General features: G+C 50.5%; 6 protein-coding genes across 7 annotated transcripts in view; 3 read left to right on the forward strand and 3 right to left on the reverse strand.

Moving 5' to 3' along the window:
• STK19 (serine/threonine kinase 19) overlaps nucleotides 1-3005 on the forward strand; it is an 11200-nt gene extending 8195 nt beyond the window's left edge. The window contains exons 3-7 of one of the 2 annotated variants that reach the window (XM_049765189.1): nucleotides 654-749; nucleotides 1199-1338; nucleotides 2087-2184; nucleotides 2292-2439; nucleotides 2582-3005. In XM_049765189.1, coding sequence (XP_049621146.1) covers nucleotides 654-749; nucleotides 1199-1338; nucleotides 2087-2184; nucleotides 2292-2439; nucleotides 2582-2627 — 528 coding nt within the window. In that variant the 3' untranslated portion in view covers nucleotides 2628-3005. The remainder of the gene's footprint in view (nucleotides 1-653; nucleotides 750-1198; nucleotides 1339-2086; nucleotides 2185-2291; nucleotides 2440-2581) is intronic. The other variant, XM_049765190.1, reaches the window with a different exon arrangement.
• A 608-nt stretch (nucleotides 3006-3613) lies between these two features.
• LOC125996217 (complement C4-like) lies at nucleotides 3614-18221 on the forward strand. The gene is made up of 41 exons (XM_049765165.1): nucleotides 3614-3752; nucleotides 3893-4085; nucleotides 4584-4782; nucleotides 4955-5025; nucleotides 5103-5191; nucleotides 5393-5475; nucleotides 5995-6091; nucleotides 6214-6319; nucleotides 6398-6530; nucleotides 7021-7136; nucleotides 7235-7417; nucleotides 7497-7682; nucleotides 7762-7947; nucleotides 8307-8465; nucleotides 8710-8836; nucleotides 8969-9043; nucleotides 9306-9503; nucleotides 9583-9694; nucleotides 9804-9874; nucleotides 10039-10178; nucleotides 10283-10492; nucleotides 10743-10794; nucleotides 10878-10967; nucleotides 11096-11305; nucleotides 11463-11538; nucleotides 11643-11799; nucleotides 11881-11997; nucleotides 12110-12281; nucleotides 12822-13054; nucleotides 13132-13299; nucleotides 13610-13669; nucleotides 14333-14423; nucleotides 14503-14701; nucleotides 14832-14922; nucleotides 15010-15084; nucleotides 16897-16999; nucleotides 17124-17213; nucleotides 17288-17386; nucleotides 17473-17556; nucleotides 17758-17890; nucleotides 17985-18221. The coding sequence occupies exons 1-41, from the start codon at nucleotides 3688-3690 to the stop codon at nucleotides 18124-18126; spliced, it is 5241 nt and encodes a 1746-aa protein (XP_049621122.1). The 5' UTR covers nucleotides 3614-3687; the 3' UTR covers nucleotides 18127-18221.
• Nucleotides 18222-26451: 8230 nt separating this feature from the next.
• Nucleotides 26452-29361, forward strand: LOC125995792 (steroid 21-hydroxylase). The gene is made up of 11 exons (XM_049764778.1): nucleotides 26452-26653; nucleotides 26736-26825; nucleotides 26942-27096; nucleotides 27202-27297; nucleotides 27376-27477; nucleotides 27587-27673; nucleotides 27780-27977; nucleotides 28532-28710; nucleotides 28786-28889; nucleotides 28984-29222; nucleotides 29320-29361. The coding sequence occupies exons 1-11, from the start codon at nucleotides 26452-26454 to the stop codon at nucleotides 29359-29361; spliced, it is 1494 nt and encodes a 497-aa protein (XP_049620735.1).
• Nucleotides 29258-100232, reverse strand: TNXB (tenascin XB). Its single transcript, XM_049765188.1, is given in 48 exon segments — nucleotides 29258-29537; nucleotides 29832-29995; nucleotides 30074-30235; nucleotides 30328-30424; nucleotides 30507-30658; nucleotides 30744-30876; nucleotides 30968-31098; nucleotides 31182-31325; nucleotides 31420-31539; nucleotides 31670-31813; nucleotides 31928-32050; nucleotides 32251-32586; nucleotides 32944-33246; nucleotides 34361-34642; nucleotides 36353-36631; nucleotides 36921-37208; nucleotides 38186-38497; nucleotides 38862-39185; nucleotides 41980-42315; nucleotides 42676-43005; nucleotides 46656-46991; nucleotides 47353-47682; nucleotides 48051-48362; nucleotides 48734-49081; nucleotides 49381-49704; nucleotides 51687-51980; nucleotides 53986-54321; nucleotides 54659-54982; nucleotides 55319-55654; nucleotides 56836-57135; nucleotides 57438-57464; nucleotides 57467-57512; nucleotides 57515-57672; nucleotides 57675-57716; nucleotides 58856-59155; nucleotides 60239-60532; nucleotides 65745-65756; nucleotides 65915-66238; nucleotides 66594-66917; nucleotides 69516-69806; nucleotides 71893-72186; nucleotides 72698-73066; nucleotides 76089-76352; nucleotides 76537-76693; nucleotides 82839-82954; nucleotides 84940-86781; nucleotides 87892-88301; nucleotides 100066-100232. Coding segments are annotated over 47 exon segments (12765 nt in total). The 5' UTR covers nucleotides 88295-88301; nucleotides 100066-100232; the 3' UTR covers nucleotides 29258-29435.
• Nucleotides 100233-105896: 5664 nt separating this feature from the next.
• ATF6B (activating transcription factor 6 beta) lies at nucleotides 105897-119506 on the reverse strand. The gene is made up of 18 exons (XM_049765181.1): nucleotides 119375-119506; nucleotides 118949-119028; nucleotides 118736-118814; nucleotides 118398-118504; nucleotides 117529-117664; nucleotides 113049-113134; nucleotides 112792-112924; nucleotides 112574-112705; nucleotides 112288-112421; nucleotides 110595-110780; nucleotides 110418-110509; nucleotides 108767-108940; nucleotides 108194-108301; nucleotides 107942-108023; nucleotides 107662-107741; nucleotides 107219-107330; nucleotides 107014-107098; nucleotides 105897-106583 (listed from the first exon to the last, which is right to left on the reverse strand). Exons 1-18 carry the CDS (start codon nucleotides 119478-119480, stop codon nucleotides 106354-106356), a joined length of 2142 nt encoding a protein of 713 aa, XP_049621138.1. The 5' UTR covers nucleotides 119481-119506; the 3' UTR covers nucleotides 105897-106353.
• An 816-nt stretch (nucleotides 119507-120322) lies between these two features.
• On the reverse strand, nucleotides 120323-121390 carry FKBPL (FKBP prolyl isomerase like). Its single transcript, XM_049765158.1, has one exon. It carries the CDS (start codon nucleotides 121388-121390, stop codon nucleotides 120353-120355), a length of 1038 nt encoding a protein of 345 aa, XP_049621115.1. The 3' UTR covers nucleotides 120323-120352.
• Nucleotides 121391-139336: the final 17946 nt, after the last annotated feature.

A 139336-nucleotide genomic window follows, 5' to 3' on the forward strand; every position in this document is an offset into this window, starting at 1 on the left:
CCCGTTTGATGCTCAGGGGTTACTCCTGGCTAAGCACTCAGAAATTGCCCCTGGCTTGGGGGGACCATATGGGACGCCGGGGATCGAACTTTGGTCCTTCCTTGGCTAGCGCTTGCAAGGCAGACACTTTACCTCTAGCGCCACCTTGCCGGCCCCTTGTCTTAAACATTTTATAAATATTTTTTTTGTGTGTGGAAGACAGGACTGGGACACAACCCAGTAGTGCTTAGGGGCTGTATGCTCAGGGGTCAATCCTGGTGGGGATTAAACTGGATTTGACCATATGCCAGGCAAATTTCTAAACCCCTATACTAGCTCTCTAGCCCTGGTTTCAGTGTTCTAAACATAGTATTCTATCTTGCCCCATTCAAAATCTGAACTGCTCATTCCTTGAGGACATGGCCATTTCTTTTAGCTTTCACCATATAATTGAGCTAAGAAAGTATGTTCTGACTGTTGCACTGAACAACTGAGTGAGATGACTGAACTGAAGATTCCTTGGTGATGACTCGCCTGTTTTTCACCTCATAGTTTTTCCTTTAGAGCCAAACTCCCCAGTGCTTATCAGCAAAATCTCCCTGCCCCCAGGTGCCCAGAGCATGGCAGAGCCTTTTACCCTGACTTCCTTCTTTTTGTCACATCTCTGGAGACAGAAGGAGCTTCAAGAACAGGGGGAGATCAGAATCATCCAACTAGGCTTCGATTTGGACGCCCATGGAATTCTCCTCACCGAGGACTATAGGACCAGAGTGCGTGTGACATGGGGCAGGGCGATGGGCTGGGAAACTGGGGTATGGACGAACAATGCAGATTGTACCCCACCCACATCTCAGAGAAGGCACACACAGGGCTGTGGGTTTTTTTTTTTTTTCCGGGGGGGGGGAGGGGTGCACACCCGGTGGCATTCTGGAGTTACTCCTGGCTCTGCATTTAGAAATTGCTCCTGGCAGGCTTGGGGGACCATATAGGATGCTGGGGATTAAACCTGGGTTCGTCCTGGGTCATCTGCATGCAAGGCAAATTCCCTGCCGCTGCTCTATCACTCCAGCCACACACACAGGGCTTTGGTAACTAGTCATAGAAGGGAGAAGAGAGGCAGCTGGGCCCAAGCAGAAGTGAAAACACAGTAAAGGAACAGTCCTAAAAGTGGAGGCGAGTGAGCCTAGTGGACTCAGCACTTCTCTCATCTCTGGTCTAGGTCCTCAAGGGCTGTGATGGCCGAACATATGCTGGAGCAGTGCAGAAGTTTCTGGATTCAGTGCTTCCAGCCTGTGGGGACCTTAGCTTCCAGCAAGACCAAATGACACAGACCTTTGGCTTCAGGGACCCAGAGATCACGTGAGACTTGGGGGCCTGACTGAGCACACTGTGCATCTGGCATCACCTGCCTCCCTGCAGTGCCAGGCAGCCCTGGCCTTTGCCTCCTCATTCCATAAAATGACCCAACTTTGTGTTTCTTCCCTCACTGGAATGCTTGTCTTACTTAGGGGGTCTTAGAAAGAGCCCTGGGCTAAAATTCAGATCTGGGCAGTTATTCAAACAAAGATAGGGGCCTGGCACTGCTGTGGTTGGTGCCTGAGATAAATCTCTGAAGCTCTTTTGAGTAAAGCCATTCAAAACAAATGTATGAATAAAAATGTAATTTCAGGGGGCTGCAACTGACGTGGGCTTCCTACTTTGTAATTCGTGGAATATTTGTGAAAACATTTGATGAACTTCTTTCCAGTGTGATTATGGGAGACACCTTGGCAAGCTGAGTGTTGGCAGTACCAGGAGTCCAGAAGATAAATCCCTATTTCTCCCCTAGGGTGGAACTGAACATGTGTGTATCAGGGCATGTGGCCAGGGAGGATTCCGAGAAGGGAGGCTGTTTTGGTGAACAAGGAGTATTGACAGGAAAAAGAAAATAGTTAGGGAGAGGGCAATAGACGGCGTTGGGGAGAGGAACAGGGATGGGTCTTGAGCCCCACTCAGGCACACTTCTGTTGTCCAGACCCTTTGCAAGGTTGATCTTTTTCTAGGACATTCCTGGGCAGTCGGAATGAGTGTTTTCAGAGCCAAGACCCATCTCTGGCTTCCCCCGTAGGCAGCTGGTGAATGCTGGTGTGCTCACTGTCCGAGATGCGGGGAGTTGGTGGTTAGCTGTGCCTGGAGCTGGGCGTTTCATCAAGTACTTTGTCAAAGGTATCTGCTTTTGTGACTCAGTTCCCCAGCCCCTTCCAGACATTTTTTGGTGGTTCCTCAAGCCTCTAGACCTCACTTGCCCCTCTTGTGGGCCACCCTCTCTACAGGGCGCCAGGCTGTCCTTGGCATGGTCCGGAAGGCCAAGTACCGAGAGCTGCTCCTTTCGGAGCTCCTGGGCCGGCGGGCACCAGCCACAGTGCGACTTGGCCTTGCCTACCACGTGCACGACCTCATCGGGGCCCAGTTGGTGGACTGGTGAGTCTTGCCCTAGCCCCAGCCTCCAGCATATGACAGGGTTTCTTCACACTAGTGTGGCCAGCTCCTGTCTCAGTCTCTCTCAGAACCTGGCCATATGTCTGCCCAGGTGTCTGGCTCCAGCCTCGTCTTTTTCCTGCAGTGTCTCTACCACTTCTGGAACCCTCCTCCGCCTGCCAGAGACCTGACGACCATACTTCTTGTTGCCTGCCACCCCGGAGGGGCATGAGAAGCTCGCAGGAGTGCTGTCCAGTGGTGGCTGAGCCGGTGTCACCTTGGGAAGGCTCGAGAGCTAGGAGCATTGGTTGGGCTGTGTCTATACGGGGGTCAGATGTTGGGCTGCTGTTTACTTGGGCTCCTGTCCAGCAGTGGGGAGTGGCCAGTGCTTTTCTGCCTTCCATGGAAGAAGAGCCAGAAACCCACCCAAGGCCGGGGTCCCTGCCTTTATGAGGCGACAAGATGGTGCTGTTTCAGGGATTTCTACGGGTGCTGATATAAGAAGATAGTGTTCTCTTGCCCAAGTGTTGGGCAAATAAAACTACCAAATAAAGTACTTCTGCCTGTGAGATTGATTTTCTGGTTGTCTTTTGTTTAGTGTGTCTGTTTGAGTTTCTCATGTGTGAGACAGGGATGAAAGCAAAATTGGGCTTGTTTTTGCCTCAGAGAACAAAAATGGACAGTGTGGCCTGTTTTCCCCTGTGGGTGGTGAGGGTTGCCTGATCATAACCACAGATTTAGTGTGAGGGTCTTTTTTTTTTGTGTCACACCTGGCAGTGCTCAGGGGTTACTCCTGGCTCTATGCTCAGAAATCGCTCCTGGCAGGCACGGGGGACCAGATGGGACACTGGGATTTGACCCACGGACCTTCTGCATGAAAGGCAAACACCTTACCATGCTATCTCTCCAGCCCCTAGTGTGAGGGTCTTTACAGCACGAAAGTGTACCTAGGTTAGCCCCATATACATGATCAGGTCCCGGAGTTGGAGGCGTTGTGTGTATTGGGGGTAATCTACCTCGGGTGCCTTCATTTACCCAGATTCCTTTAGAGACCTTGGTGTCCAGGGTGCTTCCCCTACCCAAAACTGGGCGAGGGGCCAGTTGCATTTCTTGCCTGTCACATGGTTTCCCGGCTGTTGGGGATAGGGGTGGAGCATGGTCTGGAGTTAACTGCTCTGAGCTCTGGACTGGACAGAGAGCAGCAGACCGCTGGGTGGGAGGAAAGACTGACTACCTCCGGACCCTCCAGCCATGCGGCTCTTCTGGGGGCTAGCCTGGGCCTTCAACTGCTTCGCCTTGTCTCTGCAGGAGCCCAGGTTCCGGGGGCAGGATACTAGAGAGCATGAAATAGGGCCAGGGCTGGAGTTGGGAGAGGAGGTTGGGGCCCCAGGCTAGTGTGGACAAGATGGGAGTGGACAGAGAGGAGCCTTTGCTGACCCTCACCTGTTCTCCTCAGATTGCTCCTGTTTGCTCCTTCCGTGGCGCATGTAGGGGTTCCTCTATCGGTGGGGCTACAGCTCCTGGATTATTCCCAACAGCAAGCAGTGCAAGGATCCGTGTTCCTGAGACTATCCCCTTCTTCCATCTGCTCCCCCAAAGTGAACTTTGCTCTCAATTCAAATAACAACTTTGTGCTCCTCAGCGTCCAGGTAACTGGATGCCATTTGTTCCTGCTGCTGCCTGTCCTTCTGTCTCCCACTCTTTTCTGGTCATCTTTTTGTTTTGTTTTGATTTGTTTGGGGGCCAAACCCAGCAGTGCTCAGGGGTTACTCTTGGCTCTTTGCTCAGAAATCACATCTGGCAGGCTTGGGGGACCATATGGGATGCCGGGGATCGAACCTGGGTCTGTCCAACAAATGCCTTACTGCTGTGCTATCTCTCCGGCCCCTTTCCTGGTCATCTTTGAGGAAACCTACCCATGGTGATCTCAGGGGACTGCAGTGCCTACAGAGTCCACACTTGGTCTTCAGAGCCAGCCCCTGGCACCTTGTCTATCTTCCAGCCTTTTCTATCATCTTTGTCTTCCTTATGGGCCTCTCTCCCTGCTCCCCAATAGTTTCCTACTCTTCTTTCTTCCTTTTTCATTTTTTGTCTTAGTCTCATTTCTTTCTGCTGTGTCTTTGACTTTCTACCTGTCTCCCTGACAGTTTTCCCCAGATACGTCAAAATGTGATCTCAGTAATATCCGAGGAAAACACTATATCCAGCTTGTAGCCCAATCACCATGGCTGAAGAACTCTGGAATCAGAAATATTGACACTCAGGGCATCAATCTGCTCTTCTCCTATCGTCGGGGTCACCTCTTCCTGCAGACCGACCAGCCCATCTATAACCCAGGCCAGCGGGGTGCGTCTGAACCTCAGGGCCCTTACTTTTAACTCCCCCTGCAGTCTGCTCAGGACATGTTTGGTGTCCCAAACTGAGGTGACCCTTTATGCTGAGCAAGCATTTGTTCTTGCTTCCTGGGGGAGGCTAGGGGACCTGGGCTCACACTGACCTTCTTGCCCACTACATCCAGTCCGGTACCGAGTCTTTGCTCTGGATCAGAAAATGCGACCCTCCCAGGACAACATTATGATCACTGTGGAGGTGAGTCCCTAACCCAGAACTTCCTGACCGGACCTCCACTCAGTCCTCCAGCTGACACAATCCCACACCCTTTGCAGAACCAGCATGGTCTCCGTGTGCGGACAAAGGAAATGTTCAGCCCCAAGTCCATCTATCAGGACGAGTTTGTGATCCCAGACATCTCAGAGTGAGTCCTCCTCACTCTGACTGCCCCCTGCTAAGCCTACATTCCAAGTCTTATCGGTTCCCTACCTCCAGCACACAGGGACAGATTCTGAGCCCCTGACCACTGGTTAATGCCTCCCTTCCATACCTCTCCAACATACTCCATGCTTCAGGGCTGCAGACTCTCTGGCTCTTACTGAGGCCCTCCCTTGTTGGTTCTTAGGCCAGGGACTTGGAAGATCTCAGCCCGTTTCGAAGGTGATGTGGAATCTAACTATAGCGCCCAGTTTGAGGTGAAGAAGTATGGTAAGAACTGGAGGGACAAGGAGCTGTCTCTGGTTTCCTGAAGGGAGATGATGTGAGGTGGGATGGGTCGGAGTGACAGATGACACAAGCCCCAGCCCGACAGGAAGGGTATCTTCAGAGGCTCTGTCACTTACCGTATTTTCCGGCATATAAGACAACTTTTGAAATGAAAAAAAAAAAAAGTCAACTGAAAATTGTGGGTTGTCTTATATGCCCAGTATATCCCGAAAAACATTTTGATATGCCACTAAATGAAAATCGTCTGGATATTGCCACGAAACAAATTTTCCAACTCGATCCTGCACCAATCACCGAAAGGCTGCTTGGACCACCTCTCTAACTCAGCCAATCCAAGCGGGCTTTTTATGCATGCAAATTATACAATGTTCTGTACCCGAATCTACACTGTCAAAAGCCTGCTCAGATTGGCCAGAGTCAGAGAGAAAGTCTAAAATTAGGGGGTCCTCTTATATGTCAGAAAATACGGTATCTAACCTGCCTGTCTCATCACTCTGACAGTCCTTCCCAACTTTGAGGTGAAGATTGTTCCTGGGAAGCCCTATATCCTGACAACGGTCGACTCCCTTGATGAAATCCAGTTAGATGTCCAGGCCAGGTTATTCCCCTCAGCCCTATGCCCAGCCTGCTCTAGAGCTCTCCAGTCTTAGGAACGAACTGTTGCTATCCCCTATTCCCTCTCCCTCAGCCTGCCTTCTGCCCTTTTCTCCCTGACGGCAGGTACCTCTATGGGAAGCCAGTAAAGGGGGTGGCATATATGCGCTTTGGTCTTCTGGGTGAGAATGGTGACAAGATTTTCCTGCGGGGCCTTGAGAGTCAGTCCAAGGTAGGGACTCACTGAAGGGTGTAGGGAGGGGTGAAAGGAAGCACATATTTTACCTGCCTCACTTTCTTATTTCCCCAGCTGGACCATGGCGAGTGCCATATTTCCATCTCCAAAGCTAATCTTCAGGGTGCCCTGGAGAAGGTTAATGCCACTGTCACAGACCTCCCAGGGCTGCGCCTCTATGTGGCAGCAGCTGTTATTGAATCTCCAGGTAGGTGGCTTACCATCACCCAGACAGGACCCTTGAGCTATGCTCTGGCATCCGCTGCCCTCCCACTTCCTCATATGTCAGGTCTGGAGAGGAAAACCCAGGGCAGACTGTCTGTAGCTACAGACATTTTGCTTTATTTGGTTTTGGTTTGGGAGAGCCATGCCGGCACTTCTTGAGCAGTGCTGAGAGATCTCCAGTGCTCCAGAGAAGCACATGCAGGCCAATCTTTGGAGCCATTTCTCTAGCCCCCATTTTATCTTCTTTTTGTCCCTCCCTGCTTCCTTCCTTCCATCCACTCTTCACTCCATCTGTGCTTCTCTGTGGCAGACACATGTGTCATGCCCCAGGTTGCTGGGTGTGTGGTAGCCCACAGCAGACAGAGGTGAGCAGGAGAGGCCTGGACTCTGGGCTGACACTGTCTTTGGATGGGGATGCTTCTGTCCCACACACCCCTTCCTGTCCTTGTGGCTCTCTCTACACTGTCTTGCAGGAGGGGAGCTGGAGGAGGCAGAGCTCACATCGTGGCGTTTCGTGTCATCTCCCTACACCTTGGATCTTAGCAACACCAAGCGACACCTGGTGCCAGGGACCCCTTTTCTGCTGCAGGTTTCTTCTGGATGGCAAGGAAGTGGGGATAAGGGTGTTGGTCAGGAGTGGCTCAGGCCCAACCACTGGATTTTCCTACCTTTCCCCTTTTTGTCTAGGCTCTGGTTCGTGACCAGTCGGGTGACTCAGCCTCTGAGATTCCTGTTAAAGTTTCTGCCAAGTTTCTGTCTTCTTCTGGGTCTGTCTCTGAAGTTCAGAACTTAAAACAGAACACAGATCTGAACGGCCAAGTCATCATTCCCATCGTTCTCCCTCAGAGCACCTCAGAAATACAACTCTCGGTGGGACTCCCCCTCAGGGAGGAGCGGGGAGGAAGGCGTTGAGTGGCAGGGCCTTGCCACTAACCCTGCCCACCCGTAGGTGTCTGCAGGCTCCCCCTATCCAGCAACAGCCAGCCTGTTTGTGAAAGCGCCACCCTCAGGAGGGCCTGGGTTTCTGTCCATCGAGCGGCTGGAGACTAGGTCTCCTCGGGTTGGGGACATGTTCAACCTAAACCTACAGGCTGTGGGTGCCAGTGGGGCCACCTTTTCTCACTACTACTACATGGTGGGTATGATGTGGTGGGTGGGGGACAGGACCCCTAGTTTCAGGGCTGCATAGTGACGAGGAATCACTCTTGGCCCAGATCGTATCCCGGGGCCAGATCTTGTCAATGAAGCGAGAGCCCCACAGGACCCTGACATCCATCTCCGTGCCTGTGACACATGACATGGCCCCTTCCTTCTACTTTGTGGCCTTCTACTATCATAAAGGCCTTCCTGTGGCCAATTCCCTGCGAGTCAACATCCAAACCGGGGCCTGTGAGGGTCAGGTAATGACACAGATGTACATGTTAGTGAGTGGGGCTGTGTGCTGGACTTGAGAGAGAAAAGAGTGATTAGGAGCTCAGACATGGGTTTTGGTAGTTTGTTGTTGTTGTTGTTTTGGTGGGGGAGCCACACCTGGCAATGCTCAGGGGTTTCTCTTGGCTCTGCACTCAAGAATTATCCTTGGCAGGCTCAGGATACCATATGGGATTGAACTTGTGTCAGCTGTGTGCAAAGCAAATTGAATGCCCTACCTGCTGTGCTATCACTCTGGTCCTCAGGCTTGGGTTTTATTTGCATCACCCTGAAATAGCTAGGGACTGAGAGATATCCCCACTTTGTCCCCATCTCCTGCCCTTTCCAGCTGGAGCTGATGGTGCCTGGTAGGATGGAGTATCGTCCCGGGGAATCTACCTTTCTCAAACTCCAGACAGATTCTCTGGCACATGTGGCACTGGGCGCTATAGACACAGCTCTGTATGCTGTGGGCAGCAAGACCCACACACCCCTGGATATGAGCAAGGTTTGTCAGGACTCTACTTTTGCACACTTGCCTTTCCATGTCCCATCCCCTAGTCCTGGATGCCCCCCCTTAAGCTGACTTGGCTTTCCTGACAGCCCCCCTCATTTTCCACTCAAGTCTTGGTCCCTGGGGTTTCTATTTCCCCATTCCTAGGTGCATTTCTACTTATCTTCTCACCTACAACTAAAGGCTGCAGGCTCTATCCACCAGTGAGCAGGTCACAACAGCCCTGTTTTGCTTGTAGGTCTTCAAAGTCATGAACAACTATGACCTGGGCTGTGGTGCCGGGGGTGGGGACAGTGCCCTGCAGGTGTTCCAGGCAGCTGGTCTGGCCTTCTCCGATGGAAAGCTACTGACCCCAGTCAGAGAGAGTGAGAATGGGAAACAAAGAGGGGTGGGGCCTTGGAGATGGAGTAGGAGAGGGCTGATGGATGGAAGAAGGATTGTAGGCAGTCACACACCTTTTGACCCTCCCTGGCTTGGCTGCCATCTGCTCTCCTTAGGTCTGGGCTGTCCCAAGGAGAAGAAAACCAGGAAAAAGAGGAGCATGAACTTGCAAAAGGAGATGAGTGAGAAATGTGAGTTGGGGTGCCTGGGAAACCATATTCCTGGTACCCTGGTGAGACTGAGGGGTTCTCCCTTCTGACTCCTCTGCAGCTGAGTTAGTCCTAGGAGCCTAAGAACCAAGTTCAGGGGAAACTGGCTATCTTCCAGGCTTCTGTTGGGTGTCTGGTCCCTCAGAGTGAGAACTGTGTGTCAGAAATCCAAGAGACAGACCAGGGTGGAGGACATGTGTGTCTCCTTCCTCTTCCCTCATGTGTGTCCTCCCTGGCCTTGCAGTAAACCAGTACAGTTCTCCAGAGGCCAAACGCTGTTGCATGGATGGGCTGACACGGCTGCCCATGATTCGCTCCTGTGAACAGCGTGCAGCCCGCGTGCGTCAGGCCACCTGCCGGGAGCCCTTCCTGTCCTGCTGCCAGTTTGCTGAGAACCTGCGCCGGCAGGCCCGCACCAAGGCCCCCGAAGGCGTTGCCAGAGGTAAGGGCCAGTGGCTGGGAGCAGGCACAGGCTCTAAGAAGGCCCTACCCCAGCTCACCCCATCCATTACACTCCACAGCCCTGGAGATCTTGCAGGAGGAGGAGCTGATGGACGAGGATGAAATTCCCGTGCGTAGCTTCTTTCCTGAGAACTGGCTCTGGAGAATTCATCCTGTGGACCGCAAGTCTCAGTAAGACCCCATGGGATGGGGTTATCAGTAGGCAGCTGGTTGGCCCCTGGCTATGGCTGCGGCAGCCTGAGGTGTGTGACCTGTGACCTGGTTTCTTCCCTCTCCCTAGACTGCAGCTGTGGTTCCCTGACTCTCTGACCACATGGGAGATCCATGGGGTGAGCCTGTCGGAAAGCACAGGTGAGGCCTTGGGCCACCCCCTCCTCCATCCCCATCTTGTTGACTTGGGCTCCTTATGTGGGAAGGCAAGGGGCAAAAAGCCGAGGCCTTCTGGCCCAGCATGCACCATGGCTAATGTCTTCAATTTCCTGAGCTCTGCACCCCTCTCCTGCTCTGTGCATCAGGCCTGTGCGTGGCCAAACCCATCAGGCTCAGAGTGTTCCAAGAATTCCACCTGCACCTCCGCCTGCCTGTCTCCGTGCGCCGCTTTGAGCAGTTGGAAATTCGGCCTGTCCTCTACAACTACCTGCCTGAGAATTTGACTGTGAGGCTGGGAGCTGAATACAGCTTGGTTGGGAGCGGGAGCAAGTGAGGGCTGGGAGTCTGACAGGGTTAAAGTTCTGGCTCTCATCAGCTTCTTGTCCCCAGGTGAGCGTCCATGTGTCGCCCGTGGAAGGGCTGTGCATGGCTGGGGGTGGAGGGCTGGCCCAGCAAGTGCTGGTGCCCGCTGGTTCTGCCCGGCCCGTTGGTTTCTCCGTGGTACCCACAGCTGCTGCTGATATATCCCTGAAAGTGGTGGCTCGAGGACCCAGTGATTTCCCCATGGGGGATGCAGTATCCAAGGTTTTGCATGTTGAGGTGAGTGCAGTACCCCTGTACCCTCCTCCCTGAGCTCTTGGGCTTGACCCCCAACTCCCAGCACCCTCCCTTAGCCAACCCAGAGGCCAACACTCAACCTCATTGTCTTGATCTGTTGTAATTTCTGTAATTCTGATCCAACTTGGTCTTTGAAATTCAATGTCAAGTCTCGGGATACTTCCGGGGCAGGGGGAGGGTGTGAGGTCTGTAGTGACAAGTGATTTCTCATAATCTATTGTCCCTGAGACAGAAAGAAGGTGCCATTCATCTGGAGGAGATTGTCTATCAACTCAACCCCCTGAGTGAGTGAGCCCCATCCCCAGCCATTAGTGACCTGAGGTGGCTGTAGGTAAACAGCAGGATACATCTCCTCTCGTCTCTCCAGACCCCAGAGGCCGGACCTTGGAAATTCCTGGCACTTCTGACCCCAATATGATCCCTGATGGAGATTTCAGTAGCTACGTCAGGGTTACAGGTGGGAGCATTCCATGTCCAATGAGTGTCCCCCTCAGATTCAGGTGAAACTTGCCTGAACCATAACCTATGACCTTTTGATCCAGAGCTCCCCACCTGCTCTCTGATCTGTAACCCTTTTCCCTGTAGCCTCCGATCCGATGAACACTCTGGGTTCAGAGGGGGCCTTGTCCCCCGGAGGCTTGGCCTCTCTCCTGCGACTTCCCCAGGGCTGTGGGGAGCAAACCATGATCCTCTTGTCTCCGACCCTCGCCGCGTCCCGCTACCTAGACAAGACCGAGCAGTGGAGTGCCTTGCCCCCTGAGACTAAAGACCATGCCGTGGATCTGATCCAGAAAGGTTCTGGGTGCAGGAACCAGCAGGGATGCGGTTTGGGGGAGAGGGTAGTTCAGGGAATATGGGCATGCCAGTTGGCTACCATGGGGCGGGGAGGGAGTTCCTGGTAGGAATTGGAAAGCCTGGGAGGTACCATTTCAGCAATGCCTCTGTCTCTAAGGCTATATACGGATCCAACAGTTCCGGAAGAAAGATGGCTCCTATGGAGCTTGGTTGCATCGGGACAGCAGTACCTGGTGAGGGGGCTAGGTTGATTGGGCTGAGCCAAGTACCTGGCAAAGTAGGGTCATATCCCCTGTAGGATCTGGCCCTTTCCCCAACTGTCCCTTCCTCCCATCAGGCTCACAGCCTTTGTGTTGAAGATCCTAAGTCTGGCCCATGAGCAGGTGGACGGCTCATCTGAGAAGCTGCAGGAGACAGCCCAATGGCTTCTGCACCAGCAACAGGAAGATGGCTCCTTCCTGGACTCCTGCCCTGTGCTTCACAGGGACATGCAAGTGAGCTGTGATCTATCTCTAAAGCATATGTAGGAGCTCCCACAGACCTTGCCTGACATCTCTTCTCTCCCCATTGACTAGGGGGGCTTGGTGGGCAATGACGAGACTGTGTCGCTCACGGCCTTTGTGGTCATCGCCCTCCATCATGGGCTGGCCATCTTCAAGGAAGGAAGTGCAGTGCCACTGAGGCAGAAAGTGGTAAGAGTACCCTTGCACTTGCGCTGTACCCTACATGAACACACCCATCACTGCCCACTGGGAACCTCCTCAGAACTTTAGCACCCACAATTTCCTTCCTGCTTTACTCCAGGAATCTTCCATCTCCAAGGCAAACTCCTTCCTGGGAGCAAAAGCATCTGCTGGGCTCTTGGGTGCCCACGCAGCTGCTATCACTGCCTATGCCCTGACGCTGACTGAGGCCCCGGAAGATGATAAGAATGTTGCTCACAACAACCTGATGGCCATGGTCCAGGAGACCGGCAGTGAGTCCCTGGGGTCCTGACGGGAGGACCCTAAGTTCCCAAAGGAAGAAGTTGAATAAATACTGAGAAGGATGGGAGTGGAGAGATAAGGCAATAGCCTGGAACACTTGCTTTGCAGGCCAGAACTCAATTTTGCAATGTCTCCCCAATGCCCAGCTAGCAATAGCCCCATGAGCATCATTGGGTGTGGCCCCAAAACTTTCTAAGAAAAAGACTTTGAGGGGCCAGAGCAATAGCACAATGGTAGGGCATTTGCCTTGCACATGGCTGGCTCAGAACAGACTTGGGTTCGATCCCTGGCATCCACTATGGTCCCCAAGCCAGGAGCAATTTCTGAGCACAGAGCCAGGAGTAACCCTTGAGTGTCACCAGGTGTGGTCTAAAAATCAAAAAAGGAAAAAAAAAAGAAAAAGACTCTGAGAAGGAAGAAAAGTTTGAGCAAGGATGGTTGGAATACAATTGGGAGAGTGGACAGAAGAGGGGGATCCAAGGCCAGACACCTCCTCTCCCTCACTCACCCTCATCTCCCTTCCCTTTCAGATAGCCTGTACTGGGGCTCAGTTGCCGGCTCTCAGAACAATGCCTTGTTATCCACCCCAGCCCCTCGTGGCCCTACAGACCCCATGCCCCAGGCCCCGGCACTATGGATCGAAACCACAGCCTATGGCCTGCTTCACCTGCTGCTCCGGGAGGGCAAGGCAGAGATGGCTGACCAGGTTGCATCCTGGCTCACCCAGCAAGGCACCTTCCAGGGAGGGTTTCGAAGCACTCAGGTAGGGGCTGCCCCAGGGAAGGGCTAATGGGGCTGCCCCCAGACCATGGTGCAGAAGTTCCAGCCCTGTCTCCCCAGGACACAGTGATTGCTCTGGATGCCCTGTCTGCCTATTGGATTGCTGCTCACACCGTCGAGGAAAAGGAGCTCAATGTGACACTAAGCTCCGTGGGCCGCAGTGGGTTCATGTCCTATGACCTACAGCTGAACAACCACCAAGTACAGGGGCTGGAGGAGGAGCTGCAGGTAAACACTCCCACAGCTGGGCTGCCACTCTGGCTTCTGTGATTGCCATCTCCATGCTGTTATTCTTCCTGTGAGTGTCCCAAAAACTCGGGCTCTGTGACCTGGAGAAAGTCCCCTCTGAGTTGCATTGGCCCCTCAGAAAATAAAGCAAGCAAGAAACTTAGAGCTGAAGTGAAATAATTCACCTGATATATGCAAGCTGTAGATTGTGCTTGTGGCGGGGAGAAGCTGGTTGGCTTTGGGAAGGAGGTAAATTGGAGCAATAAGCAGTGTGGCCCCTAATATTCTTTCCCTCTTCTGGTCTTCAAAGTTTTCCCTGGGCAACAAGATTAATGTGAAGGTGGAAGGAAACACCAAAGGCACCTTGAAGGTGAGAGTTGACAGCTCTGGAAAGGAGCAGGGGTTCCTGACTCAGGGCCCAGGGCTCTATCTGGGGGTCCCCCGCACTCTGATTCCCACTCTCTCTGGGCACCTGTCATCTCCTTGTCCCCTCTCTGAATGAGTCCTACATCTGGTGCCTTGACCTAGACTCCTGAGCCCCAGGCCCTAGATATCCAAGCCACCTCAGACACAGCACATCCCTAAGTCTTTTGTGTTCTATTGCCTGGCTGCAGATCCTTCCTGCAGAAGCCCAGCACCCACTCTGGTATCTTCCCTAGGGTTCCACCGACTCTTCCTCTGCTGCTGCTGCTGATCCTTCTGTTTTACAGACTGTGCAGTTGGGTTTAATTCCATGCCCACAGCTGTGCCTCCCACTTCTCTTCCTATACATCTCTCTCTGCTTAACATCCAGTCCTTGTTTGCTCCTTGTGACAGCCACATTGTCTACCTCCAGCCCTTGGCCAAATACCTCTCTTGGGCTTTCCCCTCCTGCTCCTTTTGTGTGTCCTGAGCTGTGAACCCAAAACCCAAGCACATTTCTATTCTCACCTTGTTAAGGAGGATCTTAAGATGATTCCAAAAGCCTCTGATCCCTTAGTTTAGGGAGCTATCCTGAAGTGTGGTCAAACCATCTGTGTCTTCTCCCCTCCAGGTCCTTCGTGCCTACAATGTCTTGGACATGAACACCACCTGCCAGGACCTGCATATTGAGGTGACAGTCCTAGGCCATGTCGAGTACACAAGTGAGTGTTGGGGCCAGAGGCCTGATAGGCTCACGGGGGTGGGTGCATAGGGCCAAGCCACAATGTTGTCCCTGCACAGTGGAAGCAAACGAGGACTACGAAGACTACTATGGGGAGGAGGCCCTCGGAGAGGCTATCCTTGGGGATGATCCAGAGGCCCACGCCCAGCCTGTGACACCCCTGCAGCTGTTTGAGGGCCGGAGAAACCGACGTAGAAGAGAAGCACCCAAGGCTGGCAGTGAGCAGGAGTTCCGAGTGCAGTACACGGTGTGCATCTGGTGAGTGTGGGCCTTTGGGGCTGGCACAGGCCGCTAGCTGGAGTTCGAGCACAATGGGCTGCAGTAGGCTGCCCAGGGAGACAGGGTGCTTGGGTGTGATGACCCTGACAATAGGCACATCTGTGTGCAGGCGGAGTGGCAAGGTGGGGCTGTCCGGCATGGCCATTGCAGACATCACCCTCCTGAGCGGCTTCCACGCCCTGCGGGCAGACCTCGAGAAGGTTCGACCCTTGTTTCTCTCTGGAGTCCTGCTCCAGCCCTGTCATACCCCACTGTACCTCCCTGTGACCAGCTCTCATTCCCCACAGCTGACCTCCCTCTCTGACCGCTACGTGAGTCACTTTGAGACGGAAGGTCCCCATGTCCTGCTGTACTTTGACTTGGTAAGCAGAGAGAGGGACCTGGGTTTTCTGCACGTACCTAGGGGTCCCAGGAAGCAGTGGTCTCTGGACATGAGCGGGAGAGTGAAGAAGGGACAAGAGTAGAGATGGGCACAGGGCTGGCAGCCCCAGTGGGCTCAGGGGGTCAGGGAATAGTTTCTTTTATAACTGGAACCTATTTAATTCTTGGTTTTGGAGCCACCTGGTGGTGGTCGGAAACTATGCCTGGCTTTGTGCTTGGGGATCACTTCCAGCAACTGTCAGGGATCAAGCCCAGGCCTCCTGCTTGCAACACAGGTTCTTAGACCTTTGAGCCAACTCTCTGGCGGATAAAGGTCAATCTGTTCAACCATATGAGCTGCCAGTTTTGTTTGTTTTTGTTTTTTAGGGGTAGGCTGTTGTTTGCCTTCCTTGGTTTCGATTTTGATTGCATATTTTTAGAATGCTGGTTATCAGAGAAGTTGGTTTTGTCTCTTTGTGGCCTAATTGGACTAAGATTGTCTTCTAATGGTGCCCCTCATTTTTTCTTTTATTTTACTGTAACTTCTTAGAGACATTGTTTTGTTTGTTTATTTGTTTTTTGTTTGTTTGTTTTGTTTTTTTGGGCCACACCCGATAATGCTCAGGGGTTACTCCTGGCTATGCACTCAGAAGTTGCTCCTGGCTTGGGGACCATATGGGTTGCTGGGGGATTGAACCGCAGTCCGTCCAAGGCTAGCGCAGGCAAGGCAGGCACCTTACCTCTAGCGCCACCGCCCGGCCCCAGAGACATTGTTGATTACACAATTAACTGTTGCTAAGAGCTTGCAGGCCAAGGAAGCCCCCTTCATGATGAAGGCAAACAGAGGGCCTTGGTGGACAGAGGGAAGGAGGAGCCAGGACAGTTTCTGGGATTGTGACTGACTGTGTTGCAGCTCAGTAAGGGGACACATGATAAGTTAGTGACAGTGGGCTTCCCTGAGCCAGGAGGCATGAGAATGGGGTGGCACCTCCCAGACCTTTGACCTCATGGTCCCACCATGAAGGCCATAAAGATGATTAGCATGATGGCACCTGCTAATGGCAAATGAGACACACATTATCTCATTATGTTGGGGATCAAGTAGTGGGTGGACCTGATGGAGAGGTGCAGGCAAAGTAAATTTGAAGTGGTTCCAAAAGGCTGGCAGTTGGGTTTGGGATCATCGGCCTGATGGGTTTGGTGAGAGCCAGAGAGTGGAGACCATTATTGGGGAGTTCAGAGGGAGGAAAGCACTAAGCTGGGATCTGGACTTCTGGGGAGCAAAAAGGGGGAGGCCAACAATGTCAGAATCGAAGCTCGTCTCAGCTTCATGAGAATTCATTGGACCCGAGGCAATAGTACAGGCTTAAGGCACATGTTCTGCATGCAGCTGACCTCAGTTTGATCCCTGACACTGCATGGTCCCCCAAACATCACCAGCATGTAGTCCTAGAGGCCCCAAGTAATGGGTGGTCTGGGTAATACAGTACCCCATCCTCAGTCCTCTCCTCCCCCGACATTAAATGCTGGCTTAGTTGGCCAAAAATTGCCAGTGCTGGTCCCTGGGCTTTCTCTCTACCTCTTGGGAGTCTCTCCCTGCCCCCAGTGCCAAGGGGAAAAATCACGAAGAGGTAGGACTCTGGGGTTGGGCATTGGAGACTGGGCCAAGGTCACCATCTACGCAGGCAAGTCACTGAGACCTTGGAGGCATTTCTAGAACTGAGGACAATAATAAATAATGTGAAGGACGACTAGAAGATCCATGTGCCAAGCAAAGCCAGCATAGTCCCATCGCCGGTGTCACCTCTCCCCAGGTCCCCACCACCCGGGAGTGTGTGGGCTTTGGTGCTGTCCAGGAGGTGGCTGTGGGCCTGGTGCAGCCAGCCAGCGCGATCCTGTATGACTACTACAGCCCTGGTGAGTGCCCGGGAGGGGCCACTCATTGGCCAGTGAAGAGGGACTAGAAATCCCCCAAATCTGTAGGCCTGGTCAGGCAGAGATGGGGAGGATATATCTTAACTTCCCTCTGCTTTTTCTCCAGAGCGCAAATGTTCTGTGTTTTACGGTGCACCCAGCAGGAGCAAACTTCTGTCTACGCTGTGTTCTGGGGATGTCTGCCAGTGTGCTGAGGGTGAGCCCCAGATGCATGGAGCTGGGTGGGAGCAGATAGTGGAGTGCACACTTTCATCTGCACCCCTCTCTCAGGGAAATGCCCCCGACAGCGGAGAGCCCTGGAGCGGGGGCTGCAGGAGGAAGATGGTTACCGGATGAAGTTTGCCTGTTACTACCCACGTGTGGAATATGGTCTGTCTTCCCATCTTTACCTTCAGTCCTTTGACCCCCAACTTCAGCCCTCACCCACTCACTCATTCTGTCTGGCCTCATTCTAGGTTTCAAGGTGAAGGTTCTCCGGGAGGACAGCAGAGCTGCTTTCCGCCTCTTTGAGACCAGCATTAGCCAAGTCATGCACTTCAGTATGACAAGTCGGGGAAATGGGGGGATATAGGGTGCTGAGCTCTGGGTGTGGGGGCTGGTGGCCTGAGCAGTGAAAATTCAAAGCCTGTGCCTGGATCTTCTGGGGCTCTCAGAAACTGTTGGGAGTGGTGAAGGGTGAATGAGAAGGTCACCCCCACCCTTTCTCACACCCCTTGAGCATCTCACCTTCCTCCTCACAGCCAAGGATTCCAAGGCCACTTCTGGTCAGACCCGAAACTTCCTGGTTCGAGCCTCTTGCCGCCTTCGATTGGAAACGGGGAAGGAATATTTGATCATGGGTCTGGATGGGGCCACCTTTGATCTGAAGGGAGAGTGAGTCCCCCAACCCTGAAGTCAGTTGTTGCAGGCTCCCCCTCCTGAAACCACTTACCCTGTCACCCTACCCACTCCTATTTTGCCTCCGCAGTCCCCAATACCTGCTGGACTCCAACAGCTGGATCGAGGAGATACCCTCAGAGCGCTTATGCCGAAGTACCCGCCACCGGCCGGCTTGTGTCCAGTTAGAAAATTTCCTGGAGGAGTATAGCTCTCAGGGTTGCCAAGTGTGAGAGCTGGAGGTGTCCCAAAATTTCTACACACCCCTAAATGCAGCCCTGGTAAGGCCCTAGGGTATAACCACAATAAAGAACATTGATAGCCAGCATCTGCGTGTCCAGACTGACTGTGTCCTGATGGCTCCTTCCAGGCTCTGGTGTCATGGACCAGAGTTACACGGGTGGAGACCATGTAACTACTCCACACACAGATAGTTTCACTATCTCAGACTCCTAGAGCCAGGATGAACTCTCCCAAAAACCTCACTGGAGATTCAGCTGCTCACAGGGCTACCCCTGCCCCACCAGAGACTTGTGAGGGCCCCCTCATCCTCTGGGTACCCACCACCCCATCATCTGAGCCTCCAGCAGGACTCACACTGGCACACACACAGACTCTTTCTATGAGCAGGGTGCATTCCTCTGTTCACTCTGTTCTGAGTCTGGGACAGTGGTTCAGCTCTGGCACCTGTGGCATTTGGCAACTTTCATACATGCATATCATTCATAATATCTTTATCCACATCCTGATTTATTTCATGTAGTGACATGGATTGAACACCTGCCTCATATATGAAAGCATGTACTGAGCCTGTTGAACTCCAGCCCCCAAACCCTGTATGTGTTGTTATTATTGGGTTTTGGTGGTGTTCTGGGCTTACTCATGGCTCTGTTCAGGAATCGTTCCTTATCGGGCTCAGGAAATCATAAGCACTGCTGGGGATTGAACCTGGGTTAGCTGCTTGAACAAACTATACCATCTTTCCGGTATAATCCCCAAGTCCTGATTCTTACAATTTACAAGGCTGCCTTTCATGTGTTTTCAGTCCTCTGAAAGACTGCTGTTATCCTGGAATCAGCCCTCTCTGTCCGCCTGCTAACTGTATCTCTTCCTGAATCTCTACTGTATCTTCTTCAGAAGGGCTGAAGAAACCTATCTAGAGATATTTGTTGTGCTCACTTTTGAATGGAAATGGAGACAGCTCAGCAGCCAGCCCACTCTAAACAGAGACCCAGGCAACTCTCCATACCTTATCTGTAAGATTTGATGTTGGGTTTCACAGCTGGGCATCTGATCTGGTTTGAGTGGTTAGAGGTGCAGAAGGAAGGCTTCTTAGAGGAAGTGACATTAAGTAGGATTCTGAAAGCTGAGGAGTCAGGCAAAGGATGGAGGTTAGATATGAAAAGGGCAGAGGCCAGAGGTCAAAGACAAAGAACATTTGGGGGCACTATATTCATTCATCATATTTGCATTTGTACACCACGATGTAGTGAGATAGGAACAGTCAGTTTAGAAGGACTGTGGGTGGGGCCGGAGAGATTGAATGGAGGTAGAGCATTTGCCTTGCATGAAGAAGGATGGTTGTTCGAATCCTGGCATCCCTTATGATCCCCCTGAGCCTGCCAGGAGTGCTTTCTGAGCATAGAGCCAGAAGTAAGCCCTGAGCACTGCCGGGTGTGACCCAAAAAAAACAAAACAAAACAAAAAAAAAAGAAGGGTTGTGTGTGTGCCACGGAGACTGGCACACATCACAAAGAACAAGAACAATCAGTGCTGGCAAGGATGTGGAGAGAAAGGAATTCTCATTCATTGCTGGTGGGAATGCCATCTAGTCCAGCCTTTATGGAAAACAATATGGAAATTCCTCAAAAATCTCCCATGTGATCCAGCTATACCACTCCTAGGGATATACCTTAGGAACACAAAAATATAATACAAAAATCTCTTCCTCACACCTATATTTATCTCAGCACTATTTACAATAGCCATACTCTGGAAACAATCAAGATGCCCTTAAACAGAGGAATGGCTAAAGAAACTGTGGTACATATACACATGGAATATTATGCAGCCGTCAGGAGATATGAAGTCATGAAACTTTCCTATACATGGATGGATAAGGAAACTATTATGCTTAATTAAATAAGTCAGAGGGAGAGAGATAGACACAGAATAGTCTCATTCGTCTATGGGTTTTAAGAAAAATAAAAGACATAATTGTAATAATGCCCAGAGACAATAGAGATGAGGGCTAGAAGGACTGGCCCACAATCTGAAGCTTACCACAAAGAGTGTTGAATCCAGTTAAAGAAATAACTACTACCATGACAATGGTAGTGAGTGAGAGAAATAGAATACCTGTCTAGAATAGAGGCAGGAAGTGGAAGAGAAGGGAGATGGGGGAAATTGGATGATGGGAATGTTGCACTGGTGAAGAGGGGTGTTCTTTTTTTCCCTATCACTTGTGCCACTGCTCTGGCCCTCAAGGATGTTCTTTTTATGACTGAAACCCAACTACAAACATATTTGTAATTATAGTGCTTAAATAAAGATAACAGTGTTTTAAAAAAGGGATAGAAAAAAAAACAAACAAAAAAAGAAAAAACAAATTAAAAAAGAATAGAAACCAACTGTATATATAAAAATAAAAGTATCATGATATTTTTATTGTAAAAAGCATTGAAAGCAAAATGCAGGAAAAAAATGGTTTACTTTCAGCAGTAAAACTTTATTTTGTCATATGTTTCAAAAAAAAAAAAAAAAAGGACTGTGTGTGGCACCCAGATTCTCAGGATGCTTTTCTTTCTCTCTCTCTCTTTCTTTCTTTCTTTCTTTCTTTCTTTCTTTCTTTCTTTCTTTCTTTCTTTCTTTCTTTTTCTTTCTTTCTTTCTTTCTTTCTTTCTTTCTTTCTTTCTTTTCTTTCTTTCTTTCTTTCTTTCTTCTCTCTTCTTTCTTTCTTTCTTTTTCTTTCTTCTTTCCTTCTTTCTTCTTTCCTTTCTTTTCTTCCTTCCTTTCTTTCTTTTTCTTCTTTCTTTCTTTCTTCTTTCTTTCTTTCTTCTTTCTTTCTTTCTTTCTTTCTTTCTTTCTTTCTTTCTTTTCTTTCTTTCTTTCTTTCTTTCTTTCTTTTCTTTCTTTCTTTCTTTCTTTCTTTCTTTCTCTCTCTCTTTCTTTCTTTCTTTTTTCTTTCTTTTCTTCTTTCTTCTTTCTTTCTTTCTTTTTCTCTTCTTTCTTTCTTTTTCTTCTTTCTTTCTTTCTTTCTTTCTTTCTTTCTTTCTTTCTTTCTTTCTTTCTTTCTTCTTCCATTCTTTCTTGCTTGCTTTCTTCTCTTTCTGTCTTTTTTTCTTTCTTTCTTTCTTTCTTTCTTTCTTTCTTTCTTTCTTTCTTTCTTTCTTTCTTTCTTTCTTTCTTTCTTTCTTTCTTCTTTCTTTTCTCTTCTTTCTTTCTTTCTTTCTTTTTTCGTTTTTGGGCCACACCCGTTGACGCTCAGGGGTTACTCCTGGCTATGCACTCAGAAGTTGCTCCTGGCTTGGGGGACCATATGGGACGCCGGGGGATCGAACCGCGGTCCGTCCAAGGCTAGTGCAGGCAAGGCAGGCACCTTACCTTTAGCGCCACTGCCCGGCCCCTTTTTCTTTCTTTCTTTCTTTCTTTCTTTCTTTCTTTCTTTCTTTCTTTCTTTCTTTCTTTCTTTCTTCTTTCTTTCTTTCTTTCTTTTCTTTCTTCTTTCTTTCTTCTTTCTTTCTTTCTTTCTTTCTTTCTTTCTTTCTTTCTCTCTTTCTCTCTTTCTCCTTCTTTCTCTTTCTCTTCTCTCTTCTTTCTCTCTTTCTCTCTTTCTCTCTTTCTCTCTTCTTCTCTCTTTCTTTCTTCTTTTCTTTCTTTCTTTCTTTCTTCTTTTTTTCTTTCTTTCTTTCTTTCTTTCTTTCTTTCTTTCTTTCTTTCTTTCTTTCTTTCTTTTCTTTCTTTCTTTCTTCTTCTTCTTTTTTTCTTCCTTCCTTCCTTCCTTCCTTCCTTCCTTCCTTCCTCCTTCCTTCCTTCCTTCCTTCCTTCCTTCCTTCCTTCCTTCCTTCCTTCCTTCCTTCCTTCCTTCCTTCCTTCCTTCCTTCCTTTCTTCTTCCTTTTTTTTTTTTAAGAAGAAGAGTTAAAGAAGTACAGCAAAAACAGTGTTAGAGGGCCCAGAGAGATAGCACAGCGGCATTTGCCTTGCAAGCAGCTGATCCAGGACCAAAGGTGATTGGTTTGAATCCCGGTGTCCCATATGGTCCCTCGTGCCTGCCAGGAGCTATTTCTGAGCAGACAGCCAGAAGTAACCCCTGAGCACTGCTGGGTGTGGCCCAAAAACCAAAACCAAAACAAAACAAAACAAACAAAACAAAAAACAGTGTTAGAGTGGCAATTGTTGTTTGCATAGGCACAGCACAATATGGGGGACATGGCCTAAATACAAGGAGACCTTACCCCTGAAGTTTTCTGACATAAGACCATTAGGTTGTAACAACATACTAGGTTGTCCAACCCAAGTCATTGTCTGTCCCCCCACCCCCCAGTCCCCCAGCACAGTCGCTATTGTTGGTGTCAGGTTTCTGTAGTTAAAGATCCTGCAATCTGTGCATATCCTACATCTAAGACAGGATGATGTGGAGCGCCCTCTAGTTTCATCTCACTATTAGGGGGCAATGTGGATAGCCCTGCCCTGAAAGCAGGTTGTTGTTAAGTCTTCTCGGTGTTAAGGGACCACTCTTTGGAGTAGGTCAATGCTGGGCAGTGGTAGGGTCTTCTGTGGTAGAGGATTGCTCAAAGGTGATGTTACAGACAACCGTGGTTCAGGAATGAATGGACAATGCTCGTTCTTCTGAGGCCTGAGCCAGGTCATTATGACAATGTTCAGAGTGTAAGATCCCACTGCATTACAAGATTTGTGTGTTTCTATCTCTATTAGATAAGAACTTGCCTGTATGTATAGTATTTTCCCATTTTAATGTGCCTATGCAAAAGCAGAACAATGTCTCATGGCGTTATTGGTGCATATGAGGACCGCTGGAACAAGTACAACAATCCTCGTAACTTGGTTCTAACATAAACTCTAAATCTAGGGCCTCTTCTACCAGAATTCCTTCTTGAACAGATCATAAAGAGAACAGACAAAACAGTGGGGAAAATCATCATTGTATAAGAGAATATTGAGTAAGGGTTATAGCTGTTAAGGGAATATATACAAGATATTCAAAATATATGTGTGTTTGTGTGTGTGTGTGTGTGTGTGTGAGTGTGTGTCTCCTTTTTTTGTTTCTGAAATAGTTGGGAGCGTGTTAAATCTGGTGCATCACTTTGTTCTGTGGTTTGGCTTTGTAGTCTGATAACTGGCTGGTGATGGACCCATATCAGAAAAATCCTTGAGCAGAGACTTCTCAGAAACTGAGTCTCTTAGTAAGCAAAGGCCCACAATGAAGGAAGGAGGAGGGAAGGAGGCCTTTGAGAGTAAATCAATAGCAACAGAGTATTGGGGTCTTCTTAGGCTGAGAGTCTATCATATCACTTAGGGTACGATTTTGTGTGGGGATAATTATCTGCTTCTCGAGGAGCCAAGAACTGAAGGTAAAAAGGGTTAAATGTGGGGTAATGGTGGTTGGGGGTGAGGGAGTGAAAGACTACACATGAGCTTGTATGGCGGTAGGCCAGGGCAGAATATAATATAGACATTCTGCATCTGCAAAGCATACATTAATCAGAGAAAATACTGCCCCCAAGCAGTTTTGAGAATGGAGACCAGGGAGAAAGGAAGTTGCTGGTGATTGCCCCAGCCCAACCGTCTTTAGAGTTCTCCCCGGCACCCTCACCTCATGCCGGCCGGCCAGAGCAAGCATCCAGAACAAAAAAGGATTCTGATGTAGAGCTGAAAGCTAGAAATCCATCCACCCCCGCCCTAATCTTTCCCCCTCATGTGCTGGATGGGGGTTGGGGATAGTCCTGGGGTCCTCTCGAGAGTCCTCCCTGGCACCCACCTTTCTGGCTGCCTCGATCAGCACCCAGGCATGCCTCAGGATGCTTTTCTTTCATCATCCCCTACTATTCCTGATAGCAGGGCTGACTGGCCTGAAGTTTGGGGAGATATTTTTTTTTGGAGGGGGTCACACTCGACAGCCCTCAGTGGTTACTTCTGATTCTACAGAAATTGCTCCTGGCAGGCTCAGGGGACCATATGGCATGCCGGGATTCTAACCACTGTCCTTTTGCATGCAAGGCAAACGTCCTACCTCCATACTTTCTCTCCAGCCCCTGGGAGTTGTTTGTTTGTATGTTTGTTTGTTTTGTTTTCATTATCTGGTGGTGCTCAGAATTTGCTCCTGGCTCTTTACTCAGGAATCACTCCTGGCAGTACTTGGGTTGATAGACGAGATGCTGGGAATCCAGCCAGGGTTGTCTGTGTGCAAGGTAAGTGCTCTGCCCACTGTACTGTCCCTGGCCCTGCTGGAAGTGCTTCTTCACCCAGCTTGTGGCTACTGTCAGCTTCCTCTCTGAGAAGAAATTGACAGTGTGGCTGTCCCTCACCCCTTCCAGCATTGACTGGATTGGACAGAAGCCATCTTAGAGCACCCAGCATCTAGTCCAAATTTGAGGTCACAGAGCAAGGGTAGGGATCTGGAGGTGGTCTTGTGCCCATCTCACTTCCTTCTCCCTCATAGGCACCCTAATGTCTGAGGAAACTCTGACCCCTTCTCTGTTTTTTTTTAACATTATTTATTATTTATTTATTTATTTATACGTTGGGCCACATACCAGCAGCCCTCAGGGGTTACCCCTGGCTCTGTGCTCAGAAATCGCGTCTGACAGGTTCAGGGACCATATGGGATGCCGGGAATCAAACCCAGGTCCGTCCCAGGTCAGCCATGTGCAAGGCAAATGCCCTACCACTGTGCCTGACAAAGATCTCAGATCTTTGACTCAAATCAGCTTAAGTTGGTCTCTTCATTTATTCTTTCATTTTTTGTTTGTTTGCCTTGTTTATTGAGCTATACCCCACACCTGGCTCAGAGGTTACTCCTGGTCGGCACTTAGGAATCACTCCTATGGTGCTCAGGGAACCATAGAGGATGCCAGAGATTAAACCCAGGTTGGCTGTGAGCAAGGCAAGCATGCTATCTGCTATACTATCACTTTGGTCACATATTTCTTGCAACCAAACAATATCAGGTTTTGGACCCAGGGAGTGGCTCTGTGGTAAAGTGGGTGTATCACATGTATGCGCCCTGGGCATTGCAAGCAACAGACCAACCAACCTGCTGACCAACAACTGTGCAGTTTTGGGCTAGGAGCTCCAAAGTAGGAGTATTTCTTGTTTGTTTGTTTTGGGGCCATACTCTGAGATGCTCAGAGATTACTCCAGGCAGGGCAGGAATTACTCCTGGTAGTGCTTAGGAGATCATATAGATGCTGGGGATCAAACTTGGGTCAGCCATGTGCAAGGCAAATGCCCTTATTGTTTTACTATCTCTCCACTCCAGAAAAATACCTTTATACCTTTTCATCTCCTCCAACTCTTGTGTTTTCTTTGGGGGAAGGGAGTTTGGGCCATACCTAGTGGTGCTCAGGGGTTACTCCTGGCTCTGTGCTCAGTATTTGCTCTTGGCATATGGGTGCCCTTATGGGATGCTGGGAATCAAACTTGGGTCCATCCCAGGTCAGCTGCATGCAAGGCAAGCTCTACTATCTCTCTGGCCCCCTCCTCCAACTCTTGGGGGTAAAGTGGGAGCATTATTATAATTATAGTATAAACTGAGGTAGTCCAAGGTAAAATTTGAAAAGAAAAACTTTAGAGCTAGAGAGTAGTTGAGTAGATGGGGCCCTTGCTTTGCATCTCATTGTCCTTGTTTCCATCCCTTGAACTGCCTGTGCTCCCCTGAGCCCCACAAAGAGTTAATTCCTGAGCACAGAGCCAGGAGTAAACCCTGAATTCTAGCAGCTAGGGCCTAAAAACATTAAACAAAGAAAAATACTTTATTCTACTTTTTTATTTTTTGGTGGTGTCACACCCAGTTGTGCTCAAGGAACCCTATGCTGTGTCTGGGATCAAACTGAGGTTGACCGCATGAAGACAAGAGCCTCACCTGCTGTCCTATCTCTCTGAACCTGTTCTCTTTTTGTTCTCCTGGCAATGTTTTTGAGGACAGATCAGATCAGGATGCCACTTTCTCTTTGAGATAAGCTCTGTAGCAATAAATTGGTCCAAGGTTGGGGACAAGAAATGATTCAGGCCAGGCACATTGTCTACCAAGGTTGACATGAAAGCAGCAAGCCAAGAGAACAACAAAAAAAAAGTCACCATTTATAGTTTCTGATTTGGATTGACAAACAAAGAACATGCGTCTTTTTAAGTTATCTCTTCCCCAAGGCCAAGGGGACCAGTGTCAGTCCCCAAATATGGCATTTCCTGTGTGAGTTTGTGGACAAGGATAAAAGGAAAAAGAAGGGGGGGGGCTCTTGGGGAGTCTGAACAGCAAGATAAATGGGAGGCCTCACCATCTCCAAAAGGCCATGTCTCCACACAAGGGAGCTTCTCCACCATGCTGCTCCCCGGACTGCTGCTGTTATTGTTCCTGCTTACCAGCACCCACCTTTTCCGGGGCCGCAGAGAGCTCTGTAACCTGCACCTCCCACCTCTAGCTCCTGGCTTCCTGCACCAGCTGCAACCCAACCTCCCCATCTACCTGTTGGGCCTATCTCAGAAGTTTGGACCTGTCTACAGACTCCGCTTGGGGCCCCAAGGTGAGCGTCCCGCCCCTGTTGGCCCCTAAGTTGGGTGCAAGGCTCCTCTTCCTGCTGACCCTGGTCATCTCCTTTCCCCCAGAGGTGGTGGTGCTCAACTCCAAGAGGTCCATCGAGGAAATCTTGGTCACAAAGTCACGGGACTTTGCCGGCAGACCCCAGGGAGTAGCCAGTGAGGGACAGGCTTTCCTCCAGGGGCCCAGTGGGGGCTGGAGAGGTTGGCAGAGCCAGGCTTTAGCTTCCCAGGTCAATGGTAAGTCAAGCCTTCTCCTTCCACCCCAACTTCAGACAATCTCATCTCTAAGAACCAAGCAGATGTCTCTATGGGGGATTATACTCATCTCTGGAAGGCCCATAAGAGACTCACTCGCTCTGCCCTGCTGTACAGTGTCCACAGTATTCTGGAGTCTCTGGTGGAGCAGGTAACCCAGGAGCTCTGTGAGGTGAGACTAGATGCCACAGTTACTGGGGAGGGCGCTGAAGGGGGGCTGACCTTTCCCATCTGCTTCTCACCCCTAACCTGCTGAATTCCTGTTCCAACTCAACAGCGCATGAGAGCCCAGGCCGGCACTCCTGTGGACATCCAAAAGGAATTTTCCTTGCTCACCTGCCGCATCATCTCTTACCTCTCCTTCACAGACAAGGTCAGGGCTCCTTTACCTTCACTGTCTTGGACTACTGCCAGCCCCTCCTTGACCCGAGGTCCCTCCTTTTCCTGGCAGGAGGACACAGTTGTTCAAGCCTTTAACAACAATGTCCAGGACTTGATGACCACCTGGGAGCACTGGTCCATTAAAATTTTGGAATTTCTTCCCTTTCTCAGGGTGAGGAGGTGCCCCCCACCAGGAGCCCAGGAGAAATGGGGATGCCCTCACCCCCAACCTGCAATGCAAATGTGCACCCTTACACTTTCTCCCCTTGCTCCCTGCCCAGTTCTTCCCCATTCCAGGCCTCAGGAAGCTGAAACAAGCTCTGGAAACCAGGAATTGCCTGGTGGAGAAGCAGCTGCGGCAGCACAAGGTGAGGACTGAGGGAGGCTCTGTGGGTGATGTCACCACCCAGGTCTAGGCAGCTTCCTTGACATCTGCCAAGCTAGGTCTTCAGGCCGGTTCCTCTTCCTGTGCAGGAGACTATGGTGGCAGGCCAGTGGAGGGACATAACGGACTTCATGCTCCAGGGAGTCAACAAGTTGCAAGGAGAAAGGGGTCTGGAGCTCCATGATGATCATGTGCTGATGTCTCTGGTGGACATTTTAATTGGTGGCACCGAGACCACAGCGTCCGCCCTGGCCTGGACTGTCCTCTTCTTGCTACACCACCCTGAGGTACGCCATGTGACTGAGCAAAGGCTTCTTAGCCTAGCTAAGCTAGGCCTAGCCTAGCTTCTTTTTTTTTTTTTTTTTTTTTTGTTTTTTGGTTTTTGGGCCACACCCGGTGACGCTCAGGGGGTTACTCCTGGCTATGCGCTCAGAAGTCGCTCCTGGCTTGGGGGACCATATGGGACGCCGGGGGATCGAACCGCGGTCCGTCCGAGGCTAGCGCAGGCAAGGCAGGCACCTTACCTTTAGCGCCACCGCCCGGCCCCTAGCCTAGCTTCTTAGCCTAGCCTTACTGCCCTGGGGTGCAGCCATGTTTGGGAAGGGGTTCTACCTTCTGTCGATCCCTCCCAGTCTCAGGCCCAAGATTCCAGGCTGGGCTGGAGCGACAGTACAGCAGATAGGGCGTTTGTCCTGCACACTGCTGACCCAAGTTTGGTCTCTGGCATCTATATGGTCTCCTGTGCACTGCCAGGAGTGATTCCTGAGTGCAGAGCCAGGAGTTAGGGATGTGGCCCCTGGGGGAAAAAAAAAAGATTCCAGCCTTGTCCCCTATTTCCCAGATTCAGAAGCGACTACAGGAAGAGTTGGATGTGCAATTGGGCCCCAGAACCTCGGACTCCCGAATCCAGTACAAAGACCGCTGGCGGCTGCCTTTGCTCAATGCCACCATCTCCGAGGTGATGCGCTTGCGGCCGGTGGTGCCCCTGGGCCTACCGCACCGTGCCATGCAGCCCAGCAGGTGATTCCTCAGAGCAGGGCTAAGTGGGTCTCTGAGGAGGGGCTCTGGCCACCTCTAACGCCACCCTCCCTGCAGCATCATGGGCTACGACATCCCCAAGGGCATGGTGATCATCACCAATTTGCAAGGCGCCCTGCTGGACAGCACAGTCTGGGAGCAGCCACACGAGTTCCGGCCGGGTATGTGCAGAGTGGGTGCATTGCACGCAGCGTGGGGGGTGGCAGAGGCCGATCGTGACCTCCAGGGAACCCCGATTTGTCCTGTGGTCTGTAGAGCGCTTCCTGGACCCTGCTGGCAGCACCAACATCAACTCAATGATCTTTGGCTGCGGACCGCGCTCCTGTCTGGGGGAGCCCATGGCACGCCTGGAGATCTTCCTGGTGTTGGCACAGCTGCTCCACACCTTCACAGTGCTGCCACTAGAAGGCGCCCTGCCCTCGCTGGAGCCCCAACCTTACAGTGGGGTTAACCTTAAATTACAGCCTTTCCAAGTGAGGCTGCAGCCCCGGCAGGTGGGCGAATGACACTGAGCAGGCGGACACGAGTGTGCCTCGGTTTCTCCTTTTATTGCTCCCCTACGACCCTTTCCCCTCCCCCCTGTAAACATAGTGCTGTGAGATCGCAGGTGAAGGCTCCTCCTTTGCTGGGTGAAGGCACCTGGGCTCTTCTCCGGGTGTCACCCCTCAGTGCTTGGTTTGTAGTCACACCCTGGCGGGAGCAGCAGCTCAACCTCCCTGCACCGGAGGCTGGTAGTTTCTTGGTCTCAGCTTCATTTCCGTGAAGGGCACGGAGAACTCAAAGCCCTTCCAGTAGTACCAGCTCACTCCCTGCAAGGGGGTGAGGGAGAGACTCAAAAACGGGCCCATCTGCTCACCCTGCTACTTTCAGTGGTGCCTGGAAATCAATCGCCGTCCCTTCCTTCTTCTCCCTTCAGTTTTCTCTGCTGCAAAGAACTGAGGTCAACCCTGAGCTGGCCCTTCCCAAAATAAAGCATGACCTCAACCAGATTCCTTTGTGGGTTGGCACGACTGTCTCACCCTACCTGTTGCAGTGCATGTCCCACCTGGGCCGCTGAGTCCACCACCCCAACTCTGTGAAGCCCCTCTCTCCTGGCCTCTCACCTGGTGGTCCACTGTGCTTCCGTAGAGCCCGTTGAGGTTGGCATAATGGCAGTTCCTGTACCACCAGGCCCCGCGGTACGAGACAGCGCAGGAGATGAGCGAGTTGTTGGGGTCACGGTTTCGGGCGGAAAAGACGCTGCCGCTGTGGTAGCTCATGGAGTCCCCTGGGAGGGTGTGGAAGGTGCTGTGAGTCTCCCCCTCTCACCCCTGCCCGGAGCTCTTTCTGGGCCCAGTCCTCTCACCTGCTGTGCCATGGTAGCCTTCCACATGGAGGCGGTAATTTTGGGCAGCCGAGTCCACGCGGAAAGAGTCGTACTCGGCGAACACGGCCTCATCTCCTGCCCGCAGGTCCACACGCAGGGAGTAGTCACCAGCTTTAGTCAGGCTGTGCAAGGCCTCATTGCCTGAGGTGGGGGGCATGGGCTCAGCAAGGCCCTAGGGTCCATGGGGAGCCCCTCCCTTGCCTAGTTCCCCATCATCATCATCAGGCACTCACCCAGCCAGAACTCCCTGGAGATGTTCCCGAAGCCGTGGGCATATTCCTCCCAGTCCCTCCAGAAGTCAGTCTTTCCATCCATGCGCCGCTGGAACACCTGGGAATTGGGTAGGAGCACCATGAGCTGAGCTTACCAACTTCGAGCCACATACAGCCCCTGAGGTTGGTCGGTCACCCACCAGCCATCCGCCTCCGTCTGTCTCCATGTCACAATACACGTTCAGGGGGCGCTCGCGGTTGCCATTGAGGAAGATGGTGGTGGGTCTGGAGGTGCTAGCTCCATTTTGCATCTCTTCCCCGCAGTCTCTGGGAAAGGGGACCCGCAGCCCACCTGGGGAGAGCAGAGTGAGGGCCATCCTTTCTCCCAACCCCAGCCCCTGCTGCCCTCTCAGCCCCTGCAGTGGGCCCTGGTGTACCGGTGGTGAAGGAGGTGGACACAGGTGGCGTGAAGCTCTCGCCCCACATGGCCCGGAGCCAAGCGCTATAGAGGGTGGAGGGAAAGAGACCCTGGAGCTGATAGGAGATGATACTTCCAGGGAGCAGGATTTCCTGGGGGACGGAGGAGGGGGTTCGTCAGTACAGAGGCAGAACCTCCTGGAAGGAGGAAGGAGGGCCGGCCAGTGGGTGCAGTTGAGGGCACCTGGGTCTCTCCTCCAGGGCTGCTAAAGCTGAGCAGGTACCCAGTTGGCGGGTCTTGGGGCTCAGCCCAAGTGAGCAAGGCTGTACGAGGGGTCACTTCCTTGGCCTCCAGATCCCGAGCAGCCTCTAGCCCTGGGAGAGAAGATGGAGATGAGGGGCATCCCAACCCCCTGAGCATCCTTCCCGGCCCCTCACATGCACAGGCATGGTCATACCTGTGGTGAAGTTGACGCTGGCAGAGGAGGTTAAGTTCGAACCACGTGTGCCCCACATGGTGGCTGTATAGTTGGTGTAGGGCTCCAATTTGTCCAGTGTGTACTCCACGGCAGTGCCTGGGGCTGAGCCCGAAATCGGGGGCACTGCAAGTATGGGAGATGGGGGTCAACATCTGCTCTTCCAACACCTGATTAGGGCCTGGCACCCCTCAGGGCTCCCCACCTCACCCTGACTCACCCTTTTCGGCTGTGACCTCGAGGTCGTACTTGTCCACAGGCAAGTTGGGGGGGTCCCAGAGCAGCACCGCAGTTTCTTTTGTCAAGTTAAGCACTTGGATATTGGTGGGACCATCGGAGACTGGGGGAAGAAAGTGAACTCGCAGTGGTTTCCTGTGCTCTCCTCACCTCCTAGTTCTTTATGTTGGGACCCCCTGTACCTCCTGTTCTAAATTCAATTCCCATCCCTCCTACTGGTCTGTCCCTCTCACCTGTCGTGAAGATGCCGGTGAGGGGCTCACTCTCCTCAAAGCCACGGATGGAGACCACGGTCACCTCGTAGGTGCTACCTGAGGCCAGTCCCTCCAGCAGCTGGTTCAGGGCTTTTCTGTCCACCTGCACACTCTGGGGTTCCCCTGAAGAAGGCACAGCAATTCAGAAGGTCACCCAGAAAGTCAGGAGGAACTGTGGGGGTGGACAGAGGGTGAGGTGCAAGGGAAGGGGGCAAAGGAGACACAAAAAGACATCACCTCCGCCAGACAGCTGATAGGAAACTTTGAAGCCATCCACTTGGGATAGGGGCGGTGTCCAGTGGACGATGGCTGAGTGCTCCTTGACTTCACTGAATTGAAGGTCACGGGGGCTTTCCAGAACTGAAAGGACACGGGGTAGTGAGGCACAAACAAGCAGAGAGACCTCCGCCTCAGACAGGCCCCGACACTCATCCCCACATCTAGAAATGGAAGTAGATTCTTCCCTGTTATGTTGGATTGCACCCACGTCCCAACTCCTAAAGTACAAATGGCCCCTTCTTTGGGGCAGCCTATGTGTGTGGTTCTTGGAGGGTGCTTACCTGGGCTGAGGGTGCGGGCAGTGCCCTGGACACTGTCGGCCTTGTGGGGGCCGCGCAGTCCATACAGTGTGAGGCTATACAGGGTGCTGGGACTCAAGTCACGCAGCACGGCCGTTCGAAGATCTCCCTTCACCTTCAGTTCTCTCAGCATCAGGGGCCGCGGGTACGGCTCCAGGGGGCTTGATGACGGGATCCCATAGCGGAGCAGGAAGGAGTCAAATGCCCCAGGTGGGGCCTCCCAGTTGAGCCGCAAGGAACTGGTGGTGACATCGGTTACTGAGAGCTGGGACAAGCGTGGGCCTGGCTCCCCTGAGGTCTGACCCGGTGGCGCTGGCCCTGCAGAGAGGGCAGGAGACAGAGCATATTAGCTGGGTAACTGGAGGCAGGTCCCTTGTGGCCTCTACATCCTCATCTGTAAAATGGGGCTGATGAGAGGCTGGTGCACACAGTCAGACTCATGGAGACACAGGTGTTATGGCATGATCTGTGGATGCCTTCTCCAAGGGCCCCTGGTTACACTCCTGCCTTGCAGTCACCACCAAAGGATACACCCCTTCAGTTCTGGCACTTGGGTAGTGAGGCAGAATGCTGGGTTCTGGCCCGGGGCCCTTTTTACCCTGTTGCACCCTCTCATCCCTGGTGCCCTGTTTCACCCCTGGTAACCTCCTCTCTCACCTATGGTGCTCATCTCACCTGTGGTACCCTCTGCTGAGATGGGCCCCAGGCGCTTCCCATTACGGAGGCCATAGAGCAGGAACTTGTAGGAGGTGCTGGGCTCCAGGTTTGACACGAGGACCTTGTTCTGGTTGCCACCCACGAGCAAGGTCTGGGGCTTCCCATTTGCTCCTGGGTACTGGACCATGAAAGAATCAAAGGTGCCCTGGGCCACAGTCCAGGAGAGTCGCAGGGAATGCGGGGCCACCTCGCTCACTGTCAGCTCTCCGAGCTGGGGCTCTTCTAATGGCTCAGGGGCCTCTGGCTTGTCTTCTTTTGGGGCTGTGTGGAAGAAACCAGGGGACTAGCTGAATGCAGAAGATCAAGAGGTTCCTATTCCATCTCCATCTCCAAAGAGCTGGTGTCCCTTGGGCTGGCCCAGGGTTGAGGTGGGGCTTTCTGGGTCTTGATCACAGAGGCAGGTACAAAGAAAAGAGGGCCTGAGGCCCTTCCACCAGAGCCCTTCTGGACTTGGCCCTGTGGTGGGCCCATCCATTTGAAGTGCTTCTCTCTCCCAAGTATATTTGTTTGTTTGTTTTGCTTGGTTTTAGCTTTTTGGGCCACACCTGGTGGTGCTCAGGGATTATTCCTGGCTCTGTGCTCAAGAATTACTCAGGTTGATTGAGTAGCAGGTAAACGTTCTACTCTCTGCGTCATCAATCTGACCTCAAAGTTTTTCCTAAGATTTTGGGTCATAATCAGTGATGCTCAGGGGTTACTCCTGGCTCTGAACTTAGAAATTACTCCTGGCAATGCTCAGGGGACCAAATGGGATAACAGAGATAAAACCTTGTGCAAGGTAAGTGTCCTATATCATATTTACATCCTCTTCTGGATTAGGCACTTTCTCTCTTCTGCCTAGTCTGTTTTGCATCCCTGCCTCCACCACCTTTCCTTCCTCCCCACCCTGTCAGGGACAAGCAGGGAAAATGCAGCCACTTCCTGAGCTCAGGAGCATGGTCAGGTCATCCCGTCTGAGGAAGCTGTGGGCCTAACAATCTAGGGGATGCCAAGGATGAACCAAGCCAGCTGGATAGAGCCAACCTGCTCTCCAGGCAGATCTGGGCAGGTTTGTAATTTAGAAAAATGCAACCAGAGCTGGTGGTCTCAGTTCCCCTTTGTTTTCCTGGAACTTTTCCCTTTCAGAAAAGTGTTCCTAACTCTTGTGAAGGAGGGAATTTGCACCTCATTGTGCTGTCCTAGTAAGCAAGTGCTGGTCCAGTGAGTATATGAATTGGAGATCATGAGTTCCTTCCCTGTCACCTGTCCTGGATCCTGCTATTGACATAGTCTCTGTCCCTGTCAGAGCTGGGCCTGTGACACTTCCTGAGCATGTATAGGACTCCCCCAACCAGTTATGTGACCCCTTCTCTCTTCAGCCCAAAGTACAGCTTACCAGTTACTCCCAGGACAGAAATGGGGCCCAGATGCTGCCCCCCAATGATCCCATAAAGCAGAAATGTATATGTTCTGTGGGGCTCCAAGTCCTCTATGGTGATTTCCCGCTGGTCTGCGGCTGCAGGCACTGTCCGGGGTCGTCCGTCTGCATCATTGAACTGGATCAGGAAAGAGTCAAAGGGGCCCTGGGCCACTGTCCAAGAGAGGCGCAGCGAGTCAGGGGTTTCGCCTGTCACTGTCAGCTCCCCAAGGCTGGGTGGAGGCTTCTTCTCCAGGGCAGCTGTTGGGGAAAGAAACTAAGTCAAAGGCTGCTTTTGGGACCAGAGCAGTGATGCAGGGGTAGGGCATTTGCCTGGCACGTGACTGACCTACGACGGACCATGATTCGATCCCTGGCATCTCATATGGTTCCTTAAGCCAAGAGTGATTTCTGAGTGCATAGCCAGGAGTAACCCCCAAGCACCAGGTTTGGTCCAAAAAAAAAAAAAAAAAAAAAGAACTGTCTTTATCTCAGTGCAAGTCACTTCTGGGAAGTGGGTGGTCAGAACAGGCCACTGAAGTGTGACTTCAGGGAGACAGAACTGCTGTGTATGGGGAGGAGAGCAGCCCCATTTCCTCCTGTGGTCACTTTCCTGCAACACTGGGGTGCAACCACAGCATAAAGGCTCCCCTCCTGAGAGAGAAGTGTGAGGATGCTTCTGTTTCTTCTTGGTCCCAGTTCCCTTTACTGTAATGTCAGAGCTGAGGATTGCCAGGGTTGTCAAGGATATGCCCCCGATAGTGAGCCCCCTGGAAAGGAGAGCGGCGGTAAACAGGACCTTGCCAGAGCCCTCCTTCCCTTGCTACTCTTCAGCCCAGTCCCTCTTACTCTTCTTCAGTCCAGCCCTCCTCCCTCAACTTCTCCAGCCCTGTTCCACCACCATGGACAGCTGGGGGACGAAGGGGAGGGAGGTTAGGGGTGGGCAGATGGAAGTTGGAGAGAAGCCTCCTGAGTCCAGCCCCATGGGGGCTGAGGAAGAGAATGATGAAATCTGAGGGCCCTAAGCTGACCATGAGACCTGTCTTTTTTTTGTTTGTTTGTTTTTGGTTTTTGGGTCACAGACGGCAGCGCTCAGGGGTCACTCTTGGCTCTATGCTCAGAAATTGCTTTTGGTAGGCTCCGGGGACCATATGGGATGCCACAATTTGAACCACTGACCTTCTGCATGCAAGGCAAATGCCTTACCTCCATGCTATCTCTCCAGCCCCTTGGGATCTGTCTTGTTTGGCCAGAGTGACTCATGGTCCTTTGAGTGAGGAAAGCTCAGTGACCTCCCGCTACCCCTTCCTTGGGGGTGCAGGGTGCTGAGTCATGGGCACAGTGATACTAGATTTTTCCATAGGTATTTTGCTGCCAAAGCTTCCCAAATTTTCCAGCTCTTGTGTCAGACTTGGACGGAAGAAGAATGTGAACATTTATTGCGAGCCATTAGATATTATTCATAATCATGACGTAGGTGCAGAAGCAAGGCCCCAAAGACAGAGTGTTGTGTCCATGGACACAGCTCTGACAAATAGAATTTGACACGGGTCTGTGGAACTCCTAAGCTCTTTGTGTGGCAGAGGAAGTCCATGAAGGAAGGAAATAATGCTCAGCACAGTGCCAGGCATGCAGAAAACACACAGGAAATGTGTTTGGGGGATGAGTGATAGTACAGCAGGTTGTATGCTTGCCTTGTACATGGTTGACCCAAATGAGGATCCATGGAACCCCATATGGTCCTCCAGCCCTGTCAAGAGTAAGTAGAAAGAAAGGAGGAAGCCCTGAGAACCACTGGGTAGGGCCCCAAAACAAAACAAAACAAAACAAAAAACAAAAGAAAAAGAAAAAGCTTGATGGGTGTCTTCATTGTCATCAAGCCCAGGCCAAAGCCAAGGTCATAAACACTGAGAAGCAGAAGGACCTGCTCTGGAGGCTCAGGGAAAAGGAAGGAGAGGAGAGGCAGCTCACCAGTGGTGCCCTCAGCAGAGATGGGGCCCAGTCGCTTTCTGCCTGCCTGCCCATACAGCATGAACTTGTATTTCTTATTGGGCTCCAGGTCGGGTACAATGACTTCTCGCTGGTCTGCAGCCACAGGCACCATCTGGACCTGCCCATCCCTGTCCTTGTACTGCACCATGAAGGAGTCGAATTGACCCTGGTGGACTGTCCATGAAAGGCCAATGGAGTCTGAGGTCACACTGGTCACTGTCAGCTCCCCCAGGACGGGTGAAGGTTTCCTGTCTGGGACTGGAAAGGAAAGAGGTACATGGAGAGAGACATGCTGAAGAGGGAGGCCTGGAGCTGAGCTATGTGAAGAGAGGGCAGTTGGGGTGACAGAGGAGCCTGGGAATAAAATAAGTGTCCCCAGGGTACAGGAAGGAATGAGGAGCAAAGGGACAGCAAGATCTGGCTTCCACTGAACACAGCAAATGGGTCCAGAGTGAGGAGCACAGAGACAAGAAATTGCAACTGTGGCCCTAATGGGCAAAGAATAGTTGGGAGATTCCAGGGCCCATAGCCAGCAGGCCTCACTCACGAGTCTTTGCCTCTGCAGACACTGGTCCGTGCTTCTTCTCATCCTGGAGCCCAAAGAGGAGGAACTTGTACTTGCGGGCTGGGTCCAAGTCAGAGATGATGACCTCGCGGAGGTCTCCATACACAGACACTGCCTGCGGCTGGCCCTGAGCACCCTTGTACTGCACTAGGAAGGAGTCGAAAGGGCCCTGGGCCATTGGCCAAGAGAGATGCACTGTGTCTGAGGTCACAGCCACCACAGCCAGTTCCCCTAGGCGAGGTTCCATGAGAGGCTGTGTGGGTAGTGGAGCTGGAATAGAGCAGAGAAGGTCGAGGGCTCAATGCACATCCCTACCCCTGAGAAAAGCACCTGGCTAGCAAACACAAATCTGGGAGAAAACATATTTAAAGTGCATGCTGTGTTTGTACATTGTTTTTATTTTTTCCTGGCTCTGTGCATAGACATCATGCTGGTGAGTTTGGGAAACTATATGGAATGTGGGAGTTAGATTTGGACCAGTCCCATGAAAGGCATGGGTCCTGACCACTGTACTTCCTTGATGGACCTATGTCCCCCCATCATTATATAAGGAGTTCACAGAAAATCCCTCAATCGTTACACAACACAGCCATTATTATCTGCCCCACTTGGCTAATCTGTGGCACAAAAATATTCAGGAAATGTTTTCTTTTTTTGGTGGGGGCACACTCAGTGATGATCAGGAATTACTCCTATCTCTGTGCTCAGGAATCACTCCTGGTGGGGTTCAGGCTGGGGATGGTACCCAGGTCAGCAGCATGTAAGACAAGTGCCCAACAGCTGTAAGGTTACCCAGCCCAGGAAATATACCTAAAACAATAAGCAAGGGCCCAAGAGCTGGCATAAAAGACCTGGGGTACAAGTTTTGCAGGTGGGAAACCCAGATTCCATGTCAGGTCCCACAAGGTCCCACAGCACCTGTTGAAAGTAGCCCCTGGAGCACTCCCAGGTATGTTCCAGAAACAAAAACAAAGTAATCAAGAATAGCACATTCAGAATGCAAGTCAACCAGAGACCTATCCTAAGAACACTGTGAGCCCTCTGGAGAGCTGAGCAAGTCTGTTGATGCTCAGATGACCTAGACTGAGCATGTGTGACTGTGATAGGATGAAGGAAACTGAGATGAAGGCAGCACAGACCTCATCACAATTGTTCCAGGATAAGGCAGAAGGATTTGTGAGGAAATGGAAATCTGGGAGGAAACCCTGGAGCAGAGGGAAACATAGACAAGGCTGCCCCACACTCACCGGTCACACCTACGGTGGACACGGGGCCCACACGACGCCTGTCATGCAGCCCATACAAGTTCATCTTGTACTTTCGCCCCGGTTCCAGGCCCTGCACGGTCACCTCACGCTCCTCGCCCCCAACACGAACCAGCTGGGGCTGCCCATAAATGTCCTTGTACTGGACAGTGAAGCTGTCAAAGCGGCCCTGGGGGACCGTCCAGAAGAGGTTCAGCGAATCTGGGGACGATCCTGTCACTGTCAGATCCCCCAGTACAGGCTCCTCGGGGGCTTCTGTGCTGGCTTTTGTGGGACTTGGGGTGCTTTCCATTTCTGTAGGAGGTTCTTCCTCTGAAACTGATAGACATAAAGTACATGAGGGACCCATGACCCTGGGAGTGGATGGAGAAGGGGAGGCCCAATGGGGAGACCTGAGTTGGGTGTGGGGAGACCATCCTTGGAGCAGGAGGCCTGCTCAGCTCACATCTTAGCATACTGGGGCTGTCGGGGTGCTGTTGGGGACCCAGAACAGCCACCAGCACAGCTCCCAGAATCTCTTTCCTGTCCAGAAGGACCTCTTGGTCTTCAGAGGGCTTCCAGAGGAAGAAGGGACCAGAAGGGCTCACACTCACTCAGACCCAGAGACAGTTGATCCTCTCTCTGGAGTTCAGCCTGAAGTCCACCCCAGCCCACTCACCTGTCACTCCGATGGCAGAGACAGGGCCCACCCGCTGGCCACTGTGGAAGCCAAACAGGTTCATCTTGTACTTGTGATCTGGCTCCAAGCCGGAGATGGTGACTCTGTGCTGGTGGCCTGGCACCCTCAGTGCCTTGGGCTGCCCATCCCCATTCTTGTACTGGACCAAGAAGTGGTCGAAGTGGCCCTCAGGGACTGTCCAGGAGAGGCTCAGGGACTCAGAAGTGGCATCAGTGACTGTCAGCTCCCCTAGGTGAGGCTTGGTGGACGGTTGGGTGATCATGGATGGGGCTGTTGCAACTGGGGCCATTTCTTCATCCTTTGCTGGGGTTGGATAAGGAGACAAAAGTATGAACAGGGGATCCTGGCATTTTTCCTGGACACAAGCATGGAGGCCAATAGCCACTGGTAAGACATTGAGTAGTGGGGAACATTCAGTTCTTGGGGTGGTGGCTATAGTGTTTTTATTTACTTTTGGGGGGTCTAGGTCACACCCAGCGGCACTCAGGGGTTACTCCTGGCTCTGAGCTCAGAAATCTCTCCTGGGAGGTATGGGGGACCATATGCGATGCGGGATTTGAACCTCCATCTCTCCTGGATCAGCTGCATGCAAGGCAAATGTCCTACTGCTGTGCTATCTTTCCAACTCAGCTGTGGTGTTTTAAGCTTCATGGTCTGAAGCTGAACAGACATCCAAGGAGCTCTTCTCAGCAGGTCAGCAGGGGAAGGTGGAGGAAACAGTGAGATAATAGAAGCAGAATGTTCTGACACAGTGACAAATCTCACCTCCTTTTCTACTGTTGGTGACATCTTACCCTAGTTTGCCTTGAACTCACTTGCTACCTGACAGCATATCCCTGACCTTTCCCTCTCTAGCACCTCTTCTCTCTGAAGCCAGGGTCACAGGCCCAAGTACCATGGGCCTCCATTTATAGGGAGTCATATCCAAGCCCCCAGCTGCTCAGAACCCTATGCCCCAAGTCTTCTAGGACCTATTTATGTCCCCATCTGCCACGAAATTCACAGTGTTCAATTCTCCTGACTTCTTCCAGCCCTGTCGCCTCTGCACGCTGGCAGCCCTATGACTACCACCCCCATCACTTCCTCCTTTCCTGCCTCCTCCCAAACATTCTACTAACAGGGACATTGACCTGTCACTCTCTAACCTGCCCCCAATGCTCAGGCCTGTGCAGCCTCAGATCTCAGCTGTCCTATGTGTACCCTTGTGCTCCAGCCTTGGTTGTTCCATTGGAGTCTAAAGTCTAATAAAACCTAAAGTATTAGTAGGAGTGCCAAGGGTATATTCTGAGCTCTTTAAGCCTCCTTCATAGCTTCCAGTCAGTGGAGCAAAGTAAGGAATCAGGGAGACAAACATTCCTCTCCAACACACTCAGAGATTTACACACACTAATTCTTTGCAGCAAGAACTTTGTCACTCAAAGTCTAGTCCTGGAACCAACCAAATCAACATCTCAGAGAATCTAGTTAGAAATAGGGATTCTCTGCTCCCAGAAAAAAAAAAAACTGTAGAATCTGAACCCGAACATTTAGCAAACTCCCCAGTCTTCACCACAGATGTGCCATCAAGAATATTGTTTTCGGGGCCAGAGAGATAGCATGGAGGTAAGGCATTTGCCTTTCATGCAGGAGGTCATCGGTTTGAATCCCGGCGTCCCATATTGTCCCCCGTGCCTGCCAGGAGCAATTTCTGAGCCTGGAGCCAGGAATAACCCCTGAGCACTGCTGGGTGTGACCCAAAAACCACACACACACACACACACACACACACACACACACACACACACACACACACACAAAGAATATTGTTTTCATGAAGATGGGAATCAATCAAAAAATGTCTTCCAGCACCCTCACTTACCGGTTACACCCACGGTGGATACAGGGCCAACACGTCGCCCATCGTGCAGCCCATACAGGTGCATCTTGTACTTCTGCCCTGGCTCCAGACCCTGCACGATCACTTCACGCTCTTCGCCATCAACATCCACCATCTGGGGCCACCCTTCCTTGTCCTTGTACTGGATGGTGAAGGCGTCAAAGCGGCCCTGCGGGACCGTCCAGGAGAGGCTGAGCGAGGCTGGAGATGATCCTGTCACTGTAAGCTCCCCCAAAAGAGGCTCCATAATGGCTTCTTTGGGCCTTCGGGTGCTTTCCATCTCTGTTGGGGGCTCTTCCTCTGAATCTGAGGAGACAAAGTGCATGAGGGCTCCAGAGTTTTGGGAGAAGAATGGAGAAGGGAGGCCCAGAGGAGTCCCTGAGGTAGGTGTGGGAGCCAATATTGAGGCTGAGTGTTCTACTCAGCTTACAGCTCAATGGCTGGGACTGCAGGAGAATGGTGGGGACCCATCATAGCTCCCAAAGCCTCTTCCCTGTCCAGATGGACTCTTTGGTCCTCAGGGGCCCCTAGAGAGAGGCAGGGACTAAAGCTCCCACACACACTCACCAAGGTCCAGAGATAGCATGATCCTCCCTTTGGGATCAGGCCTAGAGACTCCCCAAACCTCTGATACCCCTTCACTCACCAGTCACGCCCACAATGGACACAGGGCCCACACGCCGTCCATTGTGCAGCCCGTACAGGTTCATCTTGTACTTGCGCCCTGGCTCCAGGCCCTGCACGGTCACCTCACGCTCCTCACCCCCAACACGCACCAACTGGGGCCGCCCGTAAATGTCCTTGTACTGGACAGTGAAAGTGTCAAAGTGGCCCTGGGACACCGTCCAGGAGAGGCTCAGTGAATCTGGGGATGATCCTCTCACTGTCAGTTCCCCCAGGACAGGCTCAACGGGGGTCTCCATAATGGCTTCTGTGGGACTTGGGGTGCTTTCCATCTCTGTGGGGGGCTTTTCCTTTGAATCTGAGGAGACACAGTGCATGAGAGCCACATGAATCCTATGAGGATAGAGAAGGGAAGGTCCAGAGGGGTCCCTGAGGTGGGTGGGTGTGGGGAGCCATCCTTGGGGCAGGGCATCCTGCTCAGTGAACAGCTCAGTGACTGGGGACACAAAAGAGCTGTGGAGATCCAGAGACAGCATGATCTTCCCTCTAGGGCCCAACCTAGACTCCCCAAAACCCTGATATCTCCCCATCACTTACCGGTCACACCCACAGTGGACACGGGGCCCATACGCCGTCCTTCATGCAGCCCATACAGGTTCATCTTGTACTTGCGCCCTGGTTCCAGGCCCTGCACGGTCACCTCATGCTCCTCGCCCCCAACATGCACCACCTGGGGCTGCCCATAAATGTCCTTGTACTGGACAGTGAAGCTGTCAAAGCGGCCCTGGGGGACTGTCCAGGAAAGGCTCAGAGAATCTGGGGATGATCCTGTCACTGTCAGCTCCCCCAGGACGGGCTCCTCTCGGGGCTCTATGATGGCTTCTGTGGGGCTTGGGGTGCTTTCCATCTCTGTGGGGGGCTCTTCTTCTGAATCTGAGGAGACACAGAGTGCATGAGGGACCCATGAGTGCTGGGAGAAAGATGGAGAAGGGGAGGCTCAAAGGGTCCCTAAGGTGGGTGTGGGGAGCCCATCCTTGGCACAAAGAGGCCTCCTCAGTGCATAGCTCAGCATACTGGGGCTGCATGGGGGCAATAGGGATCCAGCACAGCTACCAGCACAGTTTCTAGAGGACCTTCCCTGTCCCAAGAGACCCCTCTGTCCTCAGAGTCCCCAGAGAGAGGCAGGGACCAGACAGGTACCCACATCCCACTCACTCAGCCCTAGAGACAGCTTGATCCACCCTCTGGATTGAGCCTAGAGATTCCCCAAATCTCTGGTACCCCCTCACTCACCGGTCACACCCATGGTGGACACGGGGCCCACACGCTGCCCCTCATGTAGCCCATACAGGTTCATCTTGTACTTGCGCCCTGGTTCCAGACCCTGCACGGTCACCTCACGCTCCTCGCCACCAACACGCACCAGCTGGGGCCGCCCATAGCTGTCCTTGTACTGGACAGTGAAGCTGTCAAAGCGGCCCTGGGGGACCATCCAGGAGAGGCTCAGTGAGTCTGGGGATGATCCTGTCACCTTCAGCTCCCCCAGGACAGGCTCCTCAGGTGTCTCCGTGCTGGCTTCTGTGGGGCTTGGCTTGCTTTCTATCTCTGTAGGGGGCTCTTCCTCTGAATCTGAGGAGACAGAGTACATGAGGCCTCCATGACCCAAGGAGAAGGAGGGAAAGGTAGGCCCAGAGGGGCACCTGAGGTGGGTGCAGGAAACTCATCCTTGGAGCAGGGAGGCCTGCTCAATGCACAGCTTGTATGCTGGGGGCAGCAGTGGAATTGTGAGGTGATCGAAGAGGCTATTCCCTGTCCAAGAGAACTTTCTGTCCATAAGGGACCCCAGAGAAAGCCATGGACTAGATAGGTTCCAACATCCCACTCAAGCAGCCCCAGAAACAGTGTCATCCTCCCTCTGGCTCCCAGCCTGAGACTCCCCAAACCCTTGGTATGCCCCTCACTCACCAGTCACACCTACGGTGAACACGGGGCCCACACGACGCCCCTCATGCAGCCCATACAGGTTCATCTTGTACTTGCGCCCTGGTTCCAGGCCCGGCACAGTCACCTCACGCTCCTCGCCCCCAACACGCACCAGCTGGGGCTGCCCATAAATGTCCTTGTACTGGACAATGAAGCTATCAAAGCGGCCCTGGGGGACTGTCCAGGAGAGGCTCAGCGAGTCTGGGGACGATCCGGTCACTGTCAGCTCCCCCAGAACAGGCTTCTTTATGCTTATTTCTGTGGGAATGGGGGCCTCCTGGGATTCTGAAGAAGAGATTAGGGGATTCCAGCTGAGAATAAAATTCTATAGGTAATATCAGAAAGACCAAATAAGTGTACAGCCTATTGTGTCTTCCCACTGATGTTAAGGGTCTCTGCATTTGCAATCATTCACTCATTGCTGGAAAGGACTGAGACTGGCCCGGGCCCATCCACATTGTGGCTGCCGGCTCCGATAACTTTCAGCAGGCTGTTTGGAGTTATGTGCCAGGAGCCTACATAATGCTCTTTCCCATTGACCCAATATTCACATTTCTGGGCATTAATCCTAAGAAAATTATTAAGCAGGAAAAGTTACATCATGGGAGTTCTTTGGGGAGGATTCGGGACAGTACCATGTGCAGGCACTGGCAGGAGCTAAAAGCTCTTTGCTCCAGTCCTTTCACCATGGAGTATCCAATAACCACTGGAATGATGATTGATGTAGGTGGTGAGCCGCAGGATAATGTTCACAGTCTAACTTGTATACCGACAAAAACTTAAGAGCCAAGAATTTTGCAAACACTTTGCAGCTTTAAAATGTGCCCTGGGGGCTGAAGAGAGTTCAGGCACTAGTTCACAGCCAAGCCAGGTTCAATTTCTGTCATCCCATACAATCCCTGGAGCTGGCCAGGAGTAATTTCTGAGCACAAAATCTGGAGTAACCTCTGAACACCACTGGGTATGGTGTTCAAAACAAAATCAATAAAATAGTTTCCAAAACCATTAAGCATCTAGAAAACAACAAAGATGAAATACATATATCAAAAACTATAAAACTATATATAGAAGAGGGCAAAGGAAATGGAAAAATATTCCATGGTCATGAATTGGGAGAATCAACTCTGTCAAAATGACCATCACACAAAGCAATATACAGATTCAATGTAAGCCCCATCAAAATTCCAATGAATTCTCTAAGGACTTAGAACAAATGTTATTAAAATTGTATAGACTCAAACTCCCAGAAGGGCCAAGGTCATTACCAGAGATCTAGTACTTGGGCACAAAATTTGTCTTACCTGGAAAGGATTGCATTCCCTGACTTTAAATTATACTATAAAGCTAGAATAATAGGAACTGTGAGTACTGTTCAGAGGCAGGTTCTGAGACCAATGGGATGGAATTGAGAGACCAGAGACCTAAGGACACACTCAAATCTATGGACAATATATGAGCAAGGAGGTGTATAAGTGAAGTGGAGCAAGGAAAGCCTCTCCAAGAAAAGGATTCTGGGAAAACTAGATAGAAAGAAAAAATAAAGAAAAGAAACAAAACTGGATTCCCATTCACATTATGTATCCCTCTCTTTCATCAGATATAAAAGCCATTTCAAAGTAGATTAAAAACATCAAGTTTAGGGGCTGGAGAGATAGCATGGAAGTAAGGCGTTTGCCTTTCATGCAGGTCAGTGGTTCGAATCCCAGCATCCCATATGATCCCCTGAGCCTGCCAGGAGCTATTTCTGAGCATAGAGCTAGGAGTAACCCCTGAGCACTGTCTGGTGTGACCCCCCAAAACAAAATAAAACAAAACAAAAACCAAACAACCCAGAGCCAGGTTCTGACCAATGACAAATGAGTGAATAAAGAAGTATGGTACATATGTAATAGTATAGTTACAAGAAAAGATAAAATCTTGCCAATTGCTGTAACTTGAATAGAACTGGTTGGCATCATGTTAACAAAGTAAGTAGAGGGAAAAGAACAAATACTAAAGGATCTCACTTATCTATGGTAGACAGAAAAACAAGGCAAGAGAATGGACATTTATTGAATAATGACAAACTTTTGTCTTTTGATTATAGAAACTGAGATTATCAAGCAATAGGGAAGTGGAAAAGGCAGGACTAGACGTGACATAAGAGGACCAGAGTAAAAAGTACGTACAGCAGATAGGGCATTCGCTTTGTAGTGGCCAACCCAAATTTCCCTGGTATCCCATATGGTCCCCTGAGTCTCACCAGGAGTGATTCCTGAGGCAGAACCAGGAGTAACCCCTGAGCATTGCCAGGAGTATTCCAAAACCAAAAACAAAACAAAAAAAGAAGTGACATAAGGACAGTGACAGAGCACTGTCCTTTGGTGGTGGTATTGATGCAATAACTTTGTGTATAAAAAACCATAAACATTGTATTTGTAAAATACAATTTTACTAAGTAAAATTTTAAATTTTAAATTAGAAAGTTTTAAACATCTACCTAACTACTTTCACTAATTATAAAAGAAATTCTTGACAAAGGAAAATCCTAACAGCATAGAACAAAGTGAAACAAACAAAAGCTGTGCTGGAACATGTTTTTGTCCCACATCCATGCATCTCTTGGGATATATTTTCTTCCAATTTTATTACCAAGCATGTTATTTTCAAGTGGTTGTGATTAGTGTCCTTGCAAAAATTTGAATTTCTTTTTCAATGTAATATTACAAAGTGTCAAATGTTGAAGTATTTTCTGATGGCATATTATGATGATCATCTTATGGATACTGAGTTATCATTTAATCATTCCAGTGTGGGTATATGTTGCCATCTTTCCTTACATTTTAAAAAAAATTGCTCTAGTTAATAGTGCTGTGAATAAGAAAGAGAAGAAAGTTCTGGTAAAGTTAGGCTTGGCTTTGATTTGACACATTTCTTTTTTTTTTTTTTTTTTGGTTTTTGGGCCACACCCGGCAATGCTCAGAGGTTACTCCTGGCTGTCTGCTCAGAAATAGCTCCTGGCAGGCTCGGGGGAACATATGGGACACCGGGATTTGAACCAACCACCTTTAGTCCTGGATCGGCTGCTTGCAAGGCAAACGCCGCTGTGCTATCTCTCCGGGCCGATTTGACACATTTCTTGCTTGGAGGTTGCTAGTGGCTGTCCCGCAGTAGAGGCCAGGTGTGCATACAGAAATTACAATAGGCAAGACCCAAATCCAAATCCCAAATGGCTGGCTAAAGAGAACAGTCCACCAACCTATCCATGGGTCGCAGTACCCCCCCTAGAGCCCCAATAACCAGTTACTCACCAGTCACACCCACGGTGGACACGGGGCCCACACGCTGCCCCTCGTGCTGCCCATACAGATTCATCTTGTACTTGCGCCCTGGTTCCAGGCCCTGCACGGTCACCTCACGCTCCTCGCCACCAACACGCACCAGCTGGGGCCGCCCGTAACTGTCCTTGTATTGGACAGTGAAGCTGTCAAAGCGGCCCTGGGGGACCGTCCAGGAGAGGCTCAGCGAGTCTGGGGACGATCCTGTCACCGTCAGCTCTCCCAGGACAGGCTCAATGGGGGGCTCCATGATGGGTTCTGTGGGGCTTGGGATGCTTTCCATTTCTGTGGGGGGTTCTTCCTCTGAATCTGAGGAGACACAGAGTACATGAGGTCCCCAGAGTCCTGGGAGAATGATGGAGAAGGGGAGGCCCAGATGGGGACCTGAGATTTGTACAAGGAGCCCACTCTGGAGCAGGGAGGCCTGCTCAGTGCACAGCTTAGAGTGCCTGGGCCATGGGGGGAACAACAGGGGACCCAACAAAGTCTGTAGCACAACACTCAAAGCCCCTGTCCTGTCCAAGATAACTACTTGATCCTCAGGAGGTCCCTGAGGGAGGCAGGGACCAGAGGGGTTCCCACACCCCAATCACCTAGGCATAGAGAGAGCATGATCCTCCCTCTGGGGTCAGCCTAAAGACTCCACAAACCCTGATACCACTCCACTCACCAGTCACACCTACGATGAAAATGGGGCCCACACGCCGCCCCTCATGCAGCCCATACAAGTTCATCTTGTACTTGCGCCCTGGCTCCAGGCCCTGCACGGTCACTTCACGTTCCTCGCCCCCAACACGCACCAGCTGGGGCTGCCCATAACTGTCCTTGTACTGGACAGTGAAGCTGTCAAAGTGGCCCTGGGGGACTGTCCAGGAGAGGCTCAGCGAATCTGGGGATGATCCTGTCACTGTCAGCTCTCCCAGAACAGGCTCAATGGGGGGCTCCGTAATGGCCTCTGTGGGGCTTGGGGTGCTTTCCATCTCTGTGGGGGGCTCTTCTTCTGAATCTGAGGAGACACAGAGTGCATGAGAGACCCATGAGTGCTGAAAGAAGGACGGAGAAGGGGTTCAAAGGGTCCCTGAGGTGGGTGTGGGGAGCCCATCCTTGGCACAAAGAGGCTTGCTCAGTGCATAGCTCAGCATGCTGGGGCTGCATGGGGGCAATTGGGACCCAGCACAGCTACCAGCACAGTTCCTAGAAGACTTTCCCTGTCCAAGAGACCCCTCTTTCCTCAGAGTCCCCAGAGAGAGGCAGGGACCAGACAGGCTCTCATACCCCAGTCACATGATGACAGCCCTCGAGACAGCATGATCCTCCCTCTGGATTCAGCTTAGAGACTCCCCAAATCCCTGGTACCCTCTTACTCACCAGTCACACCCACGGTGAACACAGGGCCCACACGCCGCCCCTCATGCAGCCCATACAAGTTCATCTTGTACTTGCGCCCTGGCTCCAGGCCCGGCACGGTCACTTCACGCTTCTCGCCCCCAACACGCACCAGCTGGGGCCGCCCGTAACTGTCCTTGTATTGGACAGTGAAGCTGTCAAAGCGGCCCTGGGGGACCGTCCAGGAGAGGCTCAGCGAATCTGGGGATGATCCTGTCACCGTCAGTTCCCCCAGGACAGGCTTCTCTGGGGGCTTCGTGCTGGCTTCTGTGGGGCTTGGGGTGCTTTCCATCTCTGTGGCGTGCTCTTCCTCTGAATCTGAGGAGACACAGAGTGCATAAGGGCCCCAGAGTCCTGGGAGAATGATGGAAAAGGAAAGACTCAAATGGGGACCTGAGATGGGTACAGGGAGCCCATCCTGGAGCTGGGAGGTCTGCTCAGTGCACAGCTTAGAGTGCCTGGGCCATGGGGGAACAATGGAGGACCCAACAAAGTCAGTAGCACAACTCTCAAAGCCCCTTCCCTGTCCAAGAAGACCCCTTGATCCTCAAAAGGCCCCTGAGGAGGCAGGGACCAGATGGGCTCCCATACCCCGATCACCCAGGCATAGAGACAGCATGATCCTCCCTCTGGGGTCAGCCTAAAGACTCCACAAACCCGGATACCTCTCCACTCACCAGTCACACCTACGATGAAAATGGGGCCCACACGCCGCCCCTCATGCAGCCCATACAAGTTCATCTTGTACTTGCGCCCTGGCTCCAGGCCCTGCACGGTCACTTCACGATCCTCGCCCCCAACACGCACCAGCTGGGGCCGCCCGTAACTGTCCTTGTATTGGACAGTGAAGCTGTCAAAGCGGCCCTGGGGGACCGTCCAGGAGAGGCTCAGTGAGTCTGGGGATGATCCTGTCACCGTCAGCTCCCCCAGGACAGGCTCCTCAGGGGGCTCTGTAATGGCCTCTGTGGGGCTTGGGGTGCTTTCCATCTCGGTGGGGGGCTCTTCCTCTGAAACTGAGAAACACAGAATGATTGAGGGCCCCCATAAACCTTGGGGAATGATGGAGATGGGGAGGTCCAAAGGGGAAACTGTGGTAGGTACAGGGAAACCAATCTTGGCACAATCTTGCTCAACATACAGCTCAGTGGGTTGGGGTCTCTGAAGAATTGTGGGGACTGAGCACAGCTACCAGCACAAGTCTAGAGGTCCCTCCCTATCCAGGAGGACCCCTTGGTCATCAAGCAGCTTCAGAGGGAGCCAGGGACCAGAGGGACTCCTACACCCCACTCACTAAGCCCCAGGGCCCACTCACCTGTCACCCCAATGGCAGAGATAGGGCCTACCCTCTGGCCACTGTGGAAGCCAAACAGGTTCATCTTGTACTTGTGATCTGGCTCCAAGCCGGAGATGGTGACCCTGCTCTGGTGGCCTGGCACCCTCAGTGCCTTGGGATGCCCATCTCCATTCTTGTACTGGACCAAGAAGTGGTCGAAGTGGCCCTCAGGAACTGTCCAGGAGAGGCTCAAGGACCCAGGGGTGGCACCAGTGACTGTTAGCTCCCCCAAGCGAGGCTTGATGGACTGCTGTGAGGTCATGGTGGGGGCTGATGTGACTGGGGTCATCTCTTCCTCCTTTGCTAAATTTAGATAAGGAGACAAAAGTATGTTTCCTTCAATGGGGGATCCTGGAATTTATCCTGGACACACTATAATAGAGGTCAATGACTGTCAGTAATGGGGAGCATTCAGTTACCAGAGAACTGAGACCTATTGTAGCAGAATCAGGATGCTAGAGTGGTATTTGGGGTACAGGTACAAAACCTGAGGTGGGCACAGAGCCATTTGTTTTTGGAACATAGCCAAACCTCTGAGTGGAGCAGAGCCCTCCATCTTACACTCAACACCTCAAGGGGTTCTGCTTCCAGTTTCAGTTTTTTGAGCATTTCAGAACCAATTTACATTCTGAAGTTAAGGGCACAGAGCTGAACCCACAGGAGATAATTTTTATGGAGGCTTGGGACACAATCAGTGATCTTCAAGGGTTATTCTTTTTTTTTCCTTTTTTTCTTTTTTGGTTTTTGGGCCACACCCGGCGGTGCTCAGGGGTTACTCCTGGCTGGCTGCTCAGAAATAGCTCCTGGCAGGCTCGGGGGACCATATGGGACACCGGGATTCGAACCAACCACTTTCGGTCCTGGATCGGCTGCTTGCAAGGCAAACACCGCTGTGCTATCTCTCCGGGCCCTCAAGGGTTATTCTTACTTCTGCACTCAGGAATAACTCCTGGCAGTGCTCTGGGACTATACGTGATGCCAGAGCTTGAACCCAGGTTGGCCATATGCAAGGCAAACACTCTCCCCATTGGACTATTGCTCCTGTCATTTTACAATCTGATCATTCCAGACCATGACTGGTTACCCCACTGAGGGGGAAGAGAAGATTCCCAATGACCAGTGATGGACTCATTTTGTCTGTGTTGTTATTTGCTTTGTTTTTAGTCATTCTTTGACTTTTTCTGTTCCATGTCTGGTCTTATTCTGCCTGCATAGTTCAATTACAAAATGTTCCTAGTCTGTTCAATTTGGGTACCAGAGTCAGTATCTTAGGGGTAATAGCTACCCAGGGACTTAATCAAAGCAACTATAATTGTGTCATGGAGTAATAACTGAACAGAAACAGACTTGTTAAAATTCACATATGAACAATATTAACATTATGTTATAGCTTTAAGTCATAAATAGCCTTCACTAGCAGGACTCATTGTTATTTATGGGCATCAGTTTGGTTATTGGTGGCAATTTGGGAGCTGATATTTTTCACACTAAAATCTAAGATCATTGAACTATGTGAGTGTTAAAAATTCACCCCTGAAATTTTTTTTTTTTTGGTTTTTGGGTCACACCTGACAGTGTTCAGGGGCTACTCCTGGCTCCACACTCAGAAATCACCCCTGGCAGGCACAAGGGACCATATAGGACACCGGGATTCGAACCATCGTCCTTCTGCATGAAAGGCAAATGCCTTACCTCCATGCTATCTCTCCGACCCCAATACCCCTGGATTTTTAAGGGAACTGACTGCCTTCCTCAGAAGGATGCCTGAAGTTCGAGCGTAACTGTGTAGGAGGAATGGGGGCGAGTAGCTCATGACTCCTGCCAAACAGGCCATGGAGGAAGCAACTGAGAAGAACATCAAAGGAAGACCACAGCAGTTTGGGTGGTTCTGCTGAGGTAACACAGCTTACATGGGTTGATATTATCATCAAATAAAAGTTAGGTGGTGAGAGGACACAAAAGGCTTGGCATGAACAGAACCTCTTTCAGATGCTTGGGAGGTTCCATCTTAAGGAGAGTGGGATAAAAATACCTAAATATTAAGCCAGAGAGATATTATAGAGGTTAGCACAGCTGCTTTGCACGCAGCCAATCCTGGTTCAGTTTCTGGCACCACACAGTCACCCTACTCCCTGCAGTATAAACAGGAGTGATTCAAGAGCATAGAGCCAGGAATAAGTCCTGAGCACTGCAGGCCTGGCCACTCCATCCCCAAAAGATACCTGAATTTTGACAGTAAGATGGAAAAAGAGTCCTGTTTGAGGCAGGCCTATATCTTCTGTCACACTTACCAGTTGAAGCGATAGTTGAGATGGGTCCTTCTCGTTGGTCACCATGGAAGCCATAAAGGTTCATCTTATACTTGTGGTCTGGTTCCAGGCCCGAGATGGTAACTCTGTCCTGGTAACCTGGCACCCGTACCACCTTGGGCTGCCCGTCCCCATTCTTATACTGGACCAGGAAGTGGTCAAAGTGGCCCTCGGGGACTGTCCAGGAAAGGCTCAGGGACTCAGGGGTGGTGTCGGTGACTGTCAGCTCCCCCAGGCGAGGCTTCATGGAGTCCGGTTCCTCTTGGAGGACTGGAAAGAGATGCGAGCAGAATCTTTCTTGCTTCTGGGGGGAATCTTGGGACCCCAATGCTCCTGAATGCCACTCAGAGAAACCAGTTTGGGATCTAATGTAAGAACCAATTCTTTTTTTTTTTTTTAGTTTTTGGGCCACACCCGGCGTTGCTCAGGGGTTACTCCTGGCTGTCTGCTCAGAAATAGCTCCTGGCAGGCACAGGGGACCATATGGGACACTGGGATTAAACCAACCACCTTTGGTCCTGGATCGGCTGCTTGCAAGGCAAACACCACTGTGCCATCTCTCCGGGCCCGTAAGAACCAATTCTAACTATGGTCACTGACTCCTACTCTATTTTCCTGGTTCACCAAACTCCTCCTGCCTCAGGGTCCTGCTCTGGCCACCCTTTCACCCATGTGCTTTCACAGATGTCTACACAGTTATATCCACAGTTATATTCCTTGAAGTCTTCTTCAAATGTTACATTCTCGTAGGGACCTCCCTCCCCATACTATTTAAACCCCAGTTCTCACAGTTATAATCAACACTATCCCAGCAACAAATTGCAAAAACTATCAGGATTCTGTAGTACATGTGGCTCTATGGATATCTGAGGGATACTACAAACATAAAGGATATCTGCATATGTGATTATATTAATGAAGGATAGTTAATTCTTTATTGTTTATGTTTTAATTTCTGGGGCCATACCTGACATTGACCAGGACTACCCCAGGCTTCTGGTTGACTCCTGACAAAGCTTAGGGAACTATGTTGGAAATTTCAGCATGTAAAGTACATACTCCAGCTCCTTGGAATATTTCTCTGGTCTTAAAGATGGTTTATTTTTAAAGGCACAAGAATTGCACCATGGTTGTTTCAAAATAGTCTTTTTCCTTTGGAAGCAGACCTCCTAAGCAACTTGGGATCTGTCGGCAATACTTGGCAACTGGCTATAAATTTTAATGCTGGGTTTTGTCATGCAATGCTACTCAGGTACAGTGGTACTGGGGCCACCAGTGCCATCCTGGGAGTACTCAGAACTCAAGAGAGCTACACCCGGTGGCGGTGGTAATGAAGGTGTGTGTGTGTGTCTGTGTGTGTGTGTGTGTGAAGATACATGGTCATGGATGAACTCAACATGCTGCACATTCTAGCTATTTATCCAGCCCCCAAATACTATTTTCTTTTCTTTTCTTTTTTTTTTTTTTTGGTTTTTCAGGCCACACCCGTTTGGTGCTCAGGGGTTACTCCCAGCTATGTGCTCAGAAATTGCCCCTGGCTTGGGGGACCATATGGGACGCCGTGGGATCGAACCGTGGTTCTTTCCTTGGCTAGCACTTGCAAGGCAGACACCTTACCTCTAGCGCCACCTTGCCGGCCCCAATACTATTTTCTTACATGTAGTGCCTGAGATGAGTTTGAAATTATTGCAATGATATATTTGTATAACAGATTACTATTTGCCTACATAATGGGATGAAATGCCCCTACGTGCTTCAATATAAATGATGCTCAAATATGTGGTTGATAAAGGAGGGCAGACACAAAAGAAACCATTACTATGGGATCTCATGTATATGACACATACGTGTATCACATACTCCACTCACACACCACTCCACACATCTCGCTCATCCAGAAGGGCAGGGACAGGAAGACTTAGGACAGAGTGCTGTTCGATCCCCCAGCAGCCCATATGGTCCCCTAAGCAATTTCTGAGCGTAAAGCAGGAGTAACCCCTGAGCATCACTGGGTGTGGCAACCCAAAAAACAAACACAAAAAGCAGAGCCACATAAGGAATAGGACATCACTGCCTTCATGCCTTGGTCTCTCAAGGACTAAACTCAAATGAGTATGGACCCCACATCATGGGGTCCTGAAGTGCTAAGTAGATATCAGTGGGCTAGAGATTTGGGGTTAAAATGTCTGAGTTGCCAGTGGAGAAGACTGTAATGGCTCTACCAATGAGATGTTTCCCAAGACTTAAGCGTGAGAGCTCACAACCCCACACTCACCGGTCATGCCTATGATGGAAATGGGGCCCACACGCCGCCCCTCGTGCAGTCCATACAGGTTCATCTTGTACTTGCGCCCCGGCTCCAGGCCTGGCACAGTCACCTCACGCTCCTCGCCCCCAATACGCACCAGCTGGGGCCGCCCATAACTATCCTTGTACTGGACAGTGAAGCTGTCAAAGCGGCCCTGGGGGACCGTCCAGGAGAGGCTCAGCGAGTCTGGGGAAGATCCTGTCACTGTCAGCTCCCCTAAGACAGGCTCCTTGGGGGGCTCTGTGATGGCCTCTGTGGGGGTTGGGGTGCTTTCCATCTCTGTGGGAGATTCTTCTTCTGAATCTGAAGAGACATAGTGCATGAGGGTCCACATGACCTTGGAAGAAGGATGGAGAATGGGAAGCCCAGATGGAGCCCTGAGTTGGGTGTGGAGAACCTATACTTGAAGCAGGGAGGCCTGCTTAGTGCACAGTTCAGTGGTTTGGGGCCTCAGGCAAGCTGAGGGGACCCAGCACAGCTCCCAGAGACCCTTCCCTATCTAGGAGGACCCCCTCAGTCCTCAGAGAACCAAGGACCAGAGGGGCTTCCCCACCCCACTCACCCAGGCCCAGAGACAGCATGGTCCTCCCTCTGGGGTCAGCCTAAAGATTCCCCAAACCCCTGATACCTCCTCATTCACCTGTCATGCCTACGATGAAAATGGGGCCCACATGACGCCCCTTGTGCAGCCCATACAGGTTCATCTTGTACTTGCGCCCCGGCTCCAGGCCCTGCACGGTCACCTCACGCTCCTCGCCCCCAACACGCACCAGCTGGGGCCGCCCATAACTGTCCTTGTATTGGACAGTGAAGCTGTCAAAGTGGCCCTGGGGGACCGTCCAGGAGAGGCTCAGTGAATCTGGGGATGAACCTGTCACTTTCAGCTCCCCTAGGACAGGCTCCTCAGGGGGCTCCGTGTTGGCTTCTGTAGGGCTTGGGGTGCTTTCCATCTCTCTGGGGGGTTCTTTCTCTGAATCTGAGGAGACACAGTGCATGAGGGCCCCCATGACCCTGGGAGAATGATAGAGAAGGGGAGACCCAGATGGGGACCGGAGGTGAATGCAGGGAGCCCATTCTTAGAGCAAGGAGGCTTGCTCAGTGCATGCTGGGACATTGGGGAGCTGAGTAGACTGAGCACAGCTCCCAGAGCCCCTTCCCTCTACAGAAGGACTCCTCAATCTTCTGGGAACCCCAGAGAGAACCAAGGACCAAATGGGCTCCCACACCCCACTCACCCAGGTCCAAAGACAACATGATATTCCCTCTAGATTCATCCTAGAGACTCCCCAAACTCACTCACCAGTTATGCCCACGATGGACATGGGGCCCACACGACGCCCCTCATGCAGCCCATACAGATTCATCTTGTATTTGCGCCCCGGCTCCAGGCCCTGCATGGTCACCTCACGCTCCTCGCCACCAACACGCACCAGCTGGGGCCGCCCATAACTATCCTGGTACTGGATAGTGAAGCTGTCAAAGCGGCCCTGGGGGACCATCCAGGAGAGGCTCAGTGAGTCAGGTGATGATCCTGTCACTGTCAGCTCCCCCAAAATAGGCTCCTCAGGTGGCTCCATGATGGCTTCTGTGGGGCTTGGGGTGCTTTCCATCTCTGTGGGGGGCTCTTCCTCTGAATCTGAGGAGACAGAGTATATGAGGGTTTCATGATCCTGGAAGAACGACAGAATAGGGGAGGCCCAGAGGGGAACCTACTTGGGCACTGCAGCACTAGGAATTCCAGCTCATACGCAGCAGTGCTTGGGTACCTTTGGGTCTGCACCAGTGGTGCCTGAGGGTTCATGTAGTACCAGGAATTGTACCTGGGTTAGCACGTGGTATGCATGTTCTCTGGCCACTGTACTAATCTCTTGGCCTGGTAATAACAAGTTTTAAAACCTGTATGCCGAGTGCAAGGAGACAACACGGAGTTATATGTATTGCCTGTCTGATTCTACTAAATGAAATGCCTAAAAAAGGCAAAATTATAGGCTCAGATATACAGAGGTGTAAGCTCTTGTCCTGCACACACTGACTCCAGTTCAATCCCAGAAACTACATATGGCCCCCCCGCCTCCAACCCCTGCCAGGAATAATCTACAGCTAGGTATGGCCCACTTCTCTCTCCCCAAAATGCAAAGTTATAACAATGGAAAATTATCAGTGGTGGGATGGGATGGTGTGAGGGAATTGACTGATAGCAAATAGAGAACTTTTGGGACAGGGGAAAGTATTTTGTATCTCAGTCATGGTTTCATGACTTAGTATTTGCTGAATCTCAATTTGTACCTTATTGTATTGCAAATTTTTTTTTTTTTTGGTTTTTTGGGCCACACCCGGCGGTGCTCAGGGGTTACTCCTGGCTCTCTGCTCAGAAATAGCTCCTGGCAGGCCCGGGGGACCATATGGGACACCGGGATTTGAACCAACCACCTTTGGTCCTTGGATCGGTTGCTTGCAAGGCAAACGCCACTATGCTATCTCTTCGGGCCCTTGTATCGCAAATTTTTATTTTGTTTCTGGACCACACTAATCTGTGCTCAGGGCATACTCCTGGCTCGAGCTCAGAGAGATCACTCCTGGCGGGACTTGGAGAACCATATATGGTGCTGGGGATTGAATACAGGTTGGCTGTGTACAAGGCAAGTGCCCTACCAGTTCTATTATTTTTCTAGTCCTTGTATGGAAATTTCACTTGATAAAACAAACCCCTTTCCATAAAATAGTGAAATAAGGAGGCTCAGAACCCACGTGTGTGTCCCATGATTGAGTGAGAGCAGCAGTGAGGGACAGGAAAGGCAGGGCCAGGTTGTTACTCACTAGTTGTTACGGTGGCAGACAGGGGCCCCACACGCTTGCCCTTGTACAGCCCGTAGAGCAGCAGCTTGTAGCGGCGGGCAGGGTCCAGGCCAGAGACGCTCACCTCCCGCAGGTGGCCCTCCACGGAAACCACCTGGGGCTGCCCGTCCTTGCCCTTGTACTGGACCACAAAGGAGTCAAACTGGCCCTCAGGCACCGTCCATGAGAGACCCACAGTGTCCGATGTCACGCTGGTCACCTTCAGTTCTTCCCCCAGGAGTGGTTTTTGGGGACGATTGATTACAGTATCACTCCGAGGCTCTGGGAGGGAGACACAGGAAGTGGCTCAACTGTTTCTAAAAGGTTGAGTGACCATAAAGAGCAGGACAGGGAGGTCTGAAAGGAGAACTGATGGGCCAGGGATCTCATGCCCAGAGAAGATGGTGCTGTGAGCTGGTATGTAGAGAAGGAATCCCAGCCCAAGGAGCAGGGGCCAAGGGACAAAGATGATGACAGCCATCATAAGTGAATGATCATAAGTGACTGCTTCTTGGCCTAGCTGGAAGCATGCCACCTTCCCCCAGGGACTTCCTGAGCAGTGTCAGCCCTGCGGTGACCCTCACTTGTGGTGCTGTCAGTGGAGAGGGGCTGTGGTGATTGGGGCCAGGGAGGCTGTAGAGGAGAAATCTGTTTTTTTTCAGCCACTATCCAGGGGGCTGACAGCGACCAAGCACTGGTGATCCTCCAAGGCTACCACCAGGGGCCCATCCCTGTCCTTGAACTGAAGCACAGAGAAGTTGAAGTGGCCCTCAGGTACTGTCCAGGAGAGGCACAGCTAGATTGGGGTGGGGTCTGTTGCCCTAGGCAGGGTGGGGCCCCCAGGCAGGCGTCACCTGGAGTAGCTGACAGAGCAAAGTCTCTGGTGTTTATTTCTTTCCACATGACTCTTTGCCTGCCTCCCACTGGGGATGGAAAAATCCAGAACTAACCAAATGAAAAGTGTTTCCCTCAGATGAATCCATCATCTTCTGCTGGCCTGACCTCTTCCTACTGAACCCACAAACAGTGGCCTTCTGCCTCCAGGTTCACTTCTTGTCTCTCTTGATGAACTAACTCTCTGCCTTCTAGAGACTTCCTTCTCTAGGTACCACAAGGTACAGTGGACTCCCCAACATCCACTTCTACTGAAGAGCCTGCTGTGCTGATCGCGGGAAGCCAAGAGTTCTAGAGACATGAAGGACAGAGGTTCCCATAGAGGGCAGACAAAGAGGAAGTTATGACAATAGAAGAAGTGACCAGGTGGCTGTCAAAGGCCCTAGGAGGAGTGGAGGCACCCTGTGGGGTGGGCAGGATAAAGTAGGGTCGCTCAGACAGGGCAAGAATCTGGTGTCTGCCCAAGGAGGCCTCTCGAGGCGGGAAGGAGCTGGCCTGCTGCCTGTCTGGATGGCTCGGACGCTGACGGCATTGTTATTGCGAGAAATTTCTGGCAACAGGGAGCCCCTAGGGGCAGGGGAGGGCCTGGACTGGACCCCAGGAAAGGGGTACAACTGGGCTAGGCCAAATGGGGCCTGTTTGGGCAGCCAGCCCTGGGCTCTTCTGACTCCTAGTTTCCAGACTCCAGGAGGGGGGCAAAGACAGAAAAGAGTTCTCTGGGGAAGGATAATAAGGGGCACAATGAACCAGAGGGGTAAGTCAGAGCAGACACTGCACACCTCAGGGGATGATAGCCTCACAGGGTAGGCTTGCAGACCAGGGACATGGGACAGCTCCCAGCCCCGTCACCTTTCTCCCCCAGTTCCCTGTGTCCTTTCAGGAAGGGGTCTCAGAGTCTCCCCATTCACCAGGAGAAGAAATAATTGGAAGAGAGGAAAGATCAGTGGATGGAGCAACCTAGAAAATAACCCCATAATTCCGGCTCTCAGCTACCCCTGGTGGTGCATTCTAGGCTTTCCATAAAGTGATGGAGGTGGGCAAAGGGGAGTGATCAGCTAGGATAAAGAGGGGCAAGATGCCTGGGGCCCCAGGTGTGGGGTTGTCTCACCTGTCTTTGCCTCCACAGAGACAGGGCTTCGTCGCTTCCCATCCTCGATGCCAAAGAGCATGAACTTGTATTTCCTATTGGGCTCCAGGCCGGGGACGATGACTTCGCGCTGGTCTGCAGCCACAGGCACCATCTGAACCTGCCCATCCCTGTCCTTGTACTGTACCACGAAGGAATCGAATTCACCTTGGGGGACTATCCATGAGAGGCCCACAGAGTCTGGGGTCACACTGATCACTTTCAGCTCGCCTAGGAGGGGCTTCTGGAGGATTTCAGTGGCTACAGTTGGAGGAAGTGGAGCTGGGGAGACCAAGAAACATGGTTAAGATTTGGAGGGAGCAGCTTTCCCAAGGCTCTTGGCTCAAGTGTCCTGAGCCTCCTCAGCCCACTGAGCAAGTTATAAACCCCTGTCTTCCTCCCCCAACTCATGCTTGATATCTACGTGAAATATTCCTTATCCTTCCATGATGAACTCAGAAAGCCAAGGATAGGGACCAACAGTACTTGTGACTTTGTCGCCAAGAGGAAACACAAATATTTTTATGAGGCTTTAAGAGTTTACTGCTGAAACTTGAAAGTACTGTTTACCCTCCTCACTTCTAAGAATAGGAAATTCTCACACACGCCACTAAGTCTTGTTACATAATGTATCAAAGGAGGCCTTGATCTAAGCCATATACTTGAACTAAAAAGTGGGATGGAGAGATAGCATAGGGGTTAAGGCATGTACCCTGTGAGTGGCCAAGCCCAACCACTATTCTTACCCAAGCCTCACCAGGTGACCTCTGAGCACAGAGGCAGGAATATGACCTGAGTGAATATTGCTGGGAATGGCCCTCAAATAAACCCCCCAAAGGTGAGTGTATAGCTGTATAGTTTCCTTAATAAACTTAATAGATTCTAAAGCACTTATCTGAGAGAAGCATAAGCCAAAAAACAATGGGATATTGCAGTGCCCAAGCAGGTGGGAGGGGGGACTGAAGCTGGGAGGCAAGAATGGGGGTAGTTCTTGGAGAAGGGCCAGAGTGCTGGGTCCAAGAACTATATGTCATTTAACCCAAATTAAAAAGGGTCATGGTGGGGGGGGAGTGACAATCCTGTCCAAGTCACAGCAGGGCAGTCTGTGACAGGAAGGGAGGAAACATCTGTGACAAAGAGGAGAGAGAGAGACAGTCTGCAGCTGGGTTTAGGCAGATAGGAGGAAGTGGAGGTCAGGGAGGGGGTTTTGGAGATGGGGACTGAAGGGCAAGAAGTTCCAGTTCAGGGAACCAGCCCAGGAGTCAATGTCTGTAGTCCTGAAAGAATCTGTGAGGTCACTTAGGCAGGACCCAAAAGCATCTGTGGGGAGAGGGACTCTGGGAAAAGTTGTGGCCCCTCACTCACCTGTTATGGCCACCACAGCGAGGGGGCCCACATGCTGCCCCTCAGTCAGCCCATACAAGTTCATCGTGTATGTGTGCGCAGGCTCCAGGCCTGGGATGGTGACCTCAAGCTGGTCTTGGGCTACCTGAATCATCTGCGACAACCCATCCTTGTCCTTGTACTGGACCACAAAGGAGTCGAACTGGCCCTCAGCAACTGTCCACGCAAGGTCCACAGAGTTGGGGGTCACATCTGTCACGATCAGCTCCCCCAGCTGTGGCTTCCGGGGGGACTCTGTGGCTGGAGGAATCTCTTCTGGTTGGGAAAGAAAGGATAGAGGAGACATGCTGTGAGAAGGGGCCCTCTTTGTCCATGTTTGTGGGACACCCCAGGAGGTGTTCCCGATCTAAAGTCACACAGATTGGTGACCTCTCTCTGACCAAAGTCCCTTTTCTAAATCTCTGCCAGGACATGTAGAGCCAGGACAGTGTCAGCACGTCCATGCCTGTGACACTGGCTCCCCATCTCCCGTCCCTGTTCTGACCTCTGTGTCAGACCCCCCCCACCCCCCGTTCTTGGTTGCTTAGCATCTTCTATGGGTGCTGAATGGGGGTCTTAAACTCAACAGATTCAAAACAGAGGAGCCAGAGTGATAATATAGCTGGTAAGGCACTTGCCTTACTCCCCATTTAGCCCCCCCAAATCCTGCCAGGAGTTATCTCTGAGTGCAGAACCAGTAGTAAGCCCTGAACATAGATAAGTGTAGCCAAAAAAAAAAATGTGCTCAAGGGCTCCCCACACTTGCTCCTCCACAGCCTCCTAACGAGGCTGCACAGAGGCACCCAGAGGTCACAGCCCACATGGGACCTGCAAGGAAGCCTGTGAGCTTACATTTATCTGCCCTTCCCATCCTCTCCCTAATCTCCAAACCCTCCTCCCCATCACTTCTCCACTCTGTGCCCCCGTGACACCTTAGTCAGAGCTGACAACTCACACAGTTTCCACCTTGGCCACCGTGGAAGTCAAGTTCTGCAGCCACCTGGACCCACACCTTCACCTCCCCTTTTACCCCACTCAAGGCTCCCCCTGTTTACAGAGTCAGCCCGTAACTCTGGGGTACCTTCCTGCTTGCCTCAAAGGCCCACAGGCTTGTTCTCTCCCTTCCCAGGCTTTTTTCCTGCCCCTTCCTGCCCACTTCCCAACACACACACTGGCCTTGGCTTTGCACCACAATTTCCATTACCATTGGTCCACTAACAGGCTCCACACTGTGCCTGGGTACCCAACATGAGCGAGCTTGAACCTGAGCTCTGTGAGGAGCTTTTCCCTGGGGAGGCTGTGGCATGTGGGACACTGAGTGAGGTGGAGGTGGGGGGGGCCTGCATGTCTGAACTGGGAAAGCCTATGGTCAGAAGCTGAAAGTCTGAGGTCTCGTTGCTCCAATCTGGAAAGGGAAGAGGCCCCAAGAGGCAATTGTGGAGAGGGGTGGCTGGGCAGGTGGTGTTCCCAAGAACTGGTTTCTCTGGCTCCTGTGGGAGGACAAGACTACAAGAAACCTACTGAAGAAGCAGGCTGTGATGTTAGAATGTCATATTCATGAAACCCATCATTATCAGCACTGCAAATTATGGTGCCTAAAATAAAAAGTTAAAATCAAATATCTTTATTTGAAAAAAGAGGGAAAAAATCAGGTTGGTAACATGATGAAAGTAAATGGAATAGGGATAGCAGGCAAAAAGAGAAGAAAAAAATAACCAGGCTGGTAAGAAGACTAAAGTGAGTGGAGCAGGGACATAGGCAGGGGGCTGCTGAGTGAACAAAATATGGGGCTCCCTGCAGGCCAGTTCAGCTCTTGGCTCACCCGCCTTCCACCCTTCCAGCTTTGTTAGCTCTGCCACATCCGTTTCCTGCTGTTTCTTTACCCGTTCCATCCCTCTTTCCATGAGGGAGAGAAAGGGTCCTTTACAGCCAGACTTTTTGTTGGTGGTTGGCTTCACTGGGTAAAGTGAGAGAATAGTTCTGTGGTGCAAGAAGAGGAGGATCCTTTTCCAATTTGGAAAAGCTTCTAACTAGCAGCACGCACTTCTAGCGAGGATGCAGCACAACCCTTTTGTTACCTCCTGGACTCCCGGCTGCTCTGTTACTTTGCTGCTCTAGGAAGAACAATACACTCTTTTCCCTCATAAAAAGTATAGGCTTTAAAATATCCAAGGCCAGCAGGATAACTCAGGGGTGTTAGGAACACATATTTTGCATACATATGAACCTGAATTCAATTGCTACTACCTCATAGCCACTCTACCCCAAAGCACCACCAGGTACTTTGACCCCAAGCACTGCTGGGCTTGAGTGGTGCTGCATGGCTGGACACTAGCATTAATGTTTCCAGTACAGTTGCCAGAGTGTTGCCAGGAACGACCCTTGGTCTCTTAAGCTCCACTTGGAAACATCCCCTTTTCCAATATCCAGTATTAGTTGAGCATGTTCTCAGTGGTAAAATGTATTCTTGCTGAGGTCCCACTATTACAAACTCCTGTATTTGATCAGATACATAGTGAATTTTCTGCGGGAAGTTATGATCAGAGCATGAGACTAACCAAGTGTGTGTTTGTCACTACCTCTAGTACTGCACTAGAGGATGGGTGCTGCTTTCTCTATCCTTTGGGAGTAGGCCCACACCCAGCAGTGCTTTTGACTTAGAAGTTACTCTTGGCTCTGCACTCAGGGGACAATATGGGATGCTGGGAATAAAATTTGGTTTGGCCATGTACAAGGCAAAAGTCATCCTATCTGCTGTACTATCGCTCCACTTCCCTTCCCCCCTCCACTCCAAACACTTTTCTATCTTGAGGATAAGGGACCTGAGGTTCTGGAGGGAACATAATTTTTTCAAGATTACACAGCTAAGAATGGGGTACACAGGAAATGGAACTCCCAGATTCCCAAACACCATCTGTGCCCCCACTCCATCCATTGCTGACACTGCCTCTATTGGGAGGTAGGACGGGGCTTCACATGCCAGTGTTGTCTCCAGGACAGAGAAAATGTCCCAAATCATTGCAGAAGATACCCAGGCACCTTGTTCTGGCCTGACACGGCCTCTTCCTAACATCTATTTCCCTTACAGCGACACAGGGTGTGTGTGTGGGGGGCTTTCCTTTACAACCTTCTCCTAGGGCTGACAGAGGCAAAGGAAACTGGGAGTGGAAGAGTCCGGAACTTAAGTGTCTGTGAGGTTGGTCTGTGTGAAGGTTCAGAAACAGTGATTTGGAAATGAATCTGTTCCTTCTGCTTTAAGTTTATAGAGTAAAACTCATTGGAACAGAGAAGTCTCTGTTTCCGTGCATCTTCTCTTTCCCACATGGGCAGGCAGCAGCTCTGTCTGGGCCCAGCGCCCTCATAAAGAGGCCCTGGAAAGGAGGTGCTCAGGCTAGTCTTTAGGGTGCCCCAGGAAACCAGAGTGACACCCTTCTCACTGAAAGGTGGAAATATGGGGCCGGGCGGTGGCTCTGGAGGTAAGGTGCCTTTGCCTTGCCTGCGCTAGCCTAGGACGGACCGCGGTTCGATCCCCCGGCGTCCCATATGGTCCCCCAAGAAGCCAGGAGCAACTTCTGAGCGCATAGCCAGGAGTAACCCCTGAGCGTCACAGGGTGTGGCCCAAAAACCAAAAAAAAAAAAAAAAAAAGAAAGGTGGAAATAAACATTTCCACATGCTGATGAAGAAGCCAGTCTCATAACTTACTAACGTTTAAAAAAAATCAGACCAACCGAGAGAAAGGACAATTATATCAATCGGGCAGTAAACATTGACAGCCAGTTTACTCCTTGTCAGCCCCATGGGCAGGGCTTTAATTTATTTTGTTTCTTTCTCCCTTTTGTTTTTGAGCCACACCCAGGGGTACTGGATTCCTGACACTCCTCAAGTGTCCCTCACACATATGCTCAGGGGAACATGCGGTGCCAGGGGTTGAACCCAGTTTCCCAGAACACAAACCAAGAACACAAACCATTGAGTTATTGCTCCAGACCCTAATGCTTTGTTTTTTGATGTTTGCGATGGGGAGTGGCACAGCCAGCAAGCACAAAGATTACCCCTGGAGTACTTAGGAGTCACTCCAGCCAATGCCCTGGAGATCATCTATAGTGCTGTGGATCAAACTGGGGTAGCTGCATACAAGTCAAGTATCTTAACCCCCGTAAAATGTCTCTGTATTTCCACCCCCTGAAAAAAAAAAAACTGCTTAGTGCTTCGTAACTCACTATCTTCTCCCAATAGTTCTATGAGCTAGATGTACTGCAGTCCAAGGCAAAGAAAGTGTAGAGTTTAAAACTTTCTCAGTCAAGCAGCTGATTGTGACACAACTCCTGTGAATTGCTCTTTCTAGATCTTTCCCAAGTAAGAAGGTTTGTGTAGTGGTCACATCTGGCTAGGCAGAGCTATAGCCATAGGAAGGCTGGACACCAGAAGAAACAGCTTCTCACTCACCAGTCATGCCCACGGTGAACACAGGGCCCACACGCCGCCCCTCATGCAGCCCGTACAGGTTCATCTTGTACTTGCGCCCCGGCTCCAGGCCCTGCACGGTCACCTCACGCTCCTCGCCACCAACACGCACCAGCTGGGGCCGCCCATAACTGTCCTTGTACTGGACAGTGAAGCTGTCAAAGTGGCCCTGGGGGACCGTCCAGGAGAGGCTCAGCGAATCTGAGGATGAACCTGTCACTGTCAGCTCTCCCAGGACAGGCTCCTCAGGGGGCTCCACGATGGCTTCTGTGGGGCTTGGGGTGCTTTCCATCTCTCTGGGGGGTTCTTTCTCTGAATCTGAGGAGACACAGAATGTATGAGGGTCCCAGAGCCCTGAGAGAAGGACATAAAAGGGAGGCCCTGAGGTAGGGAGGCCCTGAGGACCTGAGGTGAGTGCGAGGAGCTCATCCTTGGAGCAGGGAGGCTTGAGCAGTGTGGAGCTCAGCATGCTGAGACATTGGGGAGCTGTAGGAACCCAGCACATCTCCCAGAGCCCTTCCCGATCAGGAGACCCCTTGGTTCGCTAGGGACAGTTTAGAGACTCCCCAAGCATGTAGTACCCCCTCACTCACCAGTCACACCCACAGTAGACACAGGGCCCACACGACGCCCCTCGTGGAGCCCATACAGGTTCATCTTGTACTTGCGCCCTGGCTCCAGGCCCTGCACAGTCACCTCACGCTCCTCACCCCCAACACGGACCAACTGGGGCCGCCCATAACTATCCTGGTACTGGACAGTGAAGGTGTCAAAGCGGCCCTGGGGGACCATCCAGGAGAGGCTCAGCGAATCTGGGGATGATGCTGTCACCGTCAGCTCTCCCAGGACAGGCTCAATGGGGGGCTCCATGATGGTTTCTGTGGGGCTTGAGGTGTTTTCCATTTCTGTGGGGGGTTCTTCCTCTGAATCTAAGGAGACACAGAGTATATGAGGGCCCCGTAGTCCTGAGAGAAGGACATAAAGGGGAGGCCCAGAAGGGGACCTGAGGTGAGTGCAGGGAGCCCATCCTTGGAGCTGGGAGGCTTGAGCAGTGTAGAGCTCAGCATGCTGAGACATTGGGGAGGTATAGGAACCCAACACAATCTCCCAGAGCCCTTCCCGATCAGGAGACCCCTTGGTTCGCTAGGGACAGTCTAGAGACTCCCCAAGCATGTAGTACCCCCCTCACTCACCGGTCACACCCACAGTAGACACAGGGCCCACACGACGCCCCTCGTGGAGTCCATACAGGTTCATCTTGTACTTGCGCCCTGGCTCCAGGCCCTGCACAGTCACCTCACGCTCCTCACCCCCAACACGCACCAGCTGGGGCCGCCCATAACTGTCCTTGTACTGGACAGTGAAGCTGTCAAAGCGGCCCTGGGGGACCGTCCAGGAGAGGCTCAGCGAGTCTGGGGACGATCCTGTCACCGTCAGATCCCCCAGGACAGGCTCTTCAGGGGGTTCTGTGATGGCTTCTGTGGGGCTTGGGGTGCTTTCCATCTCTGTGGGGGGCTCTTCCTCTGAATCTGAGAAGACACAAAGTGCATGAGGACCCCAGAGTCCTGGAAGAAGGACGGAGAAAGGGAGGCCCAGAGTGGAACTTGAGGTTGGTGTGAGGAGCCCATCCTTGGCTCAGTGCACAGCTCAGCAAGCTGAGGACACAGGGGAGTTGTGGGGGAACCAGCACGCCAGAAGCACAGCTCCCAGAGGCCATTCCCTGTCCTAGAAACCCTTTTAATTCTCAGGAGCCCAGAGGAAGTCAGGGACCAGACAGGCTTCCACACCCTACTCAACCAACCCTAGAGACAGTGTGACTCTTCCTCTGGGGTCCAGCCTAGACCTCCACAAACCCGATACCCCTTCACTCACCTGTCATGCCCACAGTGGACACGGGGCCAACTCGCTGTCCCTCATGCAGCCCATACAGGTTCATCTTGTACTTGCGCCCCGGCTCCAGGTCCTGCACGGTCACCTCACGCTCCTCGCCACCAACACGCACCAGCTGGGGCTGCCCATAGCTGTCCTTGTACTGGACAGTGAAGCTGTCAAAGCGGCCCTGGGGGACCGTCCAGGAGAGGCTCAGCGAGTCTGGGGATGATCCTGTCACAGTCAGCTCTCCCAGGACAGGCTCCTCAGGGGGCTCCATGCTCGCTTCTGTGGGGCTTGGTGTGCTTTCCATCTTTTTGGGGGGTTCTTCTTCTGAATCTGAGGAGACACAATGTGCATGAAGACCACAGGATGCTAAGAGAAGGATGGAACAGGGGAGACCCAGCTGGGGACCTGAGGTGAGTGCAGGGAGGACTGCTCAGTGCAAAGCTTAGACCTCCTGGACCTTGGGGGACCTGTAGGGGACCCAACAAAGCCAGTAGCACAACTCTCAAAGCCCCTTCCCTGTCCAGGAGGACCCCTTGATCCTCAGGAGGCCCTTGAGGGAGGTAGGGACCAGCGGGGTTCCCACACCCACTCACCCAGGCCCAGAGATAGTGTGATCCTCCCTCTGAGGTCAACCTAGACCTCCACAAACCCTTGGTAGCCCCCCTCACTCACCGGTCACACCCATGGTGGAAACAGGGCCCACACGCTGCCCCTCATGCAGCCCATACAGGTTCATCTTGTACTTGCGCCCCGGCTCCAGGCCCTGCACGGTCACCTCACGCTCTTCACCCCCAACACGCACCAGCTGGGGCCGCCCGTAACTATCCTTGTATTGGACAGTGAAGCTGTCAAAGCGGCCATGGGGGACCGTCCAGGAAAGGCTCAGAGAATCTGGGGATGATCCTGTCACTGTCAGCTCCCCCAGGACGGGTTTCACGCTGGTTTTTGTGGGCCTGATGGTCTCTTCCACAATCCCCTGGGGGGCTGAGAGTAGAGAAAGAAACTAAGTTCAAGGGATAATTTGCTTTGCTTGTGTTTTAATCGTAAGAGTGGAAAACATCTGGCAGACTTAATCTTCAAGAGCATCTCAGGAGACTGAGTCCATCCTCTCAGACATTCAAGAACTCATTAAAGGAAGGTATGGGGACCTGGAGCCATAGCACAGTGAATAGGGCACTTGCTTTGTATGAGGCCAACCCAATTTCAATTCTAGCACCCCTTTTGTCCTTGAGTTCCACCAGGAATGATCCCTGAATACTAAGCCCTGAGCACTTGCCATGTATTGTCTAAACAACTAGAGAAAAGAAGAACTGAAATAACCCCACTTCCCATTGTTGGCAAGATTGCCCTGAGGGTCCTGGGGGGTTCTGGGGAGAGGGGTGACGGCCTTCTAAGAAAGGAGGAGAAATGGGAAGAGAAAGTTGGGGGAATTCTACACTGTTTACTGACTACAGGCCTCTGGAAAGTGAGGGTTCAGTGAGGCCTCTTCCACTTTTGCACCTTCTAGTCAGCTCCCAGGCTGCCTGGGGTGTAGGTATGTGTGTGGGGCACTGCTTATAGGGGCAGCAGAAAAGGCATGCTCTGGCTCAGACATCCCAGGCAGCCCTGCCTGTCTCTCCCCTTCAACCCTAAGGAATGAATTGCTAAGTCAAAGCTTCTGGCTTCCAAGAGAAGGAGAAAAGGGGGGATTGAGTGGGGGCTGGTTGAATCATAGCCCTGAGGGCACCCATCTCCCTCTTTTGCAGTTGGTCTTTGCCGGAACACCATGGAGTGGGGAAATTAAGGCATCACATTTCTATGACCACCCCCCACACACAATGAGGAGGGAGCAAGCAGGGACAGAGAAGTAAGGTCTTGGGGATTGGGGGGGACTGAAGTCCCTGTACCCACTGTTCTGAGTGTTCTGTGTTCACCAACTCCCTAACTCCTGAGAGCCCTGAATCAGTTTCAATCCTTAGAACTGTCCCTAAACAGAGCAGCAATGGCAAGAAGATGGGGGCGCCCCATAGCTGTTTAGGATGGTGAGATCGAAAGAGGCCAGTCGAACCTCAGGGGCTGAGGACATTTATGAGGACAGCACAGTGTGAAGGGAGAATTCCAGGTACTCAAAATAAGGGAAATGTCATTCTTGGTGAGGAAGACATAGCTGAGAAAGTTCGGGGTGGGGTTTGGAGAGTCCTGGGCAGTAGGGAGTAGTGGTAAAGCTCTGGCAGAGCTGAGAAAGCTCTGAGGGAGGAGCCCAAGCAGGCCCACACAGGGCTGGGGGCCAGGGATGGGGTCGTCTCCCAGCTCACCTATGGTGGCCACCACAGACACAGGCCCCCCATGATGTCTACCACAAAGCCCATAGAGACTCATATTATTATACTTGTGGCTGGCCCTAGGACAGGGTTTGTCACCTCATTCTCATCTCCCTTAACAGGCACTACCCAGAGCCTGAGTGTCCTTATAGTGGGCCAGGAAGGAGTCAAAGGGTCCCTTGGCCACTGTCCAGGACAGGCTCACAGAGTCTGAGGTGGTTTCGGTCACTGTCAGCCGCCCCAGCAGAAGCTGCTTGAGGGCCATGAATGTTGGGGCTTTGTCTCTGGGAAGAGGATCCAGCCAGGGCTGAATACCTGCCAAGACTGGGGTGTGGGTTTGGGTGGGCTTTCACCTATGGGATGAGGTAGCCACTGCTCCATGAACATGAGCACTGCACTCTTGGCACAGGCAGGGCATGACACACCTTCGGGGCCTCTGGGAGCAGCTGATGGACTGGCAGGGGCCCAGCAGTGCGAGGGAGGCTGGCTGCCCCTCAGCCCGGGAGCAGGGCCAGGGTTCTGCATCAGCCATCACACTGGGAGGTCCCGCTGGCTCCTGGCTCAGCACGCACAGGGTCAGGAGGGTCCTGAGGAAGCTGAGCTGGCTGCTACTCACCTGTGGTGCCATCTGCCGTGAGGGGGCCATGCCGCTTCTTGTTGGCAATCCCAAAGAGACTGAATCTGTATTTGTGGTCAGGGTGCAGCGGGGAGACGAGGAATGAGCGCTCTGGCCCTTCCACGGGTATCAGTTGGGGCCGCCCATCCTTGTCCTTGTACTGGACCAGGAAGGAGTCAAACTGGCCCTCCAGAACCGTCCAGGACAGGCGAAGGGAATCTGGGGTGGGATCTGTCACCCATAGCTGACCCAGGCGAGGGGGCAGCATAGGACTCGAGTCAGTCTGAGGCACTAGGGGGCAGAGAGAGGGAGACACTGGTCAGAAATGAGAAATATGGGGCTGGAGAGATAGCACGGAGGTAGGGCGTTTGCTTTGCATGCAGAAGGATGGAGGTTCGAATTCCGGCATCCCATATGGTCCGCCGAGCCTGCCAGAAACGATTTCTGAGAGTAGAGCCAGGAGTAACCCCTGAGGGCTGCCAGGTGTGACCCAAAAATCAAAAACAAAACAAAACAAAACAAAAAACCGGAAATGAGAAATCTACTCCCTTCAGTCATTGCTGTGAGGATGCACAGACTATTCACAGCCCACACGGGTTGTCTGAGGTTCTGCTCGCCATGCTCTGCCCCCATACCTAGGTCTGTAGGTCTGCCCTCCAAGAGAAAGATGCTTTCTGCTAAGCGGCATGAAGGCACTCGAAGCATTGCTATGGCGCAGACCCTCTTCACAGACTGCATTGGGGATTTCTGTGAGGAAACTGGTTCCTACCTCTCCTTGCCCAGAGATGCCTTCCTGGACAACCTTCTCTGCCTCCAGGCCTAATGGCTGGCTAGTTTGTCTTCCAAGTGAGAGAAGTGTGATTGCTTGGGCTATGTTCATGTTGGAGAACCTATTCCCCTGGGCTCGAGGCCTGCACTCCCTGCCCACCTGCACTTCCCTTCCCACACCTCGGCCCTCAAGGATGGAAAAGCCCCACACGGTGACCTCCCTCCACCTTTCTCTCCAGTCTCTGTTCCAGAAAGAGAAGTGGCTGCGTCTTCACCTCCTTCATCGTCCAGCTCAGCCCCACCCTCTAGCTCACAAGGGCCGGTGTTTTGGGGACACTCTGTAACCCTGAATCACGCAGGGAGCCTGACCGCACCCTGTGTGCTGCTCACCCGGGCTCTGCCCTCCTTGTTTGTCACTCCAGCTGCCGCAGGCTGCTCTTCCCCCTCACTTGCCTGAGTGGTGAGTGGGGGGCTCTCTCTCTCAGATTTTAGAGGCCCTGTCCCTACCCTCTTGGATCCTGCGGTGCCACCCAGACTCCATCACAGACCCCTGTTTCAGATCCATGGGGCACGGTAGAGATCCCAGTTTCCCTCATTTTCCAGCCTTGATTCTTCCTGTCTATAAAGTGGGCCTGCTTGGGCCAGAGTGGGTAGGACACAGTGCGTACAGTGGGTAGGGCATTTGCCTTGCATACGTTTGACCTGGATTTGATTTGTGGCATCCCATAGGGTCCCAGGAGCACTGCTAGGAGTAATTCTTGAGGCCAAGGAGTAACCCCTGAACATCACCAGTTGTGGCTCCAAAATAAAACAAAAAAGATCCTCAATGGAGGTTTGACCCCTCAAAAAATGTGGAGGTACAAGGGCTTCTTTGCTTCACTTCCCTCCGGGCCTCACTGCCACCACCCACAGTCCTGTGTTAGGTCTTTTTAGGTCTTAGTGTTTCTCTAGCTGTCCTCACAGCAGCCTCAGTGTTAGCATCATCATCATCTTCGTCTTCATCATCATGATCGTTGTCATCATCATCATTTTTAGTTTGGGGGTCATACCTGGCAGTGCTCAGGATCTATTCCTGTCCCACTACTTGGAGTTGCTCTGGTGATGTTTGAGGAACCATATGCAGTGCCTCAAACCTGCATGCAAAGCATATACACTCTCAACTAGCTCCTGGCCCACCATCAGCATTATTTAAGGTACTTTAAAAATTTATTGTTTAGGGGCCAGAGAGATAGAATGGAGGTAAGGCGTTTGCCTTGCATGCAGAAGGACGGTGGTTCAAATCCTGGCATCCCATATGGTCCCCTGAGCCTGCCAGGAGCAATTTCTGAGCATAGAGCCAGGAGTAATCCCTGAGCGCTGCCAGGCGTGACACCCCCCAAAAAATTTAATGTTTAATCTCTAACAGTTAATGCTGTGCATTCTTTTACTTCTGTTTCATCAAGGCTCTCTTTGTCTACACTGCCCTCCTCGATTCTGCACCACTCTTTACCATTAAGGGTTCATTTCAGGAATTACTGCATCCAGAAAGTCCTCCCAAAGCCCTGGGAAGACCTCTTGAGGAACCCTTGAGGGCCCTGGGCAGGAGGACAGAAAAATAGCTCTCACTCACCGATCTTGACTTCAGCTACCAGGGAGCCCTGCTTCTTCTTGCCCACGAGTCCATACAAGATAAACTTGTACTTGCGGCCCAGCTCCAGGTTTGTGATGTGAGCTTCTCGCTCAGGCCCCTCCAAGCGCACCATCTGGGGTCCGTTTCTGTCTTTGTACTGGATCAGAAAGGAGTCGAATTCGCCTTCTGGGACCGTCCAGTGAAGAATCATTGAGTCGGAGGTCACATCTGTCACTGTCAGCTCACCAAAGCGTGGTGGGTTCTGAGGTTTCTCAGGCTTCGTCTCACTCCAGTCTGGGGTGTGGGAGCAAAAGCAAAAGATTGTGTCCTGGTCTGTCTCCTTCCCATTCCTCTGGACCCTGGCTTGCATCATCTAGGACAACTTCCTCCCTAGAAGTTTCCATTTCCTCCTCCTCTTTCTCTGACATTCTTCCTGGGAAGGGGAATAACCAACACCCTACCCTTGGCCAAATCTTTAGGTTTCTTAAATTTGTTTATTTGGGGCCACACCTGGTGGTGCTCAGGGCTAAATCCTGACTCTGCACTTAGGAATCTCTCTTGGTAGGCTTGGCGGGGGGGGGGGGGGGGCAATTGGGGAACTAGGGATCAAAGCTGGGTCAGTTCATGCAAAGCAAGCAACCTGTTGGCTGGACTAACATTACTTAAAACCACCCTCCTTCCACCTTTGCTCCTTTCTTCTCCTGGTTGTCCTACTGAGACCTTCTTCTCAGTCACCACCCCACTTTCTAAGTTTTAATGGCCCAGCATTATCCCTTCCCCTCAGGACTATCTGAGCAAAATGTACCTGTAATGCCATAGTAGGTGAGTGGAGCTGTGGCTTCGCCATTAGGGAGAATCCCACGTAGTGTCAGCTCGTAGGAGGTTCCAGGAGGGGGTTTGGGCACCAGAGCCTCGCGGACGTCCCCTGGGAGCAGTTCCTTGTGCACCTCTGGCTGCCCTTGCACCTTCGTGTGCAGCTGGAAGTGGGCAAAGGTGTCGGGCTGAGCTGTCCAGACCACGCGGAGGTGGTCTGTCTTGTCTCGGTCCAACACCTTCAACTCTCCCAGCTCCTGAGGACGATGTTGCAGATCCGGGGCCCGGACCCCTTGAGTGGTTGGGGGCCCAGAGGGAGGAGGTTCATCGGTGGTCTTTGAAACATCTGGTGGGGAGAAACCTGAAGGAAATGAGTGAATAAAATATGAACATCAGAAAGAAAACGGGTCATCCAGGTTCAGCCTCCAGACTCTCAGAACACACAGGATCTCCTTGCCTGGGCTTATTTAGACTCCTCTACCTGGGCCATACCATGGTCCCTAAAGTCAGCTCAGGCCTCCAAATACCCCATCACACATCCCTTCTGCCACACACACAGAGGCCTGCAGGGAATGAAAGAAATTAACTCTCCCTCACCATATTCTCCCATACTGCACTGCCTCCCTCCCTCCAGCCCCCAGACTTCCATGTCCTCCCCTTAAGCATCTCCCTCCCCATTGACTGGGGGTCCAGGATTCCATTAGTGCTGCAGTGTAAGCCTGGAAGAAAGGAAAGGTGCTGTGAGGGGAGCAGGGTGTGAGAGGAGAGTGGGGAGTGAGAAAAGGGGACACATCCAGCTCAGGTGACATCTGGGCCCTGTGGGTGAAGAGGAGATTTACGGCCCTTTCTTGGCAGCCAGAGTGCCCCTTCCCCAAGGCTGAACACGCTTCCTGTGGGAAAGATGAGTGTGAAGCAGCCAGGAGGGCTGGAGAGTGGACAGTGCAGCCAGCGATGACCTCGGGGATGGCAGAGAGGTGGCTCAGGGACAGGGGCAGGTCACCCGCCTCACACACGCGTGAGGACTGAATTCCATTTCTCTTAATGCAAAATTAAATAAATAAAAGCAGCAGTGATTGTTTCTTGGCTCACCCACCCACGCTGCTGATAGCTTCAAGGCAGATCCCATGTGTCCCTTTGAGGTCAAGGCCAAATTGTGGAAAAGCGTAACCGCTGACCACAGTGTTCAGTCACCCTTACCACCGTGAGTCAGAGGATAATACTGGTTTCACACCCACCCCACCCAAACTGCTCACGCGTCTGTGAGCTTTCCACTTCCCCGCACAAATACCCTTTCTTGTGCCCGGAACAGCCATCAGACAGAAAAATTCTGGGAACCCAAATCAGTGTACCCCAAAGTCCAGGAATGGCCTTGAGCATTCACCAGAAAAGCCTGGGTGGAGGCTCTTTCTAAGAAGAGACAGAAGGCCTGCCTAGTCCTGGGCTGCCCTGGAACCTGCCTGGGGGAATAAAGGGTGTCAGTTGGGGTGGCACTGCTGTGGCAGTGAAGGAACTCGGGGAGTGTAAGAACAGTGGGGAGGAGGCTAGGTGTTGGCACATCCCCCATTCTTCCTGTAACCTTACCTGCTAATAAGACTTGCCCATTTCTGGGAGGGGTCTTTGGTAGGTAACAAAAGGTTTGGCTGAAGGCCAGAAGGAGATGGATTGGAAGATTTGGGAGGATAGAAGGAACAAGTGGACAGATGGCTGAGGGACAAGGTACAATGCAGGGCTGAATAGGGATCCAGCATAAAAGGTTATGGGAAAAGCCACACATATTGGCCTGGGCCTGAATAAAGCTGATATCTCTTGGAATCTGTCTGTGGATGATTTCCTCGCAGCTATCCTGAACCTGCACACCCAACAGCTGAAGGGGGTTGCAGGCACGTGGCCCGGGCTGGAGGAGAAAAACCTCTCATCCCTCCATCACCATCACAACCATCCAGCCCAATCCAAGGGCTTTTATGCAACAGCTGGGCAGCATGTGGGGGGTCCCACGACCCCAGGCCACACTACCCTACCTGTGGTGGTGATGAAGGCGTAGGACTTGGAGGTCTGCCCTGCCCGCACCCCATGGACCTCCACGTGGTAGGTGATGCCAGGCCTGAGGTCGGGCAGCCTAACGGTGCGCGTGGTGCCAGGCACGGTCAGCTGTCCTCCGGGGCCCTCCGTGGGTGGCTGCGGCCACCACCGCACCACCACTTGCTCGAAGTGGCCCCGGAGACCATCCAGCGACACGAGGAGGGAGCCGTCGGCCAGACTGCCCAGCACCTCGGGCTTGGGGTGTCGGGTAGCGGTCACCCGGTCGATGCCTTCTGGAGAGCGGCCATAGATGCCCTGGTTGGAGTCCCTCTTCCGAGTGCTTGAGTCGGGGCTAGCGGTGGTCGCTGGGCGACGGGGTGGTGGTGCAGGGGAGCCGGCGGGCAGCCGCCGCTGCAGGTACTCGTAGATGTGATGTGCCAGCGATGTGTAGGTCTGGTTGGCCGGCAGCGGGTAGCGCTGGGCCCGCAGGTGACGCTCCAGGTCCTGCACGGTGCCACGGAAGCGCCCCAACTCCCGTAGCAGTACCTCGGACCTTGGCGGGGGTGGCAGAGGCCTGGATGCCTCCCCCTCCTCCTGCGGCCTCCTAGAGGGCCTCGGGGGCCTCGGAACAGGGCCCAGGACTGGGGGACGCACCTCCGGGTAATTGTAGTGGCCTGGTGCTGCCGGGGATGAAAAGGGGGAAGGATGGAGCAGGTCAGTGGCAGCCCACCCCGCAGCAGCCCCACATCCCTCCCAGAAGAGCCAGAGGTCACTCCCGGTGCTCCAGTCCCACCTGGAAAGAGAATGGAAAGAAAAGGAGTTAATGTCCTTGGTTGGGGGACAAGCTCTCTGCTTGTCCTTAGGTGCCTTAGGAAAGAGGGGAGCCAGCTCTGGACGCTGTTGGGTCTGGCTGGTGGAGAGAAAGAGCAGCTTGAGGAGATAATATGAGCTCCCCCTGCGTGGAGGGAGTCCCTCAGGCACAGGCAGGGAAGAAAAAGAAAGAGGCAGGCATCTGTGGAGAGACTTTGAAGTTTAGTGGGAAAGTATTTTGCTTGGAGACCACATGCCCACCCCAAAGTGTAACCCTAGTTTGAGTTGGTCGCTGAAGGGCTTCATTCCCCACCTGGGACCCCAAACCCTGCTCATCCCAGGCCTAGTTCTAGGTTAAATCTCCCTGACTAGATAGTAAAAGCACCTCTGTTCACTTTCTCCTCCCCAGGGGTCACTTTCTTACCCTCCAACCAGAAGCCCCCCAGGGGCCCCTGGGATAGAAGCCCCAAGCAGGTTCTGCTACACAATCTGCTCAGGAAATCCAGAGCAGCCCCATCGCCCAGAGGCAGAGGCGGCAGCTTTGACCTTCATACCTGTGTTGGCCCTGATGGAAGATGGGTAGCTGACAGCAGCACCCCGTTCAGCAGTGACAGTCACCACATACTCCACACCAGGCATCAGGCCGGTTAGCAGCATCCTGTCCGCATCAGGAGGTGTTTCCAGTCTCACCCTCTGGTTTCCAGCACTGACGTAGGATACCACAAACCTGTCCACCTCAGCCTGGGGGCGCAGCCAGCTGAGGTCCAGTGTGGTCGGGGTCACAGCTACTACACGGAGGTCCTGGGGACCATCGATCACTAGCCAGGTAGGAGAGAGGAGGGACCAGCTGGCAGTCTCACTCTACTCACCCTGTCCCTTCTCAGAGACTTGCCTCCATCTTCTTTCTCTGGAGACAAATTCCCAGGTGCTCCTCTCCAGTACACACACACACACACACACACACACACACACACACACACACACACACACACCCCAACTCACTGGTGGTGATGGTCTTGGATGTAGGAGGACCCCAGTTGGTCCCACGAAGGGCACGAATAATGACTTTGTACTCCTGACCCGGGGCCAGTCCTCTTTGGTCATAGGCAGAGGCAGAGCTGGGTACCCGTACTGTGAAGGGAGGACTCACCCCCTCTGTCTGCAAAAGAAAACCCCCCCAGGGAATCAGGATAGGCATTGGTTATCCCTACTGCACAAACTGAGCCCCTTACTTCCCCAATTCCAAGCAGGTCGACATGGAGCTAGGAGAAGGAGAAGACAGCAAACATCAAAAGAACACTTGCTAGATACAAGTACTATTTATTCAAGGCAATTTATACACATGCTCCTTTTAATCCTCATAAGAACCTTCTGGAGAGGCCAGAGTGAAAGCAAAGTGGTGGGGCGTTTGCCTTGCATGTGACCAACCTAGAACAGACCCAGGTTTGATCCCTGGTATCCCATATGGTCCCCCGAGTCTGCCAGGAGCAATTTCTGAGTGAAGATCCAAGAGTAACTCCTAAGAGCCACTGAATGTGGCAGCTCAAAAACAAAAACAAAAACAAAAAATAACCTTCTGGAGACTGGTCCAGGCTTTTTGGAAAACAATATGAATATTCCTCAAAAATCTTGAAATTAAGGGCCAGAGTGATAGTCCAGTAGGTAGGGCATTTGCCTATCATGAAGCCAACTGAGGTTCAATTCCCCAAATCCCATATGGTCCCCAGAGCCCAGCCAGGAGTGATTCCTGAATGTAGAAACATTGCTGTGTGAGGCCCAACAACCCCCTGCCCAATAAGAATTAGTGCCCTGTGTCATCAACACCAAGAAACTATCATGGGTAGAAGCCCCAGCTCTGGGGCTGGAGAGATAGAATGGAGGTAAGGCGTTTGCCTTTCATGCAGAAGGTCATCGGTTCGAATCCCGGCGTCTCATATGGTTCCCCATGCTTGCCAGGAGCAATTTCTGAGCATGGAACCAGGAGTAACACCTGAGCACTGCCGGGTGAGACCCACAAAGCATGCACGCACACGCACACACACGCACACACACACATATACACACACACACACACACACACACACACACACACACACACACACACAAGAAGCCCCAGCTCTGTGACCCTCATAGTCTCCTCTCATGGGTGCCACCTTTTCACTTGATCATCATCTGACTGACAGAATTGTATCAGACCCAAGAGCGAGGTCTCCTCTGGCTTTCCAACACATCCCTCCTCCCATCCTGCATCTTGTGGGAAGCTTCTCCTTAGCTCTTTCCTGTTGTATTGGATGAGAAGTGGGGGTGCCCCTGGGAGTCTCACTTCCTTTAAAAGCATCTGCCTGAACCTCTCTGCAGACAAGCAAGCTGAATGTGACCCAGGACACCACATTCTATTTAGACACTTTCCTTTCCCCTCAGCAAGGTCATAAGCCCCTGGAAAACAAGGTACACTTACTCAGAGTTCCACGATTTGTGTCTGGCAGCCTGATGAGCACTGAAGACACAGATACAGAAGCTATGGTTCCTGCTGTCTGGGGGTTTCTAAGCAAGGACTGAAGTTTTCAGAGACCCCCATTGGAATCTCCACAAGAAGTACGTGCTTTGAGAAAACAGCTTCTTCTGAGAGTACATAAAGTACTATCCTATGGTGACCCCCAGGAACTTTGCTAACTCCTGCTTCAAGCAGGCACCACTGAGCATCAGCCATAGGGGGAACACAGGGAAACCCAGACATCTGTGAACAGTCTCACGACCCGCTTTCCTGAGCTGTCTAGCGAGAATAACTCACAAGGACACTCTGTTCTCGGAGCACTTTTGGCATTCATGGAGACACCTCTGTTCAGCCAAGTAGGATTGGAAATTTCAAGAGGTTCTCTCCTAAACTAGGAGAATTGTGGGGAAAAACAGTAAATATCAAAGTATAAAACCAGATGAGAGCCACGTAGAGATTTCTAGGTTGGGGATGAATTAAAGCCTTGCCAGAATTTTCTTAGCTAAAAAGGTTTCCTGGGCACATGGAACCCCTCTTACCCTGTCCTAGGATACCCCAGCCTGGGAAATCTGAATTGACTTCAAGTCAAGTTTTATGTGTCTCCCTCATTGTCCCCAGAATACATATACTCTCTTTCTCTCCCCACCCCTTTTTTCTCCCTGCCTGTCACACACACACACACACACACACACACACACACACACACACACACACACACACACACACACACACACACACACACCTTCTAGGATCTCTGATCCCAGTCTCTGGGTGACTCCTGGTCCTTTCAGGGTGACAAGCCTATCTCTAGAACTGTAGAGTTTTCCTTCTTCCTTAAGATCACCTTTATTACCTACTAAATTTAATTTCTTTTTCTGGTGGGCCACGTCTAGGGGTGCTCAGTGATTACTCCTGACTCTGTGATCAGGGATCACTCATGGCAGGGCTTGGGGAACCCAGATTAGCTGCATGCAAGGCAAGTGTCCTATGCAATATGCTATCACTCCAGCCCTTTGTTTATATTTTGACTCCTGAAATCCATTCTGGGGATATTTCGCTGCAAGTCACAATGCCAGTCCAACCCAAGTCTCTTAGCACTCTCTGACTGACCTAGGTCAGCTCTTTAGCCAGATACTGGCCACTTATTCTGCCCCTTCATTCCAGTTGCTGCTTTGGGTGGTGGGAGCGAGTCCCAGTCTTTTCCTGATATCAATTTCTTGGTTGGTGACTCCAGCTTGGCTGATCCAGGAGCTTACCTCATCCTCACCCTCCTTAGACCAAACCCAAACACAAACATTTCTGTGATTGTGAGGTCTTGAGGTCCACTGATAACAGAGCTTAGATCTGGGCTCCAGGCTATAGAATATTTCTAGACAAGAAATACATGCACATTCAAGCACTCACTTCCCTCAGTATCCTAACACTTTCTCTCACATTCATAGAGGAGTCAGCATTTTGCAAAACAGCTACATTCCTTAAGTTAGTGATCATCAGATTATTGGGATGACCTATTACATCCCAGGTTACTACTCCCAGAGCTTGTGAATTAGTGGCTGTGGAGATGGAGCCTAAGGAGGTCCCAGATGATGTTAAGGCTGTCGAGGAAACAATGATGCAGGGTACTCCACATCTGCGGGCAGAGCAATGTCCCTCTCTGAACATTCTCCTAATAATTAGTATGTCCGTTGGCCAGGAATAGGAGAGTTTAGGTTTGCATAAAGAGAGCACTTCTGGAAAAGGGGAGGGGATCGATGGAGAAGACAGACTTCTAGGAAGATGGTGGTGTCAGGAGGACAGCTAGCTACTGAACTGACACCAGGCCAGCAGAAGGGGACAGAGGCCAGAGCCCCAATCCAGAAGTCAGCCACATAGCGTGGGAAAGCATAGCATGAGGGCCAGAGGCAGAGTCCAGGAGAAGTGTCTGGAGACCCATCAGAGAAGTTTCCATACCCAGGCTCAGAGAAAATCCAGAATGTGAGAGCAGCCCATACCCAGGGCAGGCCAGATGTGCAGAGAGGTCAAGGTCAGACCAGCACAGGCCAGTTTGGCGCAGACCCCAAGCTGGGAAGTCTGAGTTGGCTGAGGATTTCCACTGGGATCTTGCAGCTCTTGAGAACACCCAAGGATGAGCTTGTATTTATCAAAACCAAGAGACAATGGTGACCTGTAAGCTCTTTCCATCTTGTGTTTATTTTTGTTCTTCTTTCCCTGAAGTTTCTTCAGAGGCGGGAGCTCTGAAGTTCTTATAAAAGTTTCTTTTCTAAATCCCATATCTCAAGATTACAATTATGTAAATAATATACACAGAGAAGAGGAGAGTGGGAGAAACACTTTAAAATATTAACAGTGCTTGTTTTTAGTGTGAAGCAGCCAAGAATTATTTGTTTTTCTTTCTCTGGTTGCCAAATTCTTGTCTTGTGATTAAATTATTTTTATAGCAAAAAAAAAAAAAAAAGATCCACCCCTTTTAAAGCAGATGAAAAAGTCTCTTAGTAATCTTGTAAAGTGGAGGTTTCTGCCTCAGCTTCTACCAGAGACAGACGTGATAGGGGTCAAGTCTTAGGTGTACACCAGGCCAAGTGGATATCCATCAGGTACCTTAGGAATTCTCAGGGTGCTCCCCAAATATTTTCCTCTAAAATACCTTTTGTTTTGTTTTGGGGTCACACCCAGTGATTATCAGAGTTAACTCTTGGCTCTGTACTCAGGACTCACTTCTGGTAGGGTAGGGAAACTATGAGATCAAACCTAGGTCTGCTACATGTAAGGCAAGCTCTAGACCCACTGTACTACCCCTTACTCCAAAATATTGTAAAATTTTGAGTTAGAAGGAGTAAGAGATAACACTCAGCACCTCTGACCTATCCCCTTTGTTCTAGCCCTTTCTAGGATTCAGGGAGTTATTTATGTTTCCCAATGTCCTAGACAGGCAGAGTTGAAGGTACAACACCCAAATTTATGATATTTGTGTAACAGTGTTGTTACAACATTAATGTTTAAATGGTGTGAAACTGGGAGACCAAATACATCATAAAAGCTCTATCAGAATAAAGGAAGGTCCCAAAGGAAAGGCCACAGGCTTTGTCCTTAGGGTGCCCCCAAATATTTCAAGAAGAGTTGGAAAGAGATAAAGAACACTTTACAATGCACTGACGGCAAAGAGGCGAGAGAACCAGTTCATAGACTCAAAATTATTTCAACAGCCTAGACAGTTTGGCCCAAACCAACAAAGATAACATAGAACAGAGCCAAATATAAAAGCCTATATTTAGGTTAGACAGTGTACACAGTTATATGTCATCTTTTTTCTTTCCTTTCTTATCTCCCTTATTTTATTCTTTTTTTTTTTTTTTGGTTTTTTTTTTTTTTTTTTGGATCACACCCAGCAGCGCTCAGGGGTTACTCCTGGCTCTGTGCTCAGAAATCGCCCCTGGCAGGCACGGGGGACCATATGGGATGCCGGGATTCGAACCACAGTCCTTCTGGATGTAAGGCAAACACCCTTACCTCCATGCTATCTCTCCGCCCCCCTTATTTTATTCTTTCCCCCTTTCTATATTCTCTAAACTTCCTATAGTGGTTGATTTTTTAACCTTTATTGCAAAAAGTTGTTTAAAAACACATAAAGGGCCAGAGCAACAGTAAGGAGTATAGGGCTCTTGCAAGCAACTAGCCTAGACCAAAAAAATCCCTGGCAACCCATATGGTTCCCCCCCCCCCAAGTATGACTAGTATGACTCCTGTGTGCAGAGCCAGGGGTTAGCCCTGAGCACCACCGGTATATTCCCACCACCAAGAAAAAAAAAGCCCACTTAGTTTAAGCCACATAATAGTTGTATGGCTACAATTAATGCCTGTCAACCTGGAGTACCAATGTATGCTCAATGAATAGCTGCATTCTTTCCACCTCTGCTTTTGGGGGTTACATGCAAAAAGATGCATGTAATAATAGGAATGGGTGTAAGAATAGGAAGCCCAGGAACTGGAGGTTTCTAGAATGAAGTCTTAGGGAAAAGGAGTGAAGAAGTCCAGATGAGGGATTAAGAGATGGCTCAGAGAACTAGAACTTGTGCTTCACAAGTAGGAGCCCTGGACTCAACCCCCTGCACCTTATACCACTGAGAGTGGCCTCCCAGCATTTAGCTGGGAGGAGTTCCTGAGTACTGGTGGTAATAAGGAGAGGGAAAAAAAAAAAGAAGAGTAGCTTGATGGCTGAAGTGTGTGGTGCTGGATGTAGGGAAAGCAAAGCAAAAAAGTCACATTCCCATTGCTTATAGAGGCTCAGCAACAACTAAAGGAGCTAACAGTGATGACCCAGGCATGCATAGGGCAGCTCTGGAAGAGTTGCGCCTGTGGTCAACAAAGACATTCCAGCAGCAGTGAGCCACTCCTGCAGAGATGCTGTGAAGGCTGCCTGTGCCTGTGGGGAGCCGGAAGAAGGCTTTGAAGCAGCTTCAGGACTTGACCCTCTGACTTGAACACATTATCTGGAACTTCCTGAATGAAGTGAGCACACTCCCAACCTTAGCCCCCCCCCCAATAGTCTCTCTCTCTCTCTCTCTCTCTCTCTCTCTCTCTGTCTGTCTCTGTCTCTCTGTCTGTCTCTGTCTCTCTGTCTCTCTCTGTCTCTTTGTCTCTCTCTCTGTCTTTCTCTGTCTCTCTGTCTCTGTTTCTCTCTGTCTCTGTCTCTGTCTCTCTGTCTCTGTCTCTGTCTCTCTCTCTCTCACACACACACACACACACACACACACACACACACACACACACACACACACACACACACACACCCTGCTCCAAACTTGGCTCTCACCGTGGGGATGAACTGAATCTCATACGCATCCACAGTACCAGGTTCCCGGGTCCACTCTGTTCGAACTGTGGTTTCCTCTACCAGCTGCATCCGCATGTTCTTAATGGCTGGTATCTCTGCCCAGGAGAGATATGGGAAACTGGTTAGCTTAAGGCAGCCTCTCCCCCCCTCCCCCTGACCATCCAGACCTTTCCCCCCTCACCTACCCCCCCCCGCCAGTGTTCCCACCTCCCTCCAGAACTACATTAAGAGTTGGGGGGGGGGCGGGGAGTTCCAGTGAGTTAGGGAAGATGAGTTGGAAAAGGAACCTGGGATAATAGAACAGGGATATTGAAACACTGGTGGAGGAATTCAATAGCCCTGCAACTCAGAAATAAATTCAATAGTATTATAAGCTAAGAATCTCAATTTAAAAAAATTTCCCCCAAAATTAGTTTTTTGGGGGCCACAACAATGTTCAGGAATCACTCCTGAAAGGTTCTGGGGTTGGGGGCAACTTATGGGATGCCAGGGATTGAACCTGGGTTGGCAAGCTCTTTATTCACTGTACTATTACTCCAGTCCTCACCCAACCCCCAATTTTGGGGGGTCCACACCCAGCAGAGCTCAGGGGTTATTCCTGGCTCTACACTCAGACATCGCTCCTGGCCAGCTCAGGGGACCATATGGGATGCCGGGATTTGAACCACTATCCTTCTGCATGCAAGGCAAACAAACGCCCTACCTCCATGCTATCTCTCTGCCCCACCCCAATAGTTTTTAAAAAGGGAGATCTATAGAATTCTCACAACTCTTGGAACCAGGGATATAGCTCAGCAGCAAAACATTGTCCTTGCATGTATGAGGCTGAGTTCCATTCCTGGCCCCACCAAATTTGTTTGTGTTTTGTTGTTGTTGTTTGTTTGTTTCAGGGCCATACCAGCAGTGCCCAGGACTTACTCCTGGTTCTATTCTCAGGGATCACTCCTGATGGACATAGGAAATCATATGTGGAAAAGAGGATTTGAATGGGGGTCAGTAGAAAGCGACTCTAGTACCTTAACCTCTGTGTTATCTTTCTGGCTCATCCAATTGAGAGAGAGAGAGAGAGAGAGAGAGAGAGAGAGAGAGAGAGAGAGAGAGAGAGAGAGAGAGAGAGAGAGAGAGAAGTAAAGAAAGAAAAAGGGTTCCGAACAAATAGCTTTAAATAAAAACAATTTCACATCTCTCTTGGGTTGGGCATGTGGCAGGCACCAGGCTCTCATCTTTCCACATTTCCCTAAATAGGATCTACCTATTAACAGCTGAAAGGCCCTTTCAATCTTGAGAGATCTGAAAACAGGGCGATTAGGCCGTTTGCCTTGCACTCTTGGTGGACCTGGGTTCAGTCCTCGGTATCCCACATAGTCGTCCCCCCCACCCACCCAGACCACCCGGCATAATTTCTGAGCACAGTCAGGAGTAACCCCTGAGCGTGGCTGAATGGGGGGTGTGCCCCCATAAAAAGACTCACAAAAAGAAAAAAAGAAACATTAAAACTGGGGTTAAAGGGCCCAGAGAGATAGCACAGCGGTAGGACATTTGCCTTGCATGTGGCCAACCCAGGACGGACATTAGTTCGAATTCCGGCATCCCATATGGTCCCCCGAGCCTGCCAGGGACAATTTCTGAGCATAGAGCCAGGAGTGACCGATGAATGCTGCTGGTGTGATTCAAAAACTAAAATAAAATATAAAAATTAAAAAATAACTGGTGCTTGGGGCCGGAGAGATGGCATGGAGGTAGGGCGTTTGCCTTGCGTGCAGAAGGTCTATGGTTCAAATCCCGGCATCCCATATGGTCCCCTGAACCTGCCAGGAGTGATTTCTGAGCATAGAGCCAGGAGTAACCTCTGAGCACTGCCGGGTATGACCCAAAAACCAAAAAACCAAAAAATAAATAAAAAAAAAAACTGGTGCTATTAGCTGGCTTGAGCCAAGTTCTGCTGCTGGGGCGACACTGGGACTCCTGTTCCTCCGCTTGCTTTCCCCTTGCTTCTTTCCTGCAAGTCCTACCCAGCCCTTCTCCAAAGCAGCGCTCCGAGCGCCCCATTCCAGCGCAAGTGGCAGAGCTGGGCCCTCACCTTCCCCGCAGTCCTCCCCAGCGTAGCCGTCCTTGCAGACGCAGCTGCCCTCGCGACACTCCCCGCGGCCCAGACAGTCTCCCGGGCAGGTCTGGATGGCGCAGTCGGGGCCCGTGAAGCCCTCCACGCACACGCACTGGCCGTTGCGGCACAGCGCCCGGGGCCCGCAGCCGCCCGGGCAGGCGCTGGACGGAGGCGCGTCCTGACCGCAGTCGTCGCCGCCGTAGCCCGCGTGGCACACGCACACTCCCTGCACGCAGCGGCCTCGACCCCGGCAGTCGGACGGGCAGGTGCGGGTGGCACAGGCCGGGCCGGTGTAGCCCGGGTCGCACACGCAGCGCCCATTCTCACAGCGGCCGCGCCGGTGGCAGTTGGAAGGGCAGGTCCGAATCCCGCAGTCCTCGCCCGCGTAGCCCTCCCAGCAGGCGCAAACGCCGTCTTGGCACACCCCGCGCTGGTGGCAGTCGCGCGGGCACCGCTGCACGCCGCAATCCTGGCCTTCGAAGCCCTCGTCGCACACGCAGCGCCCGTCCACGCACTGCCCGCGGCCTCTGCACCCAGCGGGGCAGCTGCGGGCGCCGCAGTCCTCGCCCTGGTAGCCCGCGTCGCACACGCACACGCCGTCCTCGCAGCGCCCGCGCCCGCGACAGTCCCCGGGACACCGACGGCTCCCGCAGTCCTCGCCCGCAAAGCCCGGGTTGCACACGCAGCGGCCGTCCACGCAGCGCCCGCGCCCGCGGCAATCCCCGGGGCAGGCTCTGAGGCTGCAATCGCGGCCTGTGTAGCCGGGCCAGCACACACAGCGCCCGCTGTCACAGCGTCCTCGGCCGCTGCAGTCCCCGGGACAGCTGCGCACCCCGCAGTCCTCGCCGCTGTAGCCCGCTTGGCACACGCACACGCCGTTCTCGCAGCGCCCGCGCCCGCGACAGCCCTGCGGGCAAGCGCGCACGCCGCAGTCGGGCCCGGTGTAGCCCGGCCAGCACACGCAGCGGCCGTCCTCGCAGTGGCCGCGCTGGCTGCAGTCCCCGGGGCAGCTGCGCACGCTGCAGTCGTCCCCGCTGTAGCCCGTGTCGCAGATGCATTCTCCGTCCTCGCAGCGCCCACGGCCGTGGCAGTCTTGCGGGCAGGTGCGGGCGCTGCAGTCTTCGCCCGCGTAGCCCGGCCAGCACACGCAGCGGCCGTCCACGCAGCGCCCGCCGTCGCCGCAGTCCCACGGGCAGCCGCGCGTGCCGCAGTCGTCGCCCGTGTAGCCCGGGTGGCACACGCAGCGGCCGTTCTCGCAGCGGCCCTGCTGGCTGCAGCCCCGTGGGCAGCTCTTGACGCTGCAGTCGTCGCCCGCGTAGCCCGGCTGGCACACGCAGCGCCCGTTCACGCAGAGCCCGCGCTGGCTGCAACCTCGAGGGCAGCTCCGCAGGCGACAGTCGTCGCCCGCGTAGCCCGGGTCGCACACGCAGCGGCCGTCCTCGCAGCGCCCGTGCTGGCCGCAGCCCCGGGGGCAGGAGCGCTGGCCGCAGTCGTCGCCCGAGTAGCCCGGCCGGCACACGCACACGCCCTGCACGCAGCGCCCGCGGCCGCGGCAGTCCGAGGGGCAGGAGGGCCAGCCGCAGCTGGGGCCCGCGTAGCCCGGGAAGCACACGCAGCGGCCGCCCACGCAGCGCCCTTGGTCGTTGCAGTCGTCTGGGCAGGAGCCGGAGGGTGGGGACGACGGGGACACCCCGGCGGCGGGGGCGTCCGTGGGGTCCGAGCAGGTGGCCCCACCCCAGCCCGGCTCGCAAGTGCAGGCGCAGCGGCTTAGGTCGAACACGCCGTGGAGGCTGCAGAGGCTGCGGATGTCGGTCTGACCTGCGTGGGAGGGGAAGATGGGAAGGTGTCTCAGTCTCTCAGGAGAGAGACACTAGGCTCTGCTCTGAGCCGGCTGGCCCCTTTCCAGCAGGCAGGGCCATCTTCCTTCCACCAAGGCCATCCTGGCCTCCAGCTGGGCCTGTCACTCTAGGAGGGGCCTTCCAGGGTCAGCAGCTGCCTGGGGCGGGCCAGCAGATGGCTCCTGTCAAGAGGTGCCCTGGGTGGCCTCATTACTGCCAGGGAAGAGGGCGCCTTTCTTTTCTGTTCTCTCTCTCTCTCTCTCTCTCTCTCTCTCTCTCTCTCTCTCTCTCTCTCTCTCTCTCTCTCTCTCTCTCTGTCTCTCTATCTCTCTGTCTCTCTATCTCTCTGTCTCTCTCTGTCTTTGTCTCTCCTCTCTCTCCCTCTCTGATTTTTGGCCACACCAGAGAAGAGGGTGCCATTCCCCTCTCTCTCTCTCTTTCTCTCTCTCTCTCCCCCTCTGATTTTTGGCCATACCAGGGAAGAGGGTGACTTTCTGTTCTCTCTGTCTCTCTCTATCTCTCTCCTCTCTGTCTCTGTCTCCCCCTCCTCTCTCTGATTTTTGGCCACAGCAGGGAAGGCAGTGCCTTTCTGTTCTCTCTCTCTCTCTCTCTCTCTCTCTCTCTCTCTCTCTCTCTCTCTCTCTCTCTCTCTCTCTCTCTCTCTCTATTCCCCCTCTCACCCCCCCCCACTAATTTTGGCCATACCCAGCTTGCTCAGGGGTTACTCCTGACTCACTGCTCAGGGATCACTCCTGGTGGTACTCAAGGCTGGGACCCTAATGCTGGGGCTCGAACACAGGTCAGTGGCCTTTTTTGGGGGGGGGGTTTGGGGTCTCACCCGGCAGCGCTCAGGGGTTACTCCTGGCTCTATGCTCAGAAATCGCCCCTGGCAGGCTCGAGGGACCATATGGGACGCCGGGATTCGAACCACTATCCTACATGCAAGGCAAATGCCTCACCTCACTGCTGTGCTATCTCTCCAGCCCTGGCCTTTTTTTTTTTTTTTTTTATGGACCAGTGATACCATCCATTTTCCTACCACCTTCTTTTTTTTTTTGTACCCTTGACACCCTGAGGGTCATCTGCTCACCTGTGCCAGCCTGGGCATTAGCAGGACAACATCCCACAGAGCATTGTTCCTTGAGTCCCCGCACGAGCTCCTCCAGCATCTCTAACCGGACCCTCAGGGCTTGCACTTCTGAAGCAGGAGCTGGGGGCTCAGTGCCAGGAGGACAGCCACAGCCAGTTGAAGGGGGCAGGTTGATGCGATGGGTGAACACGACCTGCTTCTCCCCTCCTTCCACGTTGTGCTCATAGTGCTGGGAAGAGCGGGCGCGCCCTCCTGGCTCCACCGTGAGACCCCCTGGCTGAGGAGGAGGCCGCAGGGCTGACCGGGTCACATTGGTCCGTGGAGTAAAGGGGCCTGCTCTGACTGTGCTCAGCAGCACCAGGAGGGCTAGGCTGGAGACTGTGGGACACCAAGCTGCCATCATTCAAGACCTGTAGGGAGAGAGCACATGCATGAGAGTAATCTCCTAGAGAAGGAGACAAAATGGACACCCTCCAACACACACAGACACCCCTATCCCTTCCCCAACATACATAGCCACAGGCCCACTACCTACAGTTAATCTGCCCAACATACCTATACTTTAAAACCCATATTCAGGGGACAGGGAGATGGCTCATAGGACCAAGTCACATGCTTTGCATGCAGAAGGCCCAGGTTCTACTTCGACCACCACACCGATCCTGATCAGTCATCAATAACTTCTAAGCACTCAACTAGGAACAGCTTCTGTGCATCACAGGATGTAGCCCAAAACAAACAAAAACCCACATCCAGCTCAAGCCTCGGGGATCTCCTCTGTGGGCAGATTTGGTCTTCACCCCACTCTTTGATGTCATGTGGTTATGTTTACTGCTCTACCCACACAGGTTCTTTCATTGTTCCATAGACACTTCCAGCTTACATTAGCTCTGGGCCTGTCAGGGCTACTCTTCACAGAACTCTTTAGGGCAGAATTCTTCTTGCTTAAGCCTTAATTTATTTGTTATTGCCGCTCAGAGATCTTCCTTGATGTACAAGGAAGAGCTACTTTCTACTGCACATAACCTTGGCTCGTGTCTTCATGGCATTTGCTGTTACCTGGACCTCTGTTTGTTACCTTTCTCCCACAACTAGCATAAGTATTCCTGAGAACATAGATGCTATCTTCCCTGGCATTGCTCTAATGACTACCTGACACTCAGTGGACCCCCTGCTTATTTCTGTGGAATGGATTTGCATTTATGTACTTAAGGATGAGTCTTCTCCTCAACACCTTGGTTCCAGCATCTATCTTCTTAGAAATTCTCCTTCCTTTTACTTTTAGTTTCTGTGCTACAACTAATGATGCTCAGGAGTTATCGGGAATCATTTCTAGTGGTGCTCAGGGGATCATGAAGAACTGGAGATCAGATCCAAGCCTCCCACATGCAAAACGTGTGTTAAGTTCCTTGAGCTATCTCTGACCCTATCTTCTCAGAAATATTTTTTGGGCCACACCCGGCGGTGCTCAGGGGTTACTCCTGGCTGTCTGCTCAGAAATAGCTCCTGGCAGGCACGGGGGACCATATGGGACACCGGGATTCGAACCAACCACCTTAGGTTCTGAATCGGCTGCTTGCAAGGCAAACGCCACTGTGCTATCTCTCTGGGCCCAGAAATCTTAAGGTATACTCTCATCTATCTATCTATCTATCTATCTATCTATCTATCTATCTATCTATCTATCTATCTAAAATCCATTCCACTTTCTTTTACAAACTTCACTTATCTTCCATTAACAAAGAGTATCGGGCCGGGCGGTGGCACTAGAGGTAAGGTGCCTGCCTTGCCTGCGCTAGCCTTGGATGGACCGTGGTTCGATCCCCCGGTGTCCCACATGGTCCCCCAAGCCAGGAGCAACTTCTGAGCGCATAGCCAGGAGTAACCCCTGAGCGTTACCGGGTGTGGCCCAAAAACCAAAAAAAAAAAAAAAAAAAACCAAAAAAAAAAACAAAGAGTATCTCCTTTTCCTTTTTTTTTTTTTTTGGTTTTGGGGCCACACTCAGTGGTGCTTCGGGGTTATGCCTGGGTCTGCGCTCAGAAATCACTCCTGGCAGGCTTGGGGGCCCACATGGGATGTCGGGAATTGAACCGGGGTCCATCTTGGGTCAGTTGCATGCAAGGCAAAATCCCTACTCCTGTGCTATCTATCACTCCAGCCCCCCAACATCTCCTTTTCCTAAGTACTTATACCAAATATTAAAAATAAATATGCAGAGGCCCGGATTCGATCCCCAGCATCTCATATGGTCTCCTGCACTGCCAGGAATGATCCCCAAAAGCAGAGCCAGAATTATCACTAGCCTGAGCATCACTAGGTGTGGCCCAAAACCCAAAATAATTATCATAATAATAACTGCGCAGAAATAGAATAGAGGACCCTGAGAAATACACCCACACATGTGGTCAACTGGTTAATGACAAAAGTGCCACTGCAATTAAGACATTAATGGATAATCTCTTTGGTAAGTTGTGCATCAACTGAAGGTCGACAAGGAAAATACCAATCTATACTATGTCAACATGTAGAAATTATTTTTAAATGAAACTAATGGAACTGGGGAGAGAGTTCAAAGAACTGGTGCAAGCTTGGCATAAAGGAGGCCTGTTTTTGATCCCCAACGCTGCATGGTCCCTTTGCTACTACCAGAAATGACCCCCAAGTACCGGCCTGGATTAGCTCCTGAGCATCACCAGTGGGACTCAAACAAACAAAATACACACAGATTAACCTAAGGGACCTCATTGTGAAATATAAAGCAATATCTTCCAAAATAATATCTTTGATAAGACAATACAGTGCTTATTTTGGCAGCATATATAATAAAATGGGACTAGAGTACTCTGGATAGTGTTTGTTGTGAAAGGTATGATGGGGGGTTAATCTCTGGTATCCCATATGGTTCCTTGAGCCCCACCAGGAGTATTTCCTGAGCATAGATCTAGGAGTAAGCTCTAAGCACCATAAGGTATGGCCTCAAAACAAGGGGCCGGAGAGATAGCATGGAGGTAGGGTGTTTGCCTTACATGCTGAAGGACGTGATTCGAACCCCGGTATCCTATACAGTCCCCCGAGCCTGCCAGGAGCGATTTCTAAGCACAGAGCCAAGAGTAACCCCTGAGTGCAGCTGGGTGTGACCCCCCCAAAGAAAACCTAAAAAAAAAAAAAAAGCATATATAGAAAATAAACTAGAGAAGTAATAAAGGGATTAAGATGCTGATTCAGGGGCCCGGAGAGATAGCACAGCGGTGTTTGCCTTGCAAGCAGCCGATCCAGGACCAAAGGTGGTTGGTTCGAATCCCGGTGTCCCATATGGTCCCCCGTGCCTGCCAGGAGCTATTTCTGAGCAGACAGCCAGGAGTAACCCCTGAGCACCGCAGGGTGTGGCCCAAAACCCCCCCCCAAAAAAAGATGCTGATTCAGGGGCCGGGCGGTGGCGCTGGAGGTAAGGTGCCTGCCTTGCCTGCGCTAGCCTAGGACGGACTGCGGTTCGATCCCCCGGCGTCCCATATGGTCCCCCAAGAAGCAAGGAGCAACTTCTGAGCACATAGCCAGGAGTAACCCCTGAGCGTCACAGGGTGTGGCCCAAAAACCAAAAAAAAAAAAAAAAGAGATGCTGATTCAATCCCCAGCACTTCATATGGTCCCCTGGGCAAAGCTAAGGTCTCTCCTGAGCACAGAGCCAGGAAAGACCTCTGAGCACCACCAAATATGGCCCTACCATACACCCCACGAGTTGATAACTTCATCAGAAGACACGATTAAGACCAAAGAGATAGCTTAGTGGACTAGAAGATTTGATTAAGGCCAGGTCTGATCCCCAGCACCGCAAAGTCCTCTGAGCATAGCCAAGAGTAGATCATGATCACTGTAAAGTATGAATCTCTCATCAAAACACACAGCAAAAATAATTTTAAGACATTATTAATAGAAAAATAAGGCATGCTTAGAATTGAAAGTATGTGAGTTACTCTTGAATACATATACAAACAGAAAGTGAGGGAGAAAGGGAAAGGGAGACACTTAAAATCTAAAACAAGGGGGAGCAGAGAGATAGCATGGAGATAAGGCATTTGCTTTGCATGCAGAAGGACGGTGGTTCGAATCCTGACATCCCATATGGTCCCCCGAACCTGCCAGGAGCGATTTCTGAGCGTAGAGCAAGGAGTAACCTCTGAGTGCTGCCGGGTGTGACCCAAAAACATAAAACAAACAAAAAAAAATCTAAAATTAGGCCAGAGAGATAGCACAGAGGAAGGGCATTTGCCTTGCAAGTGGCTGAACTAGGATGGAAGGTGGTTCAAATTCCGGCATCCCATAGGGTCCCCAAAGCCTGCCAGGACCAATTTCTGAGAGCAGAGCCAGGAGTAACCTCTGAGTGCCACCAGGTGTGACCCAAAGCCCCCCCCCCAATTAAATAAATAAATAAAATAAAAGCTAAAATAAAGAACCAGGGACCTGGTGCTGGAGCGGTGGCACAGGCAGTAGGGATTTACCTTACATGCGCTAATTTAGGACAGACCGTGGTTTAATCCTCTGGCATCCCATATGCCCCCCCCATACCAGGGGTGATTTCTGAGTGCATATCCAGGAGTAACCCCTGAGCATCACTGGGTGTGGCTCAAAAACCAAAGAAAAGAAAAGAAAAGGAAAGAAAAGAAAAGAAAAGAACTAGGGACCTAAGCAATAGTATAGCAGCTAGGATGCTTGTGCATACAGTCAACCTGGGTTTGATCCCAGCACCCCAAATAGACCCCAAGCTCATCAGTAGTAATCCCTAAGTGCAGAGTCAAGAGTCATCCCTGAGCATTGGTGGATGTGACCCAAAAACCAAAACCATAAAAAACAATAAAGAACTAAGCTACCAAATGACTTCACAAAATATATTTAAAAAACAATAAAATTATGAAAAGGGGGCCGGGAAGGTGGCGCTAGAGGTAAGGTGTCTGCCTTGCAAGCGCTAGCATAGGACAGACTGAGGTTCGATCCCCCGGAGTCCCATATGGTCCGCCCAAGCCAGGGGCAATTTCTGAGCACATAGCCAGGAGTAACCCCTGAGCGTCAAATGAGTGTGGCCCAAAAACCAAAAAATAAATAAATAAATAATATATATATATATATGAAAAGGTATACAAGATCATCAGCAACCAAATTAAAATACAAGAAGATGCTATTAAATAAATATTCACAAAAATAGGTCCAGAGAAATAGCTCAGGGGACAGGGTGTTTGTCTTGCATGTGGCCAAACCCCAGCATCCCAGATGGTCCCTGAGTTTGCCAGGAGTAACTTCTGAGTGCAGAGCCAGGCATAACCCCTGAGCGCCACTGGGTGTGGCCCAAAAATAAAAATAAAAAATAGTTCACAAAAATGGTTGCATACTATCATTATTCCATACCAGTAAGAACAGAAAGCACCTGGAACACAATTATCAACACATCTATTATCAACAACAGCATAAGTTAGTTCAATCATTCTGGGTTTTACTGGGGTTTGTTTTGGGGGACCACACCCAGTGATGCTCAGGGGCTGTTTCTGGCTCTGCCCTTAGGAATTACTCCTTGAGGTGCTCTGGGGAACCAATGGGATGCCAAGGATAGAACCCAGATCAGTCACATTCAAGGCAAACACCCATTCCATTGTTCTACTATTGATCTGGTTTCTGATGCAACCATTTTGGAAAACTATTTGGTAGAATCTACTAAAGCCTAGAAAAAGGTCATTCTACTTCTTGGTAAATATAAAACAGAAATGATTGTCTATGTCTACCCAAAAGATATGTACAAAAATGTTTAAGATTATGATGGTACCAGGAGCAAACAGTCACATGAACATTGAGTGTAAATAAAAAATGATCAGACCCAAACACCAAACCCAAAGTCAATGACAACAGAATCAATATAGCCCAACAAGCTATACATAAAGGGGACCTCTACAGTAGCAGTTCAGGGGACCAGGGATATGGTATGTGATGCATGCTGGGAACAAGGATGGAGGGAGGACAACACTGATGGTGGGAGTGGCCCTAATTCACTGTCACTATGTACCTTAAATATAACTGTGAAAGACTTGTAATTCATATTGGTCACAATAAAAATATTAAAAAAATAATGTTTAATATTTATTTTATTAACCATAATTGAAAAAACACCACGTCCATCAACAAAACAAAAACACTGTGAAAAAACTACATTGTGGCACAATCATGCAATGAAATACCGTACAGCAGCAGCAGTAACAACAACAAATACCTTGCTACATGCAAAAGCAAGAACAAAATGTCACACACAATATTCAGCAAAAGAAAACAGGCACAGAAGGGAACATTTTGAATGGTGTTATTCATGTAAGACTCAAAAATAGACAGCATAGCATGGGGGAGATATATCAAAAGCCTGGAGCTCATGCTTTAACTAAGGAGGCCAGGATTCTGGTCCCCAAACCACATGGTACCCTGAGTACCTCTGAGCACCACTGGGAGTGGCCCCTGACTCCCCCAAACTGAGCATGGAATAGCCCCAGAGCATTGCTAGGCGTGGCGTCAAAAGCAAAAGCAAAACAAAGCAAAATAAAACAGGTAGAGCTAATCTTTGCAATTAGAAGACACAGTAGAATTACTTTAGAGATAGTGTTGACTAGAAGAGTCATAGGGACGGTATCTCTGAGAATGTTTATTCTGAATAGATACTGGTTATGAAATTATGCATAAATTAATGCAGCCCTACAGTTAGGATTTGTGCATTTGTGCCCTGGAGAATAGCTCAACAGGTTAGAACTCATGCTTTGTATGCAGAAGGCTTGATTCTGATCCCTGAGCACCACATGATTTCCTGAGTACCACACTGGGAGTAGGCCCAGAGCACTGCCAAATGTAGCTAAAAAAAAAAAAAAAAAAAAAAGGCCCGGAGAGATAGCACAGCGGCGTTTGCCTTGCAAGCAGCCGATCCAGGACCAAAGGTGGTTGGTTTGAATCTCGGTGTCCCATATGGTCCCCCGTGCCTGCCAGGAGCTATTTCTGAGCAGACAGCCAGGAGTAACTGCTGAGCACTGCCAGGTGTGGCCCAAATAAAAACCAAAAAAAAAGGGGCCGGAGAGATAGCATGGAGGTAAGGCGTTTGCCTTTCATGCAGAAGGTCATCGGTTCGAATCCCGGCGTCCCATATGGTCCCCCGTGCCTGCCAGGAGCAATTTCTGAGCATGGAGCCAGCAGTAACCCCTGAGCACTGCCGGGTGTGACCCAAAAACCACAAAAAAAAAAAAAAAAAAAAAGTTGTGCATTTCGCTATGTGAAAGTTATGCTTTAAAATAGAAGAACCTTCATTAATCTTATACTCCCTTTAGTCACCACATACCTCTCTCCTCTATTTCATGACCACAGTTGTCAAAAGATTTTCCTGTCCTCCCTGTTTCCATTCCCCCATGTCCCAGACATGCTTCATTACACTCTCATCTGGCTTCTCCATCGTCTTGCAACCAAACAGTCATTAAGGTCTCCCAGCAATCTCAGGGAAACAAAATTTAGGAAACATTTCTTCTCATCTTACTGGGCCTCCCTCAAAATCACTTTCAAGAATACTCCCACAAGAGTATTCTTTATCTATGCTGTCAACATAGTAGCCAGGAGATAGAGGCTCTTGGACACTTGAAATATTAACCAGGAACTAAGGAACTGAATTTTACTCATCATTTTTAAATTAAATTAAATTAAATTAAATTTGGTTTGGGGGCCACACCCAGTGACGCTCAGGGATTACTCCTGGCTCTGCACTCAGAAATTGCTCCTGGCTTGGGGGACCATATGGGACGCCAGGGAATAGAACCGCAGTCAGCCGCATGCAAGGAAAACACCCTACTGCTACACTACCACTCTGGCCCCTCAACTCATTTTTTTTTTTTTTTGGTTTTTGGGCCACACCCGGTAACGCTCAGGGGTTACTCCTGGCTATGTGCTCAGAAGTTGCTCCTGGCTCGGAGGACCATATGGGACACCGGGGGATCGAACCGCGGTCCGTCCAAGGCTAGCGCAGGCAAGGCAGGCACCTTACCTTTAGCGCCACCGCCCGGTCCTTGTTTTTTGTTCTTTGGGTCACACCCAGCAGTGCTCAGGGGTTATTCCTGGCTGTGTGCTCAAAAATCGCTCCTGGCAGCTCGGAGGACCATATGGGATGCCGGGATTCGAACCACTGTCCTTCTGCATCTAAGGCAAACGCCTTACCGTTGTGCTATCTCTCCAGCCCTCAACTGATTTTTTAAAAGCTTTCCAGATATTGCAATGTGCAGGCAGAGTTGAGACTTATTTCTCTGATCACCCACCTAGGTGATCAGGGATCATCAGACCCCATGACTTTAATTTTCAAATAATCCCCAGTTTACAAGTTCATCCTAGTCATCTCCTCTTACTACCAAGTAATAGATTCTACTGCCTACTTGGCATCTTCTCTTAGGCATTACAAATTCAACATATCTGAAACTTGGGGATCACTCCCAGTGGTGTTCAGGAGTCCTGGAAGTGCCAGGTGTCAAACCTAGGGTTGCCACATACAAAGCATATGCTTGACCATTAGACTATCTCTCTGGACCTACCTCCCCACCTCCCCCGACAAATCTCCTTCGTTTTCTTATTTCAACTCAACTTTGGTAAGTTGAAATTACAACTCACGTTCCCACCCACCATTTGCTTGAAAAACAGGACTACCTTCAAACTGATCCCTCTGCTTCCATTCTTTCCCCTTACATGCTCACAGAGGCAGTAAGGATCTCCCTCTTCCCACTGAAAAGCCATTAGTGTTTCCCTGACAAACAGTCCTGGATCTCTAGGCTCCCACCCTCTAGCTCTTGTCCCTCCCTCCTAACCTTTCTCTCCTCTCTCAACTCTGGTCTTACATTCATCATACTCTTCCCAGCTTCAGACCTTAATGGATTCTGGACTGTAGAATGTTCTTCACTTCTCTTAACCTCCACATTCTTCATGTCTCAAACCTCACCCCTTACTCAGAGAAGTTTCCTGGGGAGTCAGACCCCACTGTCATGTGATAGCAGGAAACCATTGGCATGAAACCATCTCACCTGTAGCATTTGTGGTGATTTATAATAGAATGTGCTTGATAGAAACTTACAGACTTAAGGAGTGAATGAAAAGCTCCAATGAAGCCCAGGACTAGCATCATGGCTGGAACAAAGGGCAGGACCAAGGGCAGGGCTAGGACCACGGACAGTGTCCAGGACTAGTAAGAGCAGGAGAAACAGGACAGGGCAGGTGTGGACTCTATCAGGGCCAGATGGTACAAGCACTCTGGAAAGTGTCTGGTAGAACTGACTGAACCTACAAATGCAAATCCTATGACCCAGCCACTCCATTCTTAGGAGAATACTCACCAGAGCAAAACTGGCCATAAAAAAGTCTCCAGTTGGCAACTACTCAAATGTTTCACATAGTCAAATGGATTAAATAAAGCATGGTTTACTCACACAGTGTAATGAAATCAAGCCACACGAAGGAACTCCAACCATATGTAATAGCATGATGGATCTCACTAATGCGGGCTTGAACGAAAGAATCCAGGCTCAAAACTGAATGTGCTGTAAAGTTCTATTTATATGCTAATGTGCAGTGCTGCAAGTCAGAAATGTGGGGGAATAGTGATAAGAGGGGGTACAGTGTGGGGATTCTGGGGTGCTAGGAATATCCTATTTCTTGGTTTGGGTGCTGGTTACCTGTTCATGTTTATCTGTGGAAGTCACTGAGGCAAGGATTGGGGGGGCATAGGGAGAGAAAAGATCGTGGGGTTCACAGGGTGAGCTAGAAGAGGGGGTTGCAGGGAAATATGGAATGGAAAGACCAGATTGGGTTCAGAGGAAGAAGAATAATCCTGACCAGTGAGGGAGAAGTGACTCTTTCCTATCTATGCAACCACATTTCCTGGCTTTCCACTCTACTTTCTCCTGTAAAGCTTAAGAGAAAAAGACATTTTTAGGGCCCCCAATCAGCATCCCCACAAACACCTGAGGGGGGGAGCTGGCCCCCACAAACATCTTTCCATATTGAGAGAATACCCAGAAGGGGACAGAGTTGCTGTTCACTAGAGCTTTAGCCCTTCTCTCAGTTTGGGGTGTAGACCTGGGTACAAGGTAGGCTTTGACTTACCCAAGTGGGCCAGAGGGTTCCTATACATAAGCATACAGAAGAGGGCCCTGAGCAATAGCACAATGGGTAGGGCATTTTGCCTTGCATGCAGCCAACCCAGGTTGGATCCCCGGAATCCCATATGATCCCTCAAGCCCACCAGGAGTGATTCCTGAGTTCAGAGTCAGTAGTAACCCTTGAGCACTGCTGGATGTGGCCCCAAAACATAAACAAAACAAAACAGAATACACACGAATACATGAACATAGACAATGTCCTCTCCCACCAGTGCACACAGCATTGCATGCAACGGAGCTGGTCCCACCAGAGGGTGCCTTTGCAGCCTTACACACGTGTAACACGTGCATAGTCAGGAAGGCCAAAACCTCCCACACAACCTCCCTTCAGCAGCTTCCCCTCAGGGGAGAAAACTCATGTGAACTCTATGTGAGTCAAAGGACTTAGCAGACAGACTCCCCAGAGGAAAGCAAAGGACACATGGACCCCCACACCCCTGGAAGCCTTTAGGAGTTTCAGCTCCCCAGGCTCTCTCAGCTGACCCCTGAATCTTCCACAGTGTGGTGGGGGGCAGGAGAGGTTTCTCTGCCACAAAGAGAAGCTGGACAGCAGAGGCAGGACTGACAGCAGAGCAGGGTCCTCCACAGATCACATCTCCTAGTCTAAATGGGTCACCACCAGTTCCCCACTCTCCACACCCCTATCACTTTTCTCTCAGGCTTGGAAAGCACAATCCTGGGGTGTCCCTAGCATTTTCCTCTCCTTATCCCTTGTAGAGTGCTGGATGCTGTTGGGAGTGGGGAGGCCTCACCCTCTTGGCCTCTTCCTCAAGGTTGGACTTGGATGGCTGGCGGGGTGGGGGCAGCACAGCCCAGACTCAGTGACTCAGCTTGCTGGGTCATTCACAATTCACACCGTGGCCAACTTCGACACTTTGCTCATCAGGGACCAAAGATCCTGAGAGGTGGGGAGAGGGCCTGGCTCTGGGCCACCCTCTGGCCTCCCTCTGCTCCCCATGTTGCCTTCTCCAGGGGAGCTTAGAGATGAAGGGTAATTGCAGGAGTCAAGGAGTGTGAGAGGAGGGAGGCAGATGAGGGGGGTTTCCAGAGTGAACTGGAAGGTTTTTGGGAAAAGCCTGCTGGGAGATACTGGTGGTCTTTACTCTGGGGTGCAAATGGGCCAAGGGGGTGAAGAGGAAGGAAGGGAAAGGATTTCTCAGTAAGACACCCAGTAGGAGAGTCAGTCAACTGGCAGAGGGGGACAGGAAGGTATAATCCATTCCTGCCGCTCAAAGTGAAGGGAGTTGGGGGAACGGAGCGGACCGGATTTGGGGGTGCGGGTAGGCGAAGGGGAGGGGCCCGGGATACGGGAAGCAGGGGCGGGGGCGCCTGGAAGCGGACAGGCGGCAGCTGTGGGGTTTCCGACTTGCTTCCCAGTAGTTCCTCTCAGTTCCATTTCCAGTTGTTTCCAAGCCATTAAATTCTTTCCAGGCGAGATAAGGGGCCCGCCTGCCCCACCCGGGGCGTGTCACGTGTTGGGGGGAGGCGGGGAAACTGAGCCCGACCGAAGCAGAGAGAGCGGAGTTTGGGGACGCGGCAGGCACAGACTGAGTCCCCTGTGCCCAGAGGCACCGCTGTCACCCAGCTGTCACCCAGAAGCGTGAGTCGCGGGCGCAGAGCTCATGGTCCGCAACAAGTCCCCGCGGGGTCCACGGGGGCTTTCCAAATTCTCGGCCCGCAGAATCCTCGAGTTTTAGCATTCCCGTCTAGGTCTCGCACCTCCCGCGTACTAGCATTGCGGGATCCCCATCCCAACCCCGCAACTTTTCCTCGGGAGCTTCAGCCCATTCAGAGGAGCCCCTCCGAAGTCTCCTAGCACCTCCACCCACCCTGGAGTCCACCTTAGCCCGTGCACCCCTTTGCAGACGCACCCTCGCCCCGCGCGCCCGGAGGTCCGTCCGAGCGCTCAGGCCACGGGTTCGCGCCCAGCGCACCTCCAAGCGCTTCCCAGCCCCTTTTCGGGCTGCTCCTCACCTGGGGGGTGAGCGGCTGCAAAGTCTGCTGCACCTGCTCGGTCCCGGGTTCAGGAGGGAGCTGCTCGGGGGGGCTCGCTGGGCTCCCCCAGTGGCTCCCTGGACCGACCCTTGCCCGCTCCCCGCAGTAGGGGCGCACTAAGCAGAGACCGACGGTCGGTCCGTCTCGCAGCGACGGAGAGAAGGAGGGAGCCAGCCTCGAGCAGGGGGAGGAGAAGAGAAGGGGAGGACCAGCATGAGGTCAGGGAGGGGAGCGTAGATAGGGCAGGTCTTCCCTCCCCTCCCACCCCTGCCGGCCCTCCCAACAGCAACACGTGCCACCCCCTCCCTCCGGAATCACCTAAACACGCACCCACCCCCCCCAGTCTGGAGTCCCCGAATCCCATGGTTGCCTATCGCACCCCTCCCTCCATGCCTAGCCTTACCTTCCAGATCTTTGCCCCACCCGTTTCCTTTCCTTCCCGCCTTAACTTTTGCCAACTCGACGTGCCACTTCTTCCTGTCTACCATTTGTGCACCTGCCAGACCGATTTTCTTCCCTCTCCCATCACCTTTCCTGTAGCCAGCACCTCTCAATCCCTCCCACCTTTCCCAGTTGCCACCTTGCCCCACCTGCAGCTCACCCCATCCTGCTGCCCAGCCACTCTCCAGTTCCCCCAACTCACTCCTGGCCAGGCAGGGCAGGAGAAAATCTTCCAGCCTGATTTCCTCTCCAGCTTGAGCACTTCTCTGGGACTCCATGTCCCTGACCTCCAGCCCCCCAGTTCTCCACTCTTTCCCCAAACCTCTTCTTGCCATCTTTGCTCACCCTTGCTCTCTCCCCAAAGCTCTCCCCTGTTCTGCCCAGTCCACTGCCTGCTGACAGCTTGGGCTTCCTGCCACCCTCTCATTCTCGCACCTCAGCAAATTCCTAGAGAAATGGCAGATGAAGCTGAGGCACTGGCTGGGCAGGGGCTTGGCTATGCACCAAGGAATGGAAATCTTGGGAAAGAAGTTGGGTGTCAGGAGACAGGGAACAGGGGGACTATTTAGGGCAGCAGATAAGGGTGGAGGCATGAATGACAGGTAAAGACCCAGGGAGGGGGATTGGGAGGGGACTTGTGTCTGGATGCCACAGGGGGCAGGCTCTGAAGAAATTTGGGGGCTGGAGGGAAAGAATGTTTCAAACTCAGGCACACTGGAAGGCTGAGAGCAGATAGTGGCCAACACACCCCATAAAGGATGCTGCTTTCTTGGATCCCCATTTTCCCACTTGCTGGCTGCCCTGGTTAGAGAGCTAACTGGGAGACTTAAAAAGGAAAAAAGTCAGGATTGAGGGAGAGCTGATCCCAGGTTTCACAGGGAGGAGAGTCCTCATGTGATGGGTGAAAGGGGTGTGCAGGTGTCTCTGCATCCTGCTTTTGCCACTTGGGCTGAAGCACAGGTGCCTTCAGCTCCCAGGCCACCAGGTGAGTGAAGTTCTGGCCAAGACCAGGCTACACATCTGGAAATGCACTTGGCTTTGCCTGGCTCAGGGCAAAGGTCACTTGGTTCTCCCAAGGGTGTCCTCATGTGTGTGGTGTGTCTTGGGGAGAAGGGAGATGTGTGTGGGTTTTTTCCTGGCTTTGATGGGAAGGATGAAGTCAACATCTTGGACAAAGCTGGACTCAGCTTCCTTCCTCTCCCTTGGCCTGAATACTCCAGAGCTTGAGTGATCTGTGATTCCCCTGGTTCTTGATGCCTCAGTGGGGGGTGGGGAAGTACAGGGGAAGGTGAGGGAGGGTCTGAAATACTGTTGGGTACAGAAGCAGCAAAGACCATGAATTTTCTCTGATGTGTCAGATTTCAGGAGTCCTGTCCCATGGCTACTTGCTTCCCCCTGCTCTTTGGCTTTATTGATAATTTAGAACATTCAGTCATGACAAGTGAGATTGGTTCAGAATAGCTAGGATGCCCAAAGAAGGTAGGATCTGGAAGAGTAGAAGGGGAGGTGGGCAGCTACAAGTCCACTACTGGGCACAGTTGCGAGGCCTGAATCTCAAGCAGAGTGAGTCTTCCATTTCCAAGCTTTGAGAGCTTTGAGAGAAGATGCTGGAAACATGACAGACACAATTCCAGGTTCATATATAACTGATCTAAAATCTGATTCACACCCTGGATTTCAGGCTCTTCTTAATAGGTTTGCTCTAACCAGAAACGTACCTGGGGGCTGGAGCGGTGGCGCAGAGAAGGGTGTTTGCCTTGCATGCTGCTGACCCAGAATAGACCGCAGTTTGATCCCTCAGTATCCCATATGGTCCCCAAGCCAGGAGCAATTTCTGAGTGCATAGCCAGGAGTAACCCCTGAGCATCATTAGGTATGGCTCAAAAACTAAAAAAGAGGGGCCGGAGAGATAGCATGGAGGTAAGGTGTTTGCCTTTCATGCAGAAGACAGTGGTTCTAATCCCAGCATTCCATATGGTCCCCTGTGCCTGCCAGGGGCGATTTCTGAGCATAGAGCCAGGAGTAACTCCTGAGCACTGCCGGATGTGACCCAAAACCAAAAAAAAAGTACCTGGTCATGCTGTGTAGGTGCTAAATAAATGCTTGTCTTACTCAACTGAGAGAGAACAACTGGGAAAGTGTATGGTGGGGAGTCCCCACGAGGGAGTTAGAGATCAGAATAAGGCACCTCCACTGAGGAGTCCCAAGTGATGAAAGCAACAGCCCAGCCCATCATAAACTGCCCTGTGCTTGGGCTACTCTGGGATCTTTACTTCAGGTGTCAGCAGCTCCAAGCTTCTGTCCTTGAACGAACCTTCAAGTTGTTGCCTTAACCTCAAGAGGATAAGGGATGAACGATCTAGCAAGAAGGGAAGGAGGAAAAGACCGAAGGGAAGGAAGACAAAGCCGAATAAGGGCAATTCAGGGCAGGAGCTGAAGTCTAGAGGGGACCAAGAACGGCCAGGGGCTGGGATCCAAGGCACAGTCCCAGAGCGGGGAAAGATAGAAAACAGTTGCTCGGGCTTCCGTTGACAAAGCACTTTCCAATACAGACAGCATCGTACTTGTGCCACTTGGGCAAAGGAAACAGAGGCTCAACCGATGACTGGTGGTGATAAAGGTGGGCTTCCCCGCAATTTTTTTGTTTCAGAGTCTGTATTTTCTTCTCAAGAACAGCTCTGGGAAGATGGAAGTCTTGGGGTAGAAACCATTGAAGGAAGGACTCGAGGAGGGTGGCAAATCTGGATTTTTGAAACTTCTTTCTGCATCCAGTTATTTTGTAGCTTCAGTAGAACTTGCCAAGCAGAAGACAGAGGGGGCTGGGGCAGAAGTCTACATTCCATTCCTGAGAACTGGGGGTGTGAGGCAGTGAGGACAGTGAGGCAGTGAAGACAGAGCTTGAGCCTGAGTGAAAGATGGGCCAGGACTAAGAGGCTAGGACAGGAAGGGGGCAAAGAGCCATTGGAAAAATGATTGGGGCCCTTGACAACATTGCCCTGAGACATGGGTGTGGGAAGATGGGAGGAGGGAGGACATTTCTATCTCGTGACAAAAGAAAGTCACACAATTGTTTTGTTTTCTGCTCTGGGGCTCTGGGGTGGGTGGGCGCTGTATTTACCAGAGGGACTGAGGTCGCTGTGGCAACCACACATCTGGGCCCCGGAATCCAGATGTGCTGTCTCCAGAAGCCATAGCAGAACGATGAGGCAAACCCTAGGCTCCCCAGCCCCGGCCCCCACAGCTGGGAAGAAGACAAGAGGATCTGAGAGGGAAGTGAAGCAAGAAGGGGGAAGGAGAGGGCTGAGCGGAGGAGGACGGAGGAAGTCATGGAAAGGGACAAGGAATGTGGACAAGAAAGTGGAAAGGCAGGAGGCAAGTATAGGGTCAGCAGCACCAGACACCAAAGTAAGGGAAGGGAAGAATAAAAGAGGTGAGAACCATTAAGATGCTCAAAGCAGAAAGATCCGGGCCCAGAGAGATAGCACAGCGGTGTTTGCCTTGCAAGCAGCCGATCCAGAACCAAAGGTGGTTGGTTCGAATCCCGGTGTCCCATATGGTCCCCCGTGCCTGCCAGGAGCTATTTCTGAGCAGACAGCCAGGAGTAACCCCTGAGCACTGCCGGGTGTGGCTCAAAAACCAAAAACCAAAAAAAAAAAAAAAGCAGAAAGATCCAAAAGAAACCTATGGTGAGATAGGAGACAAACGAAATGCAGGAAAAGGTGCCTAGAGAAATCAGGAGGGATGAGGGTCTGAGATGCTAACTGGAAAGACAGCAGCAGGAAATAAGGATGGGGGCAGGATGAGGGGTGTGCAGGTGGAGTGGGGTGGCTCCCAACATGGCCTGGAGGGTGGCACCAGACATCAACCTGCCCCACTCCTCTCTGTGTCCTTATTCTTTTTATCATCCAGCGCCCTAGCTGAGAAGATCCTGGCTCATACCATACTATCAGAAGCCTTCTGCCACTCTATAACCCATTCAGAGCTTCCAGTAGGAAACACAAAAACACTTTGCTGAACTGGGGTAGGGAAAGAAACAATGGGACAATAGCATGGTGATACTACCAGAAGGGACAAAAGCAGCAGGAGTATGAAATAACAACGTAGAGAAAGGTGCAAGGAAAAGATGTGTCTGCTACAGACCTGGTACCTTCCTTCCTCACACCAACCCTGAAAAATGAGTGGGGTAGAATAGCACAGTGGGTAAGACAATTGTCTTGCATGCAGCCAACCCAATGCAGCTCAATCTCTAGCATCCGATATGCACCCCCAAGCCAGAAAGGAGTGATTACTCAGTAGTGCAGAGCCAGAAGTAACCCCTGGGCATCACTGGATATGATCACCCCCACTAACAGATAAGGGTAACCACTTCAGAGATAAAGACACTCAAGCTCAGCGTGTTTAGGTTCCATGTCAGGGACATTCACTGAGAAATGGCCAAGCTGGGAATCTGAATCTTGTTCGCCACGTGCTTGTGGCCTGAATGAGGCTGCAGAAGGCTCGGGGGGCCTTGGGACAGGAAGCACTGGCTGAGGAGCCAGGGCTGCCCTCTGGAGGGAAGAGAGGCATAGTTCCTGGGAGTCCAGTTCCAAGTTGTCATAGTTACTGTCTGTTTTCACCCCAAACACAATAACGGGGAAAGGGGAGCCTGGCTGGACACGTGAAGTTGTTCCCCCCTCCTTCAGGCCTGGGCTTGTGGCCCGGGCAGCCCCTGTCCAGTCATCTAGGCCTCATGCCCAGGCCCAACCCACACCCTCCAGCTGACCCAGGACACTCCTGCAGGGCTAGGCCAGAGGTGCTGCTGGACAGGAACTGCTGGTGGGTTCCCCCACGTTGATTGAGCCCCTCATGGTCTATCCTTCTTCCTGTCCTCCTTCCTAATTTGGAAGCATAGCAAACCCCCATCTCTTCCAGTTTAGGGTTAAGATATGCTTCACACACATTCATACACACACACCCCGCCTTTTCCCATTCTGGGCTTTGGGCCCTCTGGCCCCAGCACCATTGTTTGCTTGAGCTGTTCCTCCTGAAAAGCAAGAGAGGGAGAGAACCTGCTAGAGTGGAGGGGACCCCGGGAGAAGTTTAACCCTGAAGGGTGGGGTCCATCCCTTCCTGTTTACTCAAGACACATTCCAGGAATCTGTATCCTCGACTCCATCACGCCATGGGACATCCCTCCGAACCCCCCACTAGACACAGACATGGCCCAGTGCTGCAGGGGTGGGGCCAAAGGATGACATGAGGTCTGCAATCCCACACCCGCCCCACCCTGGCTCTGTCCTCATGCTTGGTTCTTTGACACTGGCCCTAATGGAGACACTGCTCCCCACCCTCTACCCTTTCCCCACCATGAGTCAGGAATGCAGCCACTATTCCTTTCACTCCCTCCAGGTTGTTTATTTAATAATTAAAAAAAGACACACACATACATAAACCTCATCTTCCTCTACTATTCCTTCTTTACACCCAGTAACAAGTTCCAAAATGTAAAAATTTTCCTTGTCCCACCTGGGGACTCCATTCCCACTTCCACATCCCTACCCCCCCCAAAACACAGAAAAACAAAAGAATAAGGAAATGCACACGCCCCAGTTCAACTTCACTCAATACCCTTCAGGAAAGGAGGGGCTGGGTTTCATAGATATTAGAGGAGCCCTAGGTTCCCAAAAGGGGCAGAAGAAAGCTGAACCCCCTAACCTCCCAGTAAGTGCTTGACTCCCATAACCTAAGCTTTCCTTTACCAATTGCCCTAGGACATAGGGAAATTAGAGACTTGGTCCCCCCGCCCACCCACCACCCCACGGTCTAGGTCAGTGTGAGCTGCAGAGGTCAAGGATGATTGAGGTAGAGGGGCTGACGTGTGGCCTGGTGGGTCTGATCAGTGGCAGAAGCTGGCAAGGGGCCTCCTGTTCCATTGCCTGGGGTTGAGGGCGGCTGTTTTCGGAGTGAGGGGGGCACTGTGGAGGTCTTGATGTGAATCACCCTGGTGTCCATGACCTCGCACTCGATCTGCATCATCTCCTCATAGTCCCCGGGGGGACCCCGGCCTGACAGGGTCTCTGTGAGAAGGTGAAAGTTAAGGAAGATGAGAAGGAGAGGTAAATGGAGAGGAAGGATTGGAAAAGTTGGGATGAACGAGAAGCAGGGGGCCACAGGAAGGAGAGAGATGAGAGGGTAGGATAGAGGAGGTTATAGGGATAAGGGTAGGACATGGAAAGGAGGAGAGGGAAGGAGAGCAAGAGAAAAACAGGGAGTAAGTCTGGCAGGTTCCCAGCTGCCTCCCTTTGCCCAGCATCCATCTAAACACCAGCTGCTCATCTTCCTCCCAGCAGCCCCTACACTACCCTTTCCCCAGTCACTTCCTGTTATTTCTACCCACTATCTCACCTCTCTCCCTGCTCCCCACCCCCAGCTGTGCATGCTGCACCTCTCTACCAGGACAACCCCCCGCCCCAATCCAGGCCTACCATGCCCAGCAGGGAAAGTTACCATTGGGGGCCATGGCGGGCATCACCAGGGACATCTTGGGCCGAGAGGTCTTGTTGTGGCTGATGGCTGGGAGCAGTAAGTGATCCTGGAAAAGAGCGGGGCCAGGTCAGGAAGGCAGAGGAAAAGATACTTAGCCTGCAGCCTAAACCTGAAGCTAGACTGCTGGAAAGAACCCCCAGGGATGGACCAGGGAGGGGGAACTCACCCTTCGAAAGGAGACGACGTAGAACGTGTCTTCTCGCCGGTCTATTGCATCTAGGAACTCTGGCTGCGAACGATCTGGGTGACGGTACAGCTGCAGCTGACCCACAGAGTCCCTATGCAGGTGGAGAAAGAGTATTTGGGGAGATCTGAGCCCAGCACCCTTGTGGATGAGGGAGAGAGAATGCCATTGGTGGCAGCACTGATAGTTGGGTGGGGGTGGGGGTGAAGGGACTCTTTCCAAAAGAACCTCACTTCAAAAATAAGCACTCCAGGGAGTTGGAGTGACAGTACAGTTGATAAGGTAACCCAGGTTTGATCCCCAGGACCCTATATAGTCCCCCAAGCTTGGTCAGGAGTGATCTCTGAGCACAGAGCCATGAATAAGCTCCAAACATAGCCTAACACAAAAGCCAAATCCAAAGTGAATAAGCACTCCTAACTCACCTTCCAGGGGGTCCAGGGGGCCCTGGAGGCTGGGTGGGGACTGCCTTAACTGGAGGAGATTTCTTCCGTAGCTGAGACTTCTGGAAGGAGAAGTATCTAAGGATTTGAAGAGGGTGAAGGGAAAAGGGAGAGACAGGCGGGCCCTGGAAGCTGATACCACCTCTGACCCCCTTCCACTCCGACCCCACAATCCTGCCAGCCTCCACCATGAGAAGCCCGCTCGATCCCAGGACACTCAGTCCTGGCACTCACATGGCCTGCCCCCAGCCCTACCCCCTACCTGTCTCTCCTGGACCCTCTGGGGGACCTTCCGCCGGCCTCTCTGGTGGCGCTGGACCCAGCCACTCAGCTCGTCAGCAAGCCTGGGAGGCAGAAAAGGGCTCAAAGCTTTGCAACAGGTTGACTGCACCATTGCCACTGCCCACACCAGGAGGGAGAAGAGCGGGCAAGGGGAGCTGGGGCTCATGCACAGGACAGTCAGCCCTGGTGGAGCCTCTAGAGAGCAGGGGAGATGCCCTGAGGCCCCGCATACCTCAGGGACTCGGTTCGGTTGAAGTGCCGACAGTCCGAGGCAAGGAAGAGCTGGTCCAGGTCTCTGAGTAGCAGCTCCTTGGTGCCTCCAGCAAAGGCTGTCAGGTTTCTGGAGAGAGACAGGCAGGTGGCAATGCCCAGCACTCCTCACAAACAGAGGAGGCAGTGAGCGCACCGAAACAACTGTGGCTCTCTTCTGGAAGAAAAGGTACATCCAGAGTGTGAGCTTCGCATGTGGCAGTCCTGGGTTCAGTCCCCTGAGCACTGAGCTGGGAATAGCCCCTGAATACTCCAAAAGAGGGAGGAGGAAAAGGATGAAGAAAAGAAACGGGGGGCCGGGCGGTGGCGCAAGAGGTAAGGTGCCTGCCTTGCCTGCGCTAGCCTTGGACGGACCACAGTTCGATCCCCCGGCGTCCCATATGGTCCCCCAAGCCAGGAGCAACTTCTGAGCGCATAGCCAGGAGTAACCCCTGAGCGTTACTGGGTGTGGCCCAAAAACCAAAAAAAAAGAAAAGAAACGGAAGAAATAAGCTCCCTCAGCACTCGAAGAAGAGAGCAGCCTCCGTCTCCTCACCTGAAACTAGGTGGGCCTAGGCTGGATGGGGCTTCCGCGGGGCCCTGAGAGTCCTGCAGGGGCTCAACTCCACCAAGAGGCTCCTGTGCTGAGAACTCAAGCAGGTGTCGCCGGGGCCGAGGTCCCTCTCCAGTCATTCGAGGAGAGATGGGAGCTGGAGGAGGCTCGCTGATGCTGTAGATCAGGAAAGAGGTTTATCAGGGTCGATAAGAACTGGGGCTCTGCAAACTCCTCCCTAGTTTTCATTCTATTCCATGAACTGGATCTCTATTTTATTTCCCCTCTGGAGAAGATCACATTCTCTCTTGAACATGTATTTCTCTTTTCTTTTTCCTCACATCTCTTTAAATTTCTTTTAATTTTTCTCAGGCACATAATGTTCTCTCTCATATGTGGGATATGAAGAAACTTTGTCAATTCAAAGACAACAGAAATGAAGAGCAGGGGCGGGAGCAAGAATACAGTAGACAAGACCCTTGACTTGCACAATGCCAATCTAGGTTTGACTCTGGTATCCCATATGGTGCCCTGAGCAGCACCAGGAGTAATTCCTGAGTGCAGAACCAGGATTAACCCCTAAGCATCACCGAGTGTGGCCCCATAACAAAAACAAAAAAGAAATGAAGAACAGGAGAACTAGTTTGCATAGAAAGCACTGGGGTATTGGGGGGGGGGGTAAGTTAGGGAGAGAACATTACAACAGTGGTGGAGGGGGAAAGTGCCTGCCTCTGTGGGAGGGAAATGGATGGAAGGAAGTAAACACTGATGTTACAACACTGTAACACTGATGTTACATGTTTCATGGGGCCAGAGCGATAGCACAGTAGTAGGGCATTTGCCTTGCATGTGACTGACCCAGGACAGACCTGGGTTCGACCCCCAGCATCCCATATGGTCCCCGAGCCAGGAGCGATTTCTGAGCGCATAGCCAGGAGTAACCCCTGAGCATCACCAGGTGTAGCTCAAAAAACAAACAAACAAACAAAAAACAAGAAACAACAACAACAAACCAAGTTTCATAATCGAAACTTAACCATGAAAACTTGTAACTCTAGTTAATGATGATTCCATTTAAAAAATATAATACAATTTTTTTTTTTTTTTTTTTGGTTTTTGGGCCATACCTGGCAGTGCTCAGGGGTTACTCCTGGCTATCTGCTCAAGAATAGCTCCTGGCAGGCACAGGGGACCATATGGGACACCAGGATTCGAACCAACCACCTTTGGTCCTGGATCGGCTGCTTGCAAGGCAAATGCCACTGTGCTATCTCTCCGGCCCCAATAAAATATAATTAAAAAAAAATTGTTTGCTGGGAAAAAAAGGACTGTGTCTTCATTATCACGTGGCTAAGCATATGCCTAGGTCATGGGGTCACAGGAAAGAAGAATGTGTACCCTTGACCCTGAAATGCCACAAGCACTTGCCAGTCACTAATTATTTATCAGTGGCATCAATCAACAGCATCGACCAGGACATGTTGCTTATGACAGAAACGATGAAAGAAAAGGAACTCGGTGGACATACTATTGAGACACCCCAGAGCAGTCTGTGTGTAAATGGAGTCAGAGGGACTGTGCCTAAGCTGGCAGTGGGCAGACTGTGAAAGTGGGCTTTGGAAAGAAGGTTCTGGGGCAGCAAAGAGCGTCTCACCTGACAGGGCCAAAGTTGAAGGCAATGAAGAGAAGGAAGACCATGATGCAAACAACCTTCCGGTTTCCAGACCCTAACTTGAGCTCGCTGTTCTAAAGAGCCAAGGAAGAGACAAGAGAGGTGTGTCATCCAGATTTGCCTAGTCCCTCAGCTCTCCCCAGGACAGACGGTTCTTACCTCAGCCAGCAAGGCCTCTAGCCGCCGCCGGAGGGCAGCATTCTCCCGACGGAGCTGCTGGTTGTCGGCCAGCACAGCCTGCAGCCGGGCCTCCAGCCCCTGCAAATACTCTTTCTTCTTCCTCCGCGACTGGCAGGCTGACTCCCGATTCTTGATCATTCTTTGCTGCCGCTTCAGTAGCTTCGCCTGGACCCCCAGAGGGTCAAGAGGAGGAAAAGGTTGGGAGAAGGGAACCATGCCCTTCCGCAGTCCTCTACTAACACAGCCGAGCTTTCACTCCACTGAAGGGCCCTTCTCTGTCACTCCCTGCTCCTCTTTCCAGGCTGAGAGAAATCAGACCGTGGAGGAACTGCCTCCTGATTTCTGTGGGAACTTCAGTTCCTTTCCTAGGAAGGTCTCCCTGCTTCTTAATTATTCTTTTCAGAGTCCACAGATATATATTGATTCTTGGACTACACCTGGTAATGTTCATGAGCCATTTCTGGTCTGTGCTTGGGGAACTTTACTGGATGCCATAGTCAAACCCAAGTTGGACACATGCAAGGAAAGTGCCCTACCCACTATACTGTCTCTACAGTCTTTTTTACAGGCCCATAGTTTACCTTACATAATTAAGGAATAGTTTTCCTCTAGGAATCAGTACCACTCTTCCTGCTATTGCCACAAACATAAGATAGTATGATTCCCCCAGGTTTGGTTTACTGCTAGCACCCCTATCTCTCCGCCTGCAGAGACAGCAAACCTAAAAAGAGAGCTGATAGTCATCTACTAGCAGGGATGGAATAGGACTGCCTCTCTGCTCTTCTTCTCTTTGGTTTTTGGGCAACATTTAGTGTGCTTACTCAGGGCTTACTCCTGGCCCTACCCAGAGAGAGCACTCTTGGTAGGACTTGAAGAACCACGTGTGGTACTAAATTTCAAACTGAGGTCCACTGGGGTCCAAGGCAAGTGGCACAACTCCTGCTTTGCTTCTGCATGCTCTGAATTCCACAGTCCTTTCCACAACAGACTAGTGCTTCTCCTCCCATCACCCACCTAAGTCTCCTATCTCCCAACACTTACGTCCACCTCGGGTGGGCAGGAGTTCCCATGTACAGGAACATGAGCCATTTCTGGTCTGTGCTTGGGGAACTTTACTGGATGCCATAGTCAAACCCAAGTTGGACACATGCAAGGAAAGTGCCCTACCCACTATACTGTCTCTACAGTCTTTTTTACAGGCCCATAGTTTACCTTACATAATTAAGGAATAGTTTTCCTCTAGGAATCAGTACCACTCTTCCTGCTATTGCCACAAACATAAGATAGTATGATTCCCCCAGGTTTGGTTTACTGCTAGCACCCCTATCTCTCCGCCTGCAGAGACAGCAAACCTAAAAAGAGAGCTGATAGTCATCTACTAGCAGGGATGGAATAGGACTGCCTCTCTGCTCTTCTTCTCTTTGGTTTTTGGGCAACATTTAGTGTGCTTACTCAGGGCTTACTCCTGGCCCTACCCAGAGAGAGCACTCTTGGTAGGACTTGAAGAACCACGTGTGGTACTAAATTTCAAACTGAGGTCCACTGGGGTCCAAGGCAAGTGGCACAACTCCTGCTTTGCTTCTGCATGCTCTGAATTCCACAGTCCTTTCCACAACAGACTAGTGCTTCTCCTCCCATCACCCACCTAAGTCTCCTATCTCCCAACACTTACGTCCACCTCGGGTGGGCAGGAGTTCCCATGTACAGGGGCTGGAACAATGCTCTTCCTCTCAGGCCGGGGAGTTGGGGGAGTTGGGCCCTCCGGCTGGACCCGAATAGCACCTTGGATGAGAACAACTGGGGACACTAGGGCAAGAGGGCAGGAGGAGAATGTCAGAGAGCCATCAGGGATCCTGGTCCTAAGCCCACATGTGAGCATCCACAGGATCAGGCGTCTCAATAGCTGGCATCCCCAAGGCAGCCACGCCAACCTTTTACTTTCTCTCCATTCTCAGTACCTGGAGGAGGCTGGACAAGAGGCTGTAAAAGGACGGTGGTGCTGGGAGGCACAGGGCGGGGTGGCATCGGGACAGTGGTTATCACCACAGGTTTGGGCTGAAGGGGTGGCTTCCGGGCAGGCAGGGCTTTGCCTAGTGGGAAGGGAGAGAAAAAAAAGGAGAAGTGCTAAGACTCTAGGCCTGTTGCTGGAGTCCACAGGCGAAGGAGTGCTGGTTACCTGAGGAGCCATCAGGGGAAGGGCCCATGCTGATCTGGACAGCTCCAGGTAGGGGACCTGAGACATCCTTCAGGAGACAGCCCTGAGGGGATGGGGACTCTGTCTTCACCTCCAGGATCTCTTCTCCGAAAGCCTAGGTGGGGCATGCCAGCACATGAGTCAAGGAGGGGAGCTGGAGGAGAGACAGGGGTCATAGCTTTGGGATTCAAGAGCAACTCCAGGGCATGCCTGAGGGAGGGGTCTAGACATTTATTTACCTGATTGGGGGACTCTGTTGAGAGCAGGGAAGCCTCTGAATGAACAGAGGAACATGGAGAAACAGGTTCTAGCTTGGTTTGGACATCTGTGAGGTGGCAGAATGAAAGGAAAAGCTGGAGAGAAAGTCAACACTGAAGAAATTTCAAAGGAGAAACAGGGGACCCAAGCGATAGCACAGCAATAGGCATTTTGCCTTGCATGTGGCTGATCCCAGCATCCCATATGGTCCCCCAAGCCCAAGCCAGGAGCAATTTCTGAGCGCATAGCCAGGATTAACTCCTGAGCATCACTGAGTGTGGCCCAAAAAGAAAACAAACAATAAAAAACAAACAAACAAAGGAGAAACAGGTGACAAGGTCATTTTTCCTTGCACCTGATAATAAAGATTCTCTAGCCTTTTTTTTGGCTAAGCGCTCAGAAATTGCCCCTGGCTTGGGGGGACCATATGGGACGCTGGGGATAGAACCGCAGTCCTTCCTTGGCTAGAGCTTGCAAGGCACCACCTCACCGGCCCCAAGATTCTCTAATCTTAGCAGACAATCCAGAAAGCAAAAGCATGGTACATTCTCTGGGGATCACCCCACTTCTTTACCCAGGAGTCCTTGCTCTTTTAGGAGGGTCTATTGTTTCTGCACCATTTTTTTGCTCCAGTTTTTAAGACTAGTCTTGCCCTTCTGCTTTTCCTCCTGCTTCCTTATATACCTTGTCCACTCACACAGAAAAGGCTGAGTCAAGGGAATCAGCAATAATCACGTGGGCCTAGACGCCATCTGCTGGATTTCCACCTCAAACTGGCCAAGGCTATCCAGCAGCTTCTGCTATAACTACCAAGTCTGCACCTCAACCTTCACTACTACCTGGACCCGAATCCTACCACCCAAGCTGCTTCCTGGCACCCATTCTCAATGCCTCACCATTCACTCACATTCACCTGGCCTTACAGCTTGTTCCTTTACATACGTTCCTTTCCTACTGTGTCAGCGCTGAACTGCAGAGCCTCATTAGTCTAGAACCTTCCAAAAAGGCTGGTCTCTACTAACTCCATCAGCAGATAGGTTGATAGGTTAGTCACTCACAGAAGTGGAATCAAAGCCATCCAAGGGCCAGATACATCCCTAGGTCAACAGTCCACACCACCTATGGTTCACATCTCTCACTTTGGAATGTAATTACATGATCACCAACATTTATTTAAACTTTCAAACCAACATTTATTTCTCATTTAGGCTATAGTTATGTGATACAAAATTCTAAAGGAGGGACTGGAGCAATAGTTAGTGGGTAAGGCATTTGCCCTGTACACAGCTAAGCTGGATTCAATTCCTGCCATCCCATATAGTCCTCGAGCCCACCAGAAGTGATTCCTGAGCGCACAGCCAGGAGTATCCCTGAGCACCGCCAGGTGTGGCCCCAAAACAAGCAACGAAAAATCTTTCTAAAGTAAAATTTGGAATCCAATAAAAAGTGAAAATCACCTGTCCTTCCTTGCCACCCTTGTCATAATTTGAACTTTTTACCATGCATTATAATTATCAAGAGAAGGGGCCGGCGAGGTGGCGCTAGAGGTAAGGTGTCTGCCTTGCAAGTGCTAGCCAGGGAAAGACCGCGACTGCGGTTCAATCCCCTGGCATCCCATATGGTCCCCCCAAGCCAGGGGCAATTTCTGAGTGCTTAGCCAGGAGTAACCCCTGAGCATCAAATGGGTGTGGCCCGAAAAAAAACAACAAAAACAAAACAAAACAAACAAACAAACAAAAAAAAATATATATATATCAAGAGAAGTTCCAAAAGTAAGAATTATATTTTATGCTTCCTGGCCTTCAATGTCATGGATAAAGGCCCTATAAATACCTAAATGAAAGAACAACATGATCCTTTCAGTTACTGGCCATTCTTTTGTTATATAGCCTCTGCTTTTCAATTCTTATTTTGTTTGTCTTCCTGTAACTTTTAATAATGTACTGGATGTAATCTGCTTGTCCCTCCAAATCTCCTCTCCACCCTTCCCTGCCCAGCTGAAGCCCAGGGGAAAAATAGATTGCTTCATTGAGCTCCCTTGTCCTTGAGTGTCTGGTTACAGTTCAACTAAGGAGAGGTGGTGCCAAGACACCCGAAGGTCCTTTGAAATCAATGGTCCAACACTGAACTTTCTGTCTTCCCGATCAAGAGGTTTCCTGTTCTTACTTTCTTTAAACAGTACCTGGTTCCATCAGGGGCCAAGAGATAGTACAGACGGTAAGGTGCTTGTCTTGCAGGCAGTCAACATGGGTTTGATCCCTAGAACCACATATGGTCCCACCAAACACTGCCAGGGGTGATCCATGAGCACAAAATCAGGAGTAAGCACTGAGCATAGCCAGGTATAGCCCCAAAGTCCCCCAAATGCTAGTACAACTTGGATGATTGCCCTAGTCAGAAACCCAAACATTATTTATGACTACTGCCTCTCTCTTGCAAAGTCCAAGGGTTACCCCCAACTCAACCATTCTATTTCATTCTTTCTGCCTTCTCAGCATTCAAATACCTTATGTGATTAATTGCATGAACCTCTTCCTCAGTCCCCTCCTTCTGCTTCTCGTCCTCCCACTGAAACCCATCCTGTAGTCTGCCAGCAGAGTCACCTTCCCTAATCATAATGCCCTAATGCTTTATTCTTTCAAGGCTTAATTATCCAACTGCTTGATTTTCCAACTTGATTGTCTTATAAAAGCTGAGAGTCTCTTATCAGAGACTCTTACTCCCTCTTCATATCCACAATGAAGACATGCAATTTCCTTGTACATACTGCCAGACCTCATATTCTTCTGGTCTAAATTCTTTTTTTGGTTTTTGTTTTTTGGGTACATCTAGTGGCGCTCAGGTTACTCCTGGCTCTGTGCACAGAAATCACTCCTGGCAAGTTTGGGGGAAACATATAGGGTATTGAGGATTGAACCAGCCCATGCAAGGCAAATGTCTTACTGCTATGCTATTGCTCTGGCTCTTCTGGACTAAATTCTATGTGCCCTTAAAAACTCAGCTTAGGGCCAGAGAGATAGCATGGAGGTAAAGGCATTTGCCTTGCATGCAGAAGGACGGCGATTCAAATACCAGCATCCCATATGGTCCCCCGAGCCTGCCAGGAGCGATTTCTGAGCATAGAGCCAGGAGTAACCCCTGAGCACTGCCGGGTGTGACCCAAACAAAACAAAACAAAACAAAACAAAAAAACAATTCAGCTTAGAGGTCTGGGGAGATGGCTCAAAGGACTATAGTGCATGCTTTGCACTAGAGCACCTCAGTTCCTAGAACTGCATAGTGCCCCAAGGATACTTCAGAAGCCCCCAAGACCCACCAGCATGACCCTCACAAATAAACAACATCAATACTCAGCTCAGGAAAGCTTCTTTCTAGAACATATCCCCAAACAAGTCCCAACTGGGTGAGATGTTCCCCTCCCATGAGCTTTCACCACATCCTGTGTTAGTCTCTATTCTAAAATTACCTCTACTAACTGGGACTTGCCTTCCTCTACCTACCACAGCACAAGATTCTCAAGTCAGTGTGGGGTTCACATCTTCCTCCCCTTCGATTCCCTATCAGGCCAGAATCTTGTCCAGTATCTGACATGATGTAGGTGTTTACAGAATAAACATGTTATAATAAACTTAGTAATACTAAAAGACAGCATAAATAGAAACTAGGGACATAGCTCATTAGTAGAGCACATGCTTTGTATGTGTGAGGCCCTGAGTTTGACCCTGGCTTTGCCAAAAAGGGAGATACAATCAGTGTTAACTGTAAATCTAAGATTTGGGTAGATAATACAACTTTCCTTTGTGTTAAAAAATGGGGGGATGGGGTCACACCAATAGCACAATGGGTAGGGCATCTGCCTTGCACATGGTTGACCCAGGTTTGATCCTCAGTATCCCATATGGTCCCCTGAGCCTGTGGGGGATAATCTCTGAGTGCAGAGCCAGCATTAATGTCTGAGTGCCACCTGATACCAGTCTGTGACACCCTATATGGTCCCCAAACACCACCTGAGTGTAGAGCCAGGGTAACCCTAAGCAAGAGGGTTTGGAGCAAGAATATAGTGGGTAGAAAGCTTGCCCTGCAGGTAACCAACCCCGGGTTTGATCCCCGCTTCTATGAACCCTACGAGGAGTGATCCCTGAGTACAAAGTCAGGAGTAAACCATGAGCACCACCAGGTGTGGCCCAAAACAAAACAATTTTATAATAAAACATTGAAGAAACAAAAGTAACAAATATGTACTAAACTATCCATACATTTCTTTTTATGCAAAGCGATAGGAAGTTACATAATTGGATACTAGGAATAATAAAAAATCCCCATCTTTTAGTGCTGCTGTCCTTTCCTCCTCCTAAATTTCCCCCTGGTTATCAGTCATTTTTCCTCAGCATCTTTCTCTTCCTATCTGGCTGCCTGTGCCCCACCACCCCCATAAGCCTTGAATTAAAATGTCATGATTACCTGATGGGTCATTGGAGGTGGGGCCTACACTGATCTGGACAGTTTCAAATGGAGATCCTGGATCATCTCCCAGAAGGCAGAGTGGGGGTGCCAAGGACTCAGTCTTCACAATCAACATCTCCCCCACACCAGAGGCCTGAGAGTAAGAATGAAGAGGGGGTTGACAAAAGAAAAGACCAAAACCGGGGACTGGAGCAATAGCATAGCCGGTAGAGCCTTTATCTTACAAGCATCCAACCCAGGTTTGATCCTTGGCATCCCCTATGGTTCCCCGAGTCTGCCAGGAGTAATTTCTGAGTGCATAGCCAGGAGTAATCCCTGAGCGCCACTGGATGCAGCCCCAAAACAAAAAAGACAAGGTCCTCTTGATGCCTTATACTACACAATCTCCACGCACTGCTGGCTTATCTGTGGTGGCCCTTACTTACCACTGAGTCAAAGTATCAAAACTTGAGGCCTGCACAAGCTAAGAATCATAGATGTTGCCCAGGATTACCGAGCACTGTTTAGGTGCTTATCCCTAAATACCACCAAAAAAGGGGAAATAATAGGCCCAGGACCAGAGAGATAGTAGGGCACTTTCCTTGTACAAGAATGGCAGGTTCAATCTCTGGCACCCTATATGATACCCTGATCTCTGATCCCTGAGTACAGGAGGAAGTCCTGAGCACTGCCAGGTGGCCCAAAAGAAAACAAAACTAGCAAATAAAGACTCCATTTTCACTTTCAGACACTCAGAGTAAATTTATGGCAAATGTGAAAACGGGAAGAAGCCCCTTGCATGACTCATTTCCCCAACACATGGGAGAAGGGAACAGAGCAAAGTTTCTACCACAGTTGAGAAGATGGAAAAAGACCATGTTTTTCACCTGGTTGGAGGGCTCTGTAGAAAGCTGGGACGTTTCCGAGCTGAGTGAGGAAGAAGAGCAGGGGGAGGATGGCTCAGACTTCACCTGCAGATCTGGAGGTAAAGTGGCTGCAAAATAACCAGAGAACACAGTGTAAGAGTCCAAAAAATGTCCAAGGACAAGGGGGAGAGGGCCCCCTACCACCATCACCACTACAGCAAGAGGGAAGAACACATGGAAGAGGTTAAAGGGAGGAGCACAGGCACACATGGATGTGAAGTGTGAGGATATAGGGAATTGTGCCGTTTCTGGAGAAGAGTGGCTCTCTGAAGGATGAAAGGAATTACAGAGCATCTTACCTTGGAAGATAGGTAGGGAGTCCCATGGAGGTTCAGGGGGGCTGACATCCATCCCCAGATCCAGAGAGCTGCTGCCAAACTGTACAAGGGAGGAGATCAGACAGCAAATATGAGAAGGCATAGATGAATTCTTGGTCTGGGGTGAGCCCCGAAGTTGGGATCACTCCAGTCCATCCTAGGTAAGAAAGTGGGGTGTGTGGAGGGGTGTCATACCGGGTCATCTTGCTCTGGGCAACGAAAGAGCTGCGTGGGCTCCTCGGCCACTTCATCCAGGCCCGTGTACAAGGTGCAGTCTGCAAGAGATGCGAGAAGTCAGATTTGGGGGGCCAGTTAGGTGGTGCAGCCTAAGGACCCCACTGCTCATTGGCTCGACTGGGCCAGACCCACCGCCCGCCCACTTGAAAAGTGACACCAAAGAGCCAAAGAACTTCAGCCCGTCCTTGCATCCATCCGTCCCCGACCCCTGGAAACAGCCTGAAGCGGGGGAAGCCACCCCCGCGACCCCCAATGCACAAGGAGCCCCCTGCTCCGCCCTCCCTGCCCAGCTTTCCACCCTGGGCCTGCGCTTCCTGCCGTTGGGCCTCATGGACACTGAAGGCCCCAGCCATGTCCCCCGACCCCCGGCCTCACTCCACAGACCCCAGTCCTCCGGGCTCAGCAAGTTATCGGTGAAAAAACGAGTCGGGTCCGCGATCTCGCTCAGGAGCATCAGCTCCGCCATCTTTGCCCCCCGCCCCCCAAACATGAGACGGTTTTCCCAAGGTCCGCCTCTCCCCGTCCACTTCTCAGTTGACTCTAGGAAAAAAAAAAAAGAAAAGGGGGCGTCGCGGAAGTGCTGCGGACAAATCAGAGGCTTAGGTGCAGAGCCCAAGACCCAATCGGAGACGCGGACTCTGAGAACCGACCAATGGAAGCGAAGCAGAAGGTAAGCACCGCCCCGGGAGGCGGGTGTATGCTGTGCGCATGTGCAGAGCGGGCTCTCCTGGGAAATGTAGTTCTTGTGATTTCAGAACTATTCATCCACTCAACCACCCACTATATTTTGTCCTTCGGGCTCTATCTGGATCAGTAGTTTTTCAACCTTTTGATGCAAAGGCACACTTTTTTCATGAAAAAGAAATCACGAGGCACACCCCCATTGGAAAATACTAAAAAATGTAACTCTGTGCCTATATTGACTATATATACACATATAAAGTAATTCTCTTGAATAGGAGTCAGACACAAAGAAATGATGTTGTAATTACTTTGTTATAAAATAATCTAATGATTGGTCTATTTTTGAGCCAAAGCCGCATGTTACGGATGAAATGGGAATTTTTCCCACAGCACACCAGACAATATCTCAGGGCACACTAGTGTGCCCGGCACAGTGGTTGAAAACGCTGATCTAGATTACCTACGGACCTAGATGAGCCCTTCAGAAAGTAGCATGAGAGTCAACAGAGCTTTTCTTTGGTGAAAAACGTTAAGAAGGGCAGAGACCACTGTTTCCCCCCACCCCACAGGAAGACAGACTGGAATTCAGACTTTTGTTTGACACACTCGGGGCTACCCCAAAAGTCCACAACACAGACAAGTCACAGGTTCACGTCTCTTTGAAGATTTAACTTTTAATTAGTCAAACATCTTGCGCAAACCCTGAGCCAGTTCTGCATCCTGGGTCTTGCCCTTAATGATAACCTTTCTCAGCTCCTCCTGAGCTGCCCGGTTCTTGGGGTCCATGGTCAGCACCTTCTTGAGGTCAGCAGTTGCTTTGTCCAAGTTGCCAAGGGCAGCCTGTGCAACCCCCCTTCGGTACAAGGCCTTTAAATGCCCTGGCTCCCGCTCAAGGGCCCGGTCGCAGCTCTGAACTGCTAAGTGGGGCAGTCCCAGCAGCAACTGACAGGCAGCCAGGTTGGCATGAAGGACTGTTCGTTCTGAAGGGCCAGGTGGGGGTAAAGTCAGCAGCAGCTTCAGAGCTTGCCCATAGCATTGGGCTGCCCCTTTAGGGTTCCCAGCACAAAACAGTTCTGTGCCCCTGGCACGCTCATGCTCAGCCAGGGCCTTCTTTTCGCTGGCCTCCATCTCCCAAGAGTCCCGTCCCTGCGTGAAGGAGGCCAGTGTGAGTCTAACCGGAGAGCCAGAGTACCCAGTGGGTTGCAGCTCAGCCTCCTCACCTTGGCACATGGACTCCAAGCATTTCTCAGTGAGCTCCCCCCAAGTTCCTTCCCTCCACGACCCTAGCCCCACTGTTAGCTCTGACCGGCCTTCTGGTATCCCTGACTCGGAGGGAAACCCCAAAGCCAGTACCCGGCAATGGGAGCCAAGTTTGGGTTTGTCCAAGCCTTTCCCAGGGGTTATGATCTTCTTCACAAAACTCCCATCGGGGCAGTGCCACAGAGCAGAAGTTTGAAAGGGCTCTGCCACATCACTGGCGGGTCTGTGAGAGTGATCAGAGAGTCCTTCAAGTCCAGCAATCAGTTTCTCTGTCCCTGGCAGCGTCTCTAAAATTTGGTTCTCTGGATCTGGGCTCGCTCTAGGCTCAAAGATTTCAGTAGATGTTTCTTGGGACTGATGCCTAATCTGAGCTGAATCCAAGACGTTCTGGTCCTGTAGTTGTTGCGGCTGAGAGCTCTTTACCTCTCCGGCTGGAATGATTGAAGCCGTCTCCATTTGGTCGAAATGTATGGACTGAGCTCAGGTCAGCACCTGAAAAAAATACTAATGATAGGGTACATATTTAATCTCCTTTCTTGTCTCCTCAGACCCGGTCCTCAAAGTCTTTTTTTACCTTCCCAAATCCCTGATCGGCAGGCGCCTCATTTCTCCCCAGAACAAATCTAGAACTACAAGTTCCAAAATTCCCTGCAGTTTTTAGGTAACCGCCCCCATTACGGACACTTGTTTGGGACAAATATAAGCAGGCAGCTGCAGCACTTAGCCTGGGGACCAGAATCGGGCAAACTAAAGGCTTACAGAGTACAGTCCCCAGGCAGAGAGGACAACAGGGGATCCAGGGCCTGCCGGTGGGACTCCAGTGTCATCTAACCCTGGTGGCCATCCTCGAGACATCTAGACAGTGAAATTCCAGGCGGCCAATCAGGGCTAGGCCCTCCTCTGCGGTCTGACATCATTTCCCTTGCACAGCTGGGGCGCTCCAGGCCTTAGCAATCGAACCAGACCGTATCGAGCTGATCCTGGAGCTGTCAGGCTGAGCTGGTTACTGGAAACCAAAGGCTGGGAAGATCTGTAATGGGAACCTGGGGCGAAAAAGGGTGAAGCGGAGGACTGAGGGCGTTGGTAGTGAATGACTGACTGTGGCAGACGACTGGCCCTTTTACCTGGCCACTGCAACCCACCTGTGCTCCCTATGGTCATCCCTGGGCTAGTCATCCCCCCAGGCAGTTTGCCCCTTCGCCCAGTCTATATGCCGAGCCTGCCAAGATAAATCTTTAGGCTTCTTCCCCAAATCGGTTCTATTTCCTTGGAAAAGCATCTTCTTACCTTTCCTCTCATTCTCCATAGCTTTTAGTATTATAAATATTAATAATTTATATTTATAATATTTCGTTTTATTTATTATATTTTAATTAATTTGATTTGATTTATTATTCTTCATAGTTTTATGCTCTTCTTTATCTTAATAGCTATATATATATTTTAAGCTTAAGCATTTTGGAAATCTTAGTGGTCTTTCAATAGTTGATGTGTTTATGTTACCAAGAAAATTTGCTAAGTTGCAGGTTCTGATTTAGGAAGGCTCGGGTGGGTCTTGCGATTTAGTAACTCTAACAAGCCTTTGCTTGCTGCTAGCTGGTGGTTGGTGCTTGTAGGTGGATCAAACTTTGAATTAAACCCTCTACCTCTTGCGGTTGTCTAAACCCCAGGCTGTGTTCCTTGTTAATCTTTCCCTTTCTGCATATAAAGTTGATATACCTGCCTTACTTGTCCAGTTTCCTGAATCACTGGGCCATAACTCTTCAAGGGAAGGTGTAATGCCACTGAACACTTCTTTTTTTGTTTGTTTTTATTTGGGGGCCACAACGGGCTTTGCTCAGGGATTATTCCTGTCTCTGCTCAGGAATCACTCCTGGCATAGGGAGGGAAGAACCCATGGAATGCCAGTTATCCAACTTTGACTGCAGCTTACAAAGCAAACTTCCTATCCTCTGTTTCCTCTCTCCGGCCCTGACTTTTTCTTTAGTTTGCACTATGAAAGCCTATCTTTGTCCCAGTCTGCAGGAACATGCCAGGACAACCAAGACAGGAAGGAGTTTCATCTTTAGTCACTAATGTGTCAAAATGTTTTCCTTACACTGACAACAAGAGATCCAAACTTCGATAACTATTTTTTTTTAGTGCCTGTCTGGGATTGGAACTATCGCACAGCGTGGTTAGGAGGCATTTGCCTTGTGTGCAGCAGAGCCAGATTCGATTCCCAGCATCCAGTATGATTTCCCCTTGTCCAGCCAGGGGTGATTCAGAGCAGGCATAAACCCAGTGTGTGTGTGTCCTAAAAATAAAAAACTAAAATGCCTATTTCGGTAGGTTGGGGGTGGGGCGCTTGGGGGAGGGAGCCTGGGAACCCTGGTAGACTGAAAATGACACTGATGCTGTCAGCTATGAATAGCTTTGTAAATCAATAAAACATTTAAAAATAACTTTCCTTGTTTTGTATTGAACCACAGGCCTTTTCCTCAAGTTTTATTTCTGAGTTTTCTGGCAGAACCCAGGAGGCCTTTATAGGATTAAAGAGCCAGAGAGATAGAACACCAGGTAGGGCATTTGCCTTGCATGCAGTTGAGCAGGTTCAGTCTCCTGGCATCCCATCCCCAAGCCCACCAGGAATAATTCCTGAGTGCAGAGCCAGGAGTGACCCCTGAGCCCTCCAGGTATAGTCCCCCAAATAAAAAAAAGAACAACTTTAGTTCCATTCCCTTTCCCTCTATGGCAAAATACTAAGATTCTTAGAATCTCTGGGCTTCTACGGGAATTTAATTCACCTCTATTACTTTTTCTCATTTCCGTATCAGGAATTTCTAAGAAAGTCAGAAAGAATCACTAAAAGGATTGGACCCTAACCCTTGAACAAGATTGCTAACCTGTATTATGTTTGCTGTAATTGCTCCAAATGTGCCTTTAAATGTCAGCTCTCATTAGAGGAAGCCATATTGTGCTCTAAGTGCATTGCTGTATTTTCTACATATTTTCTGTCTGTAGACTTTTCGGCAGATTCAGCACAATGAAAGTTTGCATCTCTTTGTGTTTTATTTTCTCATTCAGCAAATATTTGGGGGCACCTACTATATTCGTGACAACATTCTGGGAATTGAGGACACATAGATGAATGAGACAGATACAGTTCCTGATCCCATGGAACTTGTAATCAACTGGCAAAGGAAACTATGTTGTTACAGTGGTATTAAGAAAAATAAAGCCTGAGGTGTCAAGAGAGAAAAGGATGAGTATGAAATTACCAGAATAAAATTACTTTGGAGGCTCTTAGTACTGAATTTTGGAGAAGACAGTAGACCCCCTACTAAAAAACATTGAATTAAATTTATTTTCTTCGTTTTTGTTTAATTTGTAGGTTTTAGGGCAAGACCTGGCAGTGCTCAGGGCTTATTCTTGTCTCTGTGCTCAGTAACCCCAGCATTGCTCAGGGGTTACTCCTGGCTCTACGCTTAGAAATCATTCCTGGAAGGCTTGGGGGACCATATGGGATGCTGGGATTTGAACCACCATCCTTCTGGATGCAAGGCAAACATCCTACCTTCAAGCTATCTCCAGGAGTCACTCTTGACAGGGTTTGGGAGACCATATGTGGTGCTTGGAATCAAATTTGGTTCTGGTGTGTGGTGTATTATCTCTCCAGCCCACCTTGAACTAAATTTAATGTATAATTTTTTGTCTCATTCAGTTGCCTTTCACCACTGCAATTATAAAAACAAATACAAGGGACCCTAGAATAGCAAAATGAGCTGAGCATATGCTCTACATATAAAAGTGGATTCCAATCCAGCGCCCCTTATGATCCCTAGAGAATCATCAAATACCCACAGTCAAAATCTGATTGTACACAACCTAAGGTCACACCTACATTAAAGTTAGCAGGTGATTCAAATAACACATCTCTGAACATGGTATAAATTTGCTCATAGACTTTGTAATGATTTGAGTTGCCTTCCAGATTCCAGAATAGATGGAAGCTTTTGCCAGAAAGGACCACCAGAAAACCTCATTCTGTAAAATGACCCTTCCCTCCGACAGATAATTAATTGTAAAGGAATTTCCAGAACTCTCCAGAACTGCCGTCTGCTTTATAAGTCTTTGTCTTAAGCCATGTTTAGTCTTTCTCTCCCCCTTTTCACATAATTGTACCCTTTTATTGTTGCAATGTATATTTGACCCCCCCCAACCCCTTAAATCATATTGTAACTGTATGGAATTGGTTTAAGTCAGAAAGTCAAAGAAACACTTTTAGGTAGTATGGTAACAATAGAGTTAATTAATGTTTATGGTTCTAATATAACTTACTATACCTATCAAATCAAATCACTATCAAATCACTCTCCATCACTATCCTATGTCAATGTTTGCCCACCTCTTCATCCCACCCACTCTCATCCTTGGTGATCTCAGTTCTACAAAAGTAACAGTTTGTCATTATTTAATACTATTTATTTCCTGGTTTTATTTTTCTATAAATTGTGAGTGAGATCATCTGACTTATTTTACTTAACATAATTTTCTCTAATTCCATCCAAGTTGCAGCAAACTGTCATATTTCTTTTTTCATAGCTGCATAGTACGCATAATATTTTTCTCTTTCTGGGGCCGGAGAGGTGGCGCTAGAGGTAAGGTGTCTGCCTTGCAAGTGTTAGCCAAGGAAGGACCGTGGTTGGATCCCCCGGTGTCCTATATGGTCTCCCAAAGCCAGGGGCAATTTCTGAGCGCTCAGCCAGGAGTAACCCCTGAGCATCAAATGGGTGTGGCCCAAAAACTAATATATATATATATTTTTTTTCTCTTTCTCTGTGTGTGTTCTTCACACCTCTTAATCTGTCATTGGACTTTTGGATTGTTTCCATATTCTGGCTATTGAATGAGCTATTGCTGCAATAAATGTGCATATATTTAGAGACTTTCTAGCTAACTAGACCTCTCTTGAGGTCTGGGTCTAAGCAATAACTCAGCAGTAGAGCATTTACCTTGCATGCAGCCGACCCAGGATGGACTCGGGTTCAATTCCCGGCATCTATATGGTCCCCTGAGCCTGCCAGGAGTGATTTGAGCACAGAACCAGAAGTAACCCCAGAGCGCCGCCAGTGTGGCCCTCCTCAACAAAAAAAGTCTCTCGAGAGCTGAACCTCATATTATCCACACTGCATGCCATCTCCAATTTCCTTACCCCTTGAGTTCCATTATACTAAGACTCAGCTCTCTAGATACAGACATCGAGGAATCAAGAAGGAAGGATGGAAACAAGCCAAAAGAGTTCTCTTCCCTAGACTAACTAGAGAAGACACACAAAGAGACACGTGAAAAATTGCCTACCTGTTAGGAAGGAGGCTTAGACTAGGTTATAAAGATGGAATAATTTCTTTTGGAGGGGGTCACACCCGGCAGCGCTCAGGGTGTGCTCAGAAATCGCTCTTGGCAGGCTCGGGGGATCATATGGGATTCCGGGATTCGAACCACCGTCCTTCTGCATGCAAGGCAAATGCACTACCTCCATGCTATCTCTTCGGCCCCTGGAATAATGATTTTCTCTTCTCTTGCTCTCTAAGATTTGAGAATGAAATGCAAGAGCAGCGCTGAGGAGAGCAGATGAACAAGATATAGGGCTGGACTGTAGGCTTTGGGCTGGAAGCTGAGGTTATTTCCCCAGCATTGCATTAGTTCCTGAAGAGAGTGACCCCCTAAGAATAAGTTGGGTGAGGCCCAAAAAACAAAAACAAAAGCAGAAACTTAATTCTCTTTATTCAAGGTTTTCTGAAATTGGTAATATGTACTTTAGCAACTAGAAACACACTTAGCAATTGAGTGAGTTTCCACACATCTGTCCTGTTTTATAGTCAGATGGAGGGTGGGACAATAAGGTTATTAACAAAGGCGTTTGTTTTTTTTTTCAATTTCTTTTTTGTTTGTTAAGGGATTACTTCTGGTTCTGCTTTCAGAAATCATTCCTCTTGGGCCTGATCTATAGCACAGCTGTAGGGCATTTGCCTTGCATGCAGCTGACCAAGGACATATCCGGGTTTGATCCCCAGCATCCCATATGGTCCCTTGAGTCTGCCAGGAGAAATTTCTGAGCACAGAGCCAGGAATAACCCAAAGTGGCGCCACCGCCAGATGTGACTCCCCCCCTAAAAAAGTAACAAAAAGAAAAAAAAGGAATTTCTGGTAGTTCCCCCATGACCAAATGGGATGCTGGGAATGAACCTGGGTTAGTTGCGTGTGAGGCAAGCACTCTACCCATGGTACTTGTGGCCCCTAATTTCTTTTTCTTTTCTTTTGTTTTTGTTTTTGAGCCACACCTGGTGGTGCTCAGGGGTTACTCCTGGCAGACTCAGGTGACCATATGGGATGATGGGACCAAACCTCTAATTTCTTTTTTTTCCTAATTTCTTAAATTGGAAGCAAAACTCAAAAATTAGAAAAAGAAAGAAAAAGACAAATTGTACTTTATCAAATTGAAAACTTTTATTTTTCAGGACTGGAGAGATAGTACAACAGGTAGGGTACTTGCTTTGCATACAGTTGACCCTGCTTTAATCCCTGGTGTTCCATATGGTCCCATATGGTCTCTCAAGATGGTCAGTGTGGCCATCAGGCCAGTATTGATCCTTGAATGCAGAAGTAGGAGTAAGACCTGAACCATTTCTGGGTGTACCCTTCAAAGAAAAATAAACTTCGTTTTCCAAAAGTCACTATTACAAAAGAGAAAGGAGGGCCGGAGAGATAGCATGGAGGTAGGGTGTTTTGCCTTGCATGGAGAAGGATGGTGGTTTGAATCCCAGCATCCCATATGGTCCCCCAAGCCTGCCAGGAGTGATTTCTGAGCATAGAGCTAGGAGTAACCCCTGAGCACTGCTGGACCCCTCTAAAATATAAATAAATAAATGAATAAAAATAATAAAAGAGAAAGGACTGGGGCCGGAGCTGTGGTGCAGCGGTAGGGAGTTTTCTGTGCATGCAGTCGATCTAAGACGGACCTTGGTTTGATCCCTGGCATCCCATATGGTCCCCCAAGCCAGGAGCGATTTCTGAGTGCAAAGCCAGAAGTAACCTCTGAGCATCACTGGGTATGGCCGAAAAACTGAAAAGGGGGAGGTGGGCTGGACTGATAGCACAGCAGGTAGGACATTTGACTTACACTCAGCTGGTTTGGGTTCAATCCCCAGCATCCTATTTGGTCCCCCCCAAAACCAAAACAAATAAACAAAAAATGGTGCTAGCAGGGCTGGAGAGATAGCACAGAGGTAGAGCGTTTGCCTTGCATGCAGAAGGACAGTGGTTCGAATCTTGGCATCCCATACCTGCCAGGAGCGATTTCTGAGCATAGAACCAGGAGTAAGCCCTGAGCACTGCCGGGTGTGACCCCCCCAAAAAAAACAAAACAAGACAAAACAAAACAAAATGGTGCTAAAGCAAAATCACAGTGGGTAGGGCATTTGCCTTGTAAGCAGTCAATCTGGCATTTTATATTCTAATATATATTCTAATCCCTGGCATTTTATATTCCCTGAGTGTGCTAGGAGTAACTTCTGAGCACAGAGCCAGGAGTAACCCCTGAGCACCTCCAGATGTGGCCCCAAACCCAAAATAAATAAATGAATACTAAAAATAAAATAAAACCGGAAAATCAGGAGAAAGCATTTGAGAAATAAAACTGAAAGTAATATATTCAGAATATTCTTTTCTTTATCATCTGAGAAAATTTAAAGAAATCTCAAAGAATTCTCAGAAGGAACACATTTTGTTTTGTTGTCTTGGCACACCCAGGGGTGATAGCTCCACCCTGGAACTCTTTTTTTTTTGGGGGGGGCCCACACCCTGTGTTGCTCAGGGGCTACTCCTGGCTGTCTGCTCAGAAATAGCTCCTGGCAGGCATGGGGGACCATATAGGAGACCGGGATTCGAACCAACCACCTTTGGTCCTGGATCAGCTGCTTGCAAGGCAAACACCGCTGTGCTATCTCTCCGGGCCCCACCCTGGAACTCTTAAAACTGGAACACCATAGGTCTGGAGAGATAGCACAGCGGCATTTGCCTTGCAAGCAGCTGATCCAGGACCAAAAGTGGTTGGTTCGAATCCCGGTGTCCCATATGGTCCCCCGTGCCTGCCAGGAGCTATTTCTGAGCAGACAGCCAGGAGTAACCCCCGAGCATCGCCGGGTGTGGCCCAAAAAACAAACAAACAAACAAACAAACAAACAAAAGAACTGGAACACCATAGGGCCAGAAATTGTACATGGCAAAATGCCTTAGATACGTGAAGACACTTGCCTTCAGACTGAACAAGACAGGGCCAAATAGATAATGCAGTGATAGTTTAGCCTGAGAGATAGTAACTTCCCACTCAACAAGAAAGGGAAAGGCACTTGCCTTCTAACCATATTTGATCTCCTGCACCTGAGCAATAACAGAAGTGATTCCTGAGTATAGAGCCAGGAACATAGGTTGCATTGGCCCAAAAACAAAACAAACAAAACCCCCCAAAACCCCAAAACTGCCATCTTCCAGTTTTTTCTCCAGTAAACCACAGTCATGACCAACACTAAAGGAAAGAGGATGGGCACCTGCTATATGTTTTTTAGACCTTTGAGAAAATATGGGGTTGTTCCTTTGATCACATATATGCAGATTTACAAGAAAGGTGATAGTATAGATGTAAAGGGAATGGGCACAGTTTAAAAAGTAATGCCCTGGGGCTGGAGAGATAGCACAGCAGTAGGGCATTTGCCTTGCAAGCAGCCTACCCAGGACCAACAGTGGTTCGAATCCCAGCATCCCATGTCCCCCGTGTCTGCCAGGAGCGATTTCTGAGCACAGAGCCAGGAGTAACCCTAAGTGCTGCCAGGTGTGGCCCCCCCCCAAAAAAAAAAGTAATGCCCCACAGGGCTTACTCCTGGCTCTGCCCAGGGATCATTTCTGGTGGCCCTTATGGAACTATATGTGGTGCCACGGATCAAACAAAGGTTGGTTGTGCAATACAAGTGCCCTGATTACTGTATTATCTCTCTGGCCGCCTATTTATTATTAAATTAAATGAAAGCATTTCAATCACAAAAAATTGTAGCAAACCCTTGTTCATAGCAGATATATTTATATCATCATCAAGCTGAAAGCAGTACAAATGTATAGCAAGTGGTCAGCAACAAAACCAATAGTTACACAATAAAATGCCATGGGGCCAGAGCAATAGTACAGTTTGTAGGGTGTTTGCCTTGTACACAGTCTTCCAGGTTTGAACTCTGAGTTCTCCCAAGCACCACCACGACTAATTCCTGAGCACAGAACCAGAAATAACCCCTGAGCACTGCTGGGTATGGCCCAGAAAACCCAGAAAAACAAAACTCAGGGGTCATTTTTATTTTTGTCTTTATTTGATCATATGTGATGGTGCTCAGGGGTTACTCCTGGCTCTGTGCTTGGAAATCACTTCTGGCAGGTTCAGGGGACCTTATGGGATGCTGGGAATAGAACCACCATCCATCCTGGGTTGGCTGCATGCAAGGCAAATGCCCTACTGCTGTGCTATCTCTCTGGCTCAGTCAGAAGTCATTTCTGAGCATAGCTTAAGGTGGGAGGAAGGAGCATATAAAAATCTTCAGGAAAAGAGAGATTATGGGGAAACTCTGTGTCATGAAAAGCCAGAGACAGTGGCAAGATAGGTAGTTCTATGGACCTATCACAAGCTCTTCATGCATAAAGCCTGAATGACCTTCTGAGGGCCAAGAGGAGTGACTCTGGAACTCTGCTGGGAGTAGCCCCTGAGTACTGCCAGATGTGAACAAAGAAGACAAAAAGAATCAGAGACAATTGGAAGAACATGGAGTTATTGGTTCTGTTATCTGTCATTACAAAAAGTGAATCTATTTTGGAATAATTTTTCTCACCTCAAGTAACTGCTGGTGGCAATTAGTGCTGAGAGGAAACTTCTAACTTGTCTATAGTTGGATGATTTAAATAATTGTTTTACACTACTCTGGAAGCCCTATCCAGGGTATTGAATCGGGGGCCCACTCCAATATGAAAGTTATGTGCTCCAATCATTTGACTATCTCTTTAGAATTAGTTTTGCTACTGTGTTGGATTGTAGGAACATTGTTTCACCTTTATTAAAGATCTAACTAGGGCCAAAGGGGCTTCATGAAGAGACCTGGGTTTGATTCCTAGCATCACATGTTACCCGAAGCACTGCCAGAAGCAACCCCTGAGCATAGCACTGTGAGTAATCTCTGAGCACTGTCAGGTATAGCTGGAAATAAAAACAAAACAAAAAGAAAAAAGAAAAGATCTAACCAGGTTGTGCTACATTCTGGAGTCGCCCACATGCCAGCTTGGGGTGCATAATTTTTCTTAACTTTATGGTCTCTCTTACTTCCTAAATAAAACTATTTGGAAGAAGAAGGAGGAGGAGGAGAGGAGGAGGAGGAGCAGAAAGAGGGGGAGGAAGAAGAGGGAGGGGGAAGAAGAAGAGGGAGGAGGAGGAAAAAGAGGAGAAGGAAGAGGAAAGAAGAGAAAGAAGAGAAGGAGGAAGAATATGATGGTGTTGAAGGAGGAAGAGGAGGATGGGGAGAAGAAGGAGGAGGAGAAGAAGAATGGGGCCAAAGAGATAGCATGGAGGTAAGGCGTTTGCCTTTCATGCAGAAGGTCGGTGGTTCGAATCCCGGCATCCCATACGGTCCCCTGAGCCTGCCAGGTGCGATTTCTGAGCATAGAGCCAGGAGTAACCCCTGAGTGCTGCCGAGTGTGACCCAAAAACCAAAAAAAAAAATAAAAATAAAAAAAATAAAGAAAGAAGAAGAAGAGGAGGAAGAGGGGAGGAGGAGGAGAAGGAGAAGATTCAATCCCTGGCACCACTTATGGTTCCCTCAAGCAGTTTCAGAAGTGATACCTCAGTACAGAGCCAGGAATAAGCCCTGAGAACCTCTGACTGCAAAAAGCAAAACAATAATAAGGACGAGCTAACCAGACGGAGGGTTCAGAAGCTATTGCAGGTGATTTGTAGAATCTAGTTGGTAAGGTAAATTGGTGGTTTTATACTATCTTCTCACAAACAAGGCATATAGCACTTGTTTGAAAATGGGCAAAGTTGGAGGTTTTTCTTATTCATTTGATAATCTTGCTGAAGATTCAGAACTTATCAATGAACATGTAGGTTCATGAGATGAGGGGAGGAAGAGACCAACTAAAATGATAAGAAAAAATCAAATAAAAGTGACACTCCATCTATTTTTATTTTTATATAAACTATTTAAGCATGATTGTAGTTGTGTTTCAGTCATTAACAGAACACCCCCTTCACCAGTGCAACATTGCCATCACCAATGCCCCCTCCCTCCTTCCCATCTCTTGCCTGTGTTCAAGACAGGCATTTTACGAGTTACTTGTGACACTCCATTTTAAAAACAAAAATAAAAACAAATAAAAGTGACATGGGGTACAGCAGGTAGGGCATTTGCCTTGCAGGTAGTCAACCTGGATTCCATCCCTGATATCCCATATGATTCCCAGAGTCTGCTCAGAGTAATTCCTGAATGCACAGCCAGGAATAATTCCTGGGTGTTGATAGGTGTGGCCCAAAATCAAAACAAATATTTAAAAAATTAAAGTGGCATAAGGAAGGCTAGAGAGATAGTATAGGATTTGCCTTGCATTTGCCCCAAGAACAAAATAGGGAGGATGGGAGGAGGGAGGGAGGGAGGGAAAAAAAAGGCATCACTGGGTGTGGCCCAAAAACAAAAAAAAAAAGGAAGGAAGGAAGGAAGGAAGGAAGGAAGGAAGGAAGGAAGGAAGGAAGGAAGGAAGGAAGGGAGGAAGGAGAAAGGAAAGAAGGAAGGAAGGGGGCTGGAGAGAGTATGGAGGTAAAGCGTTTGCCTTTCATGCAGAAGGACGGTGGTTCGAATCCCAGCATCCCATATGGTTCCCTGTGCCTGCCAGGGGCGATTTCTGAGCATGGAGCCAGGAGTAACCTCTGAGCACTGCCAGGTGTGATCCAGAAACCAAAAAAAAAAAAGAAAGAAAGAAAGAAGGAAGGAAGGAACAAAAGAAGGAGGGAGGAAGGGAGGGAGGGAGGAAGGAAGGAAGGAAGGAAGGAAGGAAGGAAGGAAGGAAGGAAGGAAGGAAGGAAGGAAGGAAGGAAGGAACGAACATAAGGATCATCTTTGTTTGGTTTGGTTTTTCGGTCACAATCGGTGACGCTCAGGGCTTATTCCTGGCTATGCACTCAGAAATCGCTCCTGGCTTGGGAGACCATATGGGACGCACGGGGATTGAACCTCAGTCCGTCCAGGCTAGCACACACAAAGCAGATGCCTTATGCCCTATGCCACCGTTCCGGTCCCACATAAGGACCATCTTACCTCAGGGAGTGTGAAGGTAAAGGTGAAATAACTTCATACATACATCAAATGTATTTTGTTTGTGTTTTTTTTTTTTTTTTTTTTTTTTTTTTTGGTTTTTGGGCCACACCCGTTTGACGCTCAGGGGTTACTCCTGGCTATGTGCTCAGAAATCGCCCCTGGCTTGGGGGGACCATATGGGACGCCGGGGGATCGAACCGTGGTCCGTTCCTTGGTAGAGCTTACAAGGCAGACACCTTATCTCTAGCGCCACCTTCCCGGCCCCTTGTTTGTGGTTTTTTGTTTGCTTGTTTTGGGCCACACCTGGCGGTATTCAGAGGTTGCTCCTGTGTGTGCACTCCTGGCAAGCTTGGGGGACTTTTAGAAATGCCAGGGATTGAACCTGGGTTGGCCATGTGTAAGGCAAATATCCTAATGGCTGTGCTACCATTGCTCCCTATTTTGCTTTGTTTCGTTTAGGCCACAACAGGCAGTGCTCAGGGGTTACTCCTCGCTCTGTGCTATGGAATCTCCTGGTGGACTCAGAGGACCATATGGGATACCAGGAATCAAATCCAAAACAATCACATGCAATGTAAATGTCCTACCCACTGTATATTGTTCCAGCCCATGTACATTAAATGTAAATGTTAACCATATAATCTAAACCATAATTTTTTTAAATTTTTATTGTGACCAATGTGCATTACAAATCTTTCACTGCAACATTTATGGTACATAGTGACAATGAATGAGGGGCATTCCCACCACCAGTGCTGACCTCCCTCCGTCCCTATTCCCAGCATGCATCCCACATCTCCCTCCTCTACCCCCAGTATGCCAGTGCAACTGGTCTCCACTTTACAGTTTGTTGTAGATTGAGCATCCATTCCACCATCATTGGAGATAACAAAAGGATAAGAAAAAGAGGAGAAAAAAATTGGTGACAACTACCAAAAAAAGAAAGAAAAGAAAGAAAAAAAAGAAAAATGGAGGAAAAAAGAAAAAAATGGACCCAGCAAATAAAAATAAAAATAAATCTCTAAATAATAACCACACGTGTGAAAAAGAAAGAGAAAAGTGGAAGAACAAAGAGAAGGAAAATAAAGTCAAAAACTAACAAATCAAAACAAAACAAAACAAGAAAAAGTATGGGTGCTGGGGTGGTGGGGTTTGGTGTTCCCCCCACTTTTTTTTTTCTTTTTGCATAGGCACAGTAAGCATTGGGGAAGAAAGGGAATTCTTGTGGCCTAAGAGATTCAGGGTTTCTCCATCCTTGAAGCATACCATCATGGGATCAACTCCTGGCTCCATATATACTCATTACCCCATCCCAAAGGCTTTTTTGTGATGCCAGGAAAGTTTCCTCTCAGTTGTGTGTGAGAAATTCAAGCCACTGTAGCTAGCGATCTTGGTATTTGCGCAGGTTATAGGTCAGGGTCTAGGATAGAGTCTCTAGGTTCTAGAGGTTCCTATCCATCGTTGATGTGGTGCTCAGTCTTCTGTAACACTTGCTCCCTGATTTCGTTAAGTCCCTAGGCTGAAGCCTAGGATATTATGGATCCAAAGGTTCTGCTCAGTTTCTGTTGTCCAAGTTGGACCTCTGCAATAAGACATCTTGTTGTTGTTGTTGTTTTTTATGTGTCCTGGACTACAGCCTAGGGTAGGGTTTTTCTTATTAGTCCCAAGGTAGGCTCTGTTCAGTCACAGTTGTCAAAGTCAGTTTTCTGTTGTTGGTTCTCTTATTTTTCTTTTTTTCTTTTTTTTTTTTTTTTTTGGTTTTTGGGCCACACCTTTTTTTTTTTTTTTTTGGTTTTTGGGCCACACCCTGTGACGCTCAGGGGTTACTCATGGCTATGAGCTCAGAAGTCGCTCCTGGCTTGGGGGACCATATAGGATGCCGGGGGATCGAACCGCGGTCCGTCCAAGGCTAGTGCAGGCAAGGCAGGCACCTTACCTCTAGCGCTACCGCCCGGCCTGTGCTCTTATTTTTCACAGTTCAAAGAACAATAGCTCTTCTGATTTCCATTTAGTGTTAGGTGATGTGATAGGACAGCCTGGTCTTAGGTCAAGTTTTCCTTTCCTCGTTGTCATATCAAAAACTGGCACAAGTTGGTGCCAGAGTAGTGTTATAAATCTCCCAATGGAGCTTAGTTCCTGGTGGTGTTGCCCAGAGCTGTATCATTTCTACGTCGGGGATCTGGTAAACCACAATAAATTTTTATTTATTTGTTCTTTAGATTTAGAGTCACACCCAGAGGTGTGCAGAGGTGTTCCTGACTTGAGCTCTGGGATCATACCTCGAGTCTCAGGGGCACCATAAGAGGTGCCCAGATTTGTACCTGGGGCAGCTGTGTGCAAATACCCTGTCCACTGTACTATCTCTTGGACCCTAAAGATTTTTTGAAAAAATTCGGTGGCGCTAAAGGTAAGGTAAAGGTAAGGATGGACCGCGGTTCGATCCCCCGGTGTCCCATATGGTCCCCCAAGCCAGGAGCAACTTCTGAGCGCATAGCCAAGAGTAACCCCTGAGCGTTACCGGGTGTGGCCCAAAAACCAAAAAAAAAAAAAAAAAAGAAAAAAAAAAGAAAAAAGCATGGAAATATAGACTCTTATTAGTAGTCTAATAAGACTAAAAGGGTTTTGGTTTTATTTTGTTTGTTGTTGTTGTTGTTATGTTTTGTTTTGGGGCCAAACCTGGTGACGCTCAGGGGTTATTCCTGGCTATGCACTCAGAAATCGCTCCTGGCTTGGGGAACCATATGGGATGCTGGGGGATCGAACTGTGGTCCGTCCCAGGTCAAGCAGATGCAAGACAAAGGCCCTACTGCTTGTGTCACCACTCCGGCCCAAGACTAAAAAGTTTTAAAAATAAAGTTTTAAATATGTTGCTTTTTTTGTTTGTTTAGTTTTTGCGGTTATACCCCTCAAAATTCTTAACTGCATGCTTAGGATTATTCCTGGCTCAGAACTTTGTGGTCTCAATCCCAGAAATGCTCAGGGACTATGTAGCGCTGGGATCAAACCAGGGGCTCCTACATGCAACTTTAAAATATCACCCATATGTTGCATTCTGGGCCTAAGAGAATAGTTAAGATATTGGCCTTCTGGGGCCGGGCGGTGGCACTAGTGGTAAGGTGCCTGCCTTGCCTGCGCTAGCCTTGGATGGACCGCGGTTCGATCCCCCGGTGTCCCATATGGTCCCCCAAGCCAGGAGCAACTTCTGAGCTCATAGCCAGGAGTAACCCCTGAGCGTCACAGGGTGTGGCCCAAAAACCAAAAAAAAAAAAAAAAAGATATTGGCCTTCTGGGGCCGGAGAGATAGCATTGGAGGTAAGGCATTTGCCTTACATTTCATGCAGGAGGTCATCGGTTCGAATCCCGGCATCCCATATGGTACCCGTGCCTGCCAGGAGCAATTTCTGAGCGTGGAGCCAGGAATAACCCCTGAGCACTGCCGGGTGTGACCCAAAAACCACACACACACACACAAAAAAAAGATATTGGCCTTTGGCTGGCATGATAGTGCAACTGTAGGGTGTTTGCCTTGCAGATCCAGGACAGACCTGGTTCAATCCCCATCATTCCATATGGTCCCCCTAGCCAGGAGCAATTTTTGAGCACATAGCCAGGAGTAACCCCTTGAGTATCACCGGGTGTGGCCAAAAAACAAACAAAAATTATATATATGTGTGTGTGTGTGTGTGTGTGTGTGTGTGTGTGTGTATGTGTGTGTGTATTGGCCTTAACCCTGTGGGACACCAGTTTGACCCCCAGCACCACATGGTCCAGTGAGCACTGCTGGGAGTCACCCTGAAAATCACTAGGTGTGGTCCAAAGCTTCCACCCCTCAAATTAAAAACAAATGTATTGGGGCCGGGAAGGTGGCGCTAGAGGTAAGGTGTCTGCCTTGCAAGCGCTAGCGTAGGACGGACCGCGGTTCGATCCCCCGGCGTCCCATATGGTCACCCCAAGCCAGGGGCGATTTCTGAGTGCATAGCCAGGAGTAACCCCTGAATGTCAAACGCGTGTGGCCCAAAACCAAAAAAAAAAAAATGTATTGAGCGCTTTATCTCAAATATGTTGAATTATCTCTCCCTTATTTGTTTTTGGTGCCTTACCCAATGATGCTCAGGGATTACTCCTGACTCTGCAGTCAGAAATTACTTCTAGAAGACTTGGGGGCAATATGGGATGCCAGGGATAAGTCTCAGTTTAGCCACATGGCAATGCAAACATATTACCTGCTGTGCTATCGCTCTGGCCTTCAATTCTGTTAGATTCTTTTCTTTTCTTTTTGGGCCACATATGGCTGTGATCAGGGGTTACTTCTGGTTCTGCACTCAGAAATCACTCCTGGCCGTGCTGGGGAGACTATATGGGATGCCAATGATCAAACCCGGTCACCCACAAGCAGGGCAAATGCCATCACCATTGTGCTATTATTACACATAATGATAAAGGACAAGAAATTAAGAAAAACTATAACTTTAAATACCACTTATATGTTCATTAAAAACAAGAGCCAGGGCAGGAGCAAGAACACAACAGGTAGGGCATTTGCCTTACACAAGGCTGACCCAGGTTTGATTCCTGGCATCCCATATGATCCCCTAAGCCTGCCAGGAGTGATTTCTAAACATAGAACCAGGAGAAACCCTGAGTGTTGCTGGGTGTAGCCTCCAAATCAAATAATAAACAAACAACCAAATAAATAAATAAAATGTCTATACATAACTTTAACACAGGAAATAAAAGATCTGTATAATGAAAACTATAAGACACTGTTCAAAGATGTAGAAAGAGTGATAGGGGTTGTAGCTCAACAGTATTTGCCTTGTATGTCTTCTTTCTGGGGTGTCGTTCTTTCTTGGGGAGTGGGCAGGGAAGCAACACCTGACTTGCTCAGGGATAATTACTGGCTCTGCACTCAAGAATTGTTCCTGGGTATGCTCAGGGGATGCTGGGGCTCAACCTCAGGTTGGCTGCATGCAAGACAAATTCCCTTACTGCTCTGATCTTCTTTGTATGTCTTCTTATGTCTTTGATTTTCTTTTGCAGTGCCAAGGATCAAAACCATTAATATTAGAGACATCTTTGGGATACTCAAACTTAATAACAGGGGAAATGAAAGTAAAAATAGACAAGTGAGGGGCCGAAGCAGTGGCGCAAGTGGTAGGGTGTTTGCCTTGCAAGCTCTGACCAAGAATGGACCTTGGTTTGATCCCCTGGCGTCCCATATGGTCCCCCAAGTCGGGAGCGATTTCTGAGCTCATAGCCAGGAGTAACCCCTGAGTGTCACTGAGTGTGGCCCAAAAACAAACAAAAAATAGACACGTGAGAGCAGAGAGAAAACAGACACTTGCCTTTTCCCTGACATAAGGTCTATCTCCAACACAGAACATGATTCCATGAGCGCCCTCCAGGGGTCACTCCTGAGCACAGAGCCAGGAACAGACACTGAGCACTGTAAGGTTTAGCACAAACCCTTTCCTCCAAAATAAATAAAAACGAACCATTAAGGGGCCTTAGAGATAGCATGGAGGTAGAGTGTTTACCTTGCATGCAGAAGGTCGATGGTTCGCATTCCGGCATCCCATATGGTCCCCCGAGCCTGCCAGGAGCGATTTCTGAATGTAGAGGCAGAAGTAACCCCTGAGCACTGCCGGGTGTGACCCAAAACAAAACAAAACAAAACAAAACAAAAGAACAATTAAAACTATCAATTCTAAAGGCCAGAGTGGTGGCGCAAGTGGTAGGACACCTGCCTTGCATGCGCTAACCTAAGATGGACCTGGGTTTGATCCCCCGGTGTCCCATATGGTCCCCCCAAGCCAGGAGCGATTTCTGAGCACATAGCCAGGAGTAACCCCTGAGCGTTACTGGGTGTGCCCTCCCACAAAAACAACTATCAATTTAAAATTGTACAATAAATAAAATAAAATATATAAAATAATAGTTCAAAGGATATAGTTCAAAGGATTGAGTACATGCTTTGCATGCTGGGTTAGATCCCCAGGCACACAGTGAACCCAAGAGCACCTTT

This window comes from Suncus etruscus, chromosome 18, assembly GCF_024139225.1.
Source record: "Suncus etruscus isolate mSunEtr1 chromosome 18, mSunEtr1.pri.cur, whole genome shotgun sequence".
NCBI lineage: Eukaryota > Metazoa > Chordata > Mammalia > Eulipotyphla > Soricidae > Suncus > Suncus etruscus.

What these genes read in the sequence shown, in the direction of transcription:
- ATF6B (XM_049765181.1), bottom strand. Translation starts at nt 119,480, where the DNA reads ATGTTTGGGGGGCGGGGGGCAAAGATGGCGGAGCTGATGCTCCTGAGC. An exon ending in CAACAGAGTCCCCCAATCAG is followed by an intron (nt 112,925 to 113,048) that starts GTAAATAAATGT and finishes TGCCCCACCTAG; the next exon opens with GCTTTCGGAGAAGAGATCCT. An exon ending in AACCGAACCGAGTCCCTGAG is followed by an intron (nt 108,024 to 108,193) that starts GTATGCGGGGCC and finishes TCTGCCTCCCAG; the next exon opens with GCTTGCTGACGAGCTGAGTG.
- LOC125995792 (XM_049764778.1), top strand. Translation starts at nt 26,452, where the DNA reads ATGCTGCTCCCCGGACTGCTGCTGTTATTGTTCCTGCTTACCAGCACC. An exon ending in ACTCCGCTTGGGGCCCCAAG is followed by an intron (nt 26,654 to 26,735) that starts GTGAGCGTCCCG and finishes CCTTTCCCCCAG; the next exon opens with AGGTGGTGGTGCTCAACTCC. An exon ending in CGTGCCATGCAGCCCAGCAG is followed by an intron (nt 28,711 to 28,785) that starts GTGATTCCTCAG and finishes CCCTCCCTGCAG; the next exon opens with CATCATGGGCTACGACATCC.
- LOC125996217 (XM_049765165.1), top strand. Translation starts at nt 3,688, where the DNA reads ATGCGGCTCTTCTGGGGGCTAGCCTGGGCCTTCAACTGCTTCGCCTTG. An exon ending in CACCCCTGGATATGAGCAAG is followed by an intron (nt 8,466 to 8,709) that starts GTTTGTCAGGAC and finishes TTTTGCTTGTAG; the next exon opens with GTCTTCAAAGTCATGAACAA. An exon ending in CTATCAACTCAACCCCCTGA is followed by an intron (nt 10,795 to 10,877) that starts GTGAGTGAGCCC and finishes TCGTCTCTCCAG; the next exon opens with ACCCCAGAGGCCGGACCTTG.
- FKBPL (XM_049765158.1), bottom strand. Translation starts at nt 121,390, where the DNA reads ATGGAGACGGCTTCAATCATTCCAGCCGGAGAGGTAAAGAGCTCTCAG.